This window comes from Ovis canadensis, chromosome 3, assembly GCF_042477335.2.
Source record: "Ovis canadensis isolate MfBH-ARS-UI-01 breed Bighorn chromosome 3, ARS-UI_OviCan_v2, whole genome shotgun sequence".
Taxonomy (NCBI): domain Eukaryota; kingdom Metazoa; phylum Chordata; class Mammalia; order Artiodactyla; family Bovidae; genus Ovis; species Ovis canadensis.
The window spans coordinates 62164190-62305253 of NC_091247.1; the positions used below are offsets into that span (position 1 = coordinate 62164190).

Consider the following 141064-nt stretch of genomic DNA (forward strand, 5'->3'; position numbering starts at 1 on the left):
GTGAAGAGTGAAAGTGAAGCCGCTCAGTCATGTCTGACTCTCAGCAACCCCATGGACTGCAGCCTACCAGGCTCCTCCATCCATGGGATTTTCCAGGCAAGAGTACTGGAGTGGGGTGCCACTGCCTTCTCCGTGAGGTGACACCATGTTACTTAATCCTGACACCTGCCCAGGGGGCTGTGATGTCAAGGAGGCCCTTTAAGGTTCCATGGCAATTTAACGGAGAAGGGGTAGCGCTGGAGCAATCAGACATCCAGATGCACAAAAATGGCTCCTGACATAAGCCTTCCACTTACTGAAAAGATGAACTCAAAGTCATATATCTAAATATAAAGTGTGAGACAAAAGAAAACCTTTGTGACTAGGGGTCATGAGTTCTTAAACACCACAGCAAAAGCATGATTCAGAAAACAAAAGAAATGACAAGTTGCAATTTATCAAAATCAAAAACTGTCTCCTTAGTGGAAGATGCTGGTGAGTTATAATGAAATAACAAACTACAGACTGGGAGGAAATGTTCCCCAATCACATGTTTGAAAGAACTTGCAGTCAGAATACCTAAAGTCCTCTCAAAACTCAGCAGTCGATGAAACAGTGAGACAACAGTCAATGAAAATTCAATAATCAATGTAAGAAGAACAAAAGAAATTTTATTCGAGCCAAACTGAGGATTGTAATCTGGGAAGCTGATTCTCAGAAGCCCTGAGAACTGTCCCACCCGTTAGATGTCGATTCAGTTCAGTTCAGTCACTCAGTCGTGTCCGACTCTGCGACCCCACGGACACCAGGCCTCCCTGTCCATCACCAACTCCCAGAATTTACTCAAACTCATATCCATTCAGTCGGTGATGCCATCCAACCATCTCATTCTCTGTTGTCCCCTTCTCCTCCCTCCTTCAATCTTTTCCCAGCATCAGGATCTTTTCAAATGAGTCAGCTCTTGGCATCAGGTGGCCAAAGTATTGGAGTTTCAACATCAGTCCTTCCAATGAATATTCAGGACTGATTTCCTTTAGGATAGACTGGCTGGAACTCTTTGCAAGCCAACGGACTCTCAAGAGTCTTCAACACCACAGTTCAAAAGCATTGATTCTTCGGCACTCAGCTCTCCTTATAGTCCAACTCACACCCATACATGACTACTGGAAAAACCATAGCCTAGACTAGACGGACCTTTGTTGGCAAAGTAACATCTCTGCTTTTGAATATGCTGTCTACGTTAGTCATAACTTTTCTTCCAAGTAGTAATGGTCTTGATTTCATGGCTGCAGTCATCTGCAGTGATTTTGTAGCCCAAGAAAATAAAGTCTGTCACTGTTTCCCTATCTATTTGCCATGAAGTGATGGAACCAGATGCCATGATCTTAGTTTTCTGAATGTTGAGCTTTAAGCCAAATTTTCACTCTCCTCTTTGACTTCCACCAAGGGCTCCTTAGTTCTTCACTTTCTGCCATAAGGGTGGTGTCATCTGCATATCTGAGGTTATTGATATTTCTCCCAGCAATCTTGATTCCAGCTTGTGCTTTATCCAGCCCAGGGTTTCTCATGATGTACTCTGCATATAAGTTAAATAAGCAGGGTGACAATATACAGCCTTGATGTACTCCTTTTCCTATTTGGAACCAGTCTGTTGTTCCATGTCCAGTTCTAACTGTTGCTTCCTGACCTGCATACAGATTTCTCAAGAGGCAGGTCAGATAGTCTGGTATTCCCATCTCTTGAAGAATTATCCAGTTTTTTGTGATCTGCATAGTCAATAAAGCAGAAATAAATGTTTTTCTGGAACTCTCTTGCTTTTTCGATGATCCAGCAGATGTTGGCAATTTGACCTCTGGTTCCTCTGCCTTTTCTAAAACCAGCTTGAACATCTGGTAGTTCACGGTTCATGTACTGTTGAAGCCTGGCTCGGAGAATTTTGAGCATTACTTTACTAGCGTGTGAGATGAGTGCAATTGTACGGTAGTTTGAGCATTCTTTGGCGTTGCTGTTCTTTGGGATTGGAATGAAAACACCTTTTCCAGTCCTGTGGCCACTGCTGAGTTTTCCAAATTTGCCGGCATATTGAGTGCAGCACTTTCACAGCATCATCTTTCAGGATTTGAAATAGCTCAATTGGAATTCCATCACCTCCACTAGCTTTGTTCATAGTGATGCTTTCTAAGGCCCACTTGACTTCACATTTCAGGATGTCTGGCTCTAGGTGGGTGGTCACCCCATTGTGATTATCTGGGTCGTGAAGATCTTTTTTGTACAGTTCTGTATATTCTTGCCACCTCTTCTTAATATCTTCTGCTTCTGTTAGGTCCATACCATTTCTGTCCTTTATTGAACCCATCTCTGCATGAAATATTCCCTTGGTATCTCTAATTTTCTTCAAGAGATCTCTAGTCTTTCCCATTCTATTGTTTTCCTCTATTTCTTTGCACTGATCACTGAGGAAGGCTTTGGAACTCTGCATTCAAATGGGTATATCTTTCCTTTTCTCCTTTGCTTTTTGGCTTCTCTTCTTTTCACAGGTATTTGTAAGGCCTCCTCAGACAGCCATTTTGCTTTTTTGCATTTCTTTTTCTTGGGGATGGTCTTGATCCCTGTCTCCTGTACAATGTCACAAACCTCCGTCCATAGTTCACCAGGCACTCGGTCTATCAGATCTAGTCCCTTAAATCTATTTCTCACTTCCACTGTATAATCATAAGGGATTTGATTTAGGTCATACCTGAATGGTCTAGTGGTTTTCCCCACTTTCTTCAATTTAAGTCTGAATTTGGCAATAAGGAGTTCATGATCTGAGCCACAGTCAGCTCCCAGTCTTGTTTTTGCTGACTGTATAGAGCTGCTCCCAATCTTGTTTCTGCTGACTGTTTAAAGCTTCTCCATCTTTGGCTGCAAAGTTTATAATCAGTCTGATTTCAGTGTTGACCATCTGTTGATGTCCATCTGTAATCTTCTCTTGTGTTGTTGAAAAAGTGTGTTTGCTATGACTAGTGCATTCTCTTGGCAAAACTATTAGCCTTTGCCCTGCTTCATTTTGTACTCCAAGGTCAAATTTGCCTGTTACTCCAATTATCTCGACTTTCTACTTTTGCGTTCCACATTTTCAAGACAAAGGATCATCAATCAAAATAACTTACTGACATTTTGCATAAAGTTAATAGAGGAAACTCAACCCAGGTGAGCAGGTCACCACAACCCCCTGCAGAGGTGGGAAGGAGCACTATTCTTTTAAGAAGTTATGTTGCTAGCGCACAAGAAAGTTAAAAGAAAAGCCCTCTACTTTGGAGCAGGCACTCCCATCTTTGAGGGGGTCCAGTTAATGTGTAATGCAAACTGCTCATTAGGGAGGGAGAGAGAAAGCCAAGAGTGACACATAGAACTCTATGTTTAAAGTTTCTCATCCTGGCTTATGACTTTTTTTATCAGCCAGTTTTACCTGATTAATCTTGAGTCCTCAACTTCTGAATTAATTGAACTGACAGGCACCTAGCATAGAGCAAAGGTATCCATTGCTGATCAAAATCAAGGGTTTCTTCATCTCAAGTTCCTCTGTGCTCTTCCTCTTTCACTTACTCCTTTTCAGTATATTCAACTAAAACAAATTAAGGCAGTAATTTTATGTGCTTGCCAAGGTATGCTTGGCAAGGTTGCTTTACTGTTCACACCCTCCGTTTCCTATCTGTCCACCTGGGCATAAGAACAAATAACAGTACTTTCATTAAGTTGTTGGGAGAATAAGTCAGTACATGTGATGTTGAGCTGCAGGCCACAGGCCTTGCCCAGGTTCAAGACTAAAAGCCCAGAGTAAGCAACAGGAAGAAGCACAAGCTGGAATCAACATTACTGGGAGAAATGTCAACCTCAGATATGCAGATGACACCACCCTTATGGCAGAGAGTGAAGAGGAACTAAAAAGCCTCTTGATGAAAGTGAAAGAGGAGAGTGAAAAAGTTGGCTTAAAGCTCAACATTCAGAAATCGAAGATCATGGCATCCAGTCCCATCACTTCACGGCAAATAGATGGGGAAACAGTGGAAACAATGTCAGACTTGATTTTTTTGGGCTCCAAAATCACTGCAGATGGTGATTGCAGCCATGAAATTAAGACACTTCTTGGAAGGAAAGTTAAGACCAACCTGGATAGCATATTCAAAAGCAGAGACATTACTTTGCCAACAAAGGTCCATCTAGTCAAGGCTATGGTTTTTCCAGTGGTCACGTATGGATGTGAGAGTTGGACTGTGAAGAAAGTTGAGCACCGAAGAATTGATGCTTTTGAACTGTGGTGTTGGAGAAGACTCTTGAGAGTCCCTTGGACTGCAAGATCAGCCCTGGGTGTTCTTTGGAAGGAATGATGCTAAAGCTGAAACTCCAGTACTTTGGCCACCTCATGCGAAGAGTTGACTCATTGGAAAAAAACTCTGATGCTGGGAGGGGTTGGGGGCAGGAGGAAAAGGGGATGACAGAGGATGAGATGGCGGGATGGCATCACCGACTGGATGGACTTGAGTTTTAGTGAACTGCGGTAGATGGTGATGGACAGGGAGGCCTGGTGTGCTGCGATTCATGGGGTCACAAAGAGTCGGACATGACTGAGTGACTGAACTGAACTGAAGCGAGGGGAACTTACCCACCTGAAGCGAGGTCTTGGAGCAACATCCCCAGGTGTGTAGCAGGACATAGGGGCAGGCTCACTCCCTTGGGGAAAGGGATACTACCAATTAGAGAGGACTTGACCTCGTGTTAGAGAAGGCAATGGCACCCCACTCCAGTACTCTTGCCTGGAAAATCCCATGGCTGGAGGAGCCTGGTGGGCCACAGTCCATGGGGTCGCTAAGAGTCGGACATGACAGAGCGACTTCACTTTCACGCATTTGATAAGGAAATGGCAACCCACTCCAGTGTTCTTGCCTGGAGAATCCCAGGGACGGGGGAGCCTGGTGAGCTGCTGTCTATGGGGTCGCACAGAGTCGGAAAGGACTGAAGCGACTTAGCAGCTGCAGCAGACCTCCTGTTGACTCATTATTTACCAAGGAAACCAGCAGAGGGACTCGCTCCTCACCATCCCTTAGATAAGTTAACATTAGCTGGGGTCTGGACCAAGTACCCTCCCAGACCAGCCACCCTTATTCACATCCAACAAACCTGAAACAAAACACACCATGATGGTTTCCCTCTTTATAAAGAAAATAATTGCTCACTGTAGAAAATTTGGAAAAATGGAAAAATCAAAAAGGATAGCCTGTAAGAGGCCAGATTAGCTCTAAGTGTTGAATAAAACTATTTTAAAAGGATAAAAAGTATCCATAACCATAAATCCTGAACTCCCTGTATACACAGGATGTGATCCTTTCACTACTGAAAACATTTTCTACAACTTGTCTTAAAACTACGTCCGAAAAATTCAAATTCCAAAAGAGCGCTTAGATATAGCCGACTGGCGCCGCGGCGTGACGTCAGCACCGGGAACAGCGCGTCCGGCTCGAGAGCCTGAGGGAGAGATATTTCCGGACGAAGCTGCTACCGGCAGGTGTCATCTTTAAGCACTTTCAACCGCGTCACACACCCCACGAGCTTCGCGTTCCCGCGCTGCGCAAGCGCGTTCACCTCTGCGCGCCGGCGTCCGCGGGTCTGCGCGGCGCACAGGATTGACGCAGCTCTCACGCATGCACGCACCCACGCAGGCGCGTCGCCCTCTCTCCGGCGACGGCGCTGCGTCACGGACCTTCGGGCGGCGCGCTCCCGAGACGACGGCGGCCGCTGCGGCCTCGGCGCTGGCGTTCGTTATCCAGAGCCCAGTCGGCGGCAAGATGAGGCGCAGCAAGGCCGACGTGGAGCGATACATCGCTTCGGTGCAGGGCTCTGCCCCGTCACCCCGGGAGGTGAGCAGGCCGGGGCCATGGCCTCCGGGCGGGCCCACGGCGGCGGCGCCATGTCCCCCGCTGAGGCGCGGCCGGGCGGCCGGCGGCGGGCGGCGGGCGGCGGGCGGGAGACGGGGAGGCGGCGGGCGGGCGTTGGCGCTCTCTGTTTCTCTTCTTCCTCTTTCGTTTCCTGCTCTTCGTTCCCGGCGCTCTGGCGTCCTGGGCTCCACGCCGAGGCGCAGCCGCCCCGCCGCCTCTCACTCACCGCTTTGGAAGCTGCTTTCCGGGCATTTTGTTTTTCAACGGAGTTCCGGGGGTTCTGAGTTTCCGTCCGGGCCTTGTTTTTGGAGTAGACTCTGTGGCTTTCCGGCGACGTCTCTCGGGGTACTCTGCCATCTCCGGCGTAGTTTGGGAGCTGGGTGCCCAGGGGATCCCGCGGACCTTGATGCCAGAGGGTGGGCGGAGGGGGCGCCGGACCCGGATTAGCTGCCCAGGGCCGAGTCGCAGCTCCGCCAAGCACGCGCTGTGGGATTCGAGACAACTGCCGCTTATTTCATTAATAGGTTGGGAGTTAGGGTATCGATAGGAGTTTTTAGGATGGGCTATGATAAACATTTAGGGCAGTGCTTGGCACGTGGTAAGCTCTCAGTAGATGTGGCTGTTACAGGGACAGTCATTCCAGGTGTTCTGGGCCGGAGCCTATGCGAATAAAGATGTATGAGGAAATTAAAACCAGCGAACAGTCAGGATTGTAACGGCACCGTAATAGTGTCTTGGTTACCACATACTAGGCATATATTATTTTACTTTGTGCTCCCGACATCCGTATCCCTGGGGAATTCAAGATACTTTTCCGGGGGCACATGGTAACCCAGCAGGATTTTGGCAGTGGGTGTGATTTCTTTTTTTCAGGAGTATGGAGTGGGTTACAGCCTATGGCTCTGGAGGAGGGGAATAGGTGCCAACCTTCAGGTTGTAACTTCCAGCTGCTGGCATAGCTGTGAATACGAATGTACCTACCAGAGTCAAAAACAGGAGCTCATTAAACATTCTCTCTGTCCCTGAAACTGATGTGGCCGTTTTTTTTTTTTTTTTCTTCTAAAGCAAGTTAAGCGCTTTTAAGAAATTTTTAGTGGGCACCCTGGCTCTCCAAAGCCTTAAAAACCACTGTCTAGACAGGAATTAGAATGTTCTTTGAACTAGGGAACTTTTCCATCAATAAAGAAGAGTGGGCACAAAACTTTAAGGATTGGTTATTATTGTCACCTCTTTTACATTTATAAAGAGTTATTATAATCAGATGTTTTTCTTCAGACAAGGAGAAATCATTGACTTTTGAACCTGGGGACTTCAGTGGGATATTGATTAGCAAGTGCAGTAGATAACTTTGGGTCCCAGATAAAGACCTAAAAGAGGTGCTTTAATCATAATAGAAATGTTTAAAATAATAATTCAAGGAGTTAACATCCTTTAACTAGCTATAGTTGGACTTTACCTGATATTTAGCAGCCTGATACCTGGATCTCAAGGACATAGACCAGGAAGAAAGGCTTCAGGTGGCAGGAGGAGAGGGTTAGGGGACAGCCAATGGGGGACCGATTCCACTTCCTGCAGGAGAAGCGCTTCTGCTATGATTGGAGTCACAGTTGTTGCATAAGCTAAAGGATTGCTAATGAACATCAGGAGAAAACTTTGATAGTCAGTGTCCTGGAGAGACACTGCAGGACAAGGTCCTAGGTGGACCTCTAGAGAAGCAGAGAGTAAAGAGAATCCCCAGATTCAGCTGTTTAAAATCTGGTGCTAAAATAGCAAAGTTTTTATTTGGTTTCAGTTGATTCATGGGGCTTCCCTTGTAACTTGGTAGAATCTGCCTGCAGTGCGGGAGACTGGGGTTTGATTCCTTTGTCGAGAGGATCCCCTGGAGAAGGAAATGGCAACCCACTCGGGTATTCTTGCCTGGAGAATCCCATGGACAGAGGAGCCTGGCAGGCTACAGTCTCTGGGCTCACAAGTGTTGGACACGACTGAAAGATTAAGCACACAGACTAAAATAGGACACTGAGGGAGGCCTCAGGTGCAGAGTTGATAAAGGCTTGCTTCTCAGGAGGTCCTGGGGTGGATCTCCAGGAATCGGGGATGGGTGTTCAGAGTAGGAAGGTCCCTTGCCCTCAGGATCCTGATTAACCTCAAGAAATGAACTGTGAAACTTTTAAATTAGACTTTGGTAAGAGTATATTAGGTCTTCCTGGCTTCCCAGGTAGGTCAGTGGTAAAGAATCCACCTGCCAATACAGGAGACTTGGGCTTGATCCCTGTGTTGGGAAGATCCCATGAAGAAGGAAATGACTACCCATTCCAGTATTTCCTGGGAAACCCCATGGACAGAGAAGCCTGGTGGGCTAGAGCCCATGGGGTCCAAAGAGTCGGACATAACTTAGCAACTGAAACAAAATAAACAAAAACTTCGGAACACATGACAATACTATAATCGTGGGTGTAAGTGAACATGGTGCTTTGGCCAGGTTGGGAGGGAGATGGTAGAGGGAGCAGAGACAGTGGCTGTGAAGAGTATAAAAAGATTAGGGTGTCTGTACTTGGTACCCAGTTGGGCAGACACTGGCAATGTTGGACTAAGTGCTGTGATGGGTCCATAGTCATATATCTTCCCAGGCTTCCACTCATCTCTTGACTTCTTTTGTTTTGCCATTTTCTAGTCCTTTACACCTGCTTTTGATTTTGTTAGGACTTTGCAAGTGGTGCAGTTGGTAAAGAATCTGCCTGCCAATGCAGGAGGTGCAGGTTCCATCCCTGAGTCTGGAAGATCCTCTGGAAGAGTAGATGGCAGCCCACTCCAGTATTACTGCCTGGAAAGTTCCATGGACAGAGGAACCTGGCGGGCTACGGTCCATGGGGTCTCAGAGTTGAACGAGACTGAGCACACAAAACCAACACCTGCTTTTGCTTTTACTGAAAATATGATTTCCTTTTTTTTTCCCCCTGATGGCTTCTGTTTAGTTTTTCTTAGTTTTATATCTAGTTTTATATCTTAGTTTCTTAGTTTTATATCTAGGTTTTTACTCCACGCCCCTGATTTCCTGCTTCTCAGAGGCAGCTTCACAGCTCTTAGTTATTTGTTCTACCTTAAACATCTGTATGTCATACTTCTGAGTAATGTACATATTACAGTTGCTCGTCGAACAGCACAGATCCACTTACATGAAGGGTTTTTTTGTGTTTTTTTCAGTGAATACATAGAGCAGTGCTATGGGATCCACAGTTGGCTGAATATGAAGATGTGGAAGCTTGGATATATATGGAGGACCCAGGGTTCTGGAGGGAGAGTGTGTGTGTGTACAGGGGGACGACTGTTAAGTATCCATAGATTTTCAACTGTGCAGAGGGTCAATGCCCCTAATCCTTGCTTTGTTGATCTACTTTTCTCCATTTTAAACCCTTTCTACTGACAAAAAATGTCTTTACCTAATGTTTCATTGGGTTGTCAAATCTAGGTTTGAAATCATTTTTTTCTTCATTTTGAGAGCATTGCTGCATATTTGCAGTGTGCTGTTGGAGGTTATATGTGGTTCTTATTCTTGATAGCCTATAGGTTTTCTGGAAGTTTTCTTTCAGTTGACAAACTTACTTCCTTCGCTTCTGGAACATCTTGTATTTCATTGAGCATTTTTTTCTTTCCTCTCTCCCTCTTTTTTTCCTGTTATCTTTCTGGTGTTCTTATTGACTGAAAAGTTGGTTCGGGTTTGGCCATCCACATTTTTCTGTCTTCTTTGTTTCTTCTGTTGTATTTTTTGATAGATTTCCTTTAACCTAACCTTCCAAGAGAACAGGATTAGGAACTCACTGTTGGGTACCTCAACTTTACTTGTCCTCTCTATAACCCTTACCCCTCACCCTTGTCAGGAATCCACAGATTTGGAGCCCATCAGTTTATAACCCATTCGTTTCACCTTTTGCAGAGAGTGTATACGAGAGGGGCAGTCTGTTGGCTGTGTAAGGTGAAGGGCAGTATGGTGTCTCTCAAGTCTGAATGTTCCTGTTTTCAGCCCCACATCAGTTGATGCTTAGCAGCTTAAGTGAATTCAGGCATTTGCTTCTAGTGGTGTGAAGTGTCATGGAAAGCAGCACTGAGGGAACCAGATTGTCCTGCTGTGTAGCCTTGGCTGTGCTCCTTCCTGGCTGTGTATACTTCAACAAGACACTTAACCTACTGGACTTCAATTTCCTGTAAAATGAGACTGGAGGCAGAAATGATCAGGTTTCCTCCAAATTTCATGATTCTGTGTGTTAGTCTTTAATAATTGTTGCTTAATTATCTAAAGATAATCCTCTTTTAGTGAGATGTGCTGTGCTTAGTCACTCAGTCATGTCCGATTCTTTGCAACCCCATGGACTGCACCTCTTCAGGCTCCTCTGTCCATGGGGTTTCTCCAGGGAAGAATACTGGAGGAGGTTGCCATGCCTCCTCCAGGGAATTTTCCCACCCCAGGGATTGAACTCAGGTCTCCCGCACTGTAGGCAGATTCTTTACCGTATGAGCCTCCACCAAGTCATCTTATGTCACCCCTTCTCCTGCCCTCAATCTTTCCCAGTATCAGGGTCTTTTCCAGTGAGTTGGCTCTTCACACCCAGTAGTCAAAGTATTGGAGCTTCAGCTTCAACATCAGTACTTCCAATGAATATTCAGGGTTGATTTCCTTCAGGATTGACTTGTTTGAGCTCCTTGCTGTCCAAGGGACTCTCAAGAGTCTTCTCTAAAGTGACAGCTCAAAAGCATCAGTTCTTTGGCCCTCAGCCTTCTTTATGGTCCAGTTTCCCTGATAGTTCAGTTGGTAAAGAATCCAGCCGCAATTCAGGAGACCCTGGTTCAATTCCTGCGTGGGGAAGATCCGCTGGAGAAGGGATGAGCTACCCACTCCCAGTATTCTTGGGCTTCCCTTGTGGCTTAGCTGGTAAAGAATCTGCCTGCAACGAGGGAGACCTGGGTTCGATCCCTGGGTTGGGAAGATCCCCTGGAGAAGGGAAAGGCTGCCTATTCCAGTATTCTGGCCTGGATAATTCCACGGACTGTATAGTTCATGGGGTTGCAAAGAGTCGGACATGACTGAGTGATTTTCACTTTCACTTTTCTCACATATGTACATGACTACTGTAAAAAAGCCATAGCTTTGACTATACTGACCTTTGTCAGCAAAGTGATGGCCCTGCTTTCTAATATGATGTCTAGATTTGTCATAATTTTTCTTCCAAGGAGTAAGTGTCTTAATTTCATGGCTACAGTAACCATCTGTAGTAATTTTGGAGCCCGAGAAGATAAAGTCTGTCACTGTTTCCATTTTTTCCCCCATCTATTTGCCATGAAGTGATGGAACCAGATGCCATGATCTTAGTTTTCTGAATGTTGAGCTTTAAGCCAACTTTTTCACTCTCCTCTTTCACTGTCATCAAGAGGCTCTTTAGTTCCTTTTCTATTTCTGCCTTAAGGGTGGTGTCATCTGTATATCTGAGGTTGTTGATATTTCTCCCAGCAGTCTTGATCCCAGCTTGTGATTCATCCAACCAAGCATTTCACTTGATGTCCTCTGCGTAAAAGTTAAATAAGCAGGGTGACAGTGTACAACCTTGATGTACTTTCTCAATTTTGAACCGCTGTTTGATGTCCGATTCTAAGTGTTGTTTCTTGATCTGCATACAGGTTTCTCAGGAGGCAGGTAAGGTGGTCTGGTATTCCCACTCTTTAAGAATTTTTCACAGTTTGTTGTGATCAACACAGTCAAAAATTTAAGCATAGTCAATGAAGCAGATGTTTTTCTGGAATTCTCTTACTTTTTCTGTGATCCATTGGACTTTGGCAATTTGACCTCTGGTTCCTCTGCCTTTTCTAAATCCAGCTTGTACATCTGGAAGTTCTCAATTCACATACTGGTGGAGCCTAGCTTGAAGGATTTTGAGCACCACCTTGCTAGCATGTGAGAAGAGCGCAATTGTGCGGTAGTTTGAGCATTCTTTGGCATTGCCTTTCTTTGGGATTGGAATGCAAACTGATCTTTTCCAGTCCTGTGGCCACTGCTCTGAGTTTTGCAAATTTGCTGGCATATTGAGTGCAGCACTTTAACAGCATCATCTTTTAGGATTTGAAATAGCTCAGCTGTATTTCCGTCACCTGCAGTAGCTTTGTTCATTGTAATACTTCTTAAGGCCCACTTGACTTCACATTCCAGGATGTCTGACTCTAGGTTAGTGATCACACCATTGTGGTTATCTAGGTCATTAAGATCTTTTTTTTCTATCATTTCAGTTCAGTTGCTCAGTCATGTCCTTTCTTTGCGATCCCATAAACCGCAGCGTGCCAAGTCTCCCTGTCCATCACCAACTGCTGGAGTCTGCCCAAACCCATGTCCGTTGAGTTGGTGATGCCATCCAGCCATCTCATACTCTGTTGTCCCCTTCTCCTCCTGCCCTCAATCTTTCCCAGCATCAGAGAAAGGTTTTTTTGTATAGTTCTGTGTATTCTTGCCAGCTCTTCTTAATATCTTCTGCTTCTGTTAGATCCATACCGTGTCTGTCCTTTATTGTGCTCTACTTTGCATGAAATGTTCCCTTGGTATCTCTAATTTTCTTGAAGAGATCTCTAGTCTTTCCCATTCTGTTGTTTTCCTCTGTTTCTTTGCATTGATCCCTGAGGGAGGCTTTCTTATCTCTCCTTGCTTTTCTTTGGAACTCTGCATTCAGATGGGTATATCTTTCCTTTTCTCCTTTGCTTTTCACTTCTCTTCTCAGCTATTTGTAAGGCCTCCTCAAAACAGCGATTTTGCCTTGTTGCATTCTTTTTATTGGGGATGGTTTTGATCACTGTCTTGTTCAGTGGTACAAACCTCCATCCATAGTTCTTCAGACATACTATCAGAACTAATCCCTTGAATCTGTCACTTTTTTTTTTTTTAACTCTGTCGCTTCTACTGTATAATCGTAAGGGATTTGATTTTGGTCCTACCTGAAAGGCCTAGTGGTTTTTTCCTACACTCTTCAATTTAAGTCTGAATTTTACAAGTACAAGCGCATGATCTGAGCCACTTACATTAATCTACTGTCTTAGATTAATGTGTCTAGACCACATTTTGTTTATCCCTTTATCTGTTGAAGGACACTTGTTTCTGCCTTTTGGCTCTTGTGGGTAATGCTGCTGTGAACATGGGTGTGCAGATATCTATTTGAGATTTTGTTTCTAACTCTTGAATTTGTATCCATGAGTAGAATTGCTGGGTTGTAATCTGCATTTAGCTTTAGATAAATTGCAAACTGTTTTCCATAGTGGCTGCACCATTTTATATCTCCATCAGCAGTGCAAGAGGATTTCAGTTTCTCTACATTCTTTTTTCTTCTTCTTCTTCTTTTTAAAATTATAGCCATCCTGGTAGGGGTTTTTTATTGTGGCTTTGATGTGCATTTTCCTGATTACCAATAATGTTGAGCATCTTTTCATGGCTTATTGGTTATTTGCATATCTTCTTTAGTGCAGTAGCTACCTAAGCCCTTTGCTTTGGGCTTAATTGAATATTTGTCCGTTATTGAGTTGTAGAAATACTTTATATCTTTTGGATATAATTTCCAAATGTTTTTTCTCATTCTGTAAGTTGTCCTTTCACTTTTTTTTGGATTGTCAGTTGATGCAAAACGTTTTTAATTTCAGTGAATCTCATTTTATCTGTTGTATCTTATGTTTTTTGGTGTTATATCTAAGAGTACATTGCCAAATTTGAGCTAACGGAGATTTAACCCTATGTTTTCTTCTGAGAGTTTATGGATTTTAGTTCTTAATGTTGGCCCATTTTAAGTTAGTTTGTATACATGGTGTGAGGAAGAGGGTGCCATTTCATTCTTTTGCATGTGGAAAATCAATTGTATCATCACCGTCTGTTGAAGAGACTGTTTTCTTTCCGTTGAATAGACGTGGCATGCATGTCAGACATTAGTTGTCCATAGCTTTATGGGCTTGTTTCTGAACTGTCAGTTTTGTTTAGTTGGTCTGTATGTCTCTCCTTAAATCAGTGGCATGTTGTTTTGATTGCTGTAGTCTTGTAGTAAGTTTTGCGTTGGGGAAGTGGTATGTCTTTCAACTTTGTTCTATTTCAAGAGTGTGTTTGGGGCCTCTTATAATACCATATGAATTTGAGAATTGACCTTTCTATTTCTTCAGAAAAGGCTGTTGGAATTCTCATGAGATTGCGTTGAATCTGTAGATTCCTTTGGGTGGTATTCACCCATTGGTAATATTAGGTCATCCTGTTCATGAACACACCTTTCCATTTATTTAGGTCTTTTGATTCCTTTCAGCAGTGTTTTAAATTTATCAGCATACAGGTTTTTTGCCTCTTTGGGTAACTTTACTCCCAGGTATTTGATTCTTTCATAAGCTTTTGTGACTGGAATTGCTTAATCAGTTCACTCTTCTGCGTGTTCAGCACAGCTGACTGTTGTGTGCTAATCTTGTGTCCTGCAGTGTTGCTGGATTAGCTTTTTAGCTAATAGTTTTCTTGTGAATTTTGGGGGACTTTATGTAGGATTGCATCATCTATGGATATTGATAGTTTTGCTACTTCCTTTCAATTCAGTTTTATTTTGTTTTTGTAATTTCTTTCCTGTCTGAAATTGTTCTGATTAAAACTTCCAACTCAGTGTTGAATAGAAGCACTGAAAGCCATTCCTGATCTTAAAGGGAAAGCCTTTAATCTTTCATCCTTGAGTGTGGTGTTGCTATTGGTGGTGTTTAGTCACTAAGCCTTGTCTGACTCTTTTGTGACCCTATGGACTGTAGCCTGCCAGAAATCCCCTACAGAAATCCCTCTGTGCATGGTATTTCCCAGGCAAGGATATTGTAGTGGGTTGCCATTTCTTTCTTCAGTGGATCTTCCCAACCCAGATATTGAACCTGCATCTCCTGCTTGGCAGGCAGATTCTTTACCACTGGCACCACCTGGAAAGCCCTGAGCATGATGTTAGCTGTGAGCTTTTCATTAATGACCTTTATCATGTTGAGGATATTCTTTGCTTTCTGAGAGAATCAGTTTTCTGAGAATTTTTATCATGAATGAATGTTGAATTTTGTCACATACTGTTTTTCCTTTGATGGCACTTGACATGGTCTTGCAGTTTATTTCCTTTTTTTTTAATGTGATGTATTAGTTAACTCATTGTCTTGTATGAAATCAACCTTGCATTCCTGGGACAAAAATCCCTGTTGATTATGGTGTATAATAGTTTTGATGTGTTCTTGGTTCATTTTGCTGAGGAAAATTTGTGGAAAATTAGAGTTAAATTTTTTTTTAGTAGACTTAGAACAGTTTTAGGTTCAGAGCAAAATTGTAACAAAGGTAGTTTTCCCACATTCGTCCTGCTTGCCCCAGTGTCAGCATTTCCCACGAAATAGAACACTTGTTACAGTTGATGAACTTAAAATATTTTTATCCGAAGTCCACGGTTTACCTTAGGGTTCACTCTTGGTGGTGTACAGTCCTGGGTTTTGACAAATGTATAAGGACATGTATTAATTGTTATTGTGTCATACATAGTAGCTTCGCTGCCCTAAAGATCCTCTGTGTTTTGCTGTTCATACCTTCTTCCCTGCAGGCCCAGGCTACCGCTAATGTTTTTACTGTCTATGTAGTCTTGCCTTTTCCAAAACGTAATATAGTTGGAATCCTAAGAATGTAGCCTTTTCAGATTGGTTTAAGTTTCCTTGGTGGTTTAAGTTTCCTTCGTGTCTCTTTATAGCTTCATTGCCATCTGAAACACCACCTGTTGTGGCTCTGTTGTCCTGCCTAGGTGAGATTCTTAGAAGCGTTCAGTCAGAACCTAACTGATGTTCTGTTTGACTAGGTTGCTCTTCAGGCAAACTCATGCCCCCGTTGTGTGAACCATGGTTCCTCTTGTTCTGAGGAGGCTTGTTAAGGAAACAACCATTATCATTAGAGTAAAACCAACCTGTCTCATGAACCCAGTTTACATTGAGTGCATATGTAAACGCAGTTGTGTTACTGAGTGAATGATTCAATGGTAGGTGAGTTCTCTACAAGGATATCAAGACATGACATCAGCAAGACATGACCAAAGGTGAGTTCTTTCAATGTTTGACTGCGAAAAGGCAGTATGGTAACTTTTCTGATAACCTTAAAAGTAAAAAGATCAAAAGGGTTGGGAGAACCCTCTTTCAGAGTCTTTAATCCTAGTAAAAATCTAGATAAAATGAGTTTTTCCTGTTTGCTTCACTGGAATTTCACTCTCTGCTCAGCTTGGTTTAATATATACTTGTGTGAAGCTCTGATAGGTGTACTGGACCTAACTGCCCATGGTGAGAGGCCCCAGGGGCCCTCCACTCGCTCTGCTCTTCATATCTGTTCCTGTACCAGACATGAGTCACACACGCCCTACTGGGTGCTCTTCCTCAGTTGATCTCAGACTCACTTCCCCTGGTTCTCCTTTGACTAGGTTAGTGAGAATCTTGGTCATGAATTCATACATGTCTCTGATTAGATGACGAAGCGTTGGCTACCTTAAGAGATTCATAGTTACTGTGCCATTTATTTAACTTCATTGAATTTCTTCACTCTGACATTGAATGTACTGGGCAAAAACCATATCATATCAGTACCTACTGTTGTCTTTGTTTAAATTAAATAGACTCCTCAGGGCTGCCTCAGTTGGAGAGTTGCATTCTGGTTTTAGTCACTGGTTTTAGACCATAGCGTGCATGGGGCAGACAAGGTAAAGTTGGAGAGCTAGGCAGATGCTGTGTCATGCTAGTCTTTGGTGAGAAATAGGGATATTTTCAAAGTGTAATGGAAGATGAAAAAGGAGTTACAGTTTTAAATACACAGTGTCGTTTGTATTATGTTTTGACAAATTAACTTTGAGAGGGAGACAGGAATAGCCACGTCAGTCATCCCAGAGAGGTGACAGCAGGCTTGGACTTTGACAGTAGCAGTAGAGATGAGAAAAACGTGGATTGAGATAACCCGGAAGGTAGAGCTGGCACATCCTGATCATTTGCACATAAATTCAGAGCTCCGGAGAATCACAGACATATCTGAGAGTCAGGGTAGTCCTCGGTGAGATGGATCATATGTCCCAGATGAGACACTCTTGAGAGAGAAGAGGAGTTGGAGAGGGAATGACCGCCATGGTAGAAGTGAAGTGAGGAGAACCTGTGTTCCTTGAAGACATGAGAAGAGTGTTTCAGGAAGATGGGTGCCATTCAGGAGTGTCTTGTGTCGAGTTCATAAAAAGGAGAAAATGGAAATACTTCATAGTAAACAGTGGAGCGGTGGTAAATTTTTGCAGTTCACCTGCCCCAGGTAACCACCTCTGCACGTTAATCAGGTTTCTAGTCAAATATTCCCCTTCCTGAGACCTTCCCTGACAAGTTTGTCTCTTTCCCATTGTATAAATTATGTGATGCCTTGTCTGAGCACCTCCACCCTCACCAGTTAAGGGAGGAGAAACTCCCAGCTAGATAGGCACTATTAGGGTGCCTGTGCTTTGTGGGATAAGTACTGATTGTAGATTTGTCAAAATGAGGTGTTCTGTAGAGAACTGATGAGGTGCTGTGAGAGCATTCTGTCCTGCCTCCATGGAGATTACTGTCTGCTTGTCATCCTTCTTGAAGTGCAAGCTTCCTGCTTGAAGACAGACTTTGTTTACTGCCAATTCCCCAGCATTCAGAATGGTGCCTAGAGACTAGTAGGCACAGCAACATCTAACATCCATATTTTTTAGAAATAAAATCAGTAAATGAAAACTTTGCTTTTTTTACATAATACATTTATTTTTATTTTTCTGTGTCCTTCTATCATTTTCAAAATAAGGTGTTTGATGCTCTATACTTTTATCATGTATATATGACATCATCTGGTGTGCTCCAGCATTATAGACTTTGGAGCCTGTAGACATAAAAGAACCAGGGTGTGGACTTGGATTATTATCAGGAAAATTAATACCAGGAAAGGCAGGTTTTATTTCTGCCTCTCCAGCTCCTTGAGTATAAGATAATGGTCTGTGGAGAGGTCAGTAACAAGACCCAGAAGCCCCAGTGCCTCAGTGGCTCTGCAGTACTTTGTTACTCTTCCTCCATAACTCTTCCTCCATAAAGGTGTGCGCATGGCAGGAGCAGTGAGGTCTCTCTGGTGTACTTCTCTGCCAGGAAAGTGGGCTCTGTCTGTTTACTTGTCTGTAAAGTGAGAGGAACACCACACAGTTCCTGAGGTTTCTTGCTGATATATAAATTCTTAATTTCTGATGTCATCTTGTCTTGTTTTTCTTAAATTTGTTTGTTGTTTCATGAGAATTAGACATAGTTTCGTGATTTTAGAACATGTATGCATTTCTACAGGCAGTTTTTACCTTTTAAGTGCTAGGTTGCTTGTGTGCTCAATCTTGTCCAACTCTTTGTGACCCCCTGAACTGTAGCCCACCAGGCTCTTCTTTTTCAGTCAAGAATACTGAGTGGGTGTTAACATTGTTAGAACAGATTTTAGTTCTTGTGAAAAACATGCAAAATTTGAAATATGAAGAATGAAATAATTCTTAATTTTTTTTTTAGAAGTCAATGAAAGGATTCTATTTTGCAAAGCTGTATTATGAAGCTAAAGAATATGATCTTGCTAAAAAGTAAGTACCAAACTGTCAACTTGGCTTAAGTCTAAAACCAAGGCATTTTCTTATGTTCTTCTTTGAAATGGATAAAAATGGGTGTTTTAGCAGTTCTTCCTAAGTATGTCCTGGAAATGAGGGATTCGTCCCTCAAATTGATGGTGAGGACAAGATTGGATTATGTGAAGATTGAGTCTAGAATGATGCTTTCTACATGCTTGCTGCTTGTCCCTACCTCGGGCGAGAAATCGTCTGGCATTAAACTTTCTCTAGAGATTGTTCTGGGTTAGAATAAAAGAGAACCATGCTTATATCTTGATTTCTTTCTTGTTAGCTATCTGCTACTTTTCATCAATTCCTGGGTGGGAGAATAGCTTGTGTCAGAAATAACTTTAGTTGACTACTAGTGAGTGATCCTCCAAGGCCAAGAAGGTTGGTGATCTGATCTACTGACTTTCAGTAGCTTAAAGCTGGAAATTAAGAGGGAGGTAGGCTATTGAAGGCATTGCTGGGAAGATGAAAATTTTGTTAAAATGTTAGCACCTTTATTGACCTAGCAGCTGTAGTTCCTTACTTTATAAAATGAAACTTTTTTCCTTCAGTGTTGATCTTTGGTCTGATTCTTCCTGTGATAACATTCACTGGGCCTAGAAGACGCGTATCAATCATCTGCATTTGGTGGTGTACTGAGTGACTCCTGTGCAGTCCCCTTAGATGTTACTGTTGAAAAGATAAACAGATTATCTTAGTGGTTGTTTGGGAATTAGTGTTCTTTAGTATTTTGCATTATGATAACTTAAAGGTTTATTGTAGTCACTTTGTAGTTTCTCTGCAAAACTTTTTAGTGCTTTACCAAAGTGTAACAGAAAAAAAGGTAACTTAGTGTTCGTTTCTTATGAGTGGGTAGAGCTAAGGAAAACTTTTGGTGGATGTAGCATTTAATGACGAAGTGAGTGTGTCCTTGATTTTGTATGTGTGTCTGTCTAGATGCTGTTTATGAGTGTGTATAGGTGCTCTTTACTGTGTGTGTGTGTGTCTAGGTGCTTTCAACTCTGTATGTGTGTGTCTAGGTACTGTCAACGGTGTGTAGGGCTGGTGCTGTTGACTTTGTGTGTGTGTCTAGATGCTGTCAACTTTGTGTGTGTGTGTGTGTGTAGGTGCTATTGACTTTGTGTCTAGGTGCTGTCGAGTGTGTGTGTGGGTGGGTGGGTGGGTGGGGGTGTGTGGGTGCTGTCTGTTTCTCCCTGTGGATGCTTCTGAATTGTCTGCATACTCTAAATAAATCGTGATGTTCAGCAGAAAACAGTAGAAATTAGTTCAGTGGTTGCTTAGTGTAAGATATTCTCTATGCATTTAAACACAGTTCTAAATGTGGTATTTTAAAGATTGTTTTTATATTATTATTTCTGAACAGATATATATCTACATATATTAATGTGCAAGAAAGGGATCCCAAAGCTCACAGATTTCTCGGTCTTCTTTACGAAGTAGAGGAAAACATTGAGAAAGCTGTTGAATGTTACAAGGTAAACTGTGTAAGGTTAGAACATAACCACACTCATAATGTCCAGGTTAATTTATGTAGTAAATAATTCAAGTATGTTTTGTGGATGTCTTAAAAACAAGCACTCATATCATCATACTATTAAGCAAAACAGCTTGAAACAGATTTTAAAATATTTGGCCCAAATAGTGCTGTATTTTGTCATGGAGAGGTTAGCACTTGGAAAAGAATATTAACACTTATAAATTTTAAGTTTACCATGGTGAGAAATGCATGGTTCCTTTCCTCCCCTCCTTCCTTTTCTTTTTTGCATTTACCAGATAAAAAAATTTTTATTCATTTTCAAAAAACTTGCAGACAGTTTAATTTTAACAACTTTGAAATAACATGTTGTCATTTAGAAATAGAGTTTGTAATGGAGTACTTGTTAAGTTTTCAAATTTTGTGTATGAGTGTATAGACTTTAGGAATCCTACTAATTTCTTAATTGTTTTTGGTAACAGCGTTCAGTGGAATTAAACCCAACACAGAAAGATCTTGTGTTGAAGATTGCAGAATTGCTCTGTAAAAATGATGTTACTGATGGAAGAGCTAAATACTGGGTTGAACGAGCAGCTAAACTTTTTCCAGGAAGTCCTGCAATTTATAAACTAAAGGTAAAAAACTAAAGAAAACAAAGCATATAATAAAAGCAGTCGGAGAAAACTTACAGACACAGCTATTGCTAGTACTTGGAATTTCAATGACTTAAGTAGTAATATGTAAACTGGTGTGTGGGGCGGGGCGGGGGGATCCTAGGGGTATAGACCTTTAGTTGTATATAAGTCTGGGGGTGTGACATAAGAGCTGTGACCATCGGCAATAGTACTGCAGTGTACATGAGGCAGAGTAATTGTTGCTGTGGAGGTGATGGCCATTCCACAGTGTATGAGGTGTCACAGTGTGTTGTTTTACTAGGAACCAGTTTGCTTTCCAAGTGGCATCTCATTTACCTTTGCGGTGATTACTGTTTTAGGGATTTTACTGTTCCTTATCTATTAGTAGATGGTGGAGCTGAGAATTATTATAAATTGATCTCTGTTTGGTATAAAAGTTTCACTTCATTGGGTGAACATTACCCAGAAGGTGACAGTTTCAAAGAACCATTATATAAATGTGGGAAGGACTGTGTTATAGGATAGTGAGGTTTTCAAGCAGAAGTTAAAAGTTTCTCTAGTGTGTTATAGATGACTACTAAAAGTGATAGAAATTTGTTGCTAATGTATTAACTGGCTCTGCATGTTATTCTTTACTGAGTGAAATATAGTTTACTAGGAGACTTTTTGGAGAAAGACTTTCCAAAATGTGCTAGACAAACAGAATTTTAACTGTAATTTTAATTGTCTGTTGGTTCCCCCTGCTGTGCAGCTTGTTCGATCTTGGTTCCCCAACCAGAGATTGAAACCAGGGCCCCTGCAGGAAGAGCGCTGAGTCCTAACCACTGGACTTTCGGGGAATTCTCATATATATTGTTTTTAAAAGTACCCCCACCCCTCATTTATACGTATTTCCAATAGAATTTTTAAGTGTTTTTTATTGAAATAATTATAGATTTTTCTCAGGAAGTTGCAGAGGTTGTACAGAAAGGTCCTGAGTGTGTTCCATCCAGTCAGAAACACGAATGGCTCAATGGTGGTTCCATCTTGGTGTCATTGTTGAACAGTCACCACAGGGTTTGGCATGGGTGCAGTATACATGTAGTCCTTGTTCCACCCGTCACGTGTAGACAGACGTGCATATCCAGCACTGCATCACCATGGGGGTGTCTTTCATGCCTCCGTTTCTGTGGTCACATCCACCTCTCCTTCCCATCATCCTTAGCTTCTGCCAACTGGTAATTTGTTCTCTGTCTTTATAATTTGTAACTAAAAAATGTCATGAGAATAGAAGCAGGCATCATGTGACCTTTTGCAGTTGGCTCTTCATTCTGCATGGTACCCTTGAGACCTTTCAAGTTGTGTGTGTCAGGATAGATTCCTTCCTTTTTGCTGAGTAGTATGTACTCATACAGTGTGTTCCACCATTGAACCATTTGCTTTGGGGGGAAATTCTGTGTTTCCAATTTTTAGCTATTACACATCAGGTATACACAATTGTGTACACATTTTTAAATCAAAAGTGTCTTTAAAAGCCATGGAGAGGGACTTCCCTCATGGTCCAGTAGTTAAGACTTCACCTTCCAAAGCAAGAGGTGCAGGTTCTAACCCTGGTTGAGAAGGTAAGATCCCACATGCCTCATGGCCAAAAAGTAAAGTATAAAACAGAAGCAATATTGTAACAAATTTAATAAAGACTTTGAAAATGGTCCACATTTGAAAAAAAAAAAAAAAGCCATGGAGATAAAAATACTAGTATCATTATCTTTTTTCTCTCCTTGTGGTAAGCGCCTGGGTTTTAAATATTAATCAAAAATGTTTCATAGTGCAGATTTCTTTCCCTTTTTAGTATCTTTGTTTTATGCCTCAAACATAATTTTTCATTGGTCATGACTTTCTTTATTGGCTATTTAGAGTCCATTTCGTCTGGTGACAGTAATGTTATGGACTGTGTGTATAATGGGGAGGGTATTGTTTTCTTGCAGTGTGACAAAAGTTTAATTGTGAAGCATCCTGATTTTCTTTAATGACTTTAAAAATACTGTTGTCTAAAACTAGTAAATCTTATGTCAGATTTTTTTCCTGAAAATTTTGGACTAGAAATCCATGAAATTTGTAACTATTAAGCAGAGTAATTCTGTTTCTCCTAGAAGTTGAGGCTTCCTTAAAATAGTTTTTTGGCACTTCTTTAATGAACAAAAATATCATTGATAGGAAGGCTTTCTTTGGGGTTTGAGAGTAGAGTTTTTGAAAAACATCTGTGATGGTGCTGATCTTTTACCTAATTTTAAACATGTAATTGATGTCTAGGGCTTCTTTGCAGTTATAGACCAGGTGTAAGTTTATGGAACTGGTCCAGGAGGAGACTGATGATGAGTGAGGTCCACTGGGCGGTGGGTGGGAGGTAAATGCAGGAAGGGGAAGTGGAGCTTACAGGCCATGGCTTCCATTTTCTCCGTGGAGGATGAGTGGAGATCCTAAAGAGAGGGTCAGAGAAAAGAGTACGAAGTGAACTCTTCAGGGAGTGGAAACAATGAGTTTTTAGAAGTAAACTAGGACTTTTTTCTAGGCATTGCCAGTCTGATGGTTTGAGATTATGAAGGTGAATCAATTGCCCTGGTTGTAATTCCCCATGCTCCCAGATGCCCTACACATGCTCATCTGTTAGTGCACTGGGGTGAAGACTGCAGGGATTGGGGCTTCCAGGAGGGGCAGAGAGAGCTAGCTGAGGGCTCTATCTGTAAGTTGGGAGTGATTGGATGTGAGACTCTGGTGTTTTAGCTTGACAGGGAAGGAAAGTGTATGTGTGTGTTTTATGGAAAATTAAAAGGACCTTTTCATGTGGTAGAGGCAGGAGATGTGGCAGTGAGGCTGTGCTAGCCTCGGGGAGGTGAGAAAATGAGAGTGTGTTGTGGTCTGAGTGATTTGTTCAGAGTATGTATTTTGCCACATGGATGGCTGAGGCTGGTGTGGAGTGGTGAAGGTGAAGCTGTTAAACAGCAGGGTGGCCAGGCTGTCCTGTGTCTTGTGCTGCTGGTAGTGATACATCTTAGGGATGAACGAAGGTAGTTCTGTTCCAGGTGCTGATAAGGAGGAGTGGGAGGTGTGGCCAGATAGCACATCCTTTAGTAAAATGTTATAAACATGTTTGGGGGAGGAGGGGCATGATCAGGTGATGACACTGGGAGTGAGTCGGTCACCACCTCCTCCACCTGTGCATAGACTAGCGGATAAGTGATGGCAGCCATCTTGGAAGCGGACTCTCGTTCAGTAAGGGGGAAGGTGAAGACCAAGAAGATGGTGGCACAGTAGGAGCCCCACAGTGGGAGAAGTGGGAGCGGGGACTAAGCAGCCTTAGGGAGATCCAGAGCACGTGGAGGGTGAGGACCCGTGGGGGCAAGGGCCCATTCTGGTCGTTGACGGGTATGCAGGGATGTTCTGAGCTGAGTCCAGGCCCTCCTGCAGCTGTGTAATCCCAGATGTTTCTCTCCATGTATTTTCTGGAGGTTGAGCTTCTGGAAGTGACTAAGGGTGCTAATGAGGTATGTAGGGTGGGAATTGACTAAAGCCAAACACTGTGGGATGGTGCTCATAGGAGCCATGATGTTTCTAAAATTGCACAGATGTTTCTCTAATTAATGGTTCTTTATAAATAGGAACAGCTTTTAGATTGTAAAGGTGAAGATGGATGGAATAAACTTTTCGACTTGATTCAATCAGAACTTTATGCAAGGCCTGATGATGTACACGTGAACATCCGACTGGTGGAGCTATATCGCTCCAACAGCAGGCTGAGGGATGCTGTGGCCCACTGCCACCAGGCAGAGAGGAACACAGCTCTGCGCTCAAGTTTAGAGTGGAATTCCTGTGTAGTACAGACCCTTAAGGTAGGTAAGAGCTGTTGGGTCTCAAAATTACCATATTTCCCTTTGTATTTAACCACTGCCCTCCATGACCTAAGTCTCTTTCGTTTATGTGTAGCAGCTGTGAAATGAGCTGATTTTACCAGGATGATTTCAATTTATAATGAGTGGATTCAAAAGATAGATATGAGAAATATGTTTGTGTGTTTTTTGGTGTTTTTGTAGGCTAATCTAAAACCAACATGGTTTTTCAGCCTGTGAATGGGCAAAGGGGTTTGTAGTGGTAAAACACTCAGTTTTGTAACACATGATACAGTTTTGTAACTTAGAGTTCTTTTTGCACAACAGGAATACCTGGAATCTTCACAGTGTTTGGAGTCTGATAAAAGTAACTGGAGAGCAACCAGTCAGGACTTACTTATAGCCTATGCTAACCTGATGCTTCTCACGCTGTCCATAAGAGATGCTCAGGAGAGCAGAGAATTACTGGAGAGGTAGGCCGACCTAGAGAGAGCACTTCAGTGTAAATTACAGATGTCTGTTTGTGTTCTTTCATCTAAACAACTTAATGTCATTATTTTTTCTGTAATGTCCAGAGGTAATACTTAATAACATGGTGAACTGCTTAGAAGGAATCTTCTTTTGGGGCAGTATTCTATTATAATTGGTTTTGTGAGACTCTGATTCTTAGAGAACTCTATTACTGTTCTTGGTTAAGTAATTATTCTTTTAATTAAACGTCTAGTTTTGGCATGCTTAGTAGAGTTGAGCCTGAAAATGCATGTCCTCATTGCTCTTCCATAATTCTAAGGACCAATGTCTCCATTTGATTAAAATAAATTCCACTGAACAGACACATCACTTGGATTTGTATGTCAATATAGAGCTTGTGGGCTAAACCAGGCTCACAGCCTGCTTGTGAGTGGGCCTCCCCTGACACAGCCGTCCTCCTGCTGTGTCAGCTGTGTGCTCGCTCACTGCAGCGAGCCTTGTGGCAGAGCTGCTGTGCCCGCAGAGCCACATCAGCATGGGGTCCTTAATGGACAAGGTTGCTGCTCCTTGGTGTACACTCTTATTCTGAAAAGTAATTCATCCCCCATCTCACATGGCAGGGAGTTCTTTTCACTGCGGTGTAGGAGAGTAAGTCGTTTTCTTGAGGAAGTACTTGGTGTCTTCATATGGGTAGTATGAGGGAGTAGCCAAAAAGACTCAGTCAAACTTTCTGATGATTTTAGAAAATATTTATGATTGAGGGGAAGTGGGCATGGTTATATACTTAAAAATTTTGGTCCCATGAGAAAATGGTGAGAAAGATGATTTCTTAGTGCTATGATACTACTACTACACATACCCCTTGGAGGAGTCTTGACACCCTCTGCAAGTTCCAAAAATTCACAGGCTAGAAGAAATAATCTATTGCTCAGATTTTCTTATTATAATCTACTTCAAAATCATTCTTCACATTTCTATTGTTTGCTTTTGATTTTCTTAGAAAATGAAGATTCTGAGGACCATTATGATTAAAAAGTACTGATTAGTACATAGATTACAAATAGTAGAATTATAATTAACTCTAGTTAAATGTATAGTAAAAGCAGCTTTCATATTGATAATGCATGTGTCTTAGTTGTTTACTTATAATGTGTAATGGCATGTTTATTTTGAGAAATTTCAACTTTGAATTGAATAATGAAACCATATGATCAAGAAGATGTTTTGGAATAAGACATTCTGGAGGTTAAGCTTGAAATATAGGAAGTATGTCAAATAACACGAAGCACTTGATGATTCATAATTCATAAAACAGTTATGGATTGTTGGGAGTTAGATGTGGAAGGTGATGCTTGAAGTAAATTCCTTTTTCAGTTTTATTTAGGATTAAATAATGACATGGATTATTCATAGTGTAGTAGTTTTACACCTGTGTAATACTTTAATATTCCAGTTTTGATAGCACTCTTCAGTCTGTGAAGTCTTGTGCAGGTGGAAATGAGGAGCTCTCAGCCACGTTCCTGGAAGTGAGAGGACATTTCTACATGCACGCCGGTTCGCTGCTGCTAAAGATGGGCCAGCACAGTGACGTGCAGTGGCGCGCGCTCTCGGAGCTGGCTGCGCTCTGCTATCTCATAGCCTTCCAGGTAAGCGCTCCCTGTCTGGTGTGCCATTAACCTTTCAGTGAGACTTGATTGTACTTCACATGGGGTGTGTCCTGGTATGTGATGAAAATGGGAAAAAACATGTACAAAGTTAAAATGAAACACTTTGATGGGGGAAAGACTAACGAGATTTATTAATATTCAGTACTAGTGAGGCGGGTGAAGCAGGTGCGCTGATGCATTGCCAGTGGCAGTTGGCATTGCTTTGACTGTTTGGAAGATAGTTTTGAAGAATTTGATCTTTTACTGTACCATTTCTGGGAATCTGTAAGGAAATAGTCTCAAGTATGGATAAAACATGATTCAAAAAGATACATATAACTTGGATGAAAATTTAATCAGTAAGTCAATTTGGGGGCATGGTTGCATAAGCTATGATAGAAAACTGTTTACCATAACTTTTAACATGTTAATTTTTAATATATATACAACCTTAACAGTATATTTACTACACAGCAGTATACTTACTCATCCTCAGAAACATGAAACAACTTTATGCATAGAAAGTGACATGAAGAGAATATGCCAGAATGTGAGCCTTTGTTTTTAGATGATGAGATGTTGACTCTTGCCCTCCCCTAATCCATTTTTGCAGTTTTAATGTTTTCTTCAGTGAGCTGCATCATTTCTGAACTGAAAAGAAATGAGCAGTCTTCCACAAAGTGAATTATTCCTAGCTTGTAGACATTGTTACCTTTAGAGAATAATTGTTTGCTTGAGAGAAAGAAAAAGGGTTTCACTGTAAAATGACTGTTGGAGGATGTTGCTTTTTCTAGTTCACATACTTGGGCCTTTTAAAACCTGTTGAGGTGCAGTCCACAGTGCTGCTGTTAGCTCAGCAGAGCCATTTTGTTCATAAGGAATTTATTAGTGAAAACCCACTCCAGTATTCTCGCCTGGCAAATCCCATGGACGGAGGAGCCGGGTGGGCTGCAGTCCATGGGGTCACTAGGAGTTGGACACGACTGAGCGACTTCCCTTTCACTTTTCACTTTCATGCATTGGAGAAGGAAATGGCAACCCACTCCAGTTCTTGCCTGGAGAATCCCAGGGACGGGGGAGCCTGGTGGGCTGCCATCTCTGGGGTCACACAGAGTCGGACACGACTGAAGTGACTTAGCGGCAGCAGCAGTGAAGTTAATGAAGTTTGCTAATCTGTATAAGCACTAAACTGTTATGATTAATATTTTTATAGAATTATCAAGTAGCTAACAGCTCTCTTTAATGGACATTGAAATGTATTAAATTTTTTAAATGGGTATTTTTATGTTGACACAGTCAACTGCTCTAAACATTGGCCTTTTTAAAATTGAATTGTTGTTGATATACAGTGTTGTATAGGTTACAGGTATATAGTACAGTGATTCGTGATTTTTAAAGATTATACTGTTCATAGTTATAAAATATTGGCTGCATTCCCTGTGTTGTATATTAGACCCTTGTAGCTTATTTTATACACAGTAGTTTTCACCTCTTCACTCTGATACCTTCCCCCTCCTCCCATCAGTAACCGCTAGTCTCTGTTCTCTATATCTGTGAGTCAGTTTCTTTTTTGTTGTATTTATTAGTTTGTTGTATTGAACTTTGACCTTTTTATATAGTAAAAACTACATCTCCCTCCTGATTGATTCTGCAGGCTGTTTGAATGGTAGGGTCTTCAGCCCCTTGATCAGGGACTGCGGTAGTTCTAGCGAGTTCAGTTGGTCTCTGACTTATTACTGTCTGACTTACAACAGTGGCTTGACAGTGGTGTGACAGTGATACCCATTCAGTAAAAACTCCACTTTGAGTTTTGAATTCCAATATTTCTGTATCAGCACAGAAAACATAGACTGAGTACAGCACTGTTATTTATTCTGATGCTTGGATGTTACTTCATTCTATAGATATACCATGGTTTGGGTTTCATTAAACCGATTCCCTAAAACTGAGATATTGCTGTGCTACTGCAAAATAATTCTGCAGTGACTAGCTTGTGCCATTTCCTATGTGAAAATTTGGGGGTGGAATGAGTTTGAGTGATGGATGGCAGGATCAATGTGTATCTGTGCATTTATAATATTTTGAGCTGTTGCCAAATTTCCAGTCTCACAGAGGTTGTACCAAATTATACTGCCATTCCCAGTGTAAGAAAATTACTAGAGGTTTAACGGCACTGCACCCACCGTCTGTGTGGTTACTTTCAGGATGATAAGTGTTCATTGGCTGGGACTCAGCATGTTCAGTGATGGACACTTGCAGCTTTTCAAGGTAGCCTGTTTTATTTTTAGATAATCTGGTTCTTTGTGCTTCCTTATATGGAGTAAAAATATTTCTCAAGCCGCTACCCATTGATGGTGTTTTGTTTCTTTTGGTGTTCCTTTCTTTTACAAGATAATTTTCTTAATACTCGAAGGCAGCTGTCATCTTCTCACCATTCTGTTTACTTGCAGTTCTTCTGCCTCTTCTTCATAGGACAGGACTTGGAGCCCTTTTCTTATCTAGGTTGTTCCCGTTACCCTGCTGGTCTCAGGTGGTCTGTGCTCTGGAAGGGTGTGGTGTTTCCATGTGGGGGTGTCCAGTACCAGGTGGTGTAGAGCTGTTGTCTCCTGGTCTGTCTGTGCAGGGCAGAAAAGGTCTCCAGCCAGATGCTCTTATTTCCCCAGCTGTAACTCCAACATGTACTTAATAGAAAGTGATTTCTCAGACATGCTCTTTGTAGGCATCTTTTCTAGATTATCTAAATTCCCCAGTTCCCAATGTTTCGCAGTTGGATTCCCAACTCTCTTTAACCATTGGCTGTTTATTCGTTATTGAAGAAAAGTACAGTGTAATAGAAAGGAACATTTTACTATTAGAAATGTATCACTAAATTAAGATTTTTGATTCTAAAATGATTAGGTTCCAAGACCAAAGACTAAATTAATAAAAGGAGAAGCTGGACAAAGTCTACTGGAAATGATGGCCTATGATCGTCTGAGCCAATCAGGTACTGGTAACATTTAACTGATTTTATTTTAAAAAGAAAAAAGAATTTTTTCCTTTTTGAACACATCTTAGATAGTGTCTTCTCTCTGCCCAGGAGATAATTTGTTAGATATTTTTCTCCTTGCTATATTGAATTAGGGAGAGAGAAGAGAGAACAAATGATAAAAAATGGTATATTCTTTAAAAGGAACAAACATTGTTTGCTCTTGGGTGGAGAAACTCCTTAACCCATCCTTAATCTAGCTGCTAGAATCTCCATCCAGAACATTTTATAGCATTTCTTGAACTAAGAATAAGTTACTGGTTTGCTAGCCATTGGGGATAAAAGGTGAAAAAGTTAGGGATCTCTCTCTTCAGGAGCTGACAACTTAGAAGCAAAGACAGAAGGTGTAGGTGTATATTCACATTCTGTTAGGCTGTTGGAATTTGTAGATTTATTCCCAGTTCTTACTATTTGGGTTGGATCCTAAAGGTCTGTTACACTGTCTGGCTTTCCTAAGGCACAGACTTGAAAGTGTTCACGTAGCCAGTGAGTCAAACAGTGAACTGAAGGCTCTGTAGGGAAATGTTTCTGTAAGAGGCAGTTTTGATGTAAAGTTGAAGGCCCTTCATTAAGAGTTAGGAAATGATCTTAAATCCAAGTACCTGTAAGCTGGGGTCTGTAGGTAAACTGTTGGTCAAGGCTCCTCTGTCCCACAGCTTACTTCTTTGTAGGAGATAAAACTTTGAGTCCTTAAAGCGATCTTTTAGTTTTTTTTTTTCTCAGATCTCCCTTCTACCTTTGCAGAGGGTCACAGTTTGTAAAATGAGCTGTGTTGTACTGTCTTTGATGGACCTGCTGAGCTTGTCTCTGCAAATTTTTAAAGAGATAATTGTCTGGTAGTAACGAAACCTGACTGAACAACAGAATTACAGGAAAAAAGTTGTTTTGTTTTGTTTCAAACAGCCTGATTGTATAAAATTCACTTAATGATATTATTCACTTATTTTAAGTGTGCAGTTTAGTGGTATTTATTTAGTATGTTCACAGAATTGTATGATCATCACCATGATTTTAGGATATTTTCATTACCTCATGAAGAAACCTGGTACCCATTGGCAGTCACTCCCCATTTCCCTGCAAACCACTAGTCCTGGGCAGCCACGAGTGTTCTCTTTATCTCTTTCTGTTCTGGACGTTTCATATATTGAATCATGCATGCTGTGGTCTTTGGATCACTGTCTTCATTTACTTAGCATAGTGCTTTCAAGGCGCATCCATGTGTACTAGAACTAGAATGTGAACTAGAACCTCATCCAAGGAGTGTTTTTAAAATAGGTTCAAATCTGTGGAATCATAGTCTCTGGGAGTGGAAGTCTAGAACTGAAACAGAAAAATTTTACACTCTTTAAAGGATGATTTTGACCAGCCAGATTTAGCAATTTGGTGTATCAAGGACAGAAAATTGAGCTTGATCCTGTTCTCCTTTGGCCACTTGAATCCCACGCTTTTCCAAAAGGAAATCCTTCTGGGATTTTTCACACACATTTTTTTCCTTTCCTTTTACCCTAGCACATAGACACAGATGCTTTGACACCTGTAGTCTATTCATTTTTCACATCAGCACCCTTTTGGGTCCAGCTGTGGTTTTTGGGCTGGAGGGTTCATTCTTAGAATGTCATGTTATTTCCCCTTAGGGTAAGTGAATGAAACTGTTGAGAGATGTAACTTTAATCTTTGTATTTTAAATGATGGAAATAATTTGTTTTTCAGGGCATATGCTGGTAAACTTAAGTCGTGACAAGCAAGACTTTTTAAAAGAGGTTGTAGAATCCTTTGCCAACAGGAGTGGGCAGTCAGCTTTGTACGATGCTTTGTTTTCTCGTCAGTTACCTAAGGACAGCTCTTTCCTTGGTAGTGATGATATTGGAAGCATTGATGTACAAGAACCAGATCTGGATGAATTGGCTAGATATGATGTTGGTAAGTGGTATCTTTCTAAGGAAACACTTGACATTTTAATCCCTTTACACCAGGAGATATATAATAGCAACAGGGGGATTATCCAGAAATAATGACTTAATATTTTTCTGAATTACTTTCAAGGTTTATTGGGGGAAGGTAATATGAGGTATTGGTAGTGGTTATGGTAGCATGTGCTTTTCTTCTGAATAGTTCTATACACATGATTGGTGTCATGAATTCTCTCCTAAGTATCATTTTGATGCTAATACAATCTTTTTAATGAAATAGCTATAATGTACTTGCCAGTTTCCATCTGGAAGCTGTTTCCAGTTTTTTCACTTACATTAAAAATACTGATGACAATTTTTAGGTGTCTCCATTTCTTTTTTTTTTTCTATACAGAGTCCTAAAAATATAATTACTGGGATGAAGTTGATGGACATGTTTGTCTCACAGATTGCTGTATTACCAGAAAGCTTGTTCCTCTTTTATGCTTTCAGAAGCCAATAAACTTTTTAGTATTGAGTTTCTTAATCTATTAATGTAGTGGTATCCCACTGTTTTCACATTTATTTACCAAAAGGAAGATCTGTTGTTTCAAGCTTTATTACCGGATGGCTGTTCTTTATTTCACCTCTGTCAGATTTTGTTTTATTGAGTTCTAGTGAGGCTCTTTTTTTCCTTCAAAAGAACTTTTTCCATCAAAACTCTTTTTATGAAGAACACTAGACTTTGCTTATATGTTTTCCCTATACTCTGATACTGAAAAGCAGTTATAACATTAAGTTACATTTAGTATTACTATGAGTGAGTTTATGTTGGCAAAACTGATGGCACACAAAAATTTCCAAAACCTCAAGCTGTTTTTTTTGTTTTTCGCTTTATTTCAGGTGCCATTCGGGCACATAATGGCAGTCTTCAACACCTTACCTGGCTTGGCTTACAGTGGGATTCATTACCTACCTTACCTGCAATTCGAAAATGGCTAAAACAGCTTTTTCATCATTTGCCCCAGGAAACCTCAAGACTTGAAACAAATGCACCTGAATCAATATGTATTTTAGATCTTGAAGTAAGCATAGATTTTAATAACTTAAATACCATGAATACTCTTTTGTGTTTTTTTTTCCCTAAATTGATTTTTTTTTTTTAATCAGGTATTTCTTCTTGGAGTAATATATACCAGCCACTTACAGTTAAAGGAAAAGTCTAATTCTCACTGCAGCTTCTATCAGCCTCTGTGTTTGCCACTGCCTGTGTGTAAACAGCTTTGCACAGAAAGGCAGAAAGCATGGTGGGATGCAGTTTGTAATCTGATTCATAGAAAAGCAGTGTAAGTAGCAAAAACAAAGAAAAATTCCTTTAACTTAACCACAGGGACTTAATTTAATTCTCATGTAAAGTTTTAATTATCAAGTGATGATTAATAAACATGTAAGTGGTGAACTACATGTTTATAAATCAATTTCATTAAATAAAACGTTTTTTTTTTAGACCTGGGACTTCAGCAAAATTGCGACTTCTAGTTCAGCGTGACATAAACACTCTACGAGGCCAGGAAAAAACTGGCCTTCAGCCTGCTCTGCTCGTGCACTGGGCAAAGTGCCTTCAGAAAACGGTGAGTTCACTGAAGTGTAGCAGTTGGTAAGAACATTACCTTAATTTTTTTTAATGACATACTTGACCTTGAAAGTTTTTTGGTTTAAAAACAGTAGCAGCGTGTTCATATTGTGTCAGGTGAAATGTATTTTCACAATCTTGCCACAAAGTAGATAGTATAGTTTGTATGTAAGTGCTTAGAACAATGCCTAGCACAGTAAATATTACCAGGGTATTAGCTGTTACTATTCAGAGAAGGCAATGGCACCCCACTCCAGTACTCTTGCATGGAAAATCCCATGGATGGAGGAGCCTGGTAGGCTGCAGTCCGTGGGGTCACTTAAGAGTTGGACACAACTGAGCAACTTCACTTCACTTTCACTTTTCACTTTCATGCATTGGAGAAGAAATGGCAACCCACTCCAGTATTCTTGCCTGGAGAATCCCAGGGACGGGGGACCCTGGTGGGCTGCCGTCTATGGGGTCGCACAGAGTCGGGTGCGACTGAAGTGACTTAGCAGCAGCAGTTGTTACTATTACAGTTAACAGCCTGAAGGTTTTTTTACCTGTTTGGCGGCACAAGGCTCTATAGGTAAGGGTATTATAGACCTTGCTTAATATTTGAGGTCTGTTCTGTGGGCACCTATAGCAACTTCAGGAAAAAAGAGTAGGCGCCCGATTGGGTAGTATCGTTGGAGGTGTGTCAAAGTTGGGTGTAAAATGAGTGCTGGTGGTAAAGTGCTTAGTTATTCTAGAATTTGGAAAGGTGAGCATATGACTTTTGAGATTCTATTTTGCCTAGGATTTGAAATTTTAGCCAGTTGGTCAGAGCATCTGCAAGTGAGTTTTTTAATCTGTTCGTTTGTGTCTCTCTGTGTGCTTCTAACTTTGTATTTTAGGGCAGTGGTCTTAATTCTTTTTATGATCAACGAGAATACATAGGCAGAAGTGTTCACTACTGGAAAAAGGTTTTGCCATTGTTGAAGATGATCAAGAAGAAGAGCAGCATCCCTGAACCTGCTGATCCTCTGTTCAGGCATTTCCATAGTGCAGACATTCAGGTAACGCAGAGTCCCATCGTGAACTAGCTGGAGGTCTGGGCTTCTAGTTTATATATAAGAAAATAGAAGTAAAAACTGCTTATATTAATTGCCCAACTATTTAATGGTAGTCTTGTTTTCTAAGTCCACTGTCTGTCACAGATGCAACATGGCAGAGAAGAACACTGAGATGCTGATCTCATTAGATCGTGTAAAATCCTTGGGCATATTTGGGTTTGATATTCTGGGTAGAGGCAGCTTGACTGAAGGTTACCCAATGTATTTAGGCATGTGAAGTTGGTGAATACGAAGATGAAGCACACATCACATTTGCTATATTGGATGTAGTTAATGGAAATATAGATGATGCTATGGCTACGTTTGAATCTATTAATAACGTCACTTCTTACTGGAATCTTGCACTGGTAAGTAGTGTGGTACTTGAATTAAAGGGTTTTTCTTTTAAAACGTAATTGTTTCATAAAGCACTCTTGTGTATAGCTTTTTCACAGAAAAGCAGAAGACATTGATAATGATGTGCTTTCTTCTGAAGAACAAGAAGAATGCAAAAATTACCTGAGAAAGACCAGGGACTACCTGATAAAGATTTTAGATGACTGTGATTCAAATCTGTCGGTAGTTAAGAAAGTAAGTTGCCGATTGTACTTTCTTATTATTGATAACTAAGTAATAAGGAATTTTGCCTTGATTTTTGTATTTTGGTAATTTAAAAAATGCTTAGCGATACCACATTAATGCACAGAAGTGGGGTGTTTAAATATTTAATTAGGATTACTTTGCCTTAGGTTTTTGTGTGTGTGTTTAAATGTGGACATTTAGGTTTATACCATTATAGAAATGCTTATTGGAGAATTAGAAAAGGCTGGCATTTATTTTTGTTACCTGGTGATGAATTCAGCAAATGTTGCCACTAAGTCTAGTTCTGTGTGGACTTGGCAGTTAAACATGTTAATGAAATCAGGTGGTTGCTCATGACTTTGGGACGTTTCTCCCCCATCACTGTCTCCTGTGACCACCTTTCCCCAGCTGTCAGCAGTTTGAGGCTATTGTGATGGGATTAACCTCAGTGACATTCAACCTTCCACCTGTTTGATTGATGAGTTTGTGTTGCTGCTCTTGGATTAGAGTTATGTTTGGTGCATGCCAGCGTCTGTGTTTCTCTCCTCTCATTCAAAATCAGTGAGTGAGTGGCAGTGACTTACTGTGCTCACATGGAAAAACTCCCCAGTTAACATTTCTCTGTCCTTGCTGCTGCCGTCAGGAGGGCTAGACACAGCATGGACTTGAGGGTTAGAAGACTTTAGATTGCCCAGCATTTTCTGTGTGTTGTTACATAAAGTACAATGTGCTTGTCACACAGAAGTATGAAAATATAAATTAGTAAGATAAAAAAATCCTTATTTGAGAGTTCTTCTGTTGGTGGTTTTGCAAACTAAAGATGTTGATTCTTGCCTTTTATTTCTAGTTGCCTGTGCCCCTGGAATCTGTGAAAGAGATGCTTAATTTAGTCATGCAGGAGCTCGATGAGTTCAGTGAAGGAGCACCTCTTCATAAAAATGGGTCTTTACGAAACGCAGATTCAGAAATAAAGCACTCAACTTCATCTCCCACCAAATACTCCCCATCACCAAATAGAAGTTGTAAGGTAAGTGAAAAAGAGGAGTCACTTTACTGCAGAATGTGTGTTCTAGATGTTCTAAATACTGTTTCATCATTATTTTTTTAGTATTCTCCCAAAACACCACCTCAGTGGGCAGAAGATCAAAATTGCTTATTGAAAATGATCTGCCAACAAGTGGAGGCCATTAAGGTAAATGCCTTGATTTTTCTAAACTGTGCCTATCTTATTCCAAGACTCCTTCCTTGACCACGTTCTCACTCATTTCTAACACTGTTCCAGATGTTCCTCTGCTGCATGACTGTAGTCATACTGTGATTTACATGCTTCCGTCTTGACATTAGCTTATTTTTGAAATTGCTTATGTGTCTTTATCCTCGACAAGATGTGAATCTTTCAAAAATGGCGACTCATATCCAAACCATAGCCCTGTTCCCGGCATAGAGGAGGTCCCCAGTGATTGAGTGAACTAGCAAGCTCTAGTCTTCATACCTTGATTTATGAGATTATAGCTCAGACTGACTAGTGTATATGTCACATTTATAGCTAAGACTTCACAAGTGGTCTAAACTTTAAAAGGTCTCTTTATCTTTTTATTACTTCATGTGAATTTGACTTAATTATGTAAAGATGCAGGTGTCTGTACATGATTGTGCTTTAACTTTATGAAAGTGACCTCAACTGTAGCACTCAAAGGAACTTCTTTGGAATTGGAGGTACAAGTAAGTTGTTTCATGCTCATTGACAAGAACTAATGCTTTCTAAAATCATGCCAAGGAAAGTTGAAACCTGTATTTTTTGTACTTTTGAATTTCCATAAAGATTTTGTGTGTTAATTTTGTATAACTGTGACCTGCATGATATTACATGCTAACCATGTAGATTTCTGGCACCTACATGGTGTTCTTGTGTGCCTGGAAAGCTAGGGTCTAATACTAACTGCCACTGATGCACTTCTTTGGGTCAGGCACTTCCTTAGCTTTCTCTGTCTCTTTGTCTTCTCATCTATAAAGTGAGACTTGTCAAAACTAGTTTTATATCACGTGTTCTAGTTGTTCAAGTTTTAACATTATGTTTTCAGCTTTAATTGGATGTTTAAGTCTATGGTCCAGATACTGGTGGTGACCAGTTAAATTTTCCAGCTGATTCCATTCGTTTCTTATTTTTAGATATATACCATCTCGACTAGACATAGTATAGATGGATGAATGGGGAAAATTTTATTTAGTTTGAAAATTTAAGATATATTTTTGACCTTAATAGTTATGGGGTTTGTTTTTTTTTTTTCCTCCAGGAAATTTTTATTCCTAAAATGCTTCTTTTTTTGTTCTCCACACCACCTGGCTTGCAGGCATCTTGGTTGCCATCCCCTTCCACCCACCCACCCAGGAATTAGACCCAGGGCTGCTGCAGTGAAAGCACTGAGCCTAAACCACTAGACTGCCAAGGAATTTCATCTGAAACACTTGTAGAAGAAAAGGGTAGCCATGCTGGATCTGTCTCTGACCTCACTTATTATAACTTATTCCTGAAAAATACCTGCCTTATAGGTTCTGGGGTTGAGAAGGTGTTGCCTTTTTCTTGTCTGATCCCTAACCACTGGCTGTAGTAGTTGGTGCTCGAGGGCTTACTTGCTTTGAAGCATGTAGAATCTTCCTGGAGCAAAAGGATATAAACCGTGTCCCCTGCATTGGCAGGCAAATTCCTATCCATTGCATCATTAGGGAAGTCCTGAACAGAACTTTAGAAAGATGAAGTAAATGTAGAATGGAAAGGGAGATGAAGCCGTTTTTTAGGTTAGAGCTGACTCTAGATTTGAGTGGATTTGGTAATGATACTAAGGAGGGAAAAGAATGGGAGCAGAAAACAAGCTTTAAGAAATTAAGAATCATGTTTTACATTAGCACTTGGTGCTCAGATCTGACTGGAGTATGGACTCTCTAAAACGCATCATCAGATATTAAATTTGCTTTAGCACTGTTTACACCGTGATATAATTGTTTAAAATTGTTTTTTTTCTTCCAACAGAAAGAAATGCAGGAGTTGAAACTAAATAGCAGTAGCTCAGGGTCCCCTCACCGTTGGCCTCCAGAGAATTATGGACCAGACCCAGTGCCTGATAGTTATCAGGGGTCACAGAATTTTCACGGGGCCCCACTGACAGGTAAGTTGGCAACTGAATAATCCCAGGTGTTAGTGACGACACTGTACTGCTGCCTCCTTCAGTTAGGTAATTTGTGAAACCACCTTGTCTATATGCCTCAATTTATTACATGTTTGTGTCTACCTATACTCCAGAAACAAAACAAGCTTTATCTGATCCTATTTATGTAAAGGCTTAAAGAACCCTTTACTGCACATCTCAGAGGAGCTGAGACTGAGCTGGAACTATGCCTTATATTGGAAAAATGTTAACTAATGGTATAATTCATTAAGAGCTGCCTAATTATGAAATTAAACTTTGGGGAATTATTTTGATGACATTCTGAGAGGTCTGACAGTCTTGGGAAATCTTTTGTATATGGAAGGAGAGAGTTTAAGCTAGGGTAGAGTGGATTTTTAGGTTGTACTTTTACTTAGCTCTCGAGCCAGTTTGTCTGTTTGAAACAGAAATAACACTTGCATCGCATGGTTATGTATTTATGTGTATGGGAGGTGTGTGTGTGCGTATTAGGCATTTACTTAGAGTATGCAGTAAACATTCAGTGAACCACAGGGCACAGGCAGTTGCCCTCTGGGTTGTCCATGTGCCAGGGCGCGTTGTGTATGTGATTTCATTCAATTACAGTAACCCAGAGCGGGAGATATTATTATGAATTCCCATGTTTAGATGAAATGGGCTTAGAAGATTAGGTGACACCCATTATTGTACATGTCACTGTTGGTAGAGGCTTCAGACTCTGGTGCTTTGACGTCAGGCCACCTGCCCCCATGCAGCCAGAGTGATGATGAAGGCAGGTGTTTTTCACGTGAGACAGATTCCTGAAATGGAGGTAATTAGATTAATTGGTTTTAGTTCAAAAGAAAGATTGGAAATGGTGTGGCCTAGTTTAGTACCTTAGTGATGGTCCCTAGGGTCCTCCTTAGAGCAGCTTTCTGTCTTCTCATGACAGTGTCCTTCAAGTGCAACAGGTGACAGAGAAGATCTTTGTGAAGTCAGACTCACTAATGCTGTCAATTATAGGTGTGGATGTGAGGGGCCTGCCAGATTTAAACATTGCTTGCCTAAGGTGCCATACACCATGTGGAACCTGACTGGCGCTGACAGGCTCATGGCTGGCTTCCTCTGGGGCTTTCTGGATGCTGTGTGGTTATCATCGGGCACCTTGTGGGTCACAAGTTCTGTTTCTTCTTTGTATGTGCATAGCAGGTCTTCTGGTTGTTAAACACACATCTGAACATAACATTCACATTGTCTTATTTTATTCTTACAAGTACCCTGTGGACTGTGTAGACGCAGCACACCCTCACTTGACAGGTGAGAGGAATGGAGACCCCAGTGGGCTGCTTGACAGTCGCAGTTGCAGGCAGCTCTGGCTCTAGCCAAGAGTCCCAGCTCCTGACCACCCTCCTGAACTCACAGATGGTTTCCTTAGTGAAGGTCCAGATGTGCCAGGGTGACCCTTGTCTACTGATAGTAGATGACTAAAAACCATCAGTAAGCTCGAATAAGGAAATGCTCAAAAGTACTGACGAGTGTAAAGAAAACTGGAAACTAATCATGTCACAGAGAGTTCTGCTACCAATTTAGAGCATTTTTTTCTGGTCCTTTCTCTTTGTATTCATAAGGAATTTTTAATGAGATTTTCACATTAGCATTTTGTTCGGAGATGAGTAAGCATGTGTTTTAAATACAACTGTTAAGTTCTGAGCATTTTTCTACTCAGTATTCTTTGATGGTACCATTAATGAACATGAGGACCCTATCACATGGAAGCTCTGCAAGTTTTACTCCCTGGTTATTATTTCCCATTGTAATTATTATAATGAACGCAATCCTAGGATTTGTGTAATGGTGTTGTAATTATTGCCATGAACACAATCCTAGGATTTCAGGGTTTTACAAGATTTCTTGCGTTGGGGAATTGCTTTCCTGAAAAACTGTGCTAATTTTACACTTTTACCTCCAAGATCTGGTAGTGCCTGTCTGTTTGCACTCTTGCCAGTTGTTAACTATTACCTGACCTCCCTCCTGAACTCACAGATGGTTTCCTTAGTGAAGGTCCAGATGTGCCAGGGTAGCCCTTGTCCACTGATAGTAGATGACTAAAAACCATCAGTAAGCTCGAATAAGGAAATGCTCAAAAGTACTGACGAGTGTAAAGAAAACTGGAAACTAATCATGTCAGTTTATTAAAACCTTGCCAGGTTTTAAAAGCAAAAATAATATCAGCTTTTAAATTTTTTTTTTTTTTTTATACTAGGAATGTTCAGCACACTTTGATTTCATGAGTTACCTATTTATTTGGTGCTTTTTTTCTATAGGATTTTTTTGGGTAGGTTTATAAGACATCTGAGGAGAAGGCAATGGCACCCCACTCCAGTACTCTTCCCTAGAAAATGCCATGGACGGAGGAGCCTGGTAGGCTATAGTCCATGGGGTCGCTAAGAGTCGGACACGACTGAGCGACTTCCCTTTCACTTTTCACTTTCATGCATTGGAGAAGGAAATGGCAACCCACTCCAGTGTTCTCGCCTAGAGAATCCCAGGGACGGGGGTAACCCCAGTGGGCTGCCGTCTATGGGGTCGCACAGAGTCGGACATGACTGAAGTGACTTAGCAGCATAAGACATCTGAACTGTTTCTTTCACTCTCAGTGACTTCATCACTGAGAGTGAAAATTTAAATTTCAGATGTTACAATTCTTGGCCCATATATATCCATCCACTTGTTCTGTGTTCTTTGCCTATTTTCTCCCAGGAATGTTTCAGAGGAGCCCCTGCAGGCAGCATACTAGTTTCCTTGCTCAGCTGTGGGCTTCTCCAGTGGCGCTGCCTCTGTGTTACTGTGCAGGGAGCACAGTACCCTGTGGTACCCTGTGGTACCCTGTGGACTGTGTAGACGCAGTTCACCCTCACTGGGCCTGGTTTACCCTCACTGGGCCTTTGCAGGACTTTCCAGAGTCAGCTGCTCAGCACCACTTGGGTCACAGTTTCCACTTCCTTCTTGTGTAAAGATATAAATGATCTTTAAGTTGTGTTGTTTTCTGGTAAAACTTTCATAGAACAGATCGAGCAAATGGCTGTTGGTTGTTTTTGCCATCAACAGGACTATCTTCTAGTTGTTAGTTTCCTGGTAACATACACGCACACAAAGCAGGTGGGGCAAATAGTTTGGGCGCCAGTTCAAGTGTCAGTCATGTTGTATCCTGTTTATTAAGCCAAGAAGCACATTTTGTGTTACTTTTGAGATCCTTTATGTGAATTTGCCAGGTGATTTTTTGACCTGAATGTTGTTGCTAGCTTGAGTATAAAATGCAACCTTGTCATTCTGCAGATTTTCAAGCCTCTGCAGATTTTCAAGCTCTGAGGCCATCACATATGTTTTGGTTCCTTAAGTCCTTCCTGTGGCCAGTGTCTCCCCTGTATTCCTGATGTGGCAGGATTGTGTCTTCACATCGAGCCCCTCTTTCTCAGGAAGGGGGCCCTCTACTCCTCTTAGCTCCTTCTGGTGCTCGCTGTGGGGCCTCTCTTGGTGCCCACCCGCTGCTGCCCTCACTGCTCCTGTGTTACACTTGGCAGTTGTTCTAGTTTGTCATTTGATAATCATCTTTATGGTGTATTTTGATCTATAGAAAAATTTTTTAAGTCTGTGTAGTTAAATCTTTGATTTCTACTGTTTCTGTATTTATAGCTCTTGCCTAGATAGTACTACCTGCAGCATAGACTTTTTTTAACAGTGTTTTCTTTCTTTTCTTTTTTTTTCTTTTTTTTTTTAGTTGCAACCACTGGCCATTCAGTATGTTATAGTCAGTCACCAGCATATAATACTCAGTATCTACTCAGACCAGCAGCTAATGTTACTCCCACAAAGGTAACAAAGGACTAATTTATACATTTATAAATATCTCCATTTTAATTGTCCAGGCTTCCTACAAATTAATTCAAGAAGTAATTCAGCATTAAAACTTAAATGTCCCATGAGGTATAGATATTTTAAATTTCTCTCTGGATAGAGAAGGTATGTTTCTTAGTTATCTAATTTTAATACAATATATGTGAACATCTAGAATGTTTTTGAACAGGAGTGGTGGTGGTGGGAGCTTCATCATCCGGTTGTGACAGAGGCAGGACTGTGATGCACTCATTGGAGCACTGTGGGTGGCACTCGCAGGCCTAGGCACTGTGACTAAGCGTCCATGGAGACCAGCCCCAGCAGAGCTGGGGTTTGGGTACATCCAGGCCCTGGCTCTTAACTTCTCTGTGCCTTATGTATAGAATGATACTAGTGCCTTAGTTTGTAGGGTTTTGAGAATATTTAAATGAGATCCTATGTGTACAGAACTTGAAATTATGCCCAGGTGGCACATTAACAAATGTCAGTGCTCATCGTCATCATCATCATCAACATCATTGGACACCGTGTTTAGGAATGAGGAAGGCATAATTAGATGTATAAGATGCTGTCTTTGGTTAAGGCAATTCTGGGGACATGCTAAGAACTAGAGCTGTAAGTGTCCTTGTAGCAATGTCTTCTCTTAAGAACGCACTGTATGCTCTACTGGTATATTTATATGCATGTTTGAGGGTCATGAGAATTGGTTTGTACCGAGGTAAGCTATAGTTTTATAGACAGCCTACAAAAGCGTTCACTTTGTCTTTTTCCAGGGGCCAGTTTATGGCATGAACAGGCTTCCACCTCAGCAGCACGTCTACGGCTATCCCCAGCAGATGCACACACCGCCCGTGCAGAGCTCATCAGCGTGCATGTTCTCTCAAGACATGTATGGTCCCCCATTGCGTTTTGAGTCTCCTGCGACAGGAATTCTATCACCCAGGGGCGATGATTACTTTAATTACAATGTTCAACAGACAAGCACAAATCCACCTTTGCCAGAACCAGGTTATTTTACAAAACCTCCACTTGCAGCACATGCTTCAAGATCTGCAGAACCTAAGGTTTTAGAATTTGGAAAAACCAGTTTTGTTCAGCCAGTGCCTGGTGAAGGAATGAGGCCATCTCTGGCAGCACCTGCACATACAACACAGCCGACTCCTTTCAAATTTAATTCAAATTTCAAGTCAAATGATGGTGACTTCACGTTTTCCTCACCACAGGTTGTGGCGCAGCCCCCTGCTGCGACTTACAACAATAATGAAAGCCTCTTAGGTCTGCTGACTTCAGATAAACCTTTGCAGGGAGATGGGTACAGTGGACCAAAAGCTGTTCAAAACATGGGACCTCGAAATACGTTTAATTTTGGAAGCAAAAATGTGCCTGGAATTTCATTTACTGAGAACATGAGTACAAATCAGCCAAAGAATTCTGGTTTTCGGCGTAATGATGATATGTTTACTTTCTACAGCCCAGGGAAATCAGTGTTCGGAGTGCCTGCTACAGAGTCGGCCAGCAAGGGTCACGATGCTGATGGGGGAAGTGCACAGGGGGACGAGGAGGACGACGGCCCTCACTTTGAGCCCGTGGTGCCTCTTCCTGACAAGATCGAAGTGAGGACTGGCGAGGAGGATGAGGAGGAGTTCTTCTGCAATCGTGCCAAGTTGTATCGCTTCGATGCAGCATCCCGAGAATGGAAGGAGCGTGGAATCGGCAATGTTAAGATCCTCAGGCACAAAACCTCCGGTAAAATCCGCCTGCTCATGAGACGTGAGCAGGTGCTAAAGATCTGTGCAAATCACTACATCAGCCCAGACATGGCCCTTGCCCCTAACGCCGGTTCAGACAGATCCTTCGTGTGGTATGCTGTGGACTACGCCGACGAGTCGCCCAAACCAGAGCAGCTGGCCATTAGGTTCAAGACGCCTGAGGAGGCAGCCCTTTTCAAGTGCAAGTTTGAAGAGGCCCAGAGCCTGTTGAAAGCCTCAGGAGGAAATATAGCCACAACCACCCATCAGGCCACAAAAACTGTAAAAGAACCCACAGGTCATGACAGTAAGGATATTGACAAATCTGATGGTGTAACTATGAATTTTGAATTTCAGGTTGCAAAGAAAGAAGGGTCTTGGTGGCATTGTAACATCTGCTCACTGAAGAACATGGCAACTGCCAAGAAGTGTGTATCCTGCCAGAATCTAAACCCAGGCAGTAAGGAGCTCCTCGGCCCACCATTAGTTGATACTATCTCCGCTCCTAAACCTGGCTCGGAACATACTCCCAGTAGATCTGCACTGGTGACTCTAAAGAAGGAAGGTCACTGGAACTGTGGTGTTTGTTTAGTAAGAAATGAACCCACTGTGTCTCGATGCATTGCATGTCAGAATAAAAAGCCTGCTAGCAAAAGTGAATCTCCACTTATTAAGCAACCTTCCTTTAAATTTGGCCAGGGAGATCTTCCTAAGGCTGCCAGCAGTGATTTCAAATCTGTTTTTTCAGTAAAGGAGGGACAGTGGGATTGCAGTGTTTGCTTGATAGGAAATGAAGGAAGTTCTGTGAAATGTGAGGCTTGTCAGACTCCACGGAAACAGAGTTCACCTGCCTTTGCTGCCCCAGCACCTGCCTCGTTAAAATTTGGTACTTCAGAGACAAGCAAGGCTCCAAAGAGTGGATTTGAAGGTGTTTTCTCCAAGAAGGAAGGACAGTGGGATTGCTCAGTGCAAAATGAGGCCAGCATGGCCGAGTGTGTGGCCTGTCAGAACTCAGGTCAAAATCCGCCAGCTTCTGCTGCATCGGCATCTGCTTCTTCGGAGACAGGCAAGGCTCCAAAGAGTGGACTTGAGGGGCTGTTCGCCAAGAAGGAGGGACAGTGGGATTGTGATGTCTGCTTGATACGAAATGAAGGAAGTTCTCCAAAATGTGTGGCTTGTGGTGCCTCTAACCCAACCCAGAACCCTGCTGCTGAAGCTCCTCTCACTTTCCCTGTGGGCTCTGCAGCTGAGGCAGGTAACTCGTGTGCAAGTCAGACAGGAACAGGATTTAAGAGTAACTTTTCAGAAAAAGCCTTTAAGTTTGGCAATGCAGAACAGGGATTTAAATTTGGGCACGTGGATCAGGAAAATGCACCTTCGTTTAAATTTCAGAGTTCTTCTAATACAGACTCTAAATCAGCAAAGGAAGGATTTAGTTTTTCTTTCCCTGCATCTGCTGGTGGGTTTAAGTTTGGCATTCAGGAGACAGAAAATCAGGAAAAAACTGCTGAAAAGTCCTTTGGAGAGGACACTGGTGATCAGGCTCAGGACACTGGTGGTCAGGACACTGGTGGTCAGAAAGACGGGAGTACTGTGGTCTTTGGTCAGACTGGCAGCACTTTCACCTTTGCAGATCTTGCCAAGTCAAATTCAGGAGAAGGGTTTCAGTTTGGCAAAAAAGACCCCAATTTCAAGGGATTTTCAGGTGCTGGAGAGAAGTTATTTTCATCACAAAGTAGTAAACTAGTTGATAAAGCAGATGCTTGTGCTGACCTTGAGAAAGATGATGATGCCTATAAGACTGAGGACAGTGACGACATCCATTTTGAACCAGTCGTCCAGATGCCTGAGAAAGTGGAGCTGGTCACAGGAGAGGAAGATGAGAAAGTTCTTTACTCACAGCGGGTGAAATTGTTTAGGTTTGATGCTGAGATAAGTCAGTGGAAAGAAAGGGGCTTGGGGAACTTAAAAATCCTCAAAAATGAAGTCAACGGCAAACTGAGGATGCTGATGCGGAGAGAACAGGTGCTAAAGGTGTGTGCCAACCACTGGATCACCACCACCATGCACCTGAAGCCCCTCTCAGGCTCAGACAGGGCTTGGATGTGGTTAGCCAGTGACTTTTCTGATGGTGATGCCAAACTCGAGCAGCTGGCGGCAAAATTCAAGACACCTGAACTGGCTGAAGAATTCAAGCAGAAATTTGAGGAATGCCAGCGACTTCTGTTAGACATTCCCCTGCAGACTCCCCATAAGCTTGTGGATACTGGCAGGGCTGCCAAGTTAATACAGAGGGCGGAAGAAATGAAGAGTGGGCTAAAAGATTTCAAGACATTTTTGACGAATGATCAGACAAAAGTCAGTGATGAAGAGAGTAAAGATTCCAGAGCAGGAGCTGCCACTGCTGCAGATATGAGTGGCGCACCAAACACTGAGACCACTGGGCCCACCCTGGAGTGGGACAACTATGACCTCAGGGAGGATGCCCTGGATGACAGCGTAAGCAGCAGCTCTGTGCACGCCTCCCCGCTGGCCAGCAGCCCCGTAAGGAAAAACCTCTTCCGCTTCGGCGAGTCGACCACCGGCTTTAACTTCAGTTTCAAGTCTGCTCTGAGCCCGTCCAAGTCCCCTGGCAAATTGAATCAGAGTGGGGCCTCAGTGGGCACAGACGAAGACTCTGATGTCACTCAGGAAGAGGAGAGAGACGGACAGCACTTCGAGCCTGTTGTCCCTTTGCCTGATCTAGTCGAGGTGTCCAGTGGGGAGGAAAATGAACAAGTCGTTTTTAGTCACAGAGCCAAACTCTACAGGTATGATAAAGATGCTGGTCAGTGGAAAGAAAGAGGCATCGGCGATATAAAGATTTTACAGAATTATGAAAACAAGCAAGTTCGTATAGTGATGAGAAGGGACCAGGTATTAAAACTTTGTGCCAACCACAGAATAACTCCAGACATGACTTTGCAAAATATGAAAGGTACTGAAAGAGTGTGGGTGTGGACTGCATGTGATTTTGCAGATGGAGAAAGAAAAATAGAACATTTAGCTGTTCGTTTTAAACTACAGGATGTTGCAGACTCATTTAAGAAAATATTTGATGAAGCAAAAGTGGCCCAAGAAAAAGATTTTTTGATAACACCTCACGTCGCTCGTTCAACCACTCCCAGGGAGTCACCTTGTGGAAAAATGGCTGTCGCTGTGCTGGAAGAAACCACCAGAGAACGAACTGATTTGCCTCAGGGTGGTGATGCAGCAGACACAACCTCGGAAGTTGGCGGGGTGTCTGGCACCCCTGAAACAACAACAAAAGCCGTGGTTTCACCCCCAAAGTTTGTATTTGGTTCTGAGTCTGTTAAAAGCATTTTTAGCAGTGAAAAGTCAAAACCATTTGCATTTGGCAACAGTTCAGCTACTGGATCTTTGTTTGGATTTAGTTTTAACACACCTCTGAAAAATAACAGTAGTGAAGCCAGTTCAGCAGCCCAGAGTGGATCTGAGAGAAAAGTGGAACCTAGTGGTCGCCAGGAGTCACAGAACTCTGATCCCAAATCAGCTTCTGATGGCAAAGTCAAAAACACCTCTTCTGCTTTTCTGAAGGAGCAGTTCTCAACCAGCCAGACGTTTAAAACTCCAGAAAAGGGTAAGCACTCGGTCTTCAGATGAGGCAGACTTTGTCTTCCTCTCCCCTACTCTCTCTCCCCACTTTCCTTCCCAAAATATGTTTGTGTGGGTTGTTTTCTTCCCTAAACCAATTTAGTGGTGAGTGTTCAGCAGCAGCAGAGAGCTTGTGTGCACATTGTTGAGGAGATGCCAGCTTCAGAGAGACATGTCTGTCAGCAGGGCACAGGAACTCAGCTCAGCACTGGGTCCAGCTTAAGGCTGCTAGCACTCAGTCGTGAGGGATCACTCGAAGCTGGTGGTTTCAGTAGGTTTGTCCTGCAGTTACTGTTCTGATGTTCTTGGATGGTACTGCATGCTCACATTTCAGCTAAGGCAATCTGGCCACTGAGCAATCTGGCAATGAGCAAAGGATGAAAGCCTTGGGATAGGCTAGGTGGATGCCTGGGACAGCCACATTGGTGTAAATGGATGGAATCTGGCTTTTATATTTTAAAATTGCATTCATTTTAATTCTCAAAATGTTCAAAAATGAAATACTCTTTATTTTCTAGGATTTAATTTTAGCCTTTTTAAATCTAATCCAATGGCTTTTTGGACCAGCACCCCTTCCTCACAGCCTGAGAACGGAGGTACAGAGCTGGCACTGGCAGTATGCTAGGGTGTCCGCTTGTCAGCAGCTGCTGGTGCTCAGCAGTGTAACTGGCTGTGTGAGATCAAGTGCCTGATGCTGCAGCGTGCATGTGACAAGGCTATCATGACCCCATAATGCTGCTCTCCATACTTGGATGTCATGTTTTCTCACACGTTATACTCCGTTGTTTCGAAGTGGATCTGTGTGGTCTTTACCATGTCTGTTTTGTACATCATCATTTTCTTCCGTGATTAGTGAAGACCTGTGTGTCACCTAACCATCACTGTCTGTCTGTGTCCAGACACAGTGGCAGCAGCATGTGGACCACAGGGAACCTAGGCTCCCTGGTGCCAAAGATGCTGTGTGTGGTAGTTGGCCCTGTTGGAAGAGCTCCCCCATATCTCGCTATTCCCAGTTAGAGCAGGCCCCTTGTGGAGTTATGCTGGAGTGGAGTGGGGTAGAGGACTCAGCAGTGGGCTCTGTGAGAGACCCTCAGGAGCAGGCTGTGGAGGCCAAGACTCACCCCCAGAAGCACAGCTGTGTCTTGGGTGCCAGACAGCTACAGTGATCAAATGACCACCTGTGATTTTAGGAGCTCAGTTGTAAAGTACACAGGTTGTGCTCCTAACTGCAGCAGCTCTTATGTTTATGATTAAGGATGTAGCCTTTGAAAAGTTGTGTGGCCTTTGTGTGTGTGTTTGTGTGTGAATGGTACATATTCGTGCACAGACTCTGTGGACTCTAGGCGAAGAGCCCTGGTCTGGGAGCAAACGCACTCACGTACTGCTGCGGGACAAAGAGCCCGGTTCTCAGGTGCGAGAGCGTCCTGGTTTCAGAGGACCTTAAGAAATGGAGACTGAGGCCCAAAGAGGCCATCTCATTAACAGGAGTCTGTCTCAGTGTCCTCTCGTAGCGCCTGGCCAGGAACTGATGCTGAGTTTTTGTAACAAAGGAGGGTGAGTGAAGGGCTCATTCAGCATTGAGAAGAGCTGTTTTCTGGATCAGCATCATCCAGTAGAAATAAAGTATGACCTGTATATGTAATTTTAAAATTTCTAGTATCACTGTTTGAAAATAAAAGGAAACAGGTTAAATAAGAGAAACAGATGAAGTTAAATTTAATAATCTATTCAGCTTAGCCCATTACATCCAGAGTACCATTTCAACTTCTGATCAGTATGAAAAATGAGATTATCCCCCTTTCTTTTTTCCACATGTTCAAAACCCTGCGTATGTTTTCCCACTTGAAGTCCATCTCACTTTGGACTGGTTGCATTTGCAGTGTTTCACAGCCACACTCCATGACTTTGCTTGCTCTGTTAGAAGTCCTTTTTTATAGACCACGACCTGTTGTGTGAAGAGTTCCTTTTCTCCCCATCTTTTGCCTTTTTGGTGGTGGTGGTGGTCGTGGTTCTTCAGCAAACAGGCATTGTCTTAGATTCTTACAGTATGATTTACCCAGAGGATAACAGGTTTAATTTAATATTATCATGCTTGGGAATACAGGAAAGTGGATGTAATTCTAATCACACACCAGCCCTGGCAGTTGCTGGCTTTCTTTGTAGGGTCTCATTGTGATTGGCTTTGAGTTAGTCTTGTATTTATACTAATATTTGCTCATGATTTCTTTAATTTTTTTCAGTTGTTGCAAATGCATGGATGTTTTGCTAAACCATTTAGTATGCCAAGTTTGGTTATGGCAACACTCTTAAAATACCTTTTAAATTTATAGCCATCAGTAGTATTTTCTTCAGTGATTAGTTACTGAAACTAGGATTTCTTTCCTGGTTATTAAGGCAATTCTGTGTCCACTGAGGGTTCTGATAGAACATTTCCTCAGGCTTCTAACTCTCACGGTTGTGAGCTGTGTCCACATCAGAGTGTGTGTTTTCATCAGCATGCTGTTTTAACCTAAAAATGAAGTTCCAGGATTTTTATTTTAGTTATTGGTATTAATTACCCACTACCTTGTCTTTATCAGTCTTTCTGATTTGTCTTGTAGTGGAAGAGAGGAAAAAACCTGAGGATCTTCCCTCTGATGATGATGTTCTCATTGTGTATGAGCTAACCCCGACCCCTGAGCAAAGAGCTCTTGCAAGCAGACTTCAACTTCCCCCTACATTTTTCTGCTATAAGAACAGGCCAGACTACATCAGTGAAGAGGAGGAGGACGGTGAGTCTTTTGTTGCTTTAGAGCATTCTGTTCATGCTCGTCATAGTGGATGGGGCTCACGAAGTTACTTTAAGCCTCCTAGAGCCCCCACCGCTGCTGTTCGTGCAGGTCCATGTTGATTCTAAATGTGTGAACTGTCAGTGGATGTCATGGTTAGAAGAGCTGCCTTCCTGTGTTCGCAGTCCCCCCATGTCTGCTGTGAACAGGGCAGGTGTTCTGAGGGGACTGAAAGCAGTTCTGATTTCCCCGGAGTCTCAGAGGGTAGCTGAGCCATGTGGAGGAATGGGGTGTGAGTAGGAGAGCTCAGTGGGCCCTATCTGAGTTCTCAGACAGGGGCTTACGGGCTCAAAATAAATTCGGTAGGACATTTGGGCAGTGATTTAGAGGACTGGATTGTAGGAACTGGAGAGAGGTATGCAGAGCCCCGAAATGCCAGAGCAGCTCAGACTAGGCGTTTGGGTATAGAATCAGGAAATTGGTTGCTATTTGGATGTAGAGAGTAAGGGAGAGTGGATGGGAAGTTGCAGATGATTTTCTTAGATTCCTGGCTGGGAAATCTCCTGAAATTTACTGCAAATTCTTTTATTTAATAAAATAAATTGTACTTTAAGATGAAGATTTTGACACAGCTGTCAAGAAACTCAATGGGAAACTGTATCTGGATGACTCAGAAACATGTAGACTGTCAGAAGAAAATCTAACAGGTATGTAACATTAAAACAAGTAATTTAAAGTGTTTTTTAAAAATATTCTGTTTAAAGGAATCTCCCAGTCTGGTCATATTGGTGATTAGCAATTTTGCCATGGTGATTTAAAATATTTAAAAGTAATGTGAAGGGAAAACATCTTTCCTGGTGGTGCTAGTTCTCCATTAGCATCCAGGGTCTTTCTGTTTGGGTCTCTAATCTGTAGGTGACATTGTGGGCCAGTATTGTGGAGTTGGTTGGGCTTCATCTACTTTTATCTTACCTTTCCTTTGTTTGCGTTGCCTGGATTTTCAGATAATGAGAAAGAATGTGTTATTGTTTGGGAAAAGAAGCCAACAGTTGAAGAGAAGGCAAAAGCAGACACTCTCAAGCTTCCACCTACGTTTTTTTGTGGCGTCTGCAGTGACACTGATGAGGACAATGGAAATGCAGAAGACTTTCAGTCAGAGCTTCAGAAAGTGCAGGAGGCGCAAGTAAGACTGTCTCTGGCATTCCTTCTGACTCAGTCGCCTATGTTGATGGCAGTAAACTAGAGTGTTCTTAGTACATGGTAACAGTAGGGTGCATCCGGCAAGTGGGTGGGCGCCTCTGTCAGCTCTGGCTAGGGGATAAGAAACTGCTTTCTGGGCAGAGCACCAGAAGGCCCACCCATCACTGCTACATGTGTGCTGGGTTTGAGAAGTTGGGGTGGTAGCATGGACGATGCTGATGTCCCTGACATGGTCTTCTGCCGTACCAAGAATGGAATTAAGTGCTTCAGTTTTTGTGCCGTTACATGATTCTGGAGTGGGCAGAGTGGATAGGAAATAGCATTTGAAACCTAGTTCCCATGGTCTGTATACTTTGCTTTTGGTAAGCTCATAATTTGACTGCTTTCTTAGTTCAAGTGTAGTCATTTTAATAGTTGTCAGCACCTTGGTGTATGTATTTGTGTTCCACAGAAACTAGAAAACTAGTCATTGTTTATAATTGTTTACAATATTGACATAATCAGAATGGTTCCTTGCTTCTCAAGAAATACTTTTTAAAAAATTGTTGGAAATATGGTAAAAATAAAGTAGGTCCTAGAGTTGGGAATGCAGCGTTTTCTTTAAGGATACATGAGAAGAGAATGAGATGACCCAGCATGCGGCCTGCTCTGTGGAAGACTTGCTGCGCTTCACTGTCCGTTTGACCCTGAGGAGTAGCTGGCCTGCTTTCTCAGCTGTCAGCCGAGGCTGTGCCGGCTCTTCCATAGTTGTAAACTTGTTTGTCAGTGCACAAGAGCTAACGTAGACACAGCCCTCCCTCATTTATAACCAAATAGGTTTATTTGTGGAAGTGCTATTTGAAGTTTCTGCATTCAGCTGTGCTGAATCCGAAGTGTATTTCCATCACTTGGCCGTTTCCCTGTCTCAGTGCCAGTACACAGTGTGTGCTCTCCGTCAGTCATCTCTAATCGCTGCTGCTGGCGGCATTAGCATGCAGTCATTCACTTGGCAGATACAGTCCAGTCATACTAAGTGAACAGTGCAGTTAAATATGGTTTCACTTTTCTGTGTGCAAAACTGAAAAATAAACTTTTTTTTTTTTACATATTTCAAGCCTTAAAAATAGAACTGAGAAGTAATCTCAGTGGTGATGCACATGCTGAGATGTACAGAGTTTATTTTTTTCCTACTCGTAGTGTACACAGGACTTGGTGTCTTTTGTCAGTGTACTGTGCTGTTTATAGCTATTAAAATATCTTACTTGAGTGACTGTTGTGTTATCATTGTTATAAGTTAAAATCTTTTTGTAAAATATCCTGTAACACTTAAAATGTTCTTTAAATAAAAATCCTAGGGGCTCCTTTTGCCACAGAAATTAAATGTGGTAAGTCATTATCAGGGTGGGAAAAAAATTGTTTCAGTGAACTGCAGTTTTGGAGGAGAGTGCCCTTTGATAGACAGAGGTGAAACAGAGAACTAACAGCCATTAAACTAAAATGTTCTGTGGGTGGATGTAAACGATGTCCTCTTCAGTTCAGTTCAGTCGCTCAGTCGTGTCCGACTCTTTGCAACCCCATGAATCGCAGCACGCCAGGCCTCCCTGTCCATCAACAACTCCTGGAGTTCACTCAGACTCGCATCCATCGAGTCAGTGATGCCATCCAGCCATCTCATCCTCTGTCATCCCCTTCTTCTGCCCCCAGTCCCTCCCAGCATCAAAGTCTTTTCCAGTGAGTCAACTCTTCGCATGAGGTGGCCAAAGTACTGGAGTTCCAGCTTTAGCATCATTCCTTCCAAAGAAATCCCAGGGTTGATCTCCTTCAGAATGGACTGGTTGGATCTCCTTGCAGTCCAAGGGACTCTCAAGAGTCTTCTCCAGCACCACAGTTCAAAAGCATCAATTCTTCGGTGCTCAGCCTTCTTCACAGTCCAGCTCTCACATCCATACATGACTACTGGAAAAACTATAGCCTTGACTAAACGGACCTTAGTCGGCAAAGTAATGTCTCTGCTTTTGAATATGCTATCTAGGTTGGTCATCACTTTTCTTCCAAAGAGTAAGCATCTTTTAATTTCATGGCTGCAGTCACCATCTGCAGTGATTTTGGAGCCCCAAAAAATAAAGTCTGACACTGTTTCCACTGTTTCCCCATCTATTTCCCATGAAGTGATGGGACCGGATGCCGTCATCTTCATTTTCTGAATGTTGTTCACTCTCCTCTTTCACTTTCATCAAGAGGCTTTTTAGCTCCTCTTCACTTTCTGCCATAAGGGTGGTGTCATCTGCATATCTGAGGTGATTGATATTTCTCCCGGCAATCTTGATTCCAGCTTGTGTTTCTTCCAGTCAGCGTTTCTCATGGTGTACTCTGCATATAAGTTAAATAAGCAGGGTGACAATATACAGCCTTGACGTACTCCTTTTCCTGTTTGGAATCAGTCTGTTGTTCCATGTCCAGTTCTAACTGTTGCTTCCTGACCTGCATACAGATTTCTCAAGAGGCAGGTCAGGAGGTCTGGTATTCCCATCTCTTTCAGAATTTTCCACAGTTTATTGTGATCCACACAATCAAAGGCTTTGGCTTAGTCAATAAAGCAGGAATAGATGTTTTTCTGGAACTCTCTTGCTTTTTCCATGATCCAGCAGATGTTGGCAATTTGATCTCTGGTTCCTCTGCCTTTTCTAAAACCAGCTTGAACATCGGAAAGTTCACGGTTCACGTATTGCTGAAGCCTGGCTTGGAGAATTTTGAGCATTACTTTGCTAGCGTGTGAGATGAGTGTTAGGACACATCTTTCCTGCTTTACACTGATTCACCCCCAACTGCATGAACTCTTGGCAAACGCACTCCTGGCTTAAAGTGCTTGAGCATGCTGTGGTTAGGTGCTTACTGTGTGCTGGGACTGCCGAGGGTCAGGGTGCAGTTCTGAACGAGGGAGCACCCTTTGGATTTGTCTACAGGAATTTCTTGTTCATGGCCTCTTAAGTGGAGGATGTGTTAGGAGCTGAGTTCTGACATTCCCTTCCCAAGTAATCTAGTGTGCATTCGAGGGGTGACATTTATTGTTGTTTAATTCACCCATTTTCATCATCCCCAAAAGAAGCCCTGTTAACCTGTAACAGTCATCACCCTTCCCATTTCTGCCTGTCTCCCCTAGGCCTGGATAACCACTGATGTACCATTTCTGTCTCTGATTTGCCTTTCTGACGTTTCATATAAACATCCTAATATGTGGTCCTTTGTGTCTGGCTTCTTTTACTGAGGAAGTTTTTGTGATATATCCACATTGTAGCATTTATCTGTACTTGGTCCTTTTATGGCCGAATAACATTCCAGTGTATGAATTTACCACATTTTATTTATCCATTCATGTGTTTAATGCCCATTTGGGTGGTTTCTTCTTTTTGGCTATAATAAATAATACTACTGTGATGGCCTAAATCATTTGACACAAACAGAGTGGACTGTCGTTTCCTTGTGTTTCAGTCATTAAGAAATAATGACTTTTTTCATTTGTATTCATTTTTCAAGTTAATCATAAGTAAAATTCACTTCTTGTTGTGTGTATGTTTTCTATGAGTTCTTACACATGGCTGAATTCTTGTAATCCCCACTGAAGGCAGCGTACAGAATAGTTCCAGACCCCAAAGAATTCCTTCCTACTGTCTCTTTCAGTTTAGAACCGTCCCCACCCAGAACCTCTGTAGCCGCTGATCTGCTTATGTTTCTACCTTTTCCAGACTGGGATGAATGGAATCATACAGTATGTAAGCTCTGATGCAAACTTTTTTCACTCAGCACAGTGCCTCTGAGATGCGGCCCAGGCACTGTGTGTAGTGATAGTGCATTCCTTTCTGTCACCAGCTGGTATTCCGGACATTGTACATTCCCTGTCATTAATCCTCGAAGAATGTTGTTTTATTTTGCTCTTTCTAGTTTCAAGTCGTAGCTTAAATTAACTGATTTAAGACAGTTCATTTCTAATAAACATTTTAATTTTCAGTTCCTTCAAGAGCTGTTTAGCTCTATCTTACAAGTCTTAATATGTGATATTTTCACTTTCATTCAGTTCAAACAATTAATTTTCTTTGAGACGTTCTTTTTGACAAACGCACTGGATAGAAGTATATTTCCGAATATTCCATTTTCCAGATGTCATTGTTACTGATTTATAGTTTAATTCCATTCTTGTCTATAAACGTATTTTGAGTAATTTCAAGTCATGGAATTTGTGACAACTGTCTCAGTGGGTGCTCACTGTACACTTGAGAAGAATGTAATTTTTTTTTTTGCTTTGCATGGAAAGAGGTTTTTAAATAGATAAATCAGTTGATGCTCTATTGTCCAAGCCCAGTGTATCTTTGCTAATTTCTCATCTGCTTGTTACATTGATTTTTGACAGGAGTGTTGCCCAGCATGTCTGCTTCTCCTGTCCGTTTTTGTTGCATGTACTTTTGTTAGGGAATGTTCCATCTGCTTCTGTTTTCTGGAACACACTGTAGGAATTAGTGATATTTCTTTCTTAAATATTTGATAGAACTTAACCACTGAAACCACCAGGCCTGGTACTTTTTTATTTTTTGGCAAGGATATATTAATTGATAATACATTTTCTTTAATAAATATAGGCCAATTCATTTTATCTGTTTCTTCTATCAGTTTACTTTTTTTGAGGAATTGGTTGGTCCATTTCATCTGCATTATCACATTTGTGGGCATAATAGTGTTCCTGAAGTTGAGGTCATTAAAATGTATTGCCTGTTTACTGTCCATGGATCGGTGTTGATGGACTCTGTTAAATTTGTCCACAGACTTCAGCATGTGTATTAAAAGTGTAATGCTTAATCTCAAGATATTTGGAGATTTTTTTCCCAGCTATATTTCTGTAGTGATTGTTAGTTTAATTCCATTATGGACTGAGCGTATACTTTGTATGATTTCCGTTCTCTTGAATTTGCTGAGGTTTGTTCTCTAGCCTAGAACGTGGTCTTTCTTAAGTGTTCCATATGCACTTGAGAGGAATGTGTGCTGCTGCAGTTCAATGGAGCATTCTTTAATTTTTAAATTTCTGTTGTATTTTTCAATTCTAAATTCCTTTTTGGATTTTCTTTTATGGTTTATATTTGTTTGTCTGACAACTCTCTTTTCATTTGTCTTAAGAGTATTTGTCCTTACCTCTTGGAACACTGTTAGAATCTTTTCAGAGTTTGTCTGATCTTTCAACACACAGATCATTTCATGACATTCCCCATCCCTGGCCAAAGAAAGCCGACTCTGCTTCGATGCTTTTCCATCTGTGCTTTTGGCAGCCCCAGTTTCTTGGACAGCTCTGTACCCCTGCGGGGATGTGGGTTGATGTATGTGAAAGTGAAGTTGCTCAGTCATGTCCAACTCTTTGCGACCCCATGGACTGTAGCCTATCAGGCTCCTCCGTCCATGGGATTTTCCAGGCAAGAGTGCTGGAGTGGATTGCCATTTCCTTCTCCAGATGTATTGGGGTAGGAGAAAACCCACCAGGTTCTTACTACCAGACTGTCCCTCAGGGCTTGAGAGGCTTTATTATCCTTAGCTAAACATAGAAGTTTACCGTAAATACGTCGTCTTCAGAGGACATATTTTACGGTCTTGATTAAAAGTGGATTTGGTAAGGCCAGGATTTTTGATGTCACTTTGCCTGTCTCCAGTCGTTTTTATACCTGGGGACTACATGCCATAACGAGGGGACAGTCAGAGAAAAAAATCTCGTCTCTTGGCAGCTCTGGCTAGAAACCCTTTCACTCAGGTTCAGTGCTCTTTTGTTGGGACGACCCTGTAAGCAGTAGGAAGCAGGTCAGTGAGGGGGCCCAGTCATAACCTCCCTTTTCTTCTCTGCCTAGCCATCCTCCTGCTCAGCATTGTCCATTTCCGGAAGCCATCTTTGCCCTGGGGCGGAGTTTCAGAGGAGGTTGTGTGCTCTCGGTCCTTGCAGAGATGGCTCCTGAGGCAGGGACTGGCCATGTTGGCTGGGGGTGGGCCGCTTGAACAACGGGCCCCAGGGCCCAGGGCCTGCATCCTTGGTGGCAGTACCCCATCAGTATATGCCAGGGCTCGTGGCTCAGCACCAGCAGGAGCAACCAAGGGGGGCAGTTGGCTCAGGCCAGCGCCTTTTCATGTTCCTGCTGTGGCTTGTGGACCCGGATAGGCTGGCCCCTGGAAGCTGAAGTATTCATGGTCTCATCACCAGACCTGGTGCTCCTCACTGGTAGACTTCACATTGCTTCATGTCTCAGGATTCCTGGTCCTCCTGCTCTGATCCACTTCCCAGTGGCTTCTGCTTGCTTTGTCCTTTTCAGTCTAGTTCAGTTGCAGGTGCTGGAGAGACTGGAGGTAACATGGTGGAGAGAACAGTATGCTTACTCCATTTTGTCCAGAATTCCGTATCATCTCTTTATTGTAAAATTGAGTATATGATCCTTTTTGTCACTCAGTATTTAATGGCATAGTTATTTGTTACTTTTCTCTTTGCAGAAATCCCAGGACGAGAACATAGCTAGCTCACCTGATGGCATGTGTACAGATGACACTAAAGTGACTGTGCCATTTTTGTGTAAATCTGAAGAGCCAGAGTTTACTACCAAATCTGTTAGTTCACCATCAGTTTCTTCTGGAACTGTTGACAAACCTGTGGATTTATCTACTAGAAAGGAAAATGATGCAGATTCTACAAGCCAAGGTAAAATTTGATGTATGTTTATAGCAACCTTGTAGGCATGAATTTCTGCATAAGGTACAGTGGTTCTGAGACGATACTTTCAAATGTACATCCAGGAATTCTCTTTCTTAAACTGAGATGTACAAAGGGGCATGAGGTAATTCAATTTTCTTAGTGAACACAGAATCTTTACATAGCTATTTCCTGAAATCCTTCTTGGAATGAATGTTTGTTTAGATGATACTAGACCATGTGAAGCAGAAGCTATGTAGCTCTCTGTCTGACTTAGTATAGATCTACATCTCATTTTTTTAAATGATCTTAAGCATGCTGCTTCTGGTGTATTGTTCATTGAGAATAAATAGTACCTGTAAACTTGTAAGTTTTCTTCGGAGAAATAACTAGATTATAAATACTCCTTACCCCCACCCCACCGCATCAGTAGTATAGCAGGTCCTACCCTTCCCAGCATACACACACACATACGCCTTCCCTTTGGGTCCTGGGTAAATCTTTGATGTTCAACATATGTTAAATGAAATACTAAAATTGCTCTTTTCCTTTGCCAGTGGAAAGCAAAACAGTTACGTTTGGATTTGGAAGTGGCACAGGGCTGTCATTTGCAGACTTGGCTTCCAGTAACTCTGGGGATTTTGCTTTTGGATCCAAAGGTAAGATTAGGAGGAGAGGCTTCAGTGACTGTGTTACAGAAGTGGGCACCCCTGGAGGGTGAGTCCTTCGTTGCAGGGTTGTCGCTCACCAAGAATTTTCTCTTAATTCATTGTCACTTGTGCTAGTCTTGCCCATCCTGAAATGCAGAACCCTCCCTCCAGTTTTGGAGTAACTTTGGGATTGTTCTTCTAGTTATACTTTTGATTTGCTAATATTTCAAGATGTGCATCTGTAATTGTTTAGGAGATGACTTTGAAGTTTTCTATTTTTGCATTATCCTTGATTGTATTTTTCATATAAGGGTTGTGCTAATTTATAACTGGTGAGCTTTCCCATCTTTTCCAGTGGTTTTTCTAGTTTTGGTCTGTTTTGGTATCATTTGTAGAAAATAATCCTTTTCCTTGTTTATGGTATACTGTATTTTCCTATTCTTAGATATCTATCATATAACAGATTACAGCACCACCACCTAAACTGAATTGATGATTTGCAGAATAAATTTTATTGAAGATATATAATTACATGATTAATTCAAAATAGTGTTATTCCATCTCACATATTTTACTTGTGTCACAGTTCCATCATTTATAGAAACATATATAAAACTTTAAGAAATTACCTTCAGATGTTGTGTTACTTTGGAATTCATAGCCTCATTGATGTCACATTGCTTTATTTTTAATTTATTTAGTAGTTTGAAGTCACAGGATAATAGGTCAGCAAATACAGCAATAGAATGGGTACAATTACCCACCAATGAAAAGCCAGATACAAGCTGATGTGTTAGGTTGCTTGATACTCCGTCAGTGTTGTGCAGTAAAGTTGACATCGAACAGCTCCAGATCTGTGTGGGAGGCTTGCCCTGAGTTACCTGCTGATTCAGTGAGATTATCCACCAAGCTCTTTTTTTTTTTCCAAGCTACACCTTTTAGTTTGTGTCCTTAAATCTGACAGGAATTTGTACTTTATCTTTTCAAATAAGTAGCTTTTGGTTTTATCAGTTCTTTTGTTTTTTTATCTCCAGATTTGTCATTACTTTCCTTTAAATTATGATTAGTTTTCTTATGTATTGAATGTCTACTTTAATTAATATTGTGCTAATATTATAAGCACAGAATAGTATTTTGTAACTGTAAATCCCCTGGAATCCATTTCATGTATTTTCATGGGGAGTTTTCACATTTGTAAATTTTTAATACTTTAGCCTTTGACTAAGAGCTTGTAGGATTTAAAATTTTTTTTTTTAATGAAGGTCAGTTTCATCAGAATGATTTTTTGCTTCTCAAACATATTTCTGGCCTTGTGTGGACCTTTTTGACCTTAAACTTTTTGTTTTGGTTGGTTTTAAGTCTGGAGGAGTCTTTTCTTTCTCCTCTTCTATTATGTGTTATTTCTGTGGTGATTGCTTTTTCTTCATCTGTTCATTTTATTTTTGTCTCACTTTCTTTTCTTTTGTTCTTTTTTCTCTGTTTCTCCTGAAAGTCGTCATCACACAGGTCGACCAGTCACTCTGTGTCTTTTGTGTAATATTTCATACGGAAACTAAGACAATAAGAAACAGCTGTTTATCTGCTGCTTCCCTGTGCCTGACATTTTATCATATTTCCTTGAGATTTTGTAATGTTTCCATTAAACCCAGAGTGGAAGCTTCCTAGGTATTGCTACCTAGAATACAGTTGTTGATATTGATTATTGCCAGACTTATCTTTATACTTTTACTGAATAAATTCTTTTTCCTGCCCCTTTAGAGCAGTGGTTTTCAGTTCTCTGCTTCATATTAGAATTCCTGGGAGCTTTTTAAAGGGATAGGTGGAACACTTGATAGTTAAGTCATGTTGGGCTCTGGGTGTGGGACCCAGGCACTGGTATTTCATAGGAGCTGTTGGTGTGATTTTAATATGCACCCAATGTTACGAACCATTGCTTTAGAGGAATTTTGAGATTTTCTGCCATATGTCTCAGGGTATTGGGGTAATTGAAAATTTTTTTCTGCTTGGGAGCTCCTAACAAGTGCTTTTTGAGCTTTACACCTATGAATCAACTAGGTCTATGCTTTATTCTCAGGAAGCCCCCACACAATCTGAGATGGTACTTTTGTTTGAGCATTCATTTGCTATTTATTCGTACGACTTTTTTTTTTCCTGTTTTTTTTCCTCCCAGTTAAACCTGTCTTAGAAGAATTTACTGTTTCATTAGACACTCATTTTGTTCTTTCTTCAAGGTGCTGAGTTTTTAACTGATCTGTGACAATTTTTGCCTTCTCCTGAGTTTTTGTATCAGATGTAGGATTAGAGAGCAGTGGTTTGTCAGTCAGCAAAGTGATGAAGAGTTGAGAGGTTTCTTTCCGCTAAGATAGTGGGGAATGTATTAATATTAGCAGGCTGGGTTGTCAGAGTTGAGATGTGGAAAAAACAGCATTTAGTGTTCACCTTCTCCAGGGTGGGAGGGAGGGAAAAGTTTTTGTTCCCCTGCGTAGGAGTGGGGAGCCTTTTCACCCATTAAGCCTGGTGTTGCTTGAGAGAGGGTGGGGTGGGGTGGGGCCAGTGAGCTGCTCCTGGGGCCACCAGTGCCACCTGGGCAAGAAGTTGAAGCTCTCATTCCATTTACCTTAGAAGAGAGCTAAGGTGGAGAAGTTACCAACTTGTAATCAGTCTGCTTTCAAAGTAGCAGATTTGGCCTCTTGGAGAACATTCTTAGGCTCTAAAGTTACTTTTTTCATGTAATAGAATGTTTTATGAAATAAACTACCCTTGGAGCTGTGTTGTGTTTTCAGGTTTCAAAGGATGCACTTTGAATGAAGAACCTGCTTCATTACTAAAAGTTCAGTGTCACTAAGACCTAAGGCTTATACAACCCTGTCTGTATACCCAGGCGTAAATGTTACTACATTCCTTTGTGCTCACCACTTGAGCTTAACTTGCCAGGAGAATGCAGTTTTAAGCATTTTTATTAGAAGTATGTCACATCATTGGAAATTAGATTCATTCATAAAGTACTGTAACAGGGATTAAAAGCTTATTAAAATAGATATCACTGTTTAAATATCCTAATTTATTCATCAGATAAAAATTTCCAGTGGGCAAATACTGGAGCAGCAGTGTTTGGAGCACAGTCAACTGGTAAAGTTGGCGAAGATGAAGATGGTAGTGATGAAGAGGTAGTTCATAATGAAGATATCCATTTTGAACCAATAGTGTCACTACCAGAGGTAAATATTAAAGTGTAAAAACCTTATACTAACTTCACATTTTAAGTTTAAAACTTGACATGGGCTTGATTTGTAGGGCTGACCTTGTTTGCATTTCTTTCAGAACATTGACCATTACAAATGGAAGCTCTTTATTACAAGTTCAATCTTAAAATGTAAATCATCCTTGTAAAAAAATTTACATACAAATGTTATTTGGAAAATTCTGTGTGAAATTGTTGGGAAGAACTTAATTTTTTCCTGTTTGTTTTCAATAACATAATTGAAGGAGCAAAATATTAAAAACCCATCTAAGCTGATATTTGCCACAGTCCTTTCAATAAAAAGTATATTGTACTTTCTCTAGACAGGAATGTTATTTTAGGCAAATTACTTTCATCAGTTTGAACCTTAGTCAGCAGATAGTATTTTTCTTGAAGAACAAGATTTTTTTTTTTTAACCTCTTCTCTCCTGTAAAAGATTGTATTTGATTTCCAAAAAGAGGAAGGATGTTAATAAGTACAAAGAAAACATTTAATGACAAATCTTTCCTGCCTCATCCGAATCTGCCGTATAGTAACCCTAGGATGTTAACTCTTTTCAAATTCTGTTCATGTCAGTGTGTTAAGGAATTTGGATCTTTGGAATTTGTTATGAGTATTTTATAAGCAGCAGCTTATAGGTAATTTCATCTCCTGTCACAGGTAGAAGTAAAATCTGGAGAAGAAGATGAAGAAATTTTATTTAAAGAGAGAGCCAAACTTTACAGGTGGGATCGAGAGGCCAGTCAGTGGAAAGAGCGTGGCGTTGGAGACATGAAGATCCTCTGGCACACGGTGAAGAATTACTTTCGGATTCTGATGAGGAGAGACCAGGTGTTCAAAGTGTGTGCGAACCATGTCATCACCAAGACGATGGAACTGAAACCCTTGAATGTTTCCAACAATGCTTTAGTTTGGACTGCCTCAGATTATGCTGGTGAGCTCTGCACTCAATGCTACTTTCCAGTTTTTTACTTTTCTAAATTGACAACAAATATATAAAACAATTTTTTTTAAGTTATTTTAACACTAAGGCCATTGTGTTGTTTAACAGATGGAGAAGCCAAAGTGGAACAGCTTGCAGTGAGATTTAAAACTAAAGAAATGGCTGATTGTTTCAAGAAAAAATTTGAAGAATGTCAACAGAATTTATTGAAACCCCAGAAATCACTGACATCAGAGTTCTCAAAGGAGACAAATCCTGTGGTGTTTTTTGACATTTGTGCAGATGATGAGCCCCTGGGACGCATAACCATGGAATTATTTTCAAACATTGTTCCTAAAACTGCTGAGAACTTCAGAGCACTGTGCACTGGAGAGAAGGGCTTTGGTTTCAAGAGCTCCATATTCCACAGAGTGATTCCAGATTTTGTTTGCCAAGTAAGTCTTAAGTGTGCATCACACCAGTGTGGGAAATCTGAGTGTTTCTCCTTACCTGTAATTGTAGACTATAGCTTTCCCACACCCCCAGCTTCTATCCCCACAAGAACTTGCAGCCTAAAAGCGTTCATATTTCTAATGCCTTGAACCTGATAGAAATTAAGGGTGGGAAAAGATCTTTTCATTTTTGTTTCCTTTCACAAATTTCTTAGTTTTTTCAAACTGCATTCTCAGAGAAGCTGGGTATTTAGGACCTACCCTTCAGTGGTTAGTTCTGTATGTGTTTTAATGTTTTATTTGTGATTCCTGTTAATTGAAATCTTTTTTTCAGGGGGGAGATATCACAAAACATGATGGAACAGGAGGACGGTCCATTTATGGAGATAAATTTGAAGATGAAAATTTTAATGTGAAACATACAGTTCCTGGTTTACTATCAATGGCCAATCGAGGCCAGGACACCAATAATTCTCAGTTTTTCATAACACTGAAAAAAGCAGACTGTTTGGACTTTAAGCATGTAGTATTTGGGTTTGTTAAAGATGGTATGGATACTGTGAAAAAGATTGAGTCATTTGGTTCTCCTAAAGGGTCTGTTAGTCGAAGAATTATTATCACAGAATGTGGACAGATATAAAATCATTGTTTTCCATAGTAAATTTTACCTGTATAAAAGTTGAATTGAGGCCTAGCTGTTTTGACAACATGGTAATTAATTATGTTCAGCTTTTGAAAATGGACTCCAATGTACAAATGTAAAATTGCAGCTTATAGCTGTTGTCACTTTCTAATGTGTTATAATTGACCTTGCATGGTGTGAAATAAAAGTTTAAACACTGGTGTATTTTCAGGTGTACTTGTGTTTATGTACTCCTGACATATTTGTATTAAAATGGAATACTAATCTTGTTAAAAGCAATAGACCTTCTCAAACTATTGAAAGAATATGATATATGCAATTTAATTTTAGTTCCTTTTAAGATATTAGACTTCCTGCATGGATATACTTACTGTTTGAATAAAGGGACCATGACTTGGATAATTTTTATTTCAGATTTGGACTATATTTGGTAATTTTAACTATTGGTGTGTTCAGTTATGAACAATTCACTTGTAAATGGGTAGAGCCACAGAGGGCAGAGACTTAACCAAAGTGCTCTTCTATAAATTCTTGCACCTCCTGTATAGTTAAATTCTCTTTTAAGCAGAGTACCTTCTTTCCTTAAAATACGTAGCTTCCTGCGCCCTTTCAAAGGTATTAAATTAATTTTTACATTTTAAGTTGAGTAATTATTTTTTAAAAAACCTTTCTGTCATCTGTTTCTACTACCTCAAACTGCATTGGTTCTGATAGAACTTGAATTTTTCCTTGCAGTTATTGTGATAAAGTATGAGTATTTTAAACAGGTCTATACCATGTTCTTTGGTTAAAGATTTGCTTTATACTAGATTGTTGCAGTACCTTTTTCTGGTGAATTTTGTAGCAAAAATAAAGTGACAATTGTTAACAGCCATGATATTTAAAAACTTCATTACTTGTGCATCTTAATTGTTTGTTCATTCTGGAACCAAAGTAAGAATAATTAAATATCTGTAAACTCAGACTGCCACCTAATTGCCAGAGCTCCCAAGGAAAGGACTGTTTTCAAGTCGGGTATATACTGAACACCTACTTGGAAATGGCTGATGGAAAAAGCTGGACAACGGGGGGCACATTTTCGTCAGCCTGCTCAGTGTAGGACCTCGGAGTCCCCCGAGCACGTTGTGCACGTCACGTCGCAGCCCCCGTAGGCGGTGTGCTCAGACTGCGGGGCTGTCGCGCTGTTCGGGGTCTGGAAACAGGCTGTCCTGGGGCAGCACCTGCTTACCGCCCGAGGTGGGGTACGAGTGCGGGGTGCAGTGGACTCCCTGACCCCCGACTGTGTGTTGGGGGGAGAGGGGGTGTGCATACGCGCCGGTCCCGAGGGCTCCGCTTCTCCGTGTAAGAAGGCGCCTGGGGGCTTGTGGGCTGCGGGGGACTCCGAGGCGCCCTGAACCATTACAGCTGTGGATCCAGGTTTGGAAACGAACGCTCCAGCCGAAACCAACTTCTCCAGCCAGGACAAGTCTGAGCTACGTACGAGAAAGATGCACCCGGATGGCGCTTCGACTCGACTCCAGCGGAACGCGCGCGACCCTCGGGAAGGAAAGGAAACGATGACCCCGCGCGCCGGCTCACATCTCGCCCCCACGGGCCGCGAACACATACAGGCCCAAAGGTGTTCGCGCCGATGGCAAGCGGGAGCCGGGGTGTACGCGCGTCGTAACACGCATCCGCAAGGCCCGCCCCTCCACGAGTCCGAGGGCTGTTCCCTAAGAAACAGGAGTCAGCGTCCCTGCCGGGGGCGGGGCGTGTCCTGCGTCACGGCGTATATTCTCCTCGCAGCCCCGCCCCCCGCGCGCTGTTGCCAGGGAGACGACGTCGGTCGCGGCCATGGAGCCGAGAGTCGTGAAGCCGCCGGGGCAAGATCTGGTAGTGGAGCGCCTCAAAAGCCGCTACGGCCTGGTGGGCGGCTGCCTTAGCGAGGTGAAGCCCGGCCCTGCCAGGTTCGCGGGTAGCCGGATCTGCAGGTTGGAGAGGGCGCGAGGCGGAACCTCTGGCGGCGGCGTGCGGGGAGCGGGCTCCCGGCGGGCACGCGCTTCGGAGGATCGATGCGCGTCACCGCGGGAACGCGCGCAGGCATACCCCGCGAAGACTTGGGTGAGGGTCGGAGCTGCGTCAGTCCGGGCGTTGGGCGGTGAGTCCGAGCCGGTTTCACGGCGCAAGGTGCGCCCCAAGGTGCCCGGTGGGTCCGCGGGGGCCGCCTGTGTGCGGGGGCCCGGCGTGCGTGTCGGGCGGCGGGAGGGGGCGCCGCGCGGGGCCAGGGTTCCAGGAGTCGAAGGAGACAGGGGCCGGGGGACGGATCCGCCCCGGTCACCTCTCCATCCTCTCTTCCAGCCTGGGCGCCGGCGACAGGACGTGGCGGAGCGGCGGCGGCGGCCTCCCCGCACCCCAGGTAGGGCGGCGGCTGGGTTGTTCCCCGCAGGCCGCAGATGTAGGTAGTTTACCGTGTGAGTTCAGTGCTTAGAGCGCATCAGAGGAAACAGCACTGTGTTGAGCCATCGGGGACTTGGCCTGGCCCCTGGGTCCTTCTGTTCCGACGCGGAACAGGGTCATCGGTACCGGGTCCCTGCCGCGAACGCGTGCGGGGTGGGGGCGGGGGAGGCGATGAACTACGCGCTGTTTGACCATCCGCCTGGAGGCCAGTCTGCTGGAAGCCGGTGTGGCGGAGACGCAGACGGGAGACCTGCGGAGCCGAGAACTAGGTGGTCGGTGCCGGACCTTACTGAGCCGCCTCGGCTGCCTTCCCTCCTGTTCACAGAGGATTTGGACATCTTCTCCTGCGGAGATAAAGTCGGTCCGTCTTTGAGATGTTTCTCTGACGAGAGGAGGCGGCACCCCGCGTCCCTCCGCGGTGTTCTCACGGTGAACTGGCAAGGTACCCCGAGTTCTGCTGGGGGTCCCCCCTCCGTCCCTGGGTATCGCGAAAGCAAGGTGGGGTGCGGAGGCTGCCTGGTATGCGCCTTTCTGTGGAAGAAGGCATCGGCGGTAGGGAGCCCGCTGGGCGGTGGAGGAGACTGGGCGCTGCTAGTTCCTGAGCATTTGATGGAACCACACGCCTAGCGTCCTGTTTGCAGACATAATGCAGGGTTACTCACACTGCAGGACAGATGGCTCTTCATCCAGGACCCAAAAGAAGGCCTTGCTCTCTTATTTATTTTTTAATAAGGAACTACGATAAAAATGACTACAAGTTTGTTCAGAAGCAGTCGGTATGGTGTATCTCCTGCTGTGGTAAGCACTGTGCTATACTTAGGTAGCAGAGAGAGATGGGAGAGGTCAGCCCTGGGATTGGGGCCTACAGAATATTACACCATGTGCTGCTAGGCTGTGAGGGGTCAGCAGTTTTGTAGAGTTTACTCTGGGTAAAACCAGTGGAAGGTAAGGTGAAATAATGTTCTAAGCTGAATATTATTAATGCCAAAAATATGTGGCAGAAAGAAGTGCTAAGGTATCGAAAGCGAACAAGCATTTTGAGATGATGTTAAACTGTAAAGTTGTGGACATATACAAAGACAAGCATTGAGGTAATTGTGGAGAGGGAAAAAAACATTGTGCCTGAAATATCTATTGTTACTGTGATTGATATCTTGGAGCTTGCATTGTTTCATTTTCTGATCATTAGTCCATGTGAAGCACTTGGAATGCTGTTCAGTACATAGAAGGGCACTCAGGTGCACCACTGTCATCACCGTCGCTGTGGTCTCCTTTGGCACTCACAGAGTCATCTAGTTGATCTGGAGTCAAGGTGTGGACATGAACGTGAGGGGACTTCCCTGGTGGTCCAGTGATTAAGCATCCACCTTGCAATGCAGGGAATGTGGGTTGGATCTCTGGTTGGGGAACTGAGCAACTGATTTCATATGCCACAACTAAGATCCAACACAGCCAAATAAAATATTTTTTAAAGAAAGATGTAAACATGGGTAGTTTGATTATTGTTGTGCTTGTTGTTCAGTGGCTAAGTCATGTTCGACTCTTTGCGACCCCATGGACCGCGGCACACCAGGCTTCTCCGTCCATCATCTCCCTGAGTTTGCTCAAACTTAGTGCGTTGAGTCAGTGATACCATCCAACCATCTCATGCTCTGTTGCCCCGTTCTCCTCTTGCCCTCAGTTTTTCCTAGCATCAGGGTCTTTTCCAATGAATCAGCTTTTCACATCAGGTGGCCAGAGTATTGGAGCTTCAGCATCAGTGCTTCCAATGAATATTCAGGATAATTTCCTTTAGAATTGACTGGTTTGATCTCCCTGCTGTCCCAAGTTTGATTATAGAGAAAGAAAACTGCTGAAAATTATAAGTTCATGGAAGTTATTTTCTTTTTTGAACTGATAGTTTTATCTTCCTTAAATGGTCTGGGTATGGTGTCAAGTTGAAGCTTTAGGACTGTGAAAGGTTTTAACTTTGGACAGTTTTCCCACCAGTCCCTGTGGAATTACAGGGCTGCCCAGCACCTTTGTCTATCGAGTGCTTGAAAAGGGGCTGGTCTGAACTAAGTTGTGCTGTAAGTAAAAAACACTGCATTTTCAAGATAGATAAAAGAATGTAAAGTATCTTATTTTTAATATTGATTGTATGCTAAAATGATTATCTTTTAGATATATTGGATTAAATATAATACACTGTTAAAATTTCATGTCTTTTTATGTTTTTAAAGTAGCTGCGAGAATTTATTTTTTCTTTCTTTATGGCAGTGCTGCAAAGCTTCTGAGATCTTAGTCCTCAGACCAGGGATTAAATTTGGGCCCTGGGCCATGAAAGCACAGAGTCCTAACCACTGAACTGCCAAAGAATTCCTGAAAAATTTAAGTTATCTTTTGTCACTTACAGCGTATTCCCTTTGAATAGCTGGCTCTGGAAATGCCGACGTTCAGATGATCTTTTTGGAGAGAACATCTGGGATTCTAGTTCTGCTTCACCTTTTGCTAGTTATGTCACCTGTCAGTTACCCTGTCGGTTATTTAACTTAAGATTCAGTTTCCCCACCTTCAACACTCGTTCTCGTAGTTGTTAATGGAATTAAAGACACAGAGCCTGTTCTATCCACCTCACAGCAATACGGGGTCAGGAGGAAGGGTGTACTTTGCAGTTGCGCGTGTCTGAATGTGACGAAAGTTCACACGTGAGTTTTTAGCATCATGACTGGTAGTTTATAGTTTTTCCTTTTGCATTTTAAAAAATGTTTACTTGTTACTTTTTTTCAATTGTTATGCTGCTAATATTTGAAGCAGTCTCTCCTCCTTTAAATGGCTGTAGAAATCTTCCAGAATGCTGTGATTGATTTTTTCTTTAAAGCCTAGATGATGAACTGGATTCTTTTCAAGATTTGAAAGAACCAGAAACAGAAGAAGAGTTCACTGGCAGTGACTCTCGAGTTAGTACCTCCAAAATAAACAGGCAGTCCTTTAAAGAGACAGGCAAAGGTAAGAGAAATGCTCATTTCAGAACAGTCATTTAAACAGCAGCTCTGTCAAGTAGGGCACTAAAGCTTACCCTGCAGTGGTAACCCTAGTTCTCAAGGTGTGCATTTCTTTGTCCTGAGTCTTTGTGAGCCATGAACTGGTTGCTGTGCTTGTCATTAAGTTAAAGGAGAAGAGAAAAATAAACTTAATGATTTTCCAGTAGAATTTCCACACCATCGAAGTTTATCAAAAATCACTTAATAATCCATGAATATTATAATCTTTTCAGTTCTTTTTCTTGTCGGTATTTCTTAGGAAGTAGGATTGTGGTTGTTGTTTAGTTGCTAAGTCATGTTTGACTCTTTTGCGATCCCACAGACTGCAGGCTCCTCTGTCCAAGAAATTTCCCAGGCAAGAATACTGAAGTGGGTTGCTATTTCCTCCCCCAGAGGATCCCAACCCAGGGACTGAACCCATGTCTCCTGCACTGGGAGGTGGATTCTTTACCACTGAGCCACCTGGCATGCCCTAAGATTGTGCTAGTAGGTGACTAACCCTTATACCTTTTAGGAAAATAGGCCAGGTCACTTGAGGCCTGGCCTCCTTCACCCTGAGTCAGCAGTTTCTCTCTATGTACCTGACTGCATGTGTGTGGTGGATTTTCCCACTGGAAACAACTGAAAATACAAGATAAAATATACAAAATGTTAAGTGTGTTTAAAAGTTAATAGAACTAAGGAATATTCCGGCCCGGGGCTGGTGGGCTGGGAGCCTGGGGAAACAGTCAGAGCACGGAGTGTTTCCCTTGAAGGGTGCTTGTGGAGCTGGGGAACAGGAAACACTTTCCTTTTAAAAAATTTCTATTTTTTATCTTGGCTCCCCCAGTCTGTCCAAGATGGGGGGTACCATGGAAACCCCCTCCTTAAAGCTGGGGGCTCCTCCTCAGCTGCGGGCCAGTGCAGGTGAAAGTCCCTGCTCATTGTGAGCAGAGCATGAGTGCGACAGCCCAGTGCCGGGGAGGAGCAGTGCGGGAGGGGCTCACCTCCACTGCTAGGGTTGCGGGGGCAGGGGGTACTTGGGTAACTGATTTGACATCACAGGTGGTGCTAGAGGTAAAGAACCCACCTGCCAATGCAGGAGACTTAAGAGACAAGGGTTTGATGCCTGGGTTGGGAAGATGCCCTAGAGGAGGGCATGGCAACCCACTCCATTATTCTTGCCTGAGAATCCCATGGACAGAGGAGCCTGGTGGGCTACAGTCCATGGGGTCTCAGAGTCAGACACACAGTTGAATGTGCACAGTAACGGCAGGAGCTCTCACCATGGCTGCCAGGAGCAAGGCTCCCCAGCCTCTGTGTAAACAGTGCAGCTTGGCGGTCACAAGGTATCGTCAAAGGCTAAAGCCGTGGAGGGTCGTGAACCTGCTGCCATCATTAACACAGGAGTACGGTGTTTAACAGAGGAGGTTATAGAGATTATGTAATTATATGATTAATTACAGATATCACATAAAGTTTTAAAACAAGCAAAACGAATAATTTTTTAAATGTCAAAGAAGTGGAGCAGTGATGAACACTGGATTGGTGGTTAGTTTGGTGTAAGGAAGCAAAGGGCACGTGTCAGGGCTCCTGAGGTAACTCTCCATCTCTTTGTCAAGGCAATTAACCCACTCATTTTTTAAATAGTCTTAGATTTACAGAGAAGTTGCACAAAGGCCACAGAGAATTTCTGGATGGCTTTCACCCAAATTTTCTAAATGTAAACCGTTGGCTGAGTCCTCCTTTTTTTCATCATATAGTACTTGAAACATTTTAACAATACAGTGAGGATATTTAAAACTGTAAACTAAGTTTTTAATTTAAATTTTGTTCTCTTAGCCAATGCCTGGCAAGCTAATGTGGCCTCACGTTCAAGGAGCTGGGCTGACTATTGTAGTGATGGCAGCAACTCCCCTTCCAAGCATGTTAGCTCCCCTGCGTCCAGGGCCCCACGGAAGCCAGGCCTGCTGCCCCGTCAGGTCAGCCAGATCTACGACGAGCTGCTCCAGATTCACCAGAAGCTGCAGGTGTGGACTCAGTGCTGCCCGGATGGCAGCCAGGGAGGAGGGGACTGAAGGGAGGGACGGGTGCAGCCAGGGCTGAAGCGGACCTGAGGGTCAGTGATGTGGAAGCTGGTTCAGGGGGGATGGGAGTTGAGGCCAGACTGAAGTGCACTGAGGAGGGTGCAGCCAACCAGGACAATGTTTTAGAGAAGTTTGTCCAGATGGGAGGTCAGAAGGCCAAGGCATTGGAAGCCCAGCCTCCCTTTGTAAGGCCATGGCCTCACCCTCTGTTTTGCTCAGAGGCTGTGGGAGCTGATGGGCTCTGGGGGAGGCTTGCATGGCTGTGGGAATGTAGGGGACGTGAGAGGATTTCTGGGCTCCACTGGAGCCTTTTCTGCTGATTGGAGGGAGAATGTTGGAGGGGCTCTTCCAAGGGGCAATGGGGAGCCGGGAGGGAAAGTGGGGAGTCTCCCCATGGTGCTCCCCTTGTCTGCACCCTGGATTCTCTCAGGTCCTCGTGCTGGAGTCTCCTGGCCGATCTCGGCATTGGTGGCCTGCAGGGTTCCCGCGTGCTGTGTGGTCGTTGCTCTGCGCTCCCCTGGCTCATGCTCAGTGGAGTGAGCTTCCCGGAGTGCTAATTCTATCCTTCCCCACAGTGTGAGACCACAGCCCAGCAGGAATTCGCTGAGGAGCTTCAGAAGCGAGAACGTTTTCTGGTCGAGAGGGAAGAGCTGCTCTTCAGACATGAAGGTGCCTTGAGTGAAGTGAAAGACGTCAGAGAAGAGGTCCTCATGCGGTTCCAGATCATGAAGGAGGTGAGCATGGCACTGACTGCAGAGGCCGGTTGCAACATTCCTCTGGACGTGGCTCATCTTCTGTAGACCTGGGATCCTAGCGTAGCCTCTGGAAGCCTGATAGTGAAGCCTGATAGTACTGTGCCCAGCTGGGCTCAGGCTGTGTCTTGTCATGTTCACTCATTTCCCAGAGCCTTTGTTGTTCTGGAGCTTGTGTGGTGCAGGCACCGCTGGGAGCCTGAGGCTGGGCTTCTCAGCCTTTGCTGTGATGCTCTGGGTCCCTAACATGCCTGTGGGGTGTTGGGCGGGGGTCGGGGTGGGCTTGTTGTCAACTGAGCTCGTGTCTCTGCCCCTTGGTTTCACCAGCTCAGGGCTGAGCTGGATTTGAGCACGTCCATGGATCATGGGTCCCCTCTTCTGTTTCCAGCCCTAGAAACCGAAGCCATTTCTCTGCAATTAGCAGGGCCAGAGCCTGCCGTGGGGCAAGGCCGTTGGAGAAATGGGGAAACAGAGCCCCTCGAGGGTTGTTTGCCCAGGTTTTTCCTCCTTTCTGCAACTCCCTGCTTGTTTTCCTTTGACTCCTTAGTAGTTGCTTTCTGTGTTTTTTTGTGTGGCTTTAATTGTGATCAGTAAGAGAAGCGGAGCGCAATGGGCTTATCCTTCTGGAAAAGGAACCCATGTCAAATGGTCTTAATATCTTCTGGAGGTGGAAAATGTATGCAGCTGAGAATGTTAATATTACCTTTAAAATAAGTGTTGTCTTTATGGCCATGTCTGAGTTATTTAAGGAGTCATTTAATGTAATCATAAAATTTCACACAGCTGATTTTTTTTTTAACGAGCTTGGATTTTCCGTGCATTCCATCTTCATTTCAGCCTTGGTTCTTTCTCTCTGGATTTGTCTCTTTGCTGCTCATAGGAAGTATAAAGCTAACTGCTTTATTTTAGTGGGACCTGGATGATTACTTGGAAGAAGGAAATCAGTTTCTTGATTTCTTGGGAAATTTACTTGTTTTAATAGATTATGAATAAATCTGAGAGTAAAAAGTGAAAGAAACTATGCAAGTATTTGCAAATCTAAACGTGCTCTTATTTGAATATAATTATAGGGGAAATTTATTTTAGTATTTATGAAACTGGTTAAGGAAAGTCAAATCGTTTGGGGCTCAGGAAATTTTATTATGTATTTAAGTTTTCTGAGATGTACAACAATTTTACCTAATTTATGAGAACAGTTCTATGTGTGGAATATTTCTTCTCCAGAGGGCTAATTTAAATCTTAAGTTTTAATTCACAAAGCTATGAATAATTAACTAGTCTCCTAAAAGTATCAGAACTCCTTTGTCATTCCATGATGTCAGAAATTATTTCAGTGAGTTTCTGTTGGAGATTTTTCTGAGCAGGACCAGAAAATAGCCTTAATGCTACTTAATTTGTATAATATGTTTTAACAGGTATTTAACATATTTTTAATGCTTTGTTATTAAGTTGGTTGATTATCCAATTTTTATAAATTACTTGCAGTGTCAGCCATTATGCTTAAATATACTGATTAAAATCCTTGTGATTCAAGGAGTTGTAATTTTTTTTTAAAGCCTAGTTTTTATTTTTTATTTATTTCTTGTAATTTTATATATTTGTTTTTGGCTGCACTGGGTCTTGGTTGCTGCACCAGCTTTTCTCTAGTTGTGGTGAGCGGGGCTACTGTCTAGTTGCAGTGTGCAGGCGGCTTCTCATTGCAGTGACTTCTCGCTGTGGAGCACAGACTTAGAGCACAGGCTCAGTAGTTGTGGTGAAAGGGCTTCAGTTGCTCTGAGGCATGTAGGATCTTCCCAGATCTGAGACTGAACCCTTGTCTCCTGCATTGGCAGACGGATTCTTTACTGAGCCACCAGGGAAGCCGCAGGGAGTTATAATTTATATGTAACTTGTGTTCAGTAGCATTAGTGATGTTGAATCTCTATTTTTCCCTCCTAGCAACATGATGCGGAAGTTGAGCACTTAACTGAAGTTCTTAAAGAGAGAAATAAGGAAAGCAAAAGGCTGAGGTCTTCCTTTGATGCATTGAAAGGATTGAATGATAGCTTAAAGAAACAGGTAAGACCTAGTTTATCTGTGTTAGATTATGAGACATTCTCAGAACTGTATAGATTAACCAGTTCAAGTCAGAATCTTAGAGCATATTCTGTGTAGAGAAAACCTTGATTATCATCTTTATTTGTTAGCTTTGTTATAAAATACTTCTGACTATAAAATAGTTAAGCTAGCTCTTGGTTTCTCATCATCTGTTCTGACAACTAGCTGAGCTATTTGACAACTTGGAATTTTTCAAACTGTTAAGAGCAGTGGCTAGATTAAAAACAAGCAAAAGGAAACCTGCTAACCTGGGGACTTCAGGTGCTGAGTTGTAGCTGTGTGTTGTTCTTGACCTGGCTGTTACACACCACCATGTACTTTTGGAGGGTCTGTTGTGTGTGGATCCTGTGCCGGGAGCACAAGCTCCCGCCCACCGCGCCACACTGCACTGCACTCTGTGTAGAGAGCTGTGGTGAGCTCACACCCACTGTGTCACTGTATATGTATGCAGAGCTGTGGGTCAGCTCAGTGCTCCGTCAGACTCAAGTTGCACTAGGTTCTTGCTAATTTTTTTTTTTTTTTTTTTGCTCCCTTTTGCCAGTTTTGAAGTGCAGGGCTTTGTGAAGAGGGAGAGGAGAGTGCTGGTGTGTTTGTGGGGCAGGAAGCATGCAAGAAAGTGAAAGTGAATTTGCTCAGTCACATCCGACTCTTTTGCAACCCCGTGGACTGTAGCCTACCAGGCTCCTCCCTCCATGGGATTCTCCCGGCAAGAGTACTGGAGTGGGTTGCCATTTCCTTCTCCAGGGGATCTTCCCAACCCAGGGATCGAACCCGGGTCGCCCTCATTCCAGGCAGACGCTTTCACCTCTGAGCCACCAGGGAAGCGCCAGGGAGGCATGGATGAGCACAAACGGGTGAACCTCGGCATTTTAGCAGCTGAGTCCCTGGGTGGGAAACTTTATGGATTCCAGCAGGGGGCTGAATGTGGACTCTGGAGCGTTTGCACCTCGAACTCCTTGGCAAGCTGTGTGTTCTTTTCTGTCTCCCTGATTTCTGTAGTCCCCGCTTGTTGTAACCTGTCTCCATGGCGGTGATAACCAGGTCCCCAGTTCTCACTGGATCTGATTCTTTGTCTTTTCCGAACTGTCTGCCCTCCTGCAGTGAGTGTGCCCTTGACCCACTTTGTCTGGAGCCCTCTTATCCTTGGAGAGACTGTGTTCTCCCACTGCAGTCTTATCTCGCTCTCTTGAGAAGAGTTTCTGATTGCTAGCATAGGTGCATTGTCACCCGCACCTGGCTCTCAGGTGACTGTGATCCTGATCGTCTGGCATGCGTTTGGTGAGTGTGTAGTGACTGGGGTGGATGTGTGCGTTGCTAAGGGGTGGAGCCTGTTGATAGGCATAGTGAAAGGTTGGACACTTCACCTGAGAGGCGCAGGGAGCATAGTGAAGAAGTTAACATGGGAGTTCCCAAAGTACTTGGTGAGATAGAGAGGCAGAATGTGAAAGGATAATATCCGCAAGTTGGTGAAACCTACCAGCCCACAGATTTAAGAAATTCTGTTAACCCTCAGGAGGATAAATGTTGAGGAACACCATACTGGTATGCTGTTTTAAGATGTGAAAACTTTAGGTAAAGATAAAATCAGAGACAAATAAGGCACCTTACCTTCAAAGAAGGAGCAGTATTCCTGGAGGAAATATCACAGACGTGATTAACATAAAAGAGAAAGGCTCTCTTTCCTGTCATAGGAGGCCTGGCAGAACCTTGAGTCTAAACCTGTCAGCGCAACAAGAAAAATGCAGCCAGTCTCCAGTGAGTATAGATGCACAAATTTTAATATCAGCAAGTTGAATCTAAAGCTACCTAAAAAGTATAATGTCATTCAGTGGATTTATCTGAGGAATACAGGGGTCATTTATCATTTGAAAATTAACACATCATCTGATAAAAAGAGAAGAATCATAATTCTTTGATTTAAAATTCAGCACCAACTCAAGATAATAACTAGGAGTAGAAGAGAACTTAATTCTCATAGAGTATCTACAAAAACAATCCTGACAACACTCACGCTTAACATAAGTTACTGAAATCTTTTCCCTCTGAGATCACAACAAGGAAGGTGTTCACTGTTCCTGATTCTGGGGATCTTTGTACTAACGTCCTGGTCCGTGTAGCAAGGAGAGGTCAGGATTGGGAAGGAGGAAATAAGAATTATCCTCTGATGACGTGATTATGCACAGATGTAGTCAGTGTCCAGATGAGCATACAGATAAGTTACTAGAATTAAACAAATTCAGGAGACTTTCCAGATATGGGTTCAGTAAAAGTTGGGACGTATGTATACGTATGGCTGATTCATGTTGATGTTTGGCAGAAGCCAACACAATTCTGTAAAAGCATTTATCCTTCAATTAAAAAGATAAATTTTTTTAAAAAGCAAGTGTATTTCTGCATATCAATAATAACCAGATACTGTTTATTGAAAGATGCTATAGGTAGCAGCATCAAGAAGCATTGGCTGTGCAGGAATAAACCTAAGAGATTATACATACACAGAACACACAAAGCATGCAAAACGCTATTTAAAAAGCAATTAAAGAGGATGGAAAGAAGTTGAAGGCTGTGTTGCGTGTGGGGTGGGAAAACCCCCTACAGTGAAGAAGGCACTTTTCCTGAGTTATGCAGACATTAACTCCAGTCCCAGTAATTGACTACATTGTTACATGGTTTGTGCATTTTCTCGTATGTATATTATGGTTCAGTAGAAAATTCAGAAAAAGGACGTTCCCTGTTAAAATGTCTTTTCATTTAAGATGTTAGGAGACTTGTATGTTTTTCGTAGAATGAAGTAAACTTTCTAGACACTCTACATGTTTTAGGCCCAGTGGTGGTTTTTGCTGTGATCTTGAATCGCGGGTGCTGCCTCTGTGTTTGTATTGCCTGGTGATAGACCAGATAAGATAGTATCCTGGGAAAACTTGACTAGGAAATCAGCTTGACGTTTCTATTGAAATGTCTGTTGTTTTCCTGCTTTAGTTGAATGAAGTGAGTGAAGAAAACAGGAAGTTGGAAGTTCAGGCCAAAAGAGTTCAAGCCCGCTTAGACAATCTACAGGTAAGGAATCAGCTCTGCTCTTGGGACACAAGTGAAATCTGAAATGGCTGCCTTGGTCTCACTTCTGATACCATTTTTCTTTAATTCGTGGATACGTACTGTCGCAGAGGAAGTATGAGTTCATGACAATACAGAGACTGAAGGGCAATCCCCAGGCCACTCATGAAGCAAAAAGTTTAAAGCAGGAAAAAGTACCAGCTTCAAAACCTTGTAAGGTATGGTTGAAATTTTCTCTACTGCAAAGCCAGGACATTTTTCTCTTTGTTCTTTCCTTTTTTTTCCAATTTATCATACATTCTTTTTGTTACGGAAGTATTCACCGTAATAATTTCTTTGTAGAAAAGTATCATAATATTTCAAATATGCTTTTGTTTTAAAAACAGAGCAAAATATTCAGCTGCTAAGAATATCAGTGTACAGGGTTCTTTGTGGACATATGTTTCCATCCCTCTTGGAAATAAAGACAAGACTGAAATTTCACATAGGTACACGTAGGTTTAACTTCTGGGGCGGCAGCCAGTTTTCCAAAGTGGTCATGTTATTTGTACCATTGCTGGCAGTCTGTTCTGTTGTGCCATAGCTTCGCCCATATTTGATGTTTCCAATCCTTCTTGTTTTCATCTTTCCAGTGGGTGGTAGTAATATCTCACTGCAGACTTGCCTGGACCCCACATTCCACTCCCAAAAGGGCTGCTCCAGCCTGTTGCTGCCTCCCCGCACCCAAACCCTCTGTCTGCCACACACAGGCTGTGTGCAGAGGGCTTAGTGATTGGAAGAGGTCCTATTTAACTCTCCCACCCTTTTCCCTACTACATAATTTCCATGTTTTATTAAAGAGGATGCTAGTTGTGGAAAAAATTTTTAATTAAAAAAAATTCAAAGTAGAGAAAGTGGAGATTTGCCGGGGTCCAGACCGGGTGGATCCAGGGTGATTCGAAGGTGGGGACGGTGTCGGCGTCCTTGGAAAAATACATATTTAATCACAGATATATAGAGAGATTAGAAACGGATAGTGTAGTAGGAAAATTAGTGGAGAAAAAGAGGCTGAATAACTTGGAATTCAGCCAGAGAAACGGGGAGCAAGAAAGAAGCAACATGGGGGTATCAGTCTTTCCGGAAACTGATCCGATATCTTTATTTTGGGGTTTGCTTATATACCTTTTGTTACACATAGGGATGAATACAGAGTCACGTGGGGGTCAGCAGTCCTGACCTTTATCAAAATCAGGTGCTTCACATGTATAAAAAAAGGTCTTAGGGATATTACATCATCTTCTGGCCATGAGACCTGCTGACATTTTATGATCCTTTCTTTCTGATAACCAAAAAACTTATTTCTTCCAAGGGTGTTTTTTCTTAAACCAGGCACCACCCTCCAAATAAAGTTACATTCCTATAGGGTGAGGGTGTAGTGAGTTACAATCAAGAAAGGAATTTATTTAACCCAAGGTTAACATGATTAATCTTAAAGGTTAATGCTTATTTCTCCTATATGCTAGTTATATTCATTATAAGGGCAGGGAACATGGAGATTTAGCAGCAAACATCAACCCAACAAATGAAAATCCTTTCACCAATGTTCCCCTTAAGATCTATTTAGTCTTAAGATAGTGATAAAGTTACATTTTTACATAGCAAGGACACAGTGATTTATAACAAAGTACAGTGATCTATTACAAAAGAGAAAATTCATTAACTCAAAAAGTCTAGTATTGCTAACCTTAAAAACTACTGTATTTCCTTTTCTGTATTCCAAATACATTGATTAATATGTTCCCAGGTGCCTAAGGATATGGAGGCCTGGCGGCAATCATTGACTCAACAATGAGAAAAGCCCTATGCTAATTAAGACTCTCAAAATACTCCAAAACTCTTTGTGCTGTTTATGGTTAAGAGGTAGAAAACAATCATGTGAGTAGTGGCAGGAGTATGGATAATCTTGTCACACAAGCTAGTCTGTCAGCAGAGAGGTTCTGACTTGAGACATCCTTGTCCCACCCAGAGCAGGGAATTAGCAGCAATTATGACAAAACAAATGAAAAACCCTTCACCAATATAATTTCTAACCAACGCACTATACTAATAATTTCCAACTCCCCAAAAGAATTTGCCTTTGGTAAGTCTAAAACATCTCATGCCTCTCAGATTGGGAGGCTGTAAACAATCACATGTGGCCAGACGAACCTATACAGGTGGGCTAGATAACCTTAAGAGGAGTCCGTAAGCTGAAACACTCTTGTCACGCCCAGGAATTTTTATTGCCTTGGAGCTGCACGTTTACTCCTCCGAGAAAAACCGTTATGGGGGAGAGCCCCCCATCAAGTCAGAGGTGTAGGTGAGAGCATAAAACAGAATCTGGTTTTGGGGTAGATGCTCAGTAACAGGGGGTTTCCTGCGGCTTGATCACAGCTTTGCGTATGCCAAGCCTCCTTCCTCATGACCTTTGCCATGGGTGGAGTTCTTCACGCTAGCCCCCGTCAGAGATTCATACTCAGGTACTCAAGATGATGGTAGTTTTCATCAAAAGTTCCTATTTGAAGAAAATTGAAAAAGTTAAAGATTACTCTTGTTCAGAATAATGTAACTTTGTTTTCCTTCATCCGTTTTTGTTTTTGTGGATTGCTGTCTGCTGAACTATGTCTTTTTTATTACTTGGCTCTTGTACTTCTCTGTCTAAAGTTAAATCTGGCATAGTTCCCTAAGGCACATGTGTGATAAACATCGACTTAAAATGATTAAAAGTGGTTTGAAGGAACACGGAAGTCAGTTGAGTTGAATTTATACTGGTTTTTTATGGCATTTGGTTCTTGTTTTCTTCCCATTTGTGTAGACTCTCAAAGAACAGTGTTTCCAGGAAAAAATTTCATATCCGTTTTATAGAATGGTACAATGTAAAGAAAAACAGCTTTTGGGGGAGGAAGATAAGTTCCATGGTGGAAATTATTTAGCTTTTAAAACCTTTAAATTTGTTAAAACCTTAGTTATGGTGGTTCATGCCCTTGAATTAACGCCAATTTTGCTTTTCTTCATTATCAAACTTGGATAAAGAATTTTAATGAAAATTCTCTCTTGGTAATAAGGTACAGTTCTTTCAGTGTCCTTATTGTGGTGGGTTTCCCCTCTTCTGTCAGCCAGCATTTAACATGTGTCTGATGTTAACTAGAGAGATTTGATTTGGAATTTCTTCCATTTGGAGAAGCTTTGCAATCCAGTGCATGTTTTACAGGAGGAGTTTAGATAAATTATTTCATAATCACATAACAAATGTATAACTTGCCTTTGAAGTTTTAGCAAGCTGTGAATTGAAATAAATGCTTGCTTTAATTTTTTGCTTATAGGTATCACTTAATGGACAAGTTTATGAACTTTTAACTGTCTTCATGGACTGGATTTCAGATCATCACCTTAGCAAATTGAAAAATGAGGAATCTGGAATGGATGGTGAAAAGCCACTACCCACATTTGCTTCTCAGAGAAGTGATATTCAGGAGAAGTGTGTGAAGGTTTGTTTTTAAAATAATATAAGGTTTGTTTGAAATAATGTAACTCAGTAGAGACGTGAAGAGTGAAAAAAAGAAGCTTGTGGTATATTTTGCAGAAGAAAAAGTATTGAAAGTATTTTTGATAGAAAGTTGATCATACCAATAGTCTGCTGTAAAAAGACTCATTTTAGATTTAATCCACATGAATTCCTGTGTGTATTTTTATAACATGATGGGAATTTCCTTTTAAAGGAAGACCAGAAATTAAAAACCTACTCCAAAAAATGGCAAAATAATTATATTTTAGAGTTAGGCAGGTAATCAGTGATATGGACAATTCCTGATAATGCATCTTTTTAGGATTCACATCTCACTAAAATAATTTTGTTTTGCCTTTTGTGATGAAAGAACAAACATTATTTTCAAAATTGTCAAAAGGCTTCTCATTATCAAAGACAAATGACCATTTTCTTAAATTACAAACATGAATTTGGATGTTGATATTCATGATTTACAGTCAGTTTAAATTGTCACTAGAGGTTGACTGTTGCATTCTACAAGAAATACATTAAAAACTCCGAAGAGTGGATATCTGAGGTTGTTTGTTTGACTTAAAGAATTATTATATACAGGACATGGTTTCATTTTAGGAAATTATTTCCAGTTTTCATCCTTACCTAAAAAGTTTCTTCTGAATACCTTTTGTGCTGGGCAGGATAATGGCCCTGGAGATACTCGTAACCTAAGCCCTAGAGCCTGTGGGTGTTACATCACTTTGCCAAAGTGAATTAAAGTTACTCATCCACTGAACCCCCAAGTGGAGATTGTTGTTCAGTCACTCAGTTGTGTCCACCTCTTTGCAACCCCATGGACTGCAGCACACCAGGCTTCCCTGTTCATCACCATCTCCCAGCGCTTGCTTAAACTCATGTCCATTGAGTTGATGGTGTCATCCAACCATCTCGTTTTCTGTTGTCCCCTTCTCCTTCTGCCTTCCATCTTTCCCAGCATCATGGTCTTTTCTAATGAGTCGGCTCTTTGCATCAGGTGGCCTAAGTGTTGGAGCCTTGGTTAAAGTGGTGATTAACGCAGGGTGATCCAAGTGGGTCCAGTAACCACAGAGCACTTCAGACCAGACACAAGAGGCTACTGTAGAGTCGATCAGAGGCTCACTCACCCTCACCAGCCGTGAAGGCAGAGGAGGAGGGAGGAGGGTCATAACCAGGCTGGGGTGACCTTCTGCTAACAGCCAGCTGACCAGGGAACTACACCTCCAGCCATAGCCCGCGGGAGCACCAGGTTCTTGTCGTCATCCTCGAATAAGGATTATTATTTATTAACTTGTTCTGGATGTACACCTTTGAACTGAAACATTAATCATTCAGTCGTGTCAGACTCTTTGCGACCCTTTGGACTGTAGCCCACTAGGCTCCTCCATCCAAGGGATTTTCCAGGCAGGAATCCTGGAGTGGGTTGCCATTTCCTCCTCCAGAGGACCTTCCCAACCCAGGAATTGAACCCTGGTCTCCTGTGTCTCCTGCATTGCAGGCAGATTCTTTACTCAGTAAGCCACTGGGGAAGCCAGTACGAAAGTATGCTGCTTTGCGTACTTGGGACTTGGTGGGACTTGGTGCTGGACCCTGTACTTCTGAGGGGCCTCAAGGTGGGCTCCTAGCTGTTGATTTTGCACTGGAATACATGTTGGCAGCATTCATTCCAGGTAGGAAACCACAAGATCTGGGTTTGTACCTCTGGCTGGATAGTTTTAGGCAACTGAGCTGGAGACTAGCATGCTTGTGTCTGGTGGGCGTTGCCTCGGGGATGGAGCTCTGCAGAGATGCCTGAACTGCGTGTGGATGTGCGAGGCGTGAGTCCTAATTGGCTGATCCTAGTTGAGGAGCTCCAGTGACCAGGTGACTGAGAACCAGCCAGTAGGAGGCCCTGAAAGTAAGCAGAGAGGTGGGGGGAGCTAGGTCTCAGAAGTCAGAGAGAGTGTATCAGGGGTTGGGGTCGCAGAATAGAGGCGGGTGGTGCGTGGAGAGGGTGTCCCAGAGCTGCTGTCAGAGGTCTGGTGTGTCTTTATTATCATGTCTGTGGTCCAATTACATAAGATTTTACATCCTTGCTTTTATTACTTTTACTTAATTTTTATCATTAATATTTTCTGTTCATCATCTCTAGTCCACTGAGTAGAGCTATTCACTTGACCTAGCTATTTCCCTTTGTTAGGCCGTTAAGTCACTTCCATTTTTTTCGAATCAGTGTAACACTATTTTTGTATGCGAGCTTTTAGAAGGTTTTATTGTAGGTAATTTTCTTAGGCTGTTATAGCAGAAGTGGGATTATTTCCTCAAAGCCTTAGACTGTATCTCTGTGGTCTTAAACTTGCAACAAAATAACATACTGTTGAGTCAGTGTTCATATTTAAATTTTTTTAATGTGTATTATTTTTACAAACTAACATTAAAATGTTTATGAAAGACATGTAAAGAGGAAAGTGAACATCTTTCCAGTTATTGAAATCTCACTGTTAATACTTTTTAAAAACATCTTTTCTTCTCTCTCTCAATATAAATTCAATAGACATATTTTATATAAAGGGGATCTTATTACACTTTTGAAACCTGCTTTTATCACCTTAGACTATGCCATGGCAATAAAGATGGCATTATCAGCTAATGGTTATAGATGTACCAGAAGTTTATGCTGTAATCCATGGGATCGCAAAGAGTCAGACACAGCTTAGCACCTGAACAACAACAAAAGATTCAGATATGTGTTTATATAGGTTAATCTTAAAATCCTAGGTGTGCTATCGGTGGGTCAAGGAAATATATATGTAATGTCTCAAATGTGTGTTTCCTTATTGTATTGCATTTAATTTTAAAGTAGAGATTCTTTTGTTAGAGAACCCTTATTTTCTTTTGGAAAAATAATTTTTGGAAAACTGATAATTTCATATGTCTGAAAACTGTGTGTTTATGTTTTCCATCGTTTCATGTTTAGCTTTTGCCTCTGATGACAGAGCAGCTGCAGTGGTTGCCCTTTGTGAATGCCAGGCTTCACGAGCCTTTCGTGAAGTTTATCTACTGGTCTCTAAGGCAGCTCGATGCCGGGACTCAGGTAACTGAATCAGAGTCGATCTGCAGGGAAAGCTGTGTTCAGTACTGCGTGGCTCCTGATCTTGCTCTGTGTCAGGCTTCCCTGTGCATTCTCTTCACGTCGCAGGACTTTTCCTGCCTCCCTTGCTTCGTTCACCACTTGCTCTTCTTTCTCCCTCTCTGTCCTCTTTCTCAGTGCAGTGGGTCATTGTGAGCTTCAGAATTGTGTAATAAGGAGTTTTACTGTGTTAGGTTATTGTTGAAACTTAACTGCTTCCCCCTGCCCCGTTATTTAATTTATGGTTTCTTATATTCTTGAAGGTAATAGAAATTGATTTTTTGTGCTTATGTCAATAAACACACACTAGCTAAATGGGACTGTGATTGTTAGGATAAGCTAATCAAAGAGGGAGAATTACTCCAGCGTCATGAAAATGAAGGGTGTGTGTTACCAGCTCACCTAGGGTTGTTTAATCCAAATGTGAGGTGCGTGTGTACCATGTGCTGTGAATTATAGTAGGTTTGTAAAATTTTATTTCCCCAGTTAGTATCCTGATACAGGTTTCATTCAGTTAAAGATGGGGAAGAAACAAAGGATTGCTGGGGTAGTTTCCTCTTGGCCCCATGGCCCTTAGGATGAGGGGGCTAAGCTGCTCCATGCACGACTGATGGTTATGTAGCCAGATGGCTGAGGTTTAGGGAAATACCTTTCCTGAGGAAATCCTAAATATTTTGCCATCATGGTAAACAAGTGAGTGCAGGAGCACGTGTGTGGGGGAGCATATGCCCGTGTGCATCCACACACATAACATCATCTGAGTGTATTGGCTGTAAGTTTGTCTCATGAAAGAAAGTTACATAAAATGATCAAGTCTGTTCAAAGTCACTGTGACTTTGCTGTTTGTGTGATGGGTTCTGAGAAAGGTTGGCTGAATTCTTGCTTTCAGCCATCAAAGGCTAGACTCAGCATTGAGTGAGACTTTGTCTTCCTTCCGGAATAGTCTTCTCATTCTTGCTGAGACAGTTTGTGCTGCCCTGCCTCCAGTGTGGACTCGGCAGCTCCGTGTGCTCCGGCAGGGCTGCCAGCTGCACGGCTTTCTGCTGAGAAGTGTGGTTCTCACCTGCGCGTTGCTAAACACGTACTGATGGGTTTTTAGTAATTTAGTTTCAACGGTTGTCAAAGTGCAGGTACATAAGTTAAGCTTTTTATTTTGAGGTGATTAGAGATTCTCTGTGGTCATAAGAAATAATAGACACATCATGTCCGTCTCCCGAAGGCGGCGCAGTGGCACCGCCAGGGCCGCGGTCAGGGGACAGTCCCGCCTCCCTCCAGAGTCTCACGTTGCTCTTCTCGTATGTAGACGTCACGTTTTAGAGCAGCACTGAGCAGGGAGATTTCCCAGGTACCCTGCCCTGCACCTGCACCGCCCCCCACCCACCCAGCCACCCACCCATCAGCATCCCTGCCGGACGGAATCTTCTTCACAGTCCTGCGTTTCATCCCCCAACATCTTGGTGGTGTGCGTTCTGTGGGTTTTGACAAATGTATTGGAGCCTGTAACCATTGTTACACTATCACACGGTATAGTTTAATAGAAAATCAATGCAAAAAATTAAAATTTGATACCAAAAAAATTTTTTCCTAAAAATCCTCTGTCCTGTGCCTGTTCTGCCCCACCGCACCTGGTCCATTTACTACCCAGGTGGTCCTGCCTTTTCTAGAATATCATGGAGCTGGGTGACACAGTGCATGTCCTTTTAACACGGGCTTCTTCCACGTAGTCATATGTATTAAGGCTCCTCCGTGCCTTTCCATGGCCTAATAGCTCTTTTCAGCTGTGACTACTATTCCACTGTCTGGATGGACCACTGTTTATCCATCACCTACTGACAGACATGTTGGTTGCTACCAAGATTTGGCAACTCTGAGCAGAGTTGTTGTCACATCCACAGGCAGGTTTTTGTGTGGAAGTTTTCAGCTCCTTCAGGAGCTGAAATATCAGGGAGCATGGTTATTGGCTAAGAGGATGCTTTGTTGTTTAAGAAGCTGAAGCCTGTTTTTCGAGCAGCAGCACCCTCTGGTGCCCCAGCAGTGCTGAGGGTACCTGTTGCCCCACAGGCTGACCAGCATCTGGTGTTATCGGGGTTTGGGGCTTCAGCCCTCCCCGTAGTGTGGGGTGTTACCCACAGGGGTTTCACCCTGATGACGTGTGCGGTGCTGCTGCTTGTGTCTGCCTGGCGTCTGTGTGTCGTCTTGGCTGCGGTGTCCGGGTCGTCTGTGCGTTTTTAATCGGGCTGTGTTCTCTTACTGCTGAGTCTCTAGGACTCTATCAGTATTTGGATAACAGTCTCTGAAGTGTGTCTTTTACACATGTTTTCTCCCCCGTCTCTGGCTTGTCCTCTTACTCTCTTGACAGTGCTTTCACAGAGCAGGAGGTTTTCCTTTTAATGAAGTCCAGCTTATCGGTTATTCTTGACAGACCGTGGGGTGGGTGTTGTGTCTGCAGGTGAGCACACATCCGAGGTGTCGTCGTGTCTTCCTGGAGCCCTCGCCCTCCGTCACTGCGTGCTGCCCCTCCTTCCCCGGTAACTGCCTGCTCTGAAGCCTGTTTGAGGTTGAGAGCTGCCCCAGCCTCTCGGTCGCTGTCAGCGTGCCGTGTGTTCTTTGTGCATGCCCTTTTCATCTGTGTGCGTCTGCAGAGTGGGTTTCCTGTATTCCGCTTTTCAATCCTGTGTATTTTCAGCTCCATTGAATTTTTTTTAGTTGGCTTATTTTTAGTTCATATATTTGATTGTAGTATTTAAAATATCTATTTCCTGACCATGGATAAGTGTACCGAGAGAGTTCGTATTTTTAACAGCACTCTACCATGACAACCACACTGAGGAGGTTGGGTGAAGACATATTCAGAGGAGTGGTGACGAAGGGTGTTCAGGACATGCTCTTAGAGCACTCAGTGGAGAGTCGACCGAGGACAGCTGCCTTCTTCAAGAGCACCAGCTTGCCCCTGAGATTCGTGTCCACTTTAATCGTCCTCAAAACAGTCACTCAAGGTAAGCCTTCAGATTGTGCACACTGAAGCAGTTTTTACATAGTTACACATTTTACTTTTTAAGAATGGACTAGTGTGCTCTTTCATGCTAGGGGCCCAATATCTCCTAGAACGACTGTAGTTGCTGAAGTTGAGAAGGTCAGTGGTGGGCTGGCTTGTTGACCTCCAGGGCCTTTACTGATGCGCCTGGATCCTGTGTCCATGGCAGCCTTTGCCGCTACCCACCTCACAGAGCCCACACACCACGGAGAGTGCACCTTTACGGATCCACTGGGACAATGCTTGGTGGGCCGGAGCCCGGGAGGCCCAGCACTTATTTCTGTGAATAAAGTTTAGTTGAACACGTGTATGTTAATCTGCCTCCTGTAGCCTCTGACTGCTTTTCCTCATAACAGCAGAGCTCAGTAGCTAGTGACAGAGAGAGCTTGCCTACCAGATAGTGCGTCTGTCTTTGTTCTCTTCTTCCTTGTGGTTATGGTCCCCAGAGTTGTATCAGAAGGGGTAGTGGCTGTCTGAGATGTGTGTGAGAAGCGCAGACCAGAGTCCACCATGTATCAACATACTTGGTCCCGTCATCAGAGACACAGTGATGTTCATTGCTGGTAACACGAGTGGGAAGAAGAGATAAGCAGGAAGGATTCAGTGCACCCTCCCCAACTCTGAGCAGTCCAGTATTGGACACGCCGTCCGCAGCACTGGCCTTAAACACGTGGGGATGGACACAGAAGCAGATAGTGAAAACTGGTGACTTGGGGATGGTCCATGCAGGTCAGACAGGGACACTGGCAGAGAGGTGCTGGCTGCCATGTGCTGTGGGCTGAATGTTTGTCCCTCTCACAGTTCACATGGGGACCCTACTCCCAGGGAGATGGTGTCAGGAAACTGGCCTTTGGGGGTGCTCGGGTCATGGGGGTGGTGCCCTGATGAACGAGACCCCACAGAGCTCATGATTAGAGTGTTAACTATTCTGATCATCAGTAATAAGGAACAATAATGAATGAAGAAAGAAATATTTTTCACGTAAGCAAAGCACATTCTGTGAAATGTGGACCTTGCTCTAACACGGTGTTGGTAAAACCTTATCCACTGTGAAATAACAGGACGTAAGTACAGAGTTCATGAGTAACGGTTGAGTGCCCAGGTCAGGGAAGGGTTATTGCTGGAGTGTCAGGGCAGAAATCAAGGACTTCTGTTCTTCACGAGCGTCTGCATAGACATGATCCTGTTGTGGGTTTGACACTTTGTGTCAACTCTTCATGCACTACCTGCACATTATCTGACCTCAGGTCCATCCTGCAGTCAGGATGGTCTGGCCTCCTGGCAGAGACGTCACAGGCAACCCAAGAAGGTCGGTCTCCTGAGCTCTGGGAGCGGCTCCCATTTGGTCTTGATTTGGAGGCAGAAACCTTCATTTTTATAAAGTTCCATTTTGAAGTAGGTCGATGGGAGCAGCAGTAGCAAGAAAGCTTGTCTCAGAAGCAGCTGTCGAGGTGGCGGTGGTGACGCTGCTCACAGGTGTCGGCAGGCAGCAGTCATGATCAGACTGCTGAATAGTGACTGTTTGCCTTGATATAAAGAAGAAGGAGTGGTGCTCACTGTAAATTCAGTGTTGAACAGGGGATTTCTGAGTGAAGTTCACCCTGTCATACCGTCTTCTCCATTTCAGTCCTGACAGCTGAGTGAGGGGCGGTGTCTGATTCAGCCCATCTTGTCTGGTCCTTCAGTTTCTTCTTTTCTCTCATGTTTGCGGCCGCATTGGGGTCCCCTTCCTACCATGTCTGTGACCTGCTGGACTAACGATGCGGTCATTGTCTGGTGCCCTGTCTTCCAGCTGACTTCCTGGCACAGGCATTCGACTCGCTGTGTCTGGACCTGCAGGCGGACGAGGGGAAGAGCCTGTTCCTGCAGCTGCAGGCGGTGCCAGTGGTGCTGAGCCACCTGAAGCTCTCCAGCAGGGGGCTGCTGCCCAGCGTCATGGACAGCCTGCTGCAGATGACCGTGGAATCCAGTGAGTGTCATGTCTGATGGGGAGGGAGAGGGGAAGTCCAAAGAGTGTCATGCCCAGTGAGGGCGGTGGTTTGAGTCTATTCTCAACGTGCGACTGTGTTGTGTACGGCACAGCTGGGTCACAGGGTCAGCAGTGCCGTTCAGAGTCCTAGAGCCTCACCCTTTGTCCACATGTCCACCAGCTTTCCCAGGGGCCTCAGTGTGAAGACTTGCTCATCTTCCAGCCCCTTCTCTGTTGCTCATGTCTGTTGTGCAACAGAGCAGCCATGTCCTGGTGGCTGGGAGGGAGCGACCCCACCTGCAGGGCACATGGGGACCCAGCTTCCTCTCCTCCCGGAGACTCCCGCAGCCTCCCTGCATCTCTGATGCACGAGTGCATGAAGCAGTGTGGTCAGTGGGGTTTTCCTCTCGGCGATGGCCCTGGTGAGTGAGACAGGCTCTTACTCACTGGGGGGAGCTCCTCCCCAGCCCAGCCAGGACTCTGATGGGCTTTGCCTGCCTTGTTCTTCAGACCCCAGGGAAACCCCTCAACTTGTGGGAAGCTGCCATTTTGCGTCAGTGATTCTTTCCACTCTTGAGTTTCTCATCTTCCGTGCACGGCACTTCTCATTATGCCTTGAGCACGTGGAACCACAGCCAGGAAGCCCACGCTCTGTGGGAGCCAGCAAGCAAGGGAAGGTCCCTGGTGGCCAGTTGTCCCTCCAACCTCCCTGGATGTGGTCTGTGTGCCTCTTTCCCCACACAGTCCTGCGAGGAGGCCGTCGGAAGAGCCAGGGCCTGGAGGGTCAGCTGGCTTGTCCTGGACCCACGGCTGGGTCGAGGCGGAGCTCGGACTTGAACCCAGGGCTGTGGGTTGGGGAGGGGCTCTGCCACACACTCCCCCACCCTGGACTGCTTCCTCCTGCCCCAGGGGGACAGCCTCCGCTGCCCGAGTTTATTCCTGTTCATCTCTTGACTGTCACTGTCAAACGATCAGACTGCCCGCTGGAGTCTCACTCCTCCCTGAGGGGTGACGGTGACGTGGCAGCTCTTGATTGACTGATGTCAGGTCTCCAGCAGCAGTGCAAAATTAGTAACTGAGACACAGAGACTCAAGGTTACTTTTTGAAGTAGGTAAATTTCCAACGAGTTTCACAGAATTTTTTTCAATAAGGAAAACAAAACTCCTATCAGGTGTAAATGTTTGTTCATCAGAGACAAAGCCATCTGAGTGTCTGACAGACGAAGCCACCATGTAGCCAGAGGACAATGTGATACAACCTCAGAAGCATTGGGGCGCCCACAGCACCCATGCGGGAGACCATATCCGGTTCCTTATGCATGGCCCAGTGCCTCTGTCCCAGCCGCCCTCACCCTGTCTCGCTCTTCCCGTCCCGTGGGGTAAACAACTGCTCCTGAGGCTGCTCTTTGGGAGCTGTGCTGGCAGAGAGATGGGACCCAGGAGGCCGGAAGTGATGTAACTTTGAGGGTTGCTGACCGAGGTATGTGTGTTTGTTGGATGCATTTTCCATTTTTAGCATAAACCCAATGCCTGGTATTAGCCAACAAAGTTTGTTGAAGGGATAAATGAATCATAGATCAAAACACAACAAAAACTTTTCTACTATTGGTTTTGTTTTGTTCTTTTTAGGTTTGAGGTGGGAAACTCATTTCACCATATTGTTGTTGAGTTGCTCAGTCATGTCTGACTCTTTGTAACCCTATGGATTGTATCCTGCCAGACTCCTCTGTCCATGGGATTCTCCAGGCAAGAATACTGGAGTGGGTTGCCATTCCCTTCTCCAGGGGATCTTCTCAACCCAGAGATTGAACCCACATCTCCTGCATTGCAGGCAGATTGTTTACTTCTGAGCCGCTGGGGACACCCTCTTTTACCATGTAACTGTTTCGGAAGAATTGTTGGAAAAGAAATCCTGATAGCGCTGGTCTGCAGCTCCTGGGCCTTGGTGGCCCGTGTATGCAGTGCCATGGTTTGGGCCTCGGGTCTGCCACTTTGTTGAGCGGGGCCTCCTCAGTGCCCGTGTGGGGCTCTGGACCCAAGGGCCCGAGAGGAGCTGCCAGTGGCTAAGCTGTGCCTGGTGGTGTCCACCTGGGGCTCAGTGTAGAAACGGTCTGAGACTGGGAGGTGACTCCACAGTCGTTTCACGTCTGTTAAATCCCAGAGTAATTTAAAACATGGGACATGTATTCTGTATGTTTGTTTTACTTCATCTTCTAGTGCTTTAGCAGCATTGTGAACTGGTAAACTGAGACACACTGTAACTTGAAAAGTTTATTTGCGCAAACAGCATTCCCAGTGGGGCTTGGTGGGGCCTCGGGCAGAGGTTTTTGTGGACCAGACTCAGAAGTAGAGAAGCTTTGTGATTGTCTGTCTACACTGCAGTGCTCGCCTTAGCTGGCTGTTAGGTTCGTCATTCTGGAGTCTCGTGTCTCAGATTCAAGTGGAGTTCTAGTTTGTCTAGTGGGCTGTGACTGGGGGACCTGAGCCACCCAATCTGGTGGCCACCTTGTTTCATGACTGTTGTCATGTATTGGTGGGTTCCTGGTGCCGTGTTGGAAGTTTAAGAAGACCAGTCTTTGGCACAGACGTGGCAAAGTGGTAGGAGCTCTGTGTGTCTGTCCAGGGCCCCCTGTCCATCCACTGCAGGTCACCTTTGCCATCCCCACCCGACCTCCCCCAAGCATGAGAAGTAGCAGGAACTGTGTGGGCAGAGTTCTCTGAAAGCTGCTGGGCTACACTTCATGAGTTTGAACGGAGGTCTGTGTGTTGCTCTACCTGAGTGTGTGTTGTGAGCACAGTGTTATTTTTGGATTGAGGGCTTCTGATTATACGTTTTGCACATGAATATAAATCAGATGATAACTGAGCAGTGTGCTTTTAGGAAATTACTCTGTAGTTTCTTTCTCTTCCTGTCAGTGGTGAAAGCTGTCACTCACCTACCTGGGCTTAGCTGTGTAAGAACATGAGTTTCACTTTCCTGAAGAGCTTTCCTTTCCTTGTCAGACATAGTTTAAATAAAGTTATTTAAGTTTGTATTTGTATTATTAGTTCATTCTCTTTTGTGCTCTAGAAACCATCTTGTGTTACCGTTTAACACCTGAATGGGACAATGTATTTGAGTATGTTTCTCAGACCTTGTTTTTCAAGTAAAGTTTGTTTTTATTATAAAAGTAATAGAAGTTGGGAAACTGGCCAAAAACCCCAAAGTCCTACTATCCAAAAATATGTACATTCACGAGCCTATTGTGAATTGTGCTTTTGCAAGTACTTCTTTTTTTTAAACATACTGAAGGTGTGTGGAGACCTTGCCTTGAATAGATCTTCTGGCACCATTTTTCCAGCAGCATTTGCTCCCTTCACATCTCTCTGTCACATTTTTGTCATTCTCATGGTGTTTCAAACCTTTTCATTATTACTGTGTTTCTTACCAGTGTGACCAGTGGTCTTGATGTTGTCGTGGTTTGGGGCAGGAGGTGGGGGGAGCGGGCCGTGAACTTAATAATGTTGTGTGTGTTCTGCCTGCATCACTGACTGCAGTTCCCCCATCTCTTTCCTCAAGCCTCGCTGCTCCCTGACACACAATATGAAATTAGGCTAATGAATATACTCTCGCCTGGAAAATCCCATGGATGGAGGAGCCAGGTGGGCTGCAGTCCATGGGGTCGCTAAGAGTCAGACACGACTGAGCAACTTCACTTTCCCTTTTCACTTTCATGCATTGGAGAAAGAAATGGCAACCCACTCCAGTGTTCTTGCCTGGAGAATCCCAGGGATGGGGGAGCCTGATGAGCTGCCATCTATGGGGTCACACAGGGTCGGATATGACTGAAGCGACTTAGCAGCAGCAGCAGCGTACCCCTCCAGTGGCCTCAGAGAGTTCATGGGAGAGAAAGAGTACTCCTCTGTCACTTAAAATGGAAAGACATGATTGAAGTCAATGAGAAAGGTGGGTCAAAAGCGAAGACAGGCCTACAGCTGGGATTCTTCCGCTAAGCTGTTAGCCAAGCTGTGAATGCGAAGGAAAAGTTCTTGAAGGAAATTAAAAGTGCTGCTTAGTGAACACACGGAAGATGAGAGAGCGCCGTGCTTCACTGTTGACGTGAAGGAAGTCTTAGCGTCTGGACAGAAGGTCAGCCTAGCCTCAGCACTCCCTGAAGACAACACCTAATCCAGGGCAGCGCTAGATTCACCGTGCTCCATGAAGCTGCAGGTGCTTGTCCGGAGATGTGGCTGAATTCATGAAGATGATTTAAAGAAATATGGCTGAAAACTTAAACCACGTTTGAGGAAAGACATGTTTTTGCAAATCTAAGAATTTCACCAAATTCCACAGCTCAGTGAAGTTCAGGATAAACCCAGAGAGACCCCACCTTGGAGACACATGATATTAAAGTGTCAGACTGTCAAAAAGAAAGCAGCAAGAGAAAGTGTGGTCTGTGCACTGTGGAATATCATTCAGCCTTTAAAAAGGTGGAAGCTGACACCTGCTACACCACAGGCAGGCTTCAAGGATGCTATGCTGAGTGTAATAAGACAGACACAGAAGGGCAGACCCTCTGTGACTTCACACATGTGAGGGCCCTCGTGTTGCCACATGTAGAGACAGGAGGCCGGAACAGGGCACAGAAGCTGGGGGTTAGTGACTCACGGGACAGAGCCAGCTGGGGAAGATGAGCAGCTCTGGGGTGCATGGGGTGGTGTTTACACAATGGCACGTGTGCACATAACACTAGCAAACACTACACTTTTCCAAGTGGTTACAGTGGTACATGTTACTTTATGCATATTTAACCACAGTTTGAAAAGTAAATATGAATGAACTTTTATTGCTCAAAAAAATTCAAGCAAGGAATACTTGCATGAATAAGTCTTTTCAAAAAAAGCATAAGTCTTTTCAAAAAAATTTTTATTAAAATCTTCAATCTTTTCTTTTATGAATCTTTCCCACTTTTGCTTTTATGCTAAAAAGTTCTTCCTTATTCAGTTGTCATTATGCACGTTGTCATTAAATGTAAATGAAATTCATAAATTTAAGATGCTTTAGAAAATTGCCCCCCCAACAGAATTTCTTCTTATTATTAAATACTGCTAAAGCACTATTTAAACAGCCTACTCTTACGGACTTTATTCTCAATTCTGCTTAATGGAAGAATCTGAAGAATGGAACTCTGACCTCATTACCTTCAGTTTGCTTGTTCAACAAGAGCCAGTAGATATTTTAATTCTTCCAATGATGGTATTTTCCCCACAGTGTAAGAGTGGAAAGAATGGAAACCCTACCCAGCAGGGTTGGTACCTGCGCCCCCCAGGTACTGGTCCCCCGCCCCCTGCCCCTGCCCCCTGCTGTCTTGCAGGTGCCCTGCAGCCCTTCCTGGAGGCCTGCAGCTGCTCGCTCTTCTTCCGGACCTGCTCCGTGCTGCTCCGGGCGCCAAAGCTCGACCTCCATGTCCTAGAGAAGCTCAGTATCATCCTGCAGAAGCTTTCCAAAATCAAGTAAGGATTTCTGATTTCTGACCTTTCTCGTCAGAAACTAGCTCACTGTGATCATTTACATTTCTGCTCCTGCACTGGCTCCGCTAGGATTATTAAATCAGAGTTTCCAGCGAGCGTGTGTGGTGTTAATGCTGGTCTCAGGCCACACACTTAGTGACAGAGTGAACCCTGGACCAGCTTCCTGCAGGCTGGCGCACTGTGATCACAGGTGAAGACAAGGGGCAGATGAACGTGTATCCTGCTGGTGCTTACTGCAGATGCACTGGGTCGGGGATGAGAAGGAAGCAGGCAGAAAAGACTGACCGGTGCTGGCCACAGCAGGCATGGACACACTGCTGCACTGGATTGATTTCATTGCTATAAGTGAGGGCTTTCTTTTTGTATTTCTTCTTTCCCTGATGCAAGCATTGGTATTTAAATTATTTTTTTTTTTAAAAAGGACATAGACTTTAAGCTATATCTTCCCTGAATCTTGTATCCTCTAGTGTTTCTTTTGAGGGAAATCTGGACGTCTCCTGTTTTTATGCCGTGACCTCTTGGTTTGGTTCAGCAAACCCAGTGCACCCTGAAGTTACTTGTGGTTGTGTGACTGCAGGTCAGCCTGTCCTGCCTGGTGTCACACACGATGCCACACTGTAGTAAATTATTTGTTGTCACGTTGTGACCTCATCCTTAGTCCAGCAAGTTACTAGTTTAGCTCTGGTGTCATTCAGGCTTGTCAGTTCATTGTCTTCCTTTTCTCTCAGGCTGACTGGCTGTGACTGTCTTGATTTGTAATCAGTGAATTCTCCAGGGGGCCTGTGGTCCTTCACCCTCTGTGGTGCCCTGAGGCTGCAGGCGTGTTTCATTCCTCTGAGTTCCTGCTCCTGGAATTGGTGGAGGTGTAGTTCCTGTGTGGCTGTGTCCTGGGCCAGAGCTTTGTAGTTTGTATTCATTTCAGGCGTAGATATAGAATTGGAACAAAGCTTGAATGAGGGGCTGGGAATATTGATGCCCAAGCCAGCCTTAGAATAAAACTGTAAATCCACAGAGATGGAGACCCTGGATGAGATGGATGGTTATAAAGGTTACCATAGAAGGAAATAGATGTGGACAAGGAAGTAAGAAATACGTTACCAGATACGAGTCTAACTTACTGAAAGTGAGGTTGCTGACTGGTTGCTCTCCAGAGGACAGTGGCCAGGAGCTAGGTCAAGAGGTCAGCTAATGGTCTGCTCCATGAAAAAGCTGACATACCTGAGACATGGTGGTCGGGTACTTGACTCTGGCTGGCTGAGGGCAAGCCCGCTCTGGTGGTGACTGTGGTGCAGGCTCCAGGGTGATGAATTGTCCTCTTTTCTCCTTGAATACTTTTCCACGTTAGACCTGTTTCACAGATCGTGTCTTGTCTGTCTCGGCATGTGAATCCTCTAGTTACCTATTTCCTCTGCTATTACGAAACAGGATGCCATTCACACGTAAGGCTGTCTCACTGTTCTTGAGTGTGAGATGACGTTAAGGTGCTCCCTCTCTTGCAGGAGTAATAAGAAACTCTTTGAACTCTTCACAATCCACCTGATGCTTCAGGAGATACAGAGGACGACACACCCAGAGCACGCCTTTCTCTGCATCAACCTCAACTCTACTCTGTTCAATTTGGGTCTAACGAAATGCAACTCCCTGGCCGCCAGCACAAACCCTTAGACTGGTCGTTACTATTTACAGATACTGCCTGCGTGCTGCTGCTTGTCAGACTGTAAAAATCAGCAAAGTAACTAAAAGTCTACTGAGTAAAGTTACATATGAGTAGCATCATTTATCATGAAAAATAGGAAAAAAAAATTTAAAAAAAATTTTTTAAGTTTTTTAAAACTTTTAAAATGAAACCCATGGAAGCTGCAGCAAGTTTGGACTTTTTCCATTTGGCTCAGGTGGTACTCATGTACACAGTGGAGTCTTCAGGGCAAATGACACTGGGGCTACTCTTTGTAAAAATGTTTTGGGAAAATTCTTAAAATTATGTGATTATTTGGAATAAAATTGGTGTTTGTGTGGGAACACAGATCATATTGTTCCGTTTTCTTAACACATGAAGAGCCTTGCCTTCCATGAACAGAAGCACGTACATCTGAGCTGCCATGGGCCCAGCACCAGGGACCTCGGGGTGGGTGTGGCCGGGGTCCAGGTGAGCTGGTGCTCAGGCCACGGGACAAAGGGTGGACGCACAGAGGAAATCAGAAATTATACTCCTCAGCATACATCTCATCCTGGGATCTGGAGACTGGGGCCTTTTCAAGAGAATATAAGCTGTGCTGTTTGTGAAGCAGAAATCCATATAGAGAGCAGGCTAAGGTGATGTGGAGGCTTTATAGGAACTTGAAAATGCAGAAGCAAAAGTGAGCATTCTTTGTCAATGCTACAGGAGGTGGAGTCGGTGTTGGGGGCAGGCAGACAGCGTGGGGCTGACGCTTCTGAAGGGGCCAAGTTCTGGGCCTCGGCTGAGTGGAGATGGAAGGCGTCTGTCCCCACCAGGGGGACCATGAGGAGGGGCTATGTGCATACAGTGTTGATGGAGTGAGGAAGGCAGGCAGAAACCCCTGCCTGCAGGAGAGGAGAATTGCCAGAGGTTGATAGGGAGCCACCCCTCTGGCTCGGGGGGGCAGGATCTCTGATCTGAGGATTTATGCCTGGTGGACATGCCTGTTATCAGTGAAGACAGTGGAAAAATGTTTTCAGATTTGTAGGTGTTCAGAAGTTATACCGCTTACCCTCTGTTCCTGAGAAGAGAAACTGCACAGATTATTCGAACCAATTTAGAGTTGAGTTTACTGAGTCAACAAACATCATACCAAAAGACTGCAGTGAACACTGAAACCACTTAAACATAGGTTTAAATCATTGTAGTTCGTGTATAAAATGGAGTGAAATGTTAAATTTCTTGGAAGGGTAGACAATAGGGAGAGCAGTGGTTGAGAGTGTGTGCGTGAGATGTGACTAGCCAGCATCGGGAGCAGCAGCTGTGGGGCCTGGGGTCAAGGTGAGGAGGGCGAGGTGAGGGAGGGGCCCTTCACTGAGTGTTCATCCGAGATGGAGTTGAACATTCAATTTCAGTGGTAACTGTGACAAAAGAGGGCTTCCTTGGTAGCTCAGTTGGTAAAGAATCCGCCTGCAATGCAGGAGACCCTGGTTTGATTCCTGGGTCGGGAAGACCCACTCGAGAAGGGTTAGGCTACCCACTCCAGTATTCTTGAGCTTCCCTTGTAGCTCAGCTGGTAAAGAATCTGCCTGCAATGCCGGAGACCTAGGTTCAGTCCTTGGGTTGGGAAGATATCCTGGAGGAGGGAAAGGCTACCCTCTCCAGAATTCTAGCCTGGAGAATTCCATGGACTGTATAGTCGACAGGGTCGCAGAGTTGGACATGACTGAGTGCAACTTTCACCTTGACAAGAATGAAGAAGGCTACAAGAATGCTTTTGGAAAATGTCAGAGTAAGTGTTAAAAGCAGAAGAGATTGCTTTTAACTGAAAACTAAAATGCATATATAGACATGATAAAACAGAAAGCCAGGAACATGAAAACAACAAAAATATTTAGGATAAAAAAGGTTTTTAAAATTATAAATTCTCTATTGCTCTATGCTGATAAATTTGAAAATCTGGATGAAATGGACTATTTTCTAGAAAAAGGCAAACTCTCAGAATTGTCTCAGGAAATCTTCAATAGAAAATCATTTACGTCTTTTGTAAGTGTGAGAATTATTTTTTTTAATAACATTAATTTCAGGTGTTTTGCAGGCGAATTGTTTAACCATTTCAAAGAGGAAGTATTTAAAACTAATTAAGCTGGCCAGAAGGTAGAAAAAAACATTCTAATTCATTTCATACAGCATGAGCCCAGCACCAAAAATTGTTCAAAAGAGTATGTTTCAAAAATTTCAAAGAAATAGGAAGAAACCAACACCAACTGTATATTACAGGAACATTAACCTATCACCAGCTGGGGAAACATGCATTCTAGAAATATCAGATTGGCTTTGTGGTAAAAAAACACATATTTGCCAAGCAAAGATAGAAAACCATACACTCAATAAATGCCTAAAATATAATTCAACTTACATTCCTGATAAAGCTATAATATGCTTAAAGGGCTATGAAATTAGTGAGTACTATGAGACACTGGATACATGCCTATTAAAGTTGGGACTGAAACAGCCCACCCACCCATCCTGTGATACACGGCTGGTGTTCCAGGAAGCATGACTTTGGGGAGGGAGGTGCAGGTGATGGGCCTGCCTGGGGGCTGGGGGCTGGGGGCTGCTTTTAGAAGCTCAGCAGGGTGCCCAGTTGTGAGATAATCATTCACATTCGGAGCTTCTACATAATCCCACAGTCACTAACTAGAAATTAATGTTTCACTTAAGTGTTAGTAATAAGTTAACGGTTTACCTGGCAAACTTTTATGGAACAGGAGTCATATACCAAGGAATGTTGAGATCCTGATGAGCAACCATCCAGGCTGGGCCGGGGAGACATGGAGGAAGACCTGATGAAACAGACACTGAGTTCCTGGTGGGGCTCCCCTGTGTCGGGGCCTCGTCTCCCCAAGTACTTCACATGCTTCAGCCAAGACTAATCCCAATCTGAATTCCCTTTAGAACGTGGGAAAGTCATCTTAACTCATCTGGACTAATAAACAGGCAGGATCAGAGAAGGAAGTTTCTGCTGTTTGTCAGCACTGAGCCGAGTTCTTATCTGTTGTTTGATCCTCATCAGACCCTCGTGCTGGGTCTTGTCCTTGTTGAAAGAGACACGGCCCAGCTGAAAGACACACGGCCCAGCACCCGGCCACAGCTGCTCACACAGTGACCCTCCAAGAGGGGAGGGCGAGCTTGCAATGCTGGAGGTCAACCCAGATCTGGCTGGGTCTCACATCTGCTCCTCCAGCCTCTTCACACTTGCTGGAATAAGGGGTAAGTAGAGAGCTTGATTCCAGTGGGAGGGACTGACTCCATCCTGCAGATTGCCATGCAGCTAGGAATGTCAGGACACCCCCAGCTGGTGGCCGTGTGCAAGACCCCCTGGAGCCAGAACTGACAGGTGGGTCACGAAGGCCTGGGGCCCAGGGCCCTGAACTGGAGGGCAGAGAAGAGGGGCCGTCAGGGTGGTGGGTTAACCATGATCTTTGCAGAGCTGCGACCTCTGAAGGCAACACAGGTAGTGAGACCCTGTCTGCAGGGTGCTTCCCAGGTGGCTCCGTGGTATAGAATCAACCGCCAATGCGAGAACACAGTTTGATCCCTGGCTAGGGAAGATCCCCTGGAGGAGGAAAAGCAACCTACTCCAGTATTCTTGCCTCCTCTATCCTCCCATGGACAGAGGAGCCTGCCAGGCCACAGTCCGTGGGGTCGCAAAGAGTCGGACATGACTTAGTGACTAAACAAGTTTTCAGAGGCCTTATGGGACCCTGCCTCAGTGACACTGGACAGGGTCCACTGTTGAAGAGAACAGCTGAGATACCAAAGTGGAATATAAGCCGTGTTAGCTAGGGTCAAAGAAACAAGACGGCTAGAGGCGCTAGGAAGAGACAAGAGACTAACAAAATGGACTGTAAAGTTTTCAAAAAAGTAGCTTACAGAAATGAAAATGTGACTGTCAAAATCAGACTGTAGATGAGATTGAAAGGAGAATTGGTCATATAATTACGCAGAATGAAAACCTGGAAGACTCTCTTCCGTGGAGGATGAAGCATGAAAGGACCTAACACGTGTAAACGTGCTCCAGCAGGAGAAAACGCAGCAGAGAGATCCGAGAAAGCTGTGGCTGGGGATAAAACGAGAAGGATGGAAAACACAACTCTCCGTTCAAGAAGCCAAATGAACTAGAAGCAAGACAGGTGCAAAGAGATCGCTCCTTAGAAACATCAAACTGGAAGAAACGGAAGGACACCAAAGACCAGCAGATGCTTACATGCAGCCAAGAGAGAGGACAGGTCAGCTGAAAGGGCAGCACAGGTGGGTGACTCCCCACAGCCGTCTGCCCAGGCGTCCTTATCATCACCCTTCCCAGGACCTTTCAGACAAACCAAACACTTACCAACACCAAGCTCCACCTAAACCTCTAAAGGAGGAACCCCAGGAGGAAGCAGAACGGTTTCAGAAAGTCTAAAAGGCAAGATGAAATAACAAAGAAAATGATAAACGAGTGAGACTCAACTCTGAAGAGTCGTATTCAGTGTGCTGAGGGTGCACGTCTAAGGGTGTCGGAGTGTGGGGAACACAAGGTGATACAGAAAGAAAGCAGAATCCCTGTTTCTATTTTGAATGTTCTGCTGCTGTTTGAAAGTATTTTTGTTCACGTTTAAAATTTTACACGTATGTAAATGCACAGGGAGCGTGTGTTGGAAGACAGGTGCACCCCCACCACGGTCTCACCTTCAGTGACTCCACAACTGAGCCAAGGGTGGGTGACCCTTTGTGTCCCATTTCCCAGTCCCTCTTCTAAAGCCGTGAGCTTTCGGTCTGGGCTGCACATCGCAGTCACCAGGGTGGGCTTTAAAGAGTCCTTTCCCTCCCCCTGACCACTGAGTCTGAATTAACTGCCCTGGGGTGCCCTGGAAGGTGTGGAAGTGCCTCTAGTCCTTCTAAGTGTGACTGCTTCCCCGCCAGGATGCTGGTGAGGCTGCTGTGTGTGGGCAACCCACCAGGATGCTGGTGAGGCTGCTGTGTGTGGGCAACCCACCAGGATGCTGGTGAGGCTGCTGTGTGTGGGCAACCCACCAGGATGCTGGTGAGGCTGCTGTGTGTGGGCAACCCACCAGGATGCTGGTGAAGCTGGTGTGTCTGGACGGCCCCGCCAGCCTCTTGGCTGTGGAAGCAGCAGGTGGGCTAGAAATTGCTATGACCCTGAACACAGCCCTTCTGAGTCACAGTTTATTCATCTAGAAGATGAGCCTGTGCTGACAGCTTCTGGGTTGCCATGTTCAGGTTCAGGACACAGGGTGTGTGTGTGTTGTGATCACACAAAAGGTTGTGTTTGAATATGGGGGCGAGCGTCATGGTGACCCTGCACAGGACTCTTGAGGGGATTCCAGGTGGGAGGACCCTAGGCAGCAGAAAGGACAGCAGGCATGTGCCCCCCCCCCCCACCCCAGCATCTGCTGGCCATGCTCAGGCCCTGCGATCTCAGGACACCTGGGAGCCTTTCAGGGCGGGCTGTCTTCTTGCTGGTGGCATCGAGGCACAGGTCCTGTCTTGTAGGAATTCTCACAGCTCTGTTTGTCCCTTTGGTCCTTACCTGTTGTCACTGCCGCCCCGCTGTGGGCCCTCTGCTGTGTCATCACAAAACTCCCTGAGCCCCTTCAGTCCTCGTGTGGTCCCCTGCCCTTGTGGTGTCCACAGGTGCCTCCTCTGTCCTCTTCTCAGGCCCCGTCCTCCTGTCCCACTGTCTCTTTAGAGCTGGTCTTCCCTGAGTTAGGCCTTCCCTGATGGCTCAGACAGTAAAGAATTCAATCCCTGGGTCATGAAGAACCCCTAGAGAAGGGAACTAGAGAATACTCCAGTATTCTTGCCTGGAGAATTCATGGACAGAGAAGCCTGGCAGGCTACAGTCCATGGGGTTGCAAACAGTCAGACATGATTGAGCGACTTTCACGTCCCCAAGTTAGGGAAGCGCTGGGTAGCCTGGCTGGACGGTGATCCCTGGAGCAGCAGTGCCCATCTGGGCTCCTGCTCCAACCCCTTGGCTCCCGCTGACGGGGAGGCAGCCCTTGTTGGGGAGACAAAGCCAGCTGGGACCCCCGCTGGCCTCAGCTGGGACTCCCATAGCACATCACACACAGGAGACAGCCAGGAGCAGAGCCACAGACCTGCCTACCCACACCGCCCCAACCCCCGCCCCGCCACCTCCCCGAGCCAATCCCTGGAAGCCAGGGGTCTTCTTGTTATTAGTTTATTGAAACTGTAAAACATAATAAGTTATATCAACAGATCTAGACACAAACATTGACAGTGAAGATTCCACTGGCCAGGGCCCACAGCTCTGGCCGGGGTGTTTTCTGAGTGTGTTTATTTCAGCAGGAGCAGTGGCTGTGGCCATACCGGACAGCAGGGGGAGCCCAGCTTTGTTCGCTGAGAGTCCTTGTAGACTCAGTGATCTGAACCCATCATGCAGGCTCAAGCCCTCCAGAGTGACCCCTGCCTGGGTTTGTCTCCAGGTGAGCAGATGACGAAGGATTGAGTCACTGTCAGGACACACTCCCTGCACATGGCGGGCTGAGCCCCCAAGACAGGCCTGGCACCGCCGGCCCTGTGGCCGCCCACTCCGCCTCCTCTGACGTCAGCAGCCTCAGAGAAGGTGGCTTCAGCAGCAGCCGCGTCACAGAGCCGGGATTGTGCCAGGGGCCACGGGGACTGAGGGTAACCAGGCTGTGTGTGTGTGCCCTCCAGGGCCCAGCAGGCCGACGCCACAAGCAACAACGGTGTTAAATGGCCACATGTTCTGCGTTCAGGGCCGGGAGGTTGCGCGTTGCCCTTCCGCAAACACCTGGTTTCCTCCCCAGAAGCATTTGTCAGTCATGGGACTTGTCATTTCACAAAAGTACAAGCCAGAGACTGGTTTCAGTTTAGGAACAACAGGGTCGGGTCTGTCCCTGGGGGCTGAGCAGAGAATTAAACACCCTCAACCTGCCTGATCACTCCTGGTTCCTGGCTCTGGCCACAGCAGATGTCCTCAGAGAATTTGCCAGAACAAGGCTGTTAAGCCCCTCTCTCAGTGTCTGCTGGACACTTAAAGTTACTGTGAGAACTCAGTTCTGTTTTCATTCCCGTTCCCCGGACGGCTCACAGTGCACTCACACCTGTAGAAGGCCTGGCATGGTCTCCAGACCCCCTTCGAGTCTGCTCGCCCCAACTTTACTTTCTCTGACTTAGAATCACAGAATAACCTATTTGCAGAAGAGAAACAAACTGAGCCCTGGGAGGGGAAGAAATCGGGCCCTTTTGGCACGAGCAGACCAGGTCCCCATGGCTATAGACCCCACGTTCCCTGAGGGGCTCAGAAGGCCCACAAGGTATATCCCTGTCTAAGACCCTCTGGAGCCTGAGGGTTCCGTGGCTGTTTCCCTTTCCAAGCAGAGCCAACCCCTCATTTCTGCTTGAAGCAAACAACTTGTGTCCCTGAGCACTACTGCCCCAGAGGGTCCAGTCTGCTTGAGAAAGAAAGCAGAGGCAGTTCAGGGGCCCTGGGTCCTGAGACTGGACTTGTGCAGCACTGAGTGAAGCCAGGAGGCTGCCCTTGATCGGACATCCGTTGGGGGCAGGCATCCTGCAGGGAGAAGGGCCTCAGGGACAGTGAGCCCAGGGTCCCGCAGGCGGTGCAGACCCTCACTGAGCCTGGAGTGGGAGGACGTGGTGCCTCTGCAGCCTTTTCCCAACCTCAGAGCTGCGTTCTTCATGGGGCGCCCCCACCCACCCCCCAGGAAAGCGGCTCCCCCAAGCTGTGCCCCGATTCCCACACCCCCTTGGGCTGTGGGCCGTCTTCCAGAAAAGTATGTCTCCTGGGGCGGTGAACTCCCCACAGGACAGACAGGCTTCACTGTGTCCTCCAGGCACCACTGGTGTTTGCTGGGTGGTGCCAACCACATCCGTGGAGGAACAAGTAGGGGCGGGCCAGATAGATGCGCACAGACCCACTGTGCCTGGTGAGGCCAGTGCAACCTCACGTCCACACAGATCTTCTATCTGGTTAGACTGGGAGACAGGCCTGTGTCCTCCTGTTCCTTGGACCAGCAAGGTGCCCCTGGTGTGCAGAGGAGACAGCCTGGCCTTGGGGACTGCGGCCCTGCTCAGGATGCGGGGGGTGGCGGGGCAGCGGGCGGCGGGACCCCCGCCCACTCCAGGATGTCCGCACATAGGGACTCTACGGCGTCCAGCCGCTCAATCTGCACCAGCTTGGTGAGAAGCTCGGGGATGCTGTAGCCGGCTGTACTGATGCGGTCGAACAGTTGCAGCCCATCTGTCATGCCACCGATCTCGTCCCGCTTAAGCCCAAAGCTCTCAGCCAGGTGGCGCCACGTCTTCACCACCGCCTTCTCCGAGTTGTACGTGGCACTGAGCATCCGGCTGGTCTTCTCCAAGCAGTCGAAGGGCAGCTCCGTGGGGCTGAGGCCTGAGGGACAATGGGCCACGTCAGACATCAGCAGAAGTGTGACACCCTCGAACAGGATTTCTAGAACCTTTTTTAAAATCGTGAAATATAACACAAAAAAACCAGAAAACCACACAGGATGCATGCTTCAGGCGAACAACTCCTGGGACACTGCCAGCCACACTCGAAGCCTGTCCATTCCCCTGACCCCAGCAGCTCCATCAGATGAGCCAGCTTAGTCAGGTGATCCTCCCAGTATCAGGTCCCTTTAGGGGACCACAGTCATTCTTAAAAGGTGCTCCGAGGACAGTCCTGCATGGGTCTCCTGAGCCACCTCAGTGCCCTAGTGGTCCTTGGCCCCCGATATATGTTAGACTCAACCAGGAAGTGTTCCTCCACGCTCTCCCCTCTTCCTCCTGGAAAGTACAGCTGACAACCCACCAACCAGCACAGGTGGAATGCTCTCTTCACAAGAAGAAAACAGACAGTATCTGCCTTCGTACAGCGAAAAGCCATAGGACAACCCTGGTGCCGCTCCCTCCAATGCCAGCAAAGTGGGACAGGAGCCTAGGCGTCCACCCCGGAGGCCAGGCAGGGACCCTGGCTTCCTCCTCATCCGGCAGCTGGTCACATGCCTCCCCGCCACCACACCACTGGTAGAGACCACCTGGAGCAGCAGCTGTCCACCCACATCCCTGCACAGGTTGGGCTCAAAGATCCACAGCCACCTAGGGGTGATGGGAGCACCCCTCCTCAGGCCAGGTATGTCAGAGGAAACCAGCCTCACAGAGGGTTCGGATGAGACCCCGAGACTCAGAGTGTCATGTGAAACTGTTCCGATTTCAACAGAGAGTCGCTCATCACACCAAGAACCAGGAAGACCTCAAATGCATGAAAAAAGACCACTGGTAAATGCCGACAAGGATAACAGAGATATTAGGTTATCTGGCGAGGACTGTAAAGAAGTCGTGATCAAAGTGCTTCAATGTATAATTACAAACATACTTGAAACAAATGAAAAAAAAATAGAAAACCTTAACAAAAGATAGAAAATGTAAAGGAGAACCAAATGGAAATGTTGGAATTGAAAAAGGTAACAATCAAGATTAAAGCTCAGTGGTTGAGCTCCATGGCAGAGTGAAGAGGGACGAGTTACTGAGCTGGATGGCAGAACAGACATCACCCACCTGGACAGCAGAGAGGAAAGAAACTGAAACACACGTCCCTCCACACCTCCTCTGGCCTGCCCCCGCCCCGCCCCCGTCACCGCCCAAGCTGATGAGCAACTTGGGAGGGGGGTCTTCTCAGCCTCTCCTGGGGCACCCAGAGTGCTGGAGGGTCCCTGGGGAGTCAGGGCCCCAGGCCTCCCCTTACCTTCCACAACACCACACACACTGGCATACACGTCCAGTATCTTCTTCCTTCGACTCTGAATCTGTGAAAAAAGTTAGTGAAAGTCACTCAGTCATGTTCAACTCTTTGCAGCCCCATGGACTGTAGCCTGCCAGGCTCTTCTGTCCATGGGATTCTCCAAGCTGGAATACTGGAGTGGGTTGCCATGCCTTCCTCTAGGGGATCTTCCCCACCCAGGAATCAAACCCAGGTCTCCTGCTGTGCAGGTGGATTCTTTACCCTCTGAGCCACCAGGGAAGCCCAAGAATACTGGAGTGGGTAGCCTATCCCTTCTCCAGCGGATCTTTCCAGCCCAGGAATTGAACCGGGGTCTCCTGTTGCAGGCAGATTCTTTACTAACTGAGCTACTAGGGAATCCAGAAAAGTTAAGAGAGGATGAATTTTCAGAAAGGAGATGTCAGCAGCACAGGCCCACGCCTTCCATCTCCATGCCAGCGGGGCCCCCTCCTGATTCCGTGTCAGGAATGCTGAGCCACAGCCTCGCCAGAACGTCTGTCACATTCACAGAAGGAAGCCCTCCCTGGGGTCACCCGGCTCAGCGCCCTCAGTGTCCACGGGGCTTCTCTGCTCCACTGGACATTCAGACTCACAGACAACCAGAGGCCACATCCGGCTTCACTGGCTTCAGTCTCTCCAGAAGGATGGACCCTCCAGCCCAGCACACTAGTGGGTAGGGGTGGAGATTCCACAGCCACAGAGCTATGCAGCCCTCTCCCTGCAGGCGGGCAGCTGCGGGCCTGGCAGGGGGGTGGCGGGGTAGGGTGCACAAGGCCGCTTGGAGCCAATCTCTTTGGACAACTCCACAGCCCCCACCCCCAGAGGTCAGTGAGCTGGGCCCCAGGGCACATTCCTGTCAAGACCCAACCACAGCAACTCTAACTGGGCACCTTCACCATGAGCATGATGCCAGGAGCAGAGCGGACAGGCCCAGGTGGGGACAGTGACCCTCCCCGGGTGCACCTTGACCCCCACGCAGGGCACGCCCAGCCTCTGGGCAGCAGGCTTGTGTGTGTGTGTGTGCCCACATGTGCATCTTGTCTGGTTGGACCTGTTCCAGTACATTTACAAGGGACTCTGCTGTCCTGTGCTGTTCCCAGCAATGTAACGTTTTTTCTCTTGGCTCACTATGTCTTCATTTCTTCTCTCAAGCTGTATGACAAGAGAACTGACTTCCCTGTCTTCAGTCTCAGATTCTGATCCTGTCTTCTGCTGGGGCCCAAGGGAGAAACCCCCAGAGCTGGCGGAGCACGTTCAGCAGAAGGCGGCGTTTGTGGGGGAGTCAGGAGCAGGCCTTACCCCGGCCGCCCGGGTGGCAGTGGCTGACTTGTCCCTGGCCAGGTGGACCAGCGACAGCAGGCATAGCTCCGGGGGGCCCTGCCCATCTGGGGCCGGCTCCTCGTCACTGTCCAGGCTCCGGTTCAGCAGCTGCTCCTTCTCTGATGAGGCGTCGTTCTCACTGTGGAGACAGGACCATGGTTAAGGGTGCTGTGCCAGCCGGCCTGGCCCGCTGTCCAAGGGTGGGGACCGTGGGTGCCGAGACCTGTCCCTGCTTTCCCTAGAGGCTCAGGCACAGACTGCGAGGTGGAGAGACACCGCTCTGCGGGCCCAAGTCTGCACCAAGCAGATGGGCTTCCAGCAGCACCAGGTCTGGCAGACGCCCAGGGTGAGGGGGAGCCCCTTTGAGGAGGAGAGGGGCTCGGGATACCCCACGGGAGGTGGGCTCCAGTCACACCCTGTCCCTCGCCCAGGGCCATGGCCCTAGTCATGCCCCCAGAATCATCCCACACGGATGGAAAACAACCTTATAGGCATTCTGCTTGTGTCCTGTGGTTTGGCTGAAGACTTATTTAAGAACAAAGGACCGTATGTGCTGGTGACTGGGTGACAGAGACCAAGCCCCACCCTGTGCCCGCTGGAGATCGAGACATGGAGCCAACAGCCAGCGGTTCCCGGCCCCAGGGGAGAGCAGGCAGGGGCGCAGGCACTGAGGACCCTGGGCCACCACCCCACCCTGTGGCCCCCACAGGCCCAGCTGCTCTTCCTGCTCGCACCCCAAAGACCCCCCGCCCCCAGTTAAGCCGGGCTGCCTCCCTGACTCACCTCTTAGCCGATTTGGCTGGAGCCGCCGTCAGCTTCTCGAATTCGTCCTTCTCAGAGAAGATCACCACGTTGTCTGTGGGGGTGGGGGTGGGAGGGGGCATCAGGGGCCGGCCTCCTTAGGGGCTGGGGGGGCCGTGCTCCAGCCCCCCACCTCCTACTGCGGGCTTCAGAGGCTGCTGCCTACCTTGGGCCTCTTTCTTCTCCTCTTCCTCGCTCACGGGGGCTTCTGGGCTCTTCACGGGGGCGCTGGGGCAGCAGGCTGAGGGGACAGGGGGCATGAGTGGCCAGCCGGCATCAGGGAGAGGGGGCTGGTGAGGGGTGTGGGGGGCGGGGCGGTACCGGGGGCAGACGGCCTGGCCTTCAGGATGTAGAACATGATGATGAGGACGATGGCAACGGCCAGGGTGAAGATGGTGGACATGGCAATGACCAGGGCGGTGGCCAGGTGTCCTTGGCCTGAGAGCTCTGCTGCAGTCGGGAGAGAAGGCCAGGACTCAGGGATCAGGCCCCTGCCCTGCAAGGCTGTGGCCCGGTGAGCAGCGGCCCTGCCACCAAGCCCTCCAGCAGACCACTGGAATTTCAAACGCTGGCTTCACCCGAGCACCGAGCCCTATACACCTGCTCTGGCCATCACATCGGGACCACCAGTCCGGCCCCAGGCTGGTCAGCAGCGGCAGACCCCGCGGTTGCTCCCGGGGTGTCTGCCATCAGTTCTGTTTCTTTGGGGACCCAGCAAGTGGACTGGAGGGAGGGGGCCCATGAGCTAAACTGTCCTGAAGACAGTTTAGCCCAAGACTTTTCCCCACAAAGGCTGGGTAGAAGCATCGCCTCCAAGGGCAGGCTCTCGGGCTGGTCCCAACACCTCATGCAGCCTTGGGCTCTGTGCGGCCAGGGCCCACCAGCTGAGGCAGCACAGGGCCCACCCCTTGCTTCCCCTGCTCAGCGCCCTGCCCACATCTCCCCAGGAAGGGAGACCTGTCCTGATTCTCTGAGAGAACCGAGCAGGATCCAGCCCCCTACCTGGATGGAAGGGACCCCGTCCAGGTGTCTGGACCTCAAGGAAGTCTCCCCGCTTCGAGTGGGCAGTGGGCACGCATCCCCCCTACCCAGGTGGGGTGTGTCTGGAAGCAGGTCTGAGTGGGCCTGGTGCCCGTCTGTGGGGTGCCACCTCTGTCCTGGAGGAAGTGAGTCTAGGACCTCAGTGGAGGCCCTGCCCTGATGCTCCCCATGGGTGCGGGCAGGGGTCCAGCTGGCAGGCTGTGCCCTGGGACTCTGAAGGTGCCTGAGCCTGAGATCTCGGCCCGAAGGTGCTTTCAAGCCAGGCAGAGTGGGAGCACTGTGAGGGAGGGCCCAGCACCCAGTTTTGCTCCAAGAGAAAGTGAGGCCAGGGCCCTGCAGCCCCACCCCTGAGGACTTAGGGGTGAGTAAAATGTGAGGTCAGCAGGTTTACTTAAAGCCACCAAGGCTCATCTGAGTCAGGCCCAAAGCCCAGGGGGCTGACCTCCCTCCGGCCCCTACCTCATGTGCCCGGATCACCAATGTGCCCCCCATGACCCCAACATCCGTGGAGGGACTGGTTCCCTCTTACAGAGAAATCACTAACTCCCAGTGTGGTTGTCACGTGAGGGAAGTGAGGGAGGTGGGAGGTCCCGTCCTGCTAGTTGCCTGTCTCCCCTCACCCTCATCTCCCGCTGGGGCTGGCACCTGTGCCCCCCTTACCTTTGTGAGCGAGCTGCGGCGGGGACAGGGTGCTGCTGCCGGGTGTGCGGGGGAAGTTGGCAGAAACTCCCGAGGCGGCTCCCACACCTGCAGGGACAGCAGTGACCGATCGTGGGTCCCTCAAGAGACCCCCATTGCCCCAGCCTTGGAGATGGAGCACAGCCTGCAGGGGGAGCCCGGCCCCAGGGGTCCAGAGTCCTCGTGAGGAAGATCCTCATGAGGAAAGGGCTGGGCCGGCGGTACCTTCATCCCCGAGAGCCTCTGACCTCACCAGGCCCTTGCTCCTTACACTGGACACGCGGAGTCACACCTGCTCCGTCCAAGATTCAGACTTGGTCCCCATGAGCAGGTGAGGGGCAGGTGTGCATGTGAGTTTGGGGGAACACCAGAACAGTTCCTTCCATTAATTAAACAGGGATGGACTGTTAATACTTTTAATACACACTCATGACTGAGCGACTGAACTGAACTGAAGATGATCAAACATTGAGAAAACATCAGAACATGAGAGAAGCAAAAGGTTCACCCACAGTCTTGAGGTCTAGAGTTGACATTTTGATGGATTTTTCTCCAGGATTTTCCTTTGACAAGTTTCCAAAATAGCTGTGACCAAATGGTGTTAGAACAGAAATGAGGTTTTAACCTTCCCTTAACTGTGATTCATAAACTCCGCTCCAACGTAAGAGGCGTCTCCCAGCAAGGGTGATTCGGAATCTGGTTCTGTGGTCAGCTGAGCCACAGGCAGGCTGTCCTATCAAGTTGCCCGATGGTGGGCCTTTCTTAGGCAGGACTTGAGGTTTGGGGTTAGTAGGGAGGATCTCGTTTTGTTTACCATCCATGGGGTTGTGAAGAGTCCGGCATGACCGAAGCAACCTGGCACATGAGGTCTTGTTCTCATGTTTCCTCCTGTCTTGCTTTTCTCTCTGGGTCTGGGGACATTGGTGCCACAGGTTTGCCTGAGTGGGGACAGTGAGCCCCACGTCCAAGGCCAGCCCTCCCTGCCTTGTGGGACCTGGACCTGGGCAGTGCCCCGTGGGGCCTCTGGGGAGAGCAAATTTCCACATCACAGCTCCAGGGGTGGTGGTGGGGAGACTCCAGGCTGAATCTTCCACACGTCTGTCTATGTCCAGGCAGGAACTGATCTTCTCTCCTTTTAAAGCCAGCAGGAAACTACATATACCAGAGGGTGGAGGCCAGGAAGGATGGCAGGCTGGGGACTGCCCCCAAGTGACCATGCTTCTGTTAGTTAGAAAATGAACTGTGCCTGGAGAGCATTGAGGCGGCAGGACAGGGCACGGGCCAGCAGATGCTCCCCCACACCAGGATGGCCTTACTGGGGTGGAGACACACAGTCCCCCCAGCCATGCTCCCCAACCAGGTTGGCCTTGCTCATCCTTGGAATGCTGCCAGCTGGTCTGATGTCCGGACCAGAGGCATCTTGGCTGGAGATTTTGGCTCCTGTAGCCCAGCTCCTTCACCCTCTGAGCTCCTGGCATTTGCCCTTTGCCCTTTGCCCTCCGTCACTGTCCACTGTTGGGGCTGCCCCCAGCTCTCCACAAACAGCAGGGAGGCCCATTCCTCACGCTGCCTGCGGAGGGCAGGCCTTTGGGTGAGTCTTAGCACTCCTGACAAGAGGGCGGGGCTGAGGGCGTGGGGGCCATGGTGGGCCCTTCACATCCCCGGAGCCTGGGGTGCTGAGCTGCCAGGACCGCCCGGAGCCCGTGTAGGGTCTGCAGTGAGGGGACAGCAGGTGGCGGGGCAGTGTGGGGAGGGACCCCGGGCAGGTCTCTCCTCCTCTCCTGGGCTCCCGCGTGTGTCCAGAGCCTTTCCCCCGCCCCACTCCCCAGTTCACGACGCATCTCATAACTGAAATGAGATTTAAGCGGGACCGAATTGATTCTGCCTTCTCTCGCAGGGCTGCCTCAAGCACCAGCCAGTTTCCTCTCCAAAGCAGACTGCCTCAAGCACCAGCCAGTTTCCTCTCCAAAGCAGACTGCTCCCTGGGAACCAGGCCGACCTGTGTGCTCGAGGGACTTGAGGCAGCTGAAGCCGCATCTCAGGAAGACAAACGCCCGTGGGCTCTGTGTGTGGGTGTCTCTCGTCTCTGTCTGTTCCTGTCCCTCTCGGCTGGGCTTGCCCATTGGGCGGTGACAGGCTTGGGGACACAGACGCGCCCAGGCCTGTGGTCTAGAGACAGCCAGAGCTGCCAGCGGCCAGGCTTACGAAATGCCTTTGCCCACGACGGGCAGGGCTGGCACACAGTGACACATCCCTGCACCCTCCGGCGCCTGCGCCCCATCAGGTGGCAGCTGGGCCTCTGCCCCGATTTGTGGTTCCCCAGGGGCCTCCAGCTGGCTTTGCCTGCACAGCCCTGAGCTCCTCATGGACCCAGGGGATCAGACACAAGGCCCGCGCTGAGCACATCTGACAGTGGAGGGTGCTGTGTGGTCAGGGGGCGGGGGGTCGCCTCTGTGGGCTGAGCCCCAGGACAGCCCCGCTGGACCCTGCGCGGCCCTGTGAGGGCTCACTGGGCACCAGCATGGGTCTTCGGTGTCAGGGGGTTTCGGTCCATCCAGCACATGTCTCCTGGGCTGGATGCTGAGGTGAGAATGTCCCTAGGTGTTGAGTGGTCGCCAGGTCTGTCGCCGTCCACAAGGCTTCCTCTTGGAGCCCAGCTCTGAAGGAGCAAAGAGAGGCGTATTGTAACAGGGGTGGGCGAGGCCAGAGAGCCCAGACAAGGTCTGTCTGCAAACAGAGCAAGTTCTACTAGGCAGTGATGAGTCAGGAGCTGGCTGGGGGATGGGGGTGGGGGTGGGGGTGGGGATAGGGTGGGGTGGGGGGCAGTGAGTTGTCATCCGCTGTCCTCTGGGGTCTTTGAGCACCAGGCACAGGGCTGGATGCAGGAGTCACTAGGGCCCCTGGTCTGTTAACCCTCACGAGCTGTGGGCAATGGTTTGTATTAGAGTCCAGCCTGGGATCCTCCATGCAGGTAACAGTTTGGACTTTTAAGGACAATTTATGGATTCGTACAGGGTAGCCTGCAGAGGCTGAGGCAATAGCAGAGCCATCAGGGCCTGGCTGCTCACAGGGGATGCGTCTCGGGCCCCGGGATCTGCTGCTATGCCCGTGACAGGAGCAAGTGGTAGATGTGCACAACTGGCAGAGAAACTCAGGCTCAGAAACAGCTGGAATTCAGCCGGCCGTGGGGACCCAGGCGTCATCTCCTCATGATACCACTAGGGGGCGTAAGGACGGGCTGGCTGGTGCTCCTGGACTTGGCTCCAGGCCTCCTTCCCTGGAACGGCCCCTCCTTGACCCCGACCAGAGAGGAAGGTGCCTGCTGCCCTGTCCATGCCGCCCACAGGCCGTCAGGCGGTGAACTTGCCCTGAACCGGGCTCCTCGGGCACCTTCTTGCCCACAGCACTGGACGGGCAGGTGGATGAGGAAGCTGTGTCCAGTCAAGGATCTCACGAGGCCCCACCCTGCACTTCTCCGGGAAGGGGGAGCAGCCCAGGGCTCCGGCCTCAGGACGCCTTCTCGGGGCCTGTCTGCTCCGGCCCTGAGATGTGGGGTCCATGCCATGCTCTCTCGTGTGATCTGTAGGGTCCACTGTCAGCAACCTGGGGTGTTGCGGGGCTGAATTCTCAGGGGGCCAGCCTACGTGATCACATCCAACCAGAGGCAGCATCCAGGCGGGAGGCAGAGGGGCTCGGGACCCCTGACATTGGGCCCAGGAGGGCAGCCCCGGGGCCCAGAGAACTGACTGACCCTTGGTTTTCCTAGAGTGGCCTCCTGGCAGCTGGTCAGTTGGTCACAGTCAGCCTTTCAGGCCTGTCTGATGACCCTTGAGCAGGAGCCCAGGATGGAAGGTGAGTGCAGAGGGAGGGGCAGAGCCCATCCTGAAGACCACGACCCAAGCAGGCTCCACTCCCCACATCAGCCTGTGAAGCTTTGCTGAATGCATCGCCCCATTTCCCAGATGGACAAACAGAGGTCAGGTGACTTCCAAGGTTGCCCAGTGGGACTCCAGGTTCCTGGAATCGGCCTCACTTCCTTGCTGACCTCCTTCAGGACTGGATCCTGTGAGCTCACTCCCGGGGGCCTGGCTGGGGCTGTTCTTTAGATAAGCCTTAAATTATGGGCTGGGGGCCAGGGACTCCAACAATGGGCCTCATGTTGGAGGAGAGAAGGGGGCTTCTCCCAGGCTGAGAGCTCTCTGGCTGCGGGTGTCTAGCACGGTCTGGCCTGAATAAGGACACAGGCCCTGTGATCTTTTAGATGAAGGCCCGTGGGGAGGAGCTGCATGAACCCCACATTCCATCCTTAGTGGGTAGGGGTGTTCAGTGTCTTTCAGGACAGGATTGCATCCCAGAGCTCTCTGTGACAGGATCGAAGCCGGCCGCATCACGTCCTGTGGGCAGCCCCGGACCTCTGTGTGTTCAGTTGCTTAGCCTATCTGACTCTTTGTGACCCCATGGATGGCAGCCCGCCAGGCTCCTCTATCCGTGGGATTTCCCAGGCAAGAATACTATAGTGGGTTGCCATACCCTCCTCCAGGGGATCTTCCTGACCCAGGGATCGAACCCGCATCTTTTGTGTCTCCTGCATTGGCAGGTGGGTTCTACACCACTAGCCACCAGGGAAGCCTGCTGCTGCTGCTGCTGCTAAGTCGCTTCAGTCGTGTACGACTCTGTGCGACCCCATAGACGGCAGCCCATCAGGCTCCCCTGTCCCTGGGATTCTCCAGGCAAGAACACTGGAGTGGGTTGCCACTTCCTTCTCCAATGCATGAAACTGAAAAGTGAAAGTGAAGTCGCTCAGTCATGTCCGACTCTTAGCGACCCCATGGACTGCAGCCTACCAGGCTCCTCCATCCATGGGGTTTTCCAGGCAAGAGTACTGGAATGGGGTGCCATTGCCTTCTCCAGGGAAGCCTGGGCCTCCTCTAATTTATGAATTAATTAGCATCTGGCTGGGTGGGAATGTTCAGCTTTAAAGACGCACAAACTGTTCTTGTCAGGTTCATCTGCTTAAGGACTTTGGGAGGAAGAGAATGCCTTCCATGCAGGCGTCAGTCCTGCCCCACAGCCCCTGCTGCCCATGGCCCTGCCATGCGGAGTATCTCTCCCAGAGGATCTCAAAGCAGGAAAGGCACCACTGTCTCCTCTCACCCTCCTCCCTTCCTCCTGGTGCTTCTAGGAAGCAGGCCCTCCTAAGAATCTTGTCTCCTTGACAAGATATCATGAGACGATGGGGAGGGCAGGGTCTCATGGAGAACCAGGAGGGCAGGGCCGCAGTGTGGACCCTGGAACTCCCGCGAGTTGGAGGGGGGCCCCAGTGCTGGACCGGACTCCCCCTTCCCTCCCAGTTGTCTTGTCTTCCATCTGTCCACCTGTCCCACCTCGTCCGTGTCTCCCGACCACAGACACAGGAGGCCATCCGTCACCTTCTCTGAAGCAGGGGGCCCCAGCCCTTCCTCCTAAATAGGCACCCACGAGCATCAAACCAGAGTTAGGGTAGGAAGGAGGCAGCCAGAGGTGAGGCCAAACTGAGGGCCTCAGTGTTTACGTCACGTGCCCTGTGGTCACTCCGCAGGCTTCCCTTCAACACGCGTTGAAACATTGCGTGTTACCAAGCAGAACTTACCACTGCTGAGCGCTTTGCAGTTCTCAGCAAAACACCTTGGCGCTGTGGGTGTTTGCCAGGATCGTGAGAGATGGATGGTCCAATTTTAGCGCCCCCAGAAAACTCAGGCTCACAGAGGTCCCTCAACTGGTGTCAGTCCCCGTCTGATGTGTGGTTTTACCACCCAACCCTCTCTCGCTCCCAGGGACCTGTTGCCCGCCCGCCTGGCCTCAGGAGCATCTCTGTGTCCCCACCATCCGGAGCTGGCTCGCGGCTCCCAAGTCAGGAGAGCTGTCAGGGTTGAGTCAGGACCTTGGACGGGGCAGACACTCACATTCCTTGGTGTTGGGGGGTGCCAGCAGGCAGGAGTAGCATACCAGGCCGTAGATGTTCCTCGGTCTGTTTTCCAGCATGTAGTAGCTGTGCAGGCGGGGTGGGGGGATGGCGGGGGGAGACAGAGCAGACAGGTGAGCGGGGATGACCACGGCTTATTCTCTAACCATCATAGCCAGGCACGGGGTGGGGGGCATGCCCCAAGGAGGAGGTGTGACCCCCACAAGGGCATAGCCTGCAGCCGGGCGGAGTTATGGGCAGGGGTGTCTAGGAGCCCCGGGACCTCCTGGAAGAGCTGGACGCTTGCTGACTGGGATGGAGTGGGGCTGGCTGGAGGGCGTGGCTGCAGCAGAGACCTTGGCCCTGTCTAGGGTGGTCAGAGCAGAGGGCCTGAGACGCAGCCAGGTCACAACCAGAGTCACCTGCCTCCTCCTCAGGTGAGGGCACCTGGTGAGCTCACGATGGGGCTGTTTCTCTCTACCGGAAGGTCAAAGCCTTCAGGTACGGCTGTCCCCAAGACTTCACACCCAGGAAGCTCCCTCCTACCATGCCAGCCTGCCAGCCGTGACCCTGCCACCCCCGGGGCCCTCCCAGAGGTCTGTGCCTGCTTGCACTCAGGTCCCCCAGTCCCCAGACGGCTCCGCCTCTCTGGGCCCGCCTCCTATAAACACCCGAGGTGTTCACATCAGGAGACGTCGGTGAGTAAAGAGCTGCTGGCAGTGCTGTCCCTTCATACGACTCAAGATGAAAACTCCCGGCCCTCTACTGGGTCTCTCTGTGGTTGTTTTCTAATCTCTTGTTTATTAGCCATGTGCGCCTGGCCCCGTGACAGGGGGGTGAGGCTGGGGGGACTCTAGCCTCGAGGGCTGGACCGTCAGCAACCCGGCCCTTCCTCAAGAGCCTTTTATCCTCAGACCCTGTGTATCTTGTAAACAGGAATTAGCCGATCTCAGAACACCCCCCAGAGGAGCCACACCAGGCAGGTTTATACACAGGCGCTCACATGCACGCTCTGCTGCTCTGGGAGCCACCTGCAGGAACACCTGCTCAGGGTGCCAGGCCAGCCCCTCACAGCTTCCAAGCGATGGTGGTCGCTCCTGACCCCTCCCCCCAGCCTGTGCTGGGCACCTCAGGGAGGTGGGGGAGGGGCCCACGGGGCCAAGGCTCCCGCACAGAAGCTCCCGGGTGAGGCTGCTCCCCACCCTGCAGCTCCCTTCTATCTTTCTGGTACGGCAGTGCCCAGCTCCAGCGGTATGATGAGCTGAACGACCCCAAGACCAGGTTTGCAAGGTTCCAGCATGTTCCTCCGGGAGCACTCTGGGCGTCCTCTAACCGGGCCTGAATTCGACCCTTCACTGGTTTCTGGGGCCTGTGGTGCACAGAACCGCCCAATTGTTGGGTTTTTCTTTTCAAGGCTCACTTGGCCTGTCCTCGGCGGACAGCGGTGTGAATGCTTGTTCAGCAACTTCAGCAGGTTTCCCTCGATCCAATGGGGGGGGCTCACATAGAGCTCTGGGGCCGTCTGTCTTTCTGTAAAGCCCAGATTTCTCACACTCTGGTCTATACTGTGACTTTCCCTAGTTCTTTCTTCCTTCTTCTCCTGTTCCTCAAAGGTTGATTAAGATGAGGAGCCCAAGACAAGACTAAAGCTCAGATGGGGCCTCTAGAATCTTCCTCCACATCCACAGGGACATAGCTTCTCCCCAAAGACCTGCTTCCCTGGGGGGCTCCTAGGCTCACTTTCCCCTCCCTTGAGCAGGCGGATAGAAGCTACCGTGAACCTCACCCCATCCTAGGGGTCCAGCAGGGAGTGGCCGCAGTCAGTGAGAGCTTGTCATGGGGGAGGCGATACCCGAGGAGGCCTCCTAGAGCTCTGTCCCTGGGCCTCCTCTATGGCCTTTCTCCACACAAAAGCACGTGGACAGCTCACTGTTAAGAAGGGAATTTTTCCTTTTCTTTTTTCCACCCATTTGACAAATATGGGTCCTCTGTGTCAGAGCTTGTCAGACAGATACCTGGACACAGAAGTCAGCAGCTCAAGAAGTGGATCTGAACGAAAGACCAGAACCTGGAGAGACTGGGGGTGGGGTCAGTCAACAGCAGAGATGGTGGTGGAATTGGAGGCTCCCTAGCGACATATCTGAACTGAGGTTATTTTCTGCAAGCTTGAGATAGCTCCTCGTGTTAAAGGGTCTTTCACTTTAAGTTTGTTTCTCCCTTGGAGGGTCTTTCTGCATTTCCTTTTTCTAATAGACTAATGCCCAGTGCTCTTGTTTGGATATATTCTTATTTTCTATCTCCTCTTAATACAGTGGTTCGGAGGGGGTGAATAACAGGTGACAAGCCGGCTACAAGATATGGTACAGTGCTCAAAATGCTGCTGCTGCCATGACCACCACCATCATCACCTCCACCACCAGCTCTGTCATCACCATGACCACCTTCATCATCACCATGACCACCTCCATCATCACCATGACCACCTCCATCATCACTTCCACCACCACCTCCATCATCACCATGACCACCTCCATCATCACCTCCATCATCACCATGACCACCTCCATCATCACCATGACCACCTCCATCATCACCTCCATCATCACCTCCACCACCACCTCCATAACCACCATGACCACCTCCATCATCACCTCCACCACCACCTCCATCATCACCATGACCACTGCCATGACCACCTCCATCATCACCATGACCACCTCCATCATCACCTCCATCATCACCATGACCACCTCCATCATCACCATGACCACTGCCATCACCACCTCCATCATCACCATGACCACCTCCATCATCACCATGACCACCTCCATCATCACCTCCATCATCACCTCCACCACCACCTCCATAACCACCATGACCACCTCCATCATCACCTCCACCACCACCTCCATCATCACCATGACCACTGCCATGACCACCTCCATCATCACCTCCATCATCACCATGACCACCTCCATCATCACCATGACCACCTCCATCATCACCATGACCACTGCCATCACCACCTCCATCATCACCATGACCACCTCCATCATCACCTCCATCATCACCATGACCACCTCCATCATCACCATGACCACCTCCATCATCACCATGACCACTGCCATGACCACCTCCATCATCACCATGACCACCTCCATCATCACCATGACCACTGCCATGACCACCTCCATCATCACCATGACCACCTCCATCATCACCATGACCACCTCCATCATCACCATGACCACTGCCATCACCACCTCCATCATCACCATGACCACCTCCATCATCACCATGACCACCTCCATCATCACCATGACCACCTCCATCACCATGACCACTGTCATCATCACCTTCATCATCACCACTTCCATCACCTCTACCATTATCACCACCAGGAAGCCTACACCACCGCTCTGGGCAGCCCTTGGTAGCATAGGTTGTGTGGCCACCAGAGGGAGGCAGTCACCAGGTTGCAGGGCTATACTTTCCACCTCCCAAGGGGAATCTGCTGTCTTGAAGGAAGAGTCTGTCTTTCAGGCTACTTTTACTTTGGTTTTTATGGGAAGACTGACACATAACAGAATTGTGGCAGAATTATAGGAACCATATGGCTCAAATATTTCTATTGTTGTTCAGTGGTCACTAAGTTATGTCTGACTCTGCAACTCACGCGATGCCCTGGACTGCAGCACACCATGCTTCCCTGTCCATCATCATCTCCCTGAGTTTGCTCAAACTCATGTCCATTGAGTCAGTGACACCATCCAACCATCTCATCCTCTGTCACGCCCTTCTCCTCCTGCCTTCAATCTTTCCCAGCATCAGGGTCTTTTCCAATGAGTCAGTTCTTCCTATTAGGTGGCCAAAATATTGGAGCTTCAGCATCAGTCCTTCCAGTGAATATTCAGGGCTGATTTCCTTTAGGATGGACTGGTTTGATCCTCCTTGAAGACCAAAGGACTCTCAAGGACTTCTCCAACACCACAGTTCAAAAGCATCAGTTCTTTGCTGCTCAGCCTTCTTTATGGTCCACCTCTCATATCCATACATGACTACTGGAAACACCATAGCTTTGATTACAAATATTTCTATTAGTAGCTTTTCACCCTCAGTTTTTTTCCAGAATACTAAAAATACAAAAAATACCTTGTTTTTTCTTTCCTCACTCCACATGTGTTGTCTCCTTTTAAGTATTCAACACATCTGCTTGATTTGGGTGGTCAGAGATGCTATTATGATGAGGTCCACTTAGGGACACAGACATGGAGCCCAGGTGGGCTGCCCTGCGGGTGGAAGGTGGGACCCCCACCAGGAGACCTGTGCCCCACTTCCCTCCTCTCCCAGAGCTGGAGATGTGTGACTCTCCTCCCTGCAGGACCCATGCCCGGGAGGGGGACGTGGGCAGGGCGGCACGGAGCTCACCCAGGCAAGCAGGGCCCACACTCAGCGTCGCGCTCTGTGTCCCCCGGGGTCAGCACCGTGGCGCGGAAGAAGCCCTCGCAGTCCTTGTGGCGCCGGCAGATCTGGTAGCCGCCCTTGGAGAACTTCTCCGCAGGGCAGGGAACGCAGCCGTAGTCCTCGTCCCTGGTGCCATAACCGCAGGACTGGCCAGGGAAGGATGGGACACAGGTGGGTCAGCGGCTGCATCACCACGACGACCACCACGCGACCCTGAGGTTCCTAAGCGCTGGGCGCACGGGCTGCTCCCAGGATCTCCTCTCTCGGGGTGTGGACTGTCCTAGCCGCAGCCCTCCCCCGTCTGCTCTGAGCCCGGGGTCCCCACTGCCCCCACCGTCCTATGCTGCCCCTCCTGCTGGCTCCAGGATAAACTCATCCGGCCGGGCTGACTGCCCTGGGAGTGCACACTCGGCGCCAGGACCCCAAACACCACAGCCACATTCAGGTTCCCGGCACTTAGCAGGTGGTCTGCGCAGAGATCCCAGAGGAGGACGGTCCATTCCAGCCAGCCATGCGGGCGGGACATCCGTCCTCCGCGGCTCCCTACTCCCCGGGGCCGGGGGCGGGGTGGGGGGGAGTGGGGCCGCCTCCGGGGCGGGGCTTACCAGGTAGGGCTCCTCCCCTGGCGCGCACTGCGGGCACTCGCGGCACAGCCCCGTGGTCTGGTTGTAGAACTCGTTCTCGCCACAGCTGGCCTCCTCCGCACTGGCCCGGCACACCAGGGACGCCTGCCTCGAGGAAGGGGCTCCTTTGGCCTCCACTCGCCCTTGGAGACCCCCACTGACTCTGGTCAGCATCTGGAGGTTGTGGTGGAGGAGCCCTGGGGGGGACCCCTTCAGCTAATGCCCTGGCGGTCCTCGCCTGACAGTCAGAGCCTCCATCCCAAACACTTGGCACCGGCAGCTCCCCCGACTCCCCTCAAAGCCGGGGAGGCCCCTTTCCGCAGCCCCCTGTCACAGGTGCCTCAGCTCACCGGGAGCTCGGGCTTGACTTAGGGTGTGGAGCTTGGCACAGGTGCGCTGGGCTGGGCACCACCACACAGACCAGAGCCGGCTGAGGGGAGCTCTGAGTACAGTGACTGCCTCTGGCTGGGGGCTGATCAGGGCGTTGCCCTGGAGAGCCTGGTGAAGGTGGGGGCGGCAGCGTGTGATCACCACACGGTGCTGCACAGACAGGATGAGAGGGACATGGCTAGTGAAGGACATGGCCAAATGGCAGCTCCCACTAGGAATACCCTGGGGCACGGGCATCCCGGCCACTTACCAGCAGGACAGGCAGCCAGGCCATCCCTGTGCAGCTTCCCCTGTGGGCCATCCTGTCCCGAGGGGTCACCTGAAAGACACACTTCGTCAGCAGGGGGCTGCTCGGGACCTCAGGCCCTGCCCGGCCTCATGTTCAGTCTGAGGGGCCTCCCGGAAGGTTTTAAGTTGAGCCCAGGCCCCTTGCTCCCTGGTGGCCACACTTGGGCCACTGCTGCCCGCCTGGACTCGGGGTTTGAATTCCTGACAAAAGCACACCCTGCTCTGATGCTGGGGTAGAGGAGAAGCTTCCAGAATCAACCAATGACTCAGACTCAAGGTCAGCTGGCCTAGCTAAGTCCCAAGGTCGCCCCCACCCGAATCCCCCATAACCATTGTTGGTCACGGAAACCCACAATCCCCACCTGCACAGGGCAGATGGCTTGAGCCGCAGCCCTGATGCTCTGGGCCTGCTCCCGTTCTGGGGACCTCATGTCTACAGTGCAGGGTCCCCACGGCCCCAGGAGAAAAGCGGCCACAAGTCACTGAAGGGGAAGCTGGGGGTCAGGGCAGGGTGGGGCAGCCGGACCTTCTGTCTAAACCTGCAGGACTATGCTCAGGAAGGCATTTGGGAGAAGGACCTAGTGGGATGCTGGTCCCCGGGGGAGGGGTCTGAATCCACCAGCCTCTCAGCCTGGGGCCTCCCCTTTCTAATGGGCTCCACAAGGTGCAGGTGGGACCGTGAGACTTGGTGCTTGTTCGTTATTCTGACATTCGCGATCCCAGGCCCTCAGCCCAGCAGGTCCCGCTTTGTCTGTAAAATTCCTGACACACACAGCAGGTCTGTAGGGACAGCCACTGGCTTTTCAACAATAACTTTTTGTTGCGGCGGGGGGAAGCAGGAGTGACCCCAGATTGAGGGAGGCGGTGGGAAGCTATCCCTTCCAGGAAGTAGGGGTGTACATGTGAACACTGACCAGCAGGGAAGGCTGCAGGTTTGGGGAGGATCCCCGCCATGGCCTAGAATGCCAGGGAAAGAGGGGGGATGGAGACAGGGCCCTGCAGCCCAAGATCTTTCCGGATGGCACCCCTATTGGCCTGTTTCTCACCCCAGTAGCATCTGGTGGCTTTGGGGAGGGGCTAGTTTTCCGGAATCTCTTGACACAAATCCTGCCTTCTTCACTCCCCCGCACACACAGTCCTGCATTCAGAACTGTGTTTACGGTTGAAAACCCCAAGTGGACGGGGCCAGATGAAAGTGCCAGCCACCCGGCGGTGAACTCCTGGGTGTTTTCCTTCTAGCAAGGAGCAAGCTGGGGCAGGCGGGGAGTGGGGAGGCGGGCCTGCGCCTGCCAGGTGGGCAGGGAAGGTGTACACAAAGGCCAGAACTTAGGATCAGCCCCGGGGCAGCCGGCCAGGTCAGGAGAGTGGATTTCCTAAATTAACAGACCTGGAACCCCGCCAAGGCCCAGGCTGGGGTTTCTGCCTCAGTTGATTTCCAATTATAGCTGCACCTGGGAGGGCTTCCCTATAAACCCAGAGGGCCGGTGTAGCTCAGGGCTGTCCAGGCTCCTGGAAGAGCAACACGTCGATGAGAAACAAAATCGAGCCTGTGGTTTTGCTGCATTTCTGTTATCCACAGTGACTCCCCAGGAAGGAGGGCATGCGCGGGGCCAGGATTGCAGCCATGTGGCCTGAGTATCCCCGGGTGCCCTGGAGGGGCTGTGGGTACCCTGGTGACCGGCCTGAGCCCTGACCTCTCCTCCCAGGTTCGGAAGGGCTTTCTCGGGAGCAGCACCATCTTCCCAGGTCCAGGATCTGCTGATGCAGGAGGCTCACACTCCAGTTGTGGATGTGGAGGCCAACCAGGACCAAGGCTCGAGCCACACTTGGGCCCTGCGGGTGAAGCTGGGCCTCCTGGGAACCTCCTGGGCCTCACATGGAGGTCAAGGGTGTTGGGGGCAGCTCGGGCAAGGGGGTGCTGGGCGCGAAGCAAGCAAGCTCTCCTCTTCAGAGCAGTGCTGGGCTCCGAGGGTGCAGCAGACCAGGAGCAGGGCCCCGGGTGGAGGTGTTCCTGGAGGCCAGAGATAGCATGCTTCCTCTCACCCTGGTCCAGGGGCTGAGTCGGGGTCAGGGGGCAGCACTGGCAGGGGGCAGCCGCTCAGGAAGTGTCCTGGCTCTTCAGCTACCAGGGCTGGCTGCTGCTTGGGCTGTGAATCCTGTTGGCAGGAGCCACCTCCAGGGGCATCCCAGGGGTCCCGTCCCGCCTGGTGGAGGGCTCTCCGGAAACTCCAAGAGGTTTCTGGCTCACTGATACTGCCAGGTGGGCAGTGCCAAGATGTGAGCATCACAGGCACCTGCCAGCCTCAGGGGTTGGACAGCTGGGGACATGAGTGAGATCGTCGGAGCCACTTTCCTGTGACCCCCACGACAAGACTGGGAGGAACTGGTGGTCAGGGAGAGGCCGAGGCTGGAGACTCTTGAGAGGGACCCCAGAGAAATGAGGGTGAGGGGCTGAATGGGATGCAGGCAGGAGGGGACCACTGGGGGCATTCACATCACATCTTGGTGAGACCTGAGGACTCTGACAGGTAAGCAGCCTCCAGTAAGTCGCCAGGTGGCAGGCAGTGTCCACATTGTCTCATGACGTAGGAATCACATTTGTGGAAACACCTGTGTGTAATTGTCTTGAGGTCCAAGGCCTCCCCTTCTCTGCTGGAGGCTGTTCCCTCAGGGGCCTCCTGACTGCACCTCCAGACTTGCCTCTCAGGACAGACACAGGGCCCCAGCTTCTGCTTCTCATTCAGCCTGTGGGCCATGGATGCATCAGGTGGCCACTGGGTGCTCGTCAGAGGATGTGGGTGCAACACCTGCCATCGTCTCTTCCGAGGCTAACAGAGGTCAAGGTTGATGGGCTCTCACAGGCAAGCAGGAGTTTCAGGGGCAGGTCAGGGTTGAGTGGACAACACAGGAGGCAGCAGGGGAGGGCCACCGAGTGGGCAGGGGCTGGAGAAACCCACATGGAGGACCAAGAGACCACAGAAGGTCCAGCCCATCATGCCTCCCCAGGGGAAGTTGACAAAGAAGCTAGTTATTAAAGATTAAAATAAGTACCCTAGCTTCATTTGTCCATTTTAATTGAAATAATACTCAGAAAATAGATATTCTTGCACACATGGAATAAATGTAATGCCTGAAGTGTGCATTAACTTTTGGCCCCTTGTGGCTTTGGTACCAAAGGACCCTTGCTAACACAGACAAGCACATCACACAGTCTCAATTCCTGCTGGGCCTTAGCTCTTCAGCACTCAGGGAGTCAGGAAGAGCAATGAAACCGTATTCTGGTTCTGTTCACGTTTCTCTCTTTCTATGTTGCTCAGCTTTTCCTGTTTGCTTTTATTTTCCTACGTATAGACGAGCGACCATGGTAATTGTCTCCGAGGTGCTGTGCACAGCCATAGCCTCAGAAGGTCCCTAAGTTCACACCAGCATTGCCACTGATTGTCAACCCCAGTTTGGGCTTCTTAGAAGGAGCCTGTGTGTGCACAGTGATGGAAGTGGGGCTGGACCTGGAGCAGGAAGCTCATGAATTGAATGTGGCCAGAATTTATCCAGCCAGAAAGTTCAGCAGGAGGGCAGTTATGCTGTGCAAGCCTCCTGCTGTAAGACCTGTGCTCACAGAGTTCTATTCATTTGTTTCACTTAATACCTCACAGCTGAAAGGCTCTTATAACAACTGATGAGCCTGGTGGAGCTTTTAAAAAAGTCTCTACTTTATTGCCTTACCACAATCAAGGGAAAGCATTTCCAGGGTAAAATCAGGAAGGTTGCTTTAACTAAAATACATTGCTTTAGACTACAAAGAGAAGGAAATGGCAACCCACTCCAGTGTTCTTGCCTGGAGAATCCCCGGGATGGGGGAGCCTGGTGGGCTGCCGTCTATGGGGTCACACAGAGTTGGACACGACTGAAGTGACTTAGCAGCAGCAGCAGACTACAAAAGGCAAGTTTTTCTAGGATGCTTGGGCGTACATGTGTGCTAAGTCGTGTCAGTCATGTCCGATTCTTTGTGATCCCATGGACTATAGTCAACCAAGTTTCTCTGTCCATGGGATTCTTCAGACAAGAGTACTGGAGTCGGTTGCTGTTTCCTTCCCCAAGAGTGCTCATATAAACACGAAATTTTGTTGAAACATAATAGCAACTGCTCTCTAGCACTTAAACATGCAGGTCGTCTATCCACATTCATCTGCCTATCCATCCATCCACCCATGCAGGGCTTATTGAGCATCTCCTCTAGGCTGAACCACAAACTGCCGCGATGCAGACAGGGGTACATGTGTGCTCAGTCGCTCGGTCATGCCCACGCTCTGCAGCCCCGAGGGCTATAGCCCCCCAAGCTCCTCTGTCCATCGGATTCTCCAGGCAAGAATATTGGAGTGGCTTGCCATGTCCTCCTCCAGGGCACCTTCCTGATGCTAGGACTGAACCCACATCTCTTGTGTCTCCTGCATCTGGCAGATGGGTTCTTTACCTGGGAAGACCCTCCCCGCCAGATGATGCTCCACAATTTGGTTGACCATGAGATAAACACTGAGGTAGGGGATAAGCAACAAACAAACAACAACAAACTGTGGGAAATTCTTCGAGAGATGGGAATTCCAGACCACCTGACCTGCCTCCTGAAAACCTGTATGCAGGTCAAGAAGCAACAGTTAGAACCGGATATGGAACAACAGACTGGTTCCAAATTGGGAAACGAGTACGTCAAGCTTGTATATTGTCACCCTGCTTATTTAACTTATATGCAGAATACATCATGGGAAATGCCAGGCTGGATGAAGCACAAACTGGAATCAAGATTGCCCAGAGAAATACCAACAACCTCAGATATGCAAATGACACCCTTATGGTAGAGAGCAAAGAGGAACTAAAGAGCCTCTTGATGAAGGTGAAAAAGGAGAGAGAAAAAACTGGCTTAGAACTCAACACTGAAAAAACTAAGATCATAGCATCCGGATCCATCACTTCATGGCAACTAAATGGGGAAAAAATGGAAACAGTGGCAGACTTTATTTTCTTGGGCTCCAAAATCACTGTGGACAGTGACTGGAGCCATGAAATTAAAAGACACTTGTTCCTTGGAAGGAAAGCTATGACAAACCTAGGCAGCGTATTCAAAAGCAGAGACATCACTTTGCTGACAAAGGTCCATATAGTCAAAGCTGTGGTTTTTCCAATAGTCATGTACAGATGTGAGAGTTGGATCATAAAGAAGGCTGAACAGCAAAGAACTGATGTTTTCGAACTGTGGTGCTGGAGAAGACTTTTAAGAGTCCCTTAGACCGCAAGGAAATCAAACCAGTCAATCCTAAAGGAAATCAACCCTGAATATTCATTGGAAGGACTGAGGCTGAAGCTCCAATACTTCAGCCACCTAATGGGAAGAGCCAACTCACTGGAAAAGACCCTGATGCTGGGAAAGATTGAAGGCAGGAGGAGAAGGGGGTGACAGAAGATGAGATGGTTTGATGGACATGAGTTTGAGCAAGCTCTGGGAGATGGTGAAGGACAGGGAAGCCTGGCGTGCTGCAGTCCATGGGGTTGCAGAGAGTCAGACAGGACTTAGCAACTGAACAACAGCAACGGGAGTAAGCTGTGGGTGCTGTTGGGTATCGTGTGTGGGGAGATCAGAAAGGCTGCCCTGGACCCAGAGAAGGGAGGACGCCCTGCAAAGGCAGAGAGCAAGGAGGAGGGCCTGCAGCTCTGGGTCGGTACTCTAGCCTCGTGTCTTAGCAGTGGACTGTGAGCCATCTCCTGCACTGTGTTTCAGGAAGTGGTAGTGCTCTCGCTCTATGCCCAGGGACCCCTGTGCAGGTCTCCCCCCAGCTCACTGTCCTCTGTCCTTTGCTTAGCAATGTTGGGAAGATGACCCTCCCAGCCCACCCTTCCCCCACCCCCAACAAGCCGCCCCATGCCCGCCCCTGCCAGTCCAGCTTCTGCTGTGCCTGGACCCCTGGAAGGTGGTCCTTGGCCACAGCAGTTCAGTTCAACAGCACAACCAAATCAGGGATCCAGTAGACCATTTGTGGACACAGACCCTGGAATCCCAACCACACCAGCCAAATGAGAGACACTGATTTGATGTAAGAGACCTGTTAAGTAGAGGAAATTGAAGGAAAGAATCCATTGGCACCAGAATCATTAGCTTCTAAATCAGCACCAGCAGGAGTCAGCAAGAGGGAGCTGAGGCACTGCTGTTACTATTCACCCCGAGGGAGCCTCAGCTGGCTTCCAGTCCAGGATGTTATCCTGGTAAATTAGGCAGCTCCCACCTGGGTGGCAGAAGCCTCCGGGGTCTCCTGACAGTGGCCTGAAGGGGAGGGGGCAGCGAAGGCAGGGCCCAGACACCCGTATGTCCAGCCTGCTGCCCTGGTGCCTCCCTTTGAGGCCTGGAGCCCAGACAACGAAGAGGGGTTCCTAGGGCAGGGAGAGGTAGAGGTGTGCACTCGGGCTCTCAAGATCCCCGGGCTTCACCAAGTTGAGGGGAGGGAGTCAGGGCCCCCAGTCACCAAGTGTGGACCCGCGTGCACAGGAACAGCGGAGGCGGGGTTAGAAATGATCAGACTCTCGTGTGTGGTCAGAACAGTGGCTGATAGTTCTGGTTCACCGCACTGACTCTTATGTTCTTATTGTTGAGACTGCACTTAAAAAAGCAAGCATCTTTATAGGGTGCAATTAATTCACGGCAAATCCCACTCGTTTCCAGCGTGTAGGTGGCGAGTTGGATGGTCTGCACCACACAGCATCTACCCAAGCACACAGAACCTCCACCTTCAAGAGGCCTTCCCGCACCCCTTCCTTACCGTGCCTCATCACAGTGCCCCTTCATCACAGCACCCCTTCATCATCTAGCCCCTCCTCACTGTGTCCATGGCCTGTTGGTCACTGCAGATATGCAATTGTGGGTTCTGGCTCCCCAAGCAACCCCACAGCCATCCCCACACCAGCCATGAGCCCAGAGAAAGGAAGGCTCAGTTCAGTTCAGTTCAGTCGCTCAGTCGTGTCCGACTCTCTGCGACCCCATGAATTGCAGCACGCCAGGCCTCCCTGTCCATCACCAACTCCCGGAGTTCACTCAGACTCATGTCCATTGAGTCCATGATGCCATCCAGCCATCTCATCCTCGGTTGTCCCCTTCTCCTCCTGCCCCCAATCCCTCCCAGCATCAAAGTTTTTTCCAATGAGTCAACTCTTCGCATGAGGTGGCCAAAGTACTGGAGCTTCAGCTTTAGCATCAGTCCTTCCAAAGAAATCCCAGGATTGATCTCCTTCAGAATGGACTGGTTGGATCTCCTTGCAGTCCAAGGCACTCTCAAGAGCCTTCTCCAACACCACAGTTCAAAAGCATCAATTCTTTGGCGCTCAGCCTCCTTCACAGTCCAACTCTCACATCCATACATGACCACTGGAAAAACCATAGCCTTGACTAGACGGACCTTAGTCAGCAAAGTAATGTCTCTGCTTTTGAATATACTATCTAGGTTGGTCATAACTTTTCTTCCAAGGAGTAAGCGTCTTTTAATTTCATGGCTGCAGTCACCATCTGCAGTGATTTTGGAGCCCCAAAAAATAAAGTCTGACACTGTTTCTACTGTTTCCCCATCTATTTCCCATGAAGTGATGGGACCAGATGCCATGATCTTCATTTTCTGAATGTCGAGCTTTAAACCAACTTTTTCACTCTCCTCTTTCACTTTCATCAAGAGGCTTTTTAGTTCCTCTTCACTTTCTGCCATAAGGGTGGTGTCATCTGCATATCTGAGGTCATTGATATTTCTCCCGGCAATCTTGATTCCAGCTTGTGTTTCTTCCAGTCCAGTGTTTCTCATGATATACTCTGCATAGAAGTTAAATAAGCAGGGTGACAACACACAGCCTTGACGTACTCCTTTTCCTATTTGGAACCAGCCTGTTGTTCCATGTCCAGTTCTAACTGTTGCTTCCTGACCTGCATACAGATTTCTCAAGAGGCGGGTCAGGTGGTCTGGTATTCCCATCTCTTTCAGAATTTTCCACAGTTTGTTGTGATCCACACAGTCAAAGGCTTTGGCATAGTCAATAAAGCAGAAATAGATGTTTTTCTGGAACTCTCTTGCTTTTTCCATGATCCAGCGATGTTGGCAATTTGATCTCTGTTTCCTCTGCCTTTTCTAAAACCAGCTTGAACATCTGGAAGTTCACGGTTCACGTATTGCTGAAGCCTGGCTTGGAGAATTTTGAGCATTACTTTACTAGTGTGTGAGATGAGTACAATTGTGCAGTGGTTTGAGCATTCTTTGGCATTGCCTTTCTTTGGGATCGGAATGAAAACTGACCTTTTCCAATCCTGTGGCCACTGCTGAATTTTCCAAATTTGCTGGCATATTGAGTGCTGCACTTTCACAGCATCATCTTTCAGGATTTGAAATAGCTCCACTGGAATTTCATCACCTCCACTAGCTTTCTTTGTAGTGATGCTTTCTAAGGTCCACTTAACTTCACATTCCAGGATGTCTGGCTCTAGATGAGTGATCACACCATCCTGATTATCTTGGTCGTGAAGATCTTTTTTGTACTGTTCTTCTGTGTATTCTTGCCACCTCTTCTTAATATCTTCTGCTTCTGTTAGGTCCATTCCATTTCTGTCCTTTATCGGCAGGAGGGAAATGTCAAGGAAGCCTGAGGACATTTCCCAGGCTCCCTGGACAGACGGTGACTGCAGAGAGCCCGGCTCCGGCATAATCCCCTCCTCAACAGAGCGCCGCGTCCTGAGCCATGTGGAACCCTCACCCAGAAGGGGGATGAATGGGTGTCCGGCAGGGAAGCAAGCCCAGCCTGCGGGGTGGGCAGTCTGGTCCCAGCAGGCGAGGACACTGTGGGGATGTCTCTCTCCTTGGAGAATGGAGGTTCTGGTGATGAGAAGCCTCAGCCCTGTAAGCCGGCAGCTGGCGGAAACCACAAGGGCAAAGAGAAACCTCTGCGGGTTTCCTCAGGCACCTGTGTTTGGGGACTGGAGCCTTTGTGCAGGGTGAGTGGAGGGCCAAGTGGCCCGGACTCAGCCTCACTCGTGCACTCGCTTCATTTCACCCCCCCGAGTCGGAATTTGGCACTTAAGGGACCCCACTTGACTCACTGAGCCAGTGGAGGCTCAGAGAGGTTGAGCAGCTTGCCTGAGGTCACACAGACAGAGGTGGCAGAGCCTCAGCCCACCAAACCAGGTCTGTTTCTCTTTCTGCCAGGGGTCCTGGGGGCACAGGAAGGGGCTGGGGTGGCTGGGGCAGGGTAGGTCCGAGGGCCAAGTCAGTTCAACGTAGACTTGGTTTCACCTAACTTCTGGGGTCCCATGAGAGCCAGATAGCTGTTCCCGGGGCCAGATGAGGCTTAGGAGTTGGGGTGATGGAGTCGGCCTCCCCCGGCCTCCCTTGGTGGGTCTTTGCCGTGACCCTCCCCACCCCCAGCCCTTTGAAGATTTGGGAGTGTTTGGTCCCAGTGTATCCTAGTCCCTCTTGTTCAGATGAGGCACCACCTCCCCTGATGCCTGACACCCGGGACTCCCAAGACCCCTGAGGATGAAGGGGCGAGAGGACCCCCAGCAGGTGGGTGGTGTTTGCTTGTTTGCTGTGAGCATCCTTGTCTCAGTCCAGCCACTGTGAACACGTGGGTGCAGCCGGGCTAGGGCCAGAGGTGGATGGTGCCAGGGCGGGTGGGGGCAGTGCTGGAGGGGAGGTGCCCCCACATCCAGTCTGGCTGCCCCCGCGTCGAGTCCCAGCATGAAGCCAGGAGCTTGTAAACTTGTTTCCTTCCTGTCGGACTCAGGGGCTTGTTCTGCCAGTTTGAGAACAGTCATTTTTCATACTCTTCCCGTTGTTCAGGGATGGGCGCTGGAGAAGGTGACCCGGTGAAGGTTCCCCTGGGTCAGCCAGGAGTCCCCTGAGGCCACGGGGACGGAGGGAGGTCACAGCCTCATGGGCCAAGCCAGAGCCCCTGTCCCCGTCTGGCTCATCCCTGTGGGGTTAAGCTACACGTCATGTGAAACAGAGTCGCTTGGAATTTCCCCATGTGTATGCGTGTCCCAGCCTGTCCTTGCTCCAAAGAGAGGAGCTGGGTCAGTGTCCTAGTCTTGACGGTCCTTTTAGAGACTCTGGAGGTGGTGGCATCGCCAACTGAGACAGGCAGCCGCTCGCGGGGATGTGCGGAGCTGCCCCAGGCGTGGGGGGACTGCCGCCGTGCACCCCGATTCTGAGCACAGCCTTGGCTTCCTTGGCTGATGCTGCAGGAGCCCGAGTCCTGCCGGGGTGTCTGTCCAGTCTGTCCATCTGTCTGGTGCTGCTGTCTCATCGCCACCCAGCACCTCCTTCCTCCAAGACCACAGTCATGGTCTCAGCTCATCCAGGCCGAGTGGGACCAGCAGGCACTCTGTCCCCTGCAGGCGGCTGTACTCAGAGCAGCCCGGCCGAGACCTGTGGCCTGGCGCGAACGTCTTCCCCTCAGGTCTGAGCCGGGGGCACAGGGGTCCCCACCTGCCTCTCCTCAGGGCCTTGCATGGGGTGGATGTACGTGGGAGGGTTTTAAACTTGGAACCCATAGGGACTGAGGTTACTGGGGACACCCGGGCAGTTACTATCCAGCCACAGGGAGCAAACCCGCCTCTGCTCCGAAGGAGTGTGTTTGCTTTGAGGAAACTTAAAGCAGTCTGTGACCATGAGGATCTCGGTTACAGGGCCCACTCTACTGCCCCTTGATTGGCTTGTTTGGCTGCACCACGTGGCATGGGCGATCCTAGTTCCCCCGAGCAGAAATGGAATGGAATCCATCGCCCCTCTGGTGGAGCTCAGAGTCTTACCCACAGAACCACCAGGGACGCCCACACACTTCTCTCTCTACCCTAATGTGGCTATTACTCCCTCTGTGGGTGAGGTGGGGGTCCTTCAAAGCAAACTGTCCCTGTGAGGGAAGGATCTGGGTCCCAGGTGCGGTTCCATCATTTACAAGCTGTGGGACTCTGGGCAGATAATTTAATCATTTCTGCACCATGGCTGGCTCATTAGTAAAACTACGATATGAATAGGACGCACTCAGAATGCAAGGATTAAAGTGCTTACAACAGTGCTTGGCGCCCAGTAAATGCTAATGAATGCAGGCTATTTGCAATTTGGGGAATTGTTTCCAATTATGAAAAAATTAGAAAATAAAAGAAACATACAAAGAGGAAATAAAAATCATAAATCACCCATTTTGGTGCATTCTCTTTGTGCTCTACTTGTACAGACATAGATATCTTTGAATTGCAGTTAGGATAGCAGCGTTTACATGCTGCTCATGGTTTATCTTCTTCCTTCCCTGTGGCCTTAATTAGTCTCAGATCACATTCTTTTTAATGGATCTGAACTATTTCACAGTACGGATATGCCATAATTAAATCAGCCAGTGCCCTAGTATCTGACCTTCAGGTCGGCTCCCAATTGTCACTATTATAAGTACTGTGCAGTGATCATTGTTATGCCTGTTTGATGATGTCTTTGTAAAGTCCAGAAAGTGAAGTTATGAGCGTTGAAGGGCGGGAGAAAGTGTGTGAGGAACACCTGCACTGGCACTGGTCCTTTACACCCAGACGTGACTTTTGATTTAGTTTCAGGTGAGAACGAAGCCTGGTTGTGAATACTGGGTGTTCCCGCTGCACTGAGATCACCCTGTCCTCAGCCAGTCCTCTGCCTACTGCCTGCCGGCCGTGCATGCAGCCATTCAGATGTGATGGCTAGAACACACCTGCCAGCCCTCCTGGGCAGCTGAGACACAGCCTGGGGCCGGTGAGGGCTGGATGTTCATACTCCCTCGTAGACCCATGAGGAGGGCACCTGCCTGACTCCTTCCTGTCTTGTATCACCAGAATTTGCTGAAAATCTTTGGTTTGTGGGGTTTCCCAGATGGTGCTAGTGGTGAAGAATCCACCTGCCAATGCAGGAGGCATAAGAGACTTGGGTTTGATGCCTGGGTCGGGAAGATCCCCTGGAGGGCAGGACAACCCACTCCAGTATTCTTGCCTGGAGAATCCCATGGACAAAGGAACCTGGCAGGCTACTGTCCATGGTGTCACAGAGCTGGACACGACTGAAGCGGCTGATGCTCTTTGTTTACGATTTGTTTTGGGTTTTCCTTCTCGTCTGGACTTCTGCAGTTGGCACCTGAAGAAATGGGTCACTTCTGAACTGTGTGACTCAGCCCAGGTCCCCACAACCCACAGGCCCTGGTTCCTCCAGCTGTGCTGAGAGCCTGGCCTGTGGCAGGGTGCTGCTGGTGGGCTCCCAGCGGCTGCTGACCGCGGCTCCATGAGACCGGTGGAAGCCATGTTCTTTGTTTTGGGCAGAGGGGTCCCTTTCAAGCTGTCTTCTGGGAGCCAGAGGTCTGAGCCCCCAGGCTGGTATGTCGGGGTCACGGCAGGGCCTTGGTGATACCTGGAGGTCATCTCGTCTCCTAAGAACAGTCATCCAACCAGGGCTCTAAATAGACTCCCCCATCCTGCCCCCACCATGGGCTCCATGACTCCACCAGGCCCCGAGGCCACTGCCTTCCGACTGAAGTTCCCCGCCTCCAAGCCTCGGGGCCATAGCCCCACACACCTGGACGACTTGAGCTGAGTGAGGAGACACGCACCTGCCTCCAAGTGCATTTAAAGCCTAATTGTAGGGGCATTAAAAACCGTTTGACGCCCAGCTGTGTCCCTCAGCAGACCTGCCAGGGAGGCTGGGGAGGAGGGACCTGCGTTTTCTGACGCGGGATGCTGGTTTTCCACTCTCCTCTCTTGGGTGCAGCTGTGACTTGGCTGCATCTGCATTGAGCTCAATATTATGTCTTTGTAACATTTTTGATCTTCATTAATTATAGCTCAGAAAAGCTGACAAAGGCAACCTGTCTCTTTAATGTAAACAAGATTAATTGCACGGTTCCTGCAGAAAGTGAACTACCAGCAGTTTAACAAAAAATATTTGTCTTTAGAGCAGCCTTTGGATGAAAAAAGAGAAAAAAAAAGATGAGAACTGTTGCAGGAAGTGCCGAAGCTGCCAAGTGAGCGTGCCCGCAAGCCTCGCCCTCATTATGAGCCTAAAGCGCACACGCCCGCACTTTCATCCTCCTCCAGGCCCCGGACGAGGCCCTGCACACGGCCGCGGCTCTGCAGCCTGGAATGCGGCCTGGTTGTTTGAAGATGGGGTTTACACCCGACACCTTTCCTCAAGCACCTCGTCCAGACTCGCCTGCTCTCGCATCAGCCGCAGACCGACAGCCTGGGTGCTTCATCTTATAACGACCACATAATCCAAGATAAACACACATGGGATCGCTATCACTTTCATTAATAACCGTGAAATGTTCCTTCCTTCAGCAGGTACAAAACCCAAACCGGCAAATGCGCTCCGTGGGCCGAGGCTGAGGCTCATGGGGGCGAGGGTGCACCTAGGGCAGGGGGCACGGGGGCAGCCAGAGGACATCTCTCGGCTGCTCTGTGGCTCTAGGACCCTGGCTGGGAGGCAGAGGGCTGAACCGGGCACATCCCTCTCAGCTCATCACCCTCCAGCCAAGAGGCTCCTGTAGTCCACCCCCCGGGGCCCTCAGCTGCCTTCTGCTGGAAGCCCCGGGATAGAGCCCTGGATGAAGGCTGCGGACCCAGATGTTGCGAGCTTCAGGCCAATCAGAAAGACCAGTGGGGTGGGGGTGGCAGTGCAGACTCATGGCTGAGAGAAGGCGGAGGGCTGAGGGCAAGACGACGCTGATGAACTCCCCACCCCATCCCAGGGAGCGCCTCTGGCTGGACAGCGGACACCAAGCTCAGAAAGTGGGAGAAGCAGCAGAGGCTGCGCCCAGCCATGGAGTCCTGGCTGAGAACATGCTGGACTCAGGCCTAATGGAGTGTGTGTTGGGCTGGGGAGTATGGGGGGTATGCAGCCAGGCCAGCAAGGGCATCTGGAGGCTGTGTCTGGGCGGACAGGCCCTGGTCGGGCCCTGGTCTGCGGTCCCGGCCCCCACGTGGCCAGCGGGTGACGCAGCAGGCGCCCTGGGGCTGGGCTTGGGGTTGGCTCATGCTTTCCCAGGGAGGAGGGGCTGAGGGGGAAGCGGGACTTTCCAAGTTTAGACACCAGTCTGGAAAGGCGACACCAGACTTCCCATGGGCAGAGGTGAGGAGAGTCCAAGAAGGTGGCCCGGGTGAGAGTAGCTGGACAAGTGGTCACCACATGGCCATGGGGGGGGCCTTTAGATTGTCACAACCAGAGTGTTGCATTGCTCAGTTTTCTGCTTTTCTGGGATAAAATGACTCAAGCTATGAGATTTCCAGGGACCCTGGTTCCATGGAAGTCACTGGGTCGAGGGCCGTCTGGGAACTTGGCCCGGGAAGTGCAGGAGTGTGCGGGTGAGGCTGTACCCACTGTGTTCTGTGTGGTCATGAAAGCCTGGCACAGAGGGCAAGGGAGATGGGGACCACTCGGGCAGAGAGGGGACATCCAGCGGCTGAGAGTCAGGCTTTGCTGCAGGGCTCAGCCCAGGGTGCAGGCCCTCACAGCACCTGCTCACAACGTCTCCGTGAGACCAGAGACTGAGCCGTGGCCAGCAGGGCTCCTCCGCTCCACGTGGGCCCACAAGCTGTGTCTCGCTCCCAGGAAGGATGCCAGTCTGCCCCGTGAACTGATTCCACACAGCACTCACGGAGGGGCAGGCAGCCGAGGACGCTCTGTCCCAGGGAGCAGATGGGGGGTTTCACTGGTGTGTGTGTGGGGGGTGCAGGTCTCCTAATCCCTCAGAACTGAGTGTGGGCCCACTGCTTCCATGAGAGGTCCTTGTGCTGGGGATGGACCAGGGGAGGGGCCCTGTGTCAAGGGCATTGGGTCAGATCTAACATTCCAAGCTGATGTTTGGAAGAAGGACCACAGCTGTGTCTCAGGTTGGCGCTGGGGAGAAGGCAGGAGGAGGGGAGCAGCCTCGAGGTGTGCCTTCCTCCACCTGCCCTGCTCGAGTCCAGCAGTTTGTAAAACCCCGGAGAGGTTTTCCTCCCCATGCCGACTCTTCCCACAGAGCACAGAAGGGAAACCCACAGAGAGGACAGATGGAAAGGTGAACTTGCCAGGGGCCGCGTGGGTCACATCTGGACCACCCCCCACCTCTGCTCGGGGCCTTGGTGCGGCTGCCAGCACTCTGCCCACCCTGCGGGAGCTGTACTCCCATCACATTTCACCTCTTAACCCAAGTTCTTGCGAAAATCTCATGAAACAGGTGCTGTTCTGTTGTGTCCACCTTATGGATAAGCTAGTGGTAAAGGAGGTCAGGTCACTGTCTACATTCACACAACCAGTAAGTGATGAAGGAGCTTAAACCAGAGCTCCCACCCAAGGCCCACACCCTCCCTGCGGCCACCACCCCGCCTCCCCACCTGGCATAACATCACCGCACATATGCCCAGGCTAACACACTACCAACTCGTCCAAGAGACGGGGCAGACACTGACTGCAAATCAGTTCCAAGACCCTCTGTCTTTACAGTCATGATGAAGACACCCCAACATAGTTCCAGGGTAAGGAAGGTTCCACCCAGGATGCCGAGCAGAGCGGACACCTTGTCCTTGCTCCTGCAGCGGTTTCTGCAGCAGCAACCCATCAAGCAAAACCAAATGCTGCAGCTACACTGGCCAGTCCACAGGCCCACGTCCAGCCCGGAAGATCCCCAGGCCCTCAGAGCTCTAACTTAGGCCCCCAGGACTCACACACAGAGATGCTGCTGAGTTTGGGAAACTGCCCCAGGTGGCTTTAAGTTGTGTCTTTAGTTTTAATTTGGGCAAATGGGAAGTGCCCAAATCAGCAGAGAGACCTTCAGGATCTCCAAGTTCATTCAAGGGGATGTTTGTAGGTGTTATGAGAAATATTCAGTGTGCTTTTAAAGGCCACTCACAATCTGCTCCTAGGCTGCCCAGGGCAGACATGCTTAACTTTTTAAAGATTTTCATTATAGGAATTACAAGGGACATTTAAAAAGCTAAGTGTTTTGATATACGTATACCCATGGCTGACTCATGTTGATGTACGGCAGAAAGACAACATTGTAAAACAATTATCCTTCAATTAAAAAAAATAAAAAACTTCATTGTTTTGTTTTGAGATAATTGTAGATTCACCCACAGTTGTGAGAAATAACGGACAGACCCACATGCCCTCACCCCAGGGGTCTCATTGTGCAAGTTTGTAATCAAGTGTCTCCGAGGGTCGGGGTACAGAAGAGCTACGAGAGAACTTTTCTAGCGATTCTTCATAACACTCTGTGGATGGTGAGAATGAGTTGCCATTTCAGCAGGAGAATGAACCTGGGCTCTTGGGATGTTGTGACCGGTGCAGGGTGATTCCCAGGCCCAGGGTATCACAGGGGTGCCTGTTGCCAACCTGCCACCTGCAAACAGGGGGCCCTCCATTCAGTTCTGCCTGAAAAGACGTGGGCAAAAGGCAGATGGAAGGAGGCCTGCACCGGCTGGACTAGCCGCAGGCTGGGCACAGCAGAGTCCAGCTGCACTCCAGCCCCGGCTGGTCCTGCACTTGCCTCCCCACTGCTTTCTCGCCGTGCGCTGGGGTGGCTGAGCCTGGCCTTGTCCAGGACAACAGCCCCTCTCCACACAGCCACTGAGCACTTGAGCATGGCTGGTGCGATCGGGAAACTGAGCCTTTGATGTTGTTGTTCAGTCGCCAAGTCATATCCAACGATTTGCAACCCCATGGACTGCAGCACGCCGGACTTCCCTGTCCCTCACCATCTCCTGGAGCCTTGGATGTTAATTAGCTTTAGTCACTGGAAATGAACAGTCCGCTTTGGCTAGGGGCAACCCCACCAAGCGGACGAAGACAGCCCTTCGGTCTCTCTGCTTCCCAGATGTTTTGATTAAGCATCTGGGCTTGTCCAGGAGGCCATCTACCTCCCTGTCAGATGGGCCAGGAGCTTCAGTTCCCAGGAAGCCAAGGCTCCAAGTGGGCCATGACTTTTCTGTGGGCCCATTGGCGATGCTGTGCCCCAGCTGGATGCACCCCCGGGTCACATGACCAACCCACCACCGATTCACTCATCCTTCCCCTAAACGGAGTGTGAAACCCAAAGTATGGGAAATGGAAGTTCACATTCTGAACAGCAAGGCAGACACTTTTGGGGGGAAAAATCCCATGGTAACCAGAGCCTGAAACTTTGACAAGTAAGAGACTCCTATTTAAAGAACCAAGTTTCTAGGAACAAAAGGAACAGCAAATAGCAAACGAAGTCTAGGAAGAAAAAAGCGACGAGACAAATCCAGACGAAAGCTCAGAAAACTCTGCACTTGATGCCGTTTGTCAGGTGAACCCTCTGCCATGGGGCGGGGGGGTGATGTCCCTGCCCGGAGTTGGGGCTTCTCTGGGGAGACCCAGTCCTCCATCAAAGCCCCAAACTGTAGGCAACTCCATGTACCAGGGAGCATCACAAAAACACATTTAGCAGCATGTTTAGACGAAGCGATAACTCGTTCATTCTAATTAAATCCTACAAAGTTCAGCTTAGTATTTAAAATGTATTTTTTCCCCACAGTCTGAGGCTTTTTGTCCTCAATTACACGGCCTGCTTGTTTCGCACTAACTTCCTAAGAGCTTGCTGCTTATTTCATGTTCCCCTGGAGAGTTAAAATTTGTGTCTCGTGGTGGTGGTGGGGGGTTGGTTTCCCTGCGTCCCCAAGGTCATGGTTCTGTCCTTTAATAACCACAAATGTCCCAGAGGGACTGCGACCAAGGAAGACCTGGGGGCCTCACCCTGCAGCCCGGTTCTGGGCCTCACAGTCGCAGAGGGACATGGTTTCCCTCTTACCTTGGGGTGTCTGTGTTCCCCTTCATCCTCCACTGGGCACCACGGCAGAGCATGGCCTCTGCAGATCCCAGGGTTTATGGTAACAGGTTGATGTCAGAGGGGGTGGCAAGAGCAAGGCCGGGATTTTATCACATCACACGTCAAATTCAGTATCGGCCTTTTGTGTCTCTCAGCCCAGCACCAGCCCCTCTCCCAACCTGCGCCTCTGTACCCGTTCACCCCCACCCCCAGGCAAAGGTTTGTTTCCTAAAAACTGGGAAAACCTGACAGCCTGCTACTGGCAGCCTCAGACCAGTGCTAATTACATTGGGTTATAAAACCCAGGCTCAGGTCACTTATCTGTGCATAATGCTGGGACCCACCATGTACACCAGAAGTGTCACCTGAGCCGCAGATGGACGGGGTTCTGGCTATCAACACACCAAGAGTTCCCATCAGGCTGACTTGCAGGAATCCTCTCCATTTCCTCTGTTCTGCCCCCACTTCCACCTCATGCATATTTAAATTTATTTATTTGTTTTTGGCTGTGCTGGGTCATCGTTGCTATGCAGCCTTTCTCTGGTTATGCTAAACGGGTGTGGAGCACAGACTTTAGGCACATGGGCTTCAGAAGTTGCAGCAAGCCGTTGAAGGCTCATAGTTACAGCTCCTGGGCCCTAGACCACAGGCTCAGTAGTTGTGGTGCATGGGCTTAGTTGCTCTGAGGCAGAGTAGGATCTTCCTGGACCAGGGATTGAACCCGTGTCCCCTGCAGGGGCTTCTCTGGTGGTTCAGCTGGTAAAGAACATGCCAGCCAGTGCAAGAGGTGCAAGAGATGTGGGTTCAATTCCTGGGTAGGAAGATCTGCTGGAGAAGGGAATGGCAACGCACTCCAGAATTCTTGCCTGGAAGATTCCACGGACAGAGGAGCCTGGTGGGCTACAGTCCATGGGATCACAAAGAGTTGGACATGACTGAGCCGGCACACACACGCCCCTGGTTGGCAGGTGGATTCTTATCCACTGTGCCACCAAGAGAGTCCCCATCTCATGTATTAAATTTCAAGAACTCAAAGATGTATCCACATCGAAATGTCTTTGTCATCTCTGTTATTAATGTTTTTTGTTGGATGATCTTTTCAATGAGCTTCCAGACCTCAGGACAAGCTCGTCCCCGGCTGCGCCCCCTGGACGACCCTTTGTGGGTCCCAGGGAGTCCAATGTCCAGCGTCTCTCCGGGTCCCTGTGGAGCCAGAGCCTTGACCTCAGGACACCAGTTGTAGCAGAGCTCAGCACTGCCATCTCTGGTCCATTCCCGCAGAGGGACTCATTTCTCCAGGAGGCACTGGCCCGGCACTTTATGGTGAGGCGTCAGCTTGGCAGGCTCTGTCCATGGGCAGGTGCTTGGGGGTCCTTCCTATCCCTGTGCTGGAGGGGGACTGCAGAGCAGGAGTCCAGGAGCCCACATAGCACAGCTCCTTGTGCCCCTACCCCAGGGTCAGGACACAGAGAGGTGCCAGGCAGAACCATTTCATCAGTGCTGAGCAGATACCAGCCAGTCCCATAGGTCTGAGACCCAGTCCGTGCCATAGTCAGTTGTGGGTTCATATTTCACAGAGAAAACCAGGGGGTGGGGATTAAGAATATCAAAGGTAGACTTTGCTTTTGCTCAGGACTCAGTGCTGCCTGAGGCTGTGGTGAACGTGCTGGAGGCCAGCACACAAGGGTCTG

At 46.9% G+C, this 141064-nt stretch overlaps 3 protein-coding genes and 1 long non-coding RNA gene across 30 annotated transcripts in view; 3 read left to right on the top strand and 1 right to left on the bottom strand.

Annotated features, from left to right (window-relative positions):
• The first annotated feature begins 5588 nt into the window (after window positions 1–5588).
• Window positions 5589–64755, top strand: LOC138435568 (E3 SUMO-protein ligase RanBP2-like). Of its 4 annotated transcripts, none has more exons than XM_069580393.1 (30): window positions 5589–5876; window positions 18465–18532; window positions 19929–20040; window positions 20522–20674; window positions 24310–24540; window positions 24865–25010; window positions 26462–26654; window positions 29553–29640; window positions 31393–31602; window positions 32475–32656; window positions 32742–32917; window positions 33079–33202; window positions 34083–34244; window positions 34511–34648; window positions 34725–34871; window positions 35710–35889; window positions 35971–36054; window positions 37891–38026; window positions 41802–41896; window positions 42691–47305; window positions 47838–47915; window positions 49920–50090; window positions 50702–50794; window positions 51092–51270; window positions 57777–57981; window positions 58530–58631; window positions 61695–61840; window positions 62525–62798; window positions 62916–63241; window positions 63573–64755. In XM_069580393.1, exons 1-30 carry the CDS (start codon window positions 5661–5663, stop codon window positions 63876–63878), a joined length of 9336 nt encoding a protein of 3111 aa, XP_069436494.1. In that variant the 5' UTR covers window positions 5589–5660; the 3' UTR covers window positions 63879–64755. The 4 variants fall into 4 exon arrangements, with proteins under 4 accessions (XP_069436494.1, XP_069436495.1, XP_069436496.1 ...); XM_069580395.1 differs by having other exon boundaries at window positions 5712–5876; window positions 18468–18532; XM_069580394.1 differs by lacking the exon at window positions 47838–47915.
• Window positions 64756–65487: 732 nt separating this feature from the next.
• On the top strand, window positions 65488–96490 carry CCDC138 (coiled-coil domain containing 138). 23 transcript variants are annotated; one of them, XM_069580409.1, is made up of 15 exons: window positions 65488–65981; window positions 66219–66276; window positions 66643–66759; window positions 69178–69305; window positions 71162–71349; window positions 71982–72140; window positions 74097–74216; window positions 77235–77312; window positions 77420–77527; window positions 80651–80815; window positions 83801–83917; window positions 86757–86949; window positions 88780–88956; window positions 94311–94449; window positions 95967–96490. In XM_069580409.1, exons 6-15 carry the CDS (start codon window positions 72117–72119, stop codon window positions 96130–96132), a joined length of 1287 nt encoding a protein of 428 aa, XP_069436510.1. In that variant the 5' UTR covers window positions 65488–65981; window positions 66219–66276; window positions 66643–66759; window positions 69178–69305; window positions 71162–71349; window positions 71982–72116; the 3' UTR covers window positions 96133–96490. The 23 variants fall into 23 exon arrangements, with proteins under 23 accessions (XP_069436510.1, XP_069436507.1, XP_069436499.1 ...); XM_069580398.1 differs by having other exon boundaries at window positions 65677–65981; window positions 69183–69305; XM_069580411.1 differs by having other exon boundaries at window positions 65680–66018.
• A 2396-nt stretch (window positions 96491–98886) lies between these two features.
• LOC138435574 (uncharacterized) lies at window positions 98887–105603 on the top strand. Of its 2 annotated transcripts, XR_011255144.1 has the most exons (4): window positions 98887–99397; window positions 100135–100886; window positions 102500–102639; window positions 104338–105603. It is a non-coding gene; the product is annotated as an uncharacterized lncRNA (long non-coding RNA). The 2 variants fall into 2 exon arrangements; XR_011255143.1 differs by lacking the exon at window positions 104338–105603 and having other exon boundaries at window positions 102500–103112.
• EDAR (ectodysplasin A receptor) overlaps window positions 102359–141064 on the bottom strand; it is a 53711-nt gene continuing 15005 nt past the window's right edge. The window contains exons 2-12 of the mRNA XM_069580425.1: window positions 121489–121557; window positions 120831–120953; window positions 120190–120371; window positions 115763–115848; window positions 109803–109889; window positions 108423–108551; window positions 108268–108342; window positions 108084–108156; window positions 107280–107439; window positions 105945–106005; window positions 102359–104591 (exon numbers count right to left, since the gene is read on the bottom strand). Of these exons, the coding sequence (XP_069436526.1) occupies window positions 104269–104591; window positions 105945–106005; window positions 107280–107439; window positions 108084–108156; window positions 108268–108342; window positions 108423–108551; window positions 109803–109889; window positions 115763–115848; window positions 120190–120371; window positions 120831–120953; window positions 121489–121539 (1350 nt within the window). The 5' untranslated portion in view covers window positions 121540–121557 and the 3' untranslated portion in view covers window positions 102359–104268. The remainder of the gene's footprint in view (window positions 104592–105944; window positions 106006–107279; window positions 107440–108083; window positions 108157–108267; window positions 108343–108422; window positions 108552–109802; window positions 109890–115762; window positions 115849–120189; window positions 120372–120830; window positions 120954–121488; window positions 121558–141064) is intronic.

Coding starts and splice junctions, on each gene's coding strand:
- CCDC138 (XM_069580397.1), top strand. CDS start 65,715: ATGGAGCCGAGAGTCGTGAAGCCGCCGGGGCAAGATCTGGTAGTGGAG. Junction 77,528..80,650: donor CAGCTTCAAAACCTTGTAAG/GTATGGTTGAAA, acceptor TTTTGCTTATAG/GTATCACTTAATGGACAAGT. Junction 88,957..94,310: donor GCAGATGACCGTGGAATCCA/GTGAGTGTCATG, acceptor GCTGTCTTGCAG/GTGCCCTGCAGCCCTTCCTG.
- LOC138435568 (XM_069580393.1), top strand. CDS start 5,661: ATGCACGCACCCACGCAGGCGCGTCGCCCTCTCTCCGGCGACGGCGCT. Junction 33,203..34,082: donor CAAAGTGCCTTCAGAAAACG/GTGAGTTCACTG, acceptor TTTGTATTTTAG/GGCAGTGGTCTTAATTCTTT. Junction 41,897..42,690: donor CTAATGTTACTCCCACAAAG/GTAACAAAGGAC, acceptor GTCTTTTTCCAG/GGGCCAGTTTATGGCATGAA.